The sequence below is a fragment of the Mytilus californianus genome, unplaced genomic scaffold, assembly GCF_021869535.1.
Source record: "Mytilus californianus isolate M0D057914Y unplaced genomic scaffold, xbMytCali1.0.p SCAF_4, whole genome shotgun sequence".
Taxonomy (NCBI): domain Eukaryota; kingdom Metazoa; phylum Mollusca; class Bivalvia; order Mytilida; family Mytilidae; genus Mytilus; species Mytilus californianus.
Window position 1 is genome coordinate 104,584,396 of NW_026262690.1, and position 144,179 is coordinate 104,728,574.

The 144,179-nt window shown below is 34.2% G+C and overlaps 2 protein-coding genes and 1 long non-coding RNA gene across 4 annotated transcripts; 1 reads left to right on the forward strand and 2 right to left on the reverse strand.

The window, feature by feature from the left end:
* Nucleotides 1-3,449: 3,449 nt before the first annotated feature.
* On the forward strand, nt 3,450-5,444 carry LOC127738971 (uncharacterized). Its single transcript, XR_008000229.1, has 3 exons — nt 3,450-3,589; nt 4,885-4,993; nt 5,376-5,444. It is a non-coding gene; the product is annotated as an uncharacterized LOC127738971 (long non-coding RNA).
* Nucleotides 5,445-22,471: 17,027 nt separating this feature from the next.
* On the reverse strand, nt 22,472-64,131 carry LOC127738964 (arf-GAP domain and FG repeat-containing protein 1-like). The gene is made up of 8 exons (XM_052250463.1): nt 63,961-64,131; nt 58,340-58,433; nt 56,563-56,820; nt 38,863-39,085; nt 38,204-38,314; nt 36,563-36,949; nt 29,096-29,757; nt 22,472-28,724 (listed from the first exon to the last, which is right to left on the reverse strand). Exons 1-8 carry the CDS (start codon nt 64,122-64,124, stop codon nt 28,668-28,670), a joined length of 1,956 nt encoding a protein of 651 aa, XP_052106423.1. The 5' UTR covers nt 64,125-64,131; the 3' UTR covers nt 22,472-28,667.
* A 15,813-nt stretch (nt 64,132-79,944) lies between these two features.
* Nucleotides 79,945-91,087, reverse strand: LOC127738972 (uncharacterized oxidoreductase SH0585-like). 2 transcript variants are annotated; one of them, XR_008000230.1, is made up of 8 exons: nt 90,953-91,087; nt 86,028-86,107; nt 85,261-85,350; nt 84,467-84,571; nt 83,798-83,912; nt 82,983-83,161; nt 81,552-82,245; nt 79,945-80,062 (listed from the first exon to the last, which is right to left on the reverse strand). XR_008000230.1 is itself a non-coding variant. In XM_052250472.1 (7 exons), the coding sequence occupies exons 1-7, from the start codon at nt 90,969-90,971 to the stop codon at nt 82,063-82,065; spliced, it is 771 nt and encodes a 256-aa protein (XP_052106432.1). In that variant the 5' UTR covers nt 90,972-91,087; the 3' UTR covers nt 81,023-82,062. The 2 variants fall into 2 exon arrangements, 1 of the variants encoding a protein (XP_052106432.1); XM_052250472.1 differs by lacking the exon at nt 79,945-80,062 and having other exon boundaries at nt 81,023-82,245.
* Nucleotides 91,088-144,179: the final 53,092 nt, after the last annotated feature.

The window sequence follows — 144,179 nt, forward strand, 5'->3', positions numbered from 1 at the left end:
AATTATATGAATCGTGAAAAACATAATATGATATTTTTTGCGATCAGAGAGCGTAGCGCTACGCCCCCTGGAATTAACCACGGCTGCTTTTCTATCAATCCGTAAAATATGGTTATACAATGTATTAATATCAGTATTATGATATTCTAAATAAAATGATATATATTTTATATTTTGCTCTGACACAATTTATTATGGAAAATAATGTTACACCGTAACAGGGAGTTTTTTTTCTAGAATGAGAGCGTAGATGACCCGAGTTTACTCATTTTCCCCTTGGTGTGTTTCTTGTATCTCTTGTAACTGGTTGAATCACCTTCCTAGTAATAAGAAAATATTTTTACCGATATCTGAAAATTAAATGTACACATTTTCAAAAATTGACCCGATTATGTAACATTTAAACAAAAAACTATCCGTGAAGACGACAATTTAAACGAGAAAAAAGATCTTACCATTGATTTGATTTTCAGATTCCGTGGTCTCCATTTCTCGTATACTCTTCAGTTCTATGCCAGTAATTGTTGTGTGACCGTGTCTTTTTAGTCATTATTTAAGTCATGCGATTAAAAAAAGTTCCAGTTCTCAGAATAAGCATGATATGTTGATGTAAAGTTAATCAAAAGAATCAATGATACGTGATATATACGAAAAGAAATAGGTGTACTCGTGACAGGCTTAAATGCAGATGGTTATATCATGTTATAATATTACCAAAAGGTATATATATATATATATATATATACTCGACGCTGAGGTTGATAAATTATACTTTTTAAAAATGTGGGTATTGTGTCAACACATTTGATTATCGTAACTGTTTAAATACTTTATATAGTAGACAATTTGCAAATTTTTCTCGGTAAAGGTATGGGATAACTGAATCGTTGTCGTTCTTTAATTTCGTATTTGATTTGGCCTTCAAACTGTTTTGATTATAACGCCACTGATTATGTAGATGAAATGCCCTTCTAAGCCTGGTACCTTTGGTGAGTTTTTCACCTCAAAATTGACTATCCTGTACCATTTATTACCTTTTGTTTGCATGAAACGTCCGAACACATCAGGTTGGAAAAATCAATGTAAGATAACAAAAATTGTTCAAAGTCAGATTGCCTTCCCTCTTACTATGGGTTTAAGTTATTTTTTTTTAAATCCTAAATCGATCTTTTGATGTTGTCCCTTATACGATAGATACACGTTCTATTTTTGTCTCGCCTGCGACGAAATTCGCAGTATGCGAGACATAGGTATTACTATACGGCGGCGGCGTAAACTATTTGTTTAAAGCTTTATATTTTAGAAGGTAAAAGACCTGGCTGCTTCATATCTTGTATGCAGATACCTTATGTTACGAAGTTTCCGTCTGTCATATGTCCAATGTCCTTGACCTCATTTTCATGGTCCAGCGACTGCTTGAATAAAACATTTGAGTTTTTTTGTCATCTGAATTTCTCACTTTTTATTATATGGGTTCCTTGCAACGTCTACATGTCCGTCAGACAGGGTTCACCTGACCTTGACCTCATTTCATGTATCAGTGATCAAGGTTAAAGTTACGTGATAAGGTCCGTTTCTCAAATACTATATGCAGTAGGTCAACAATATGTGGTGTATGGAATGATCACATGTAATGGGTACATGTCAGTCTGGCAGGTTTCATCTGACCTTGACCACATTTTCATGGTTCATTGGTCAATGTTAAGTTTTTTGTGTTTTGGTCTGTTTTTCTAGTACTTTAAGCAATAGGTCAACTATATTTGGTGTATGGAATGGTTTTAAGGTGTATATGTCTGTCTGGCAGGTATCATCTGACCTTGACCCCATTTTCATGGTTCATTGGTCAATGTGAAGTTTTTTTGTTTTGGTCGGTTTTCAATTATCATAAGCAATAGGTTAATTATATTTTGTGTATAAAAAAATTGTAAGGTGTATATGTCTGTCTGACAGCATTTATCTGACCTGAGTTTCTGTGATGTGTTTAGTTAAACCTTTATCTTTAAGACTTTCAACATAAAATCAATGGTCAGTAAAGCAGGCGAGACATTTCAGCGTGTGCACTCTTGTTAATGTATTTTTCAGGTTTTTTTTAAAAACTTATTTCAACTTGAAAATTCTGCATGAAAATAAATAAACAGTCCAACAGTTTACATGCAAAAAAAACCCAAAAGAAAATTATGTTTTAAATATGAATTTTGAAGAAAAGCAACATTTTTCACCACTATCAAAATGTGTATACCTTTTCGACGAAATAGCACTAGAGTATTTGTATAAAGACGAAGGGATGGGTTCAGTTCTTTGTAGCTCCTTTGCTTAAAATTCTTCCAGAGATTTTGTAACATTACACTTTTAAAACTTACTATTTGCACTGATGGCTTGGAATAAGCACTATAAGGTCAAACGTGAAATTTGCAGTCCAATCTCCTTATTATTATATTCAAATTCGACTTGGACTAAGAACTGTTTCTTTTTACAAAAATAGCTATGTTAGTGTGACCTGTACATAGATTGAATTTGACGTTAGTAGCTTTACGTGTTTCATGATACAGTCATGCTCTTTCATCGTCTGTCGACCATACCATACAATGATAGAAAATGTATTCCTACTCAGTCTACTCATTATTAAAGTCACATGAAACTTCAAACTTAAAAAAAAAAGTTGAATATGTTTTATATACTAGTACTTGAATGGCTAAGTTTTACTAAAAAACAAGTGTACGTGAACTTTCTTGTAAAAGAAAATGAAAGAATGCCGTAAACAAACGTGCACTGGAAGGTAAATAGTAATAACTGATTCTTAAAGAACTAGATAAATACACCAAATCATTTAACAACTGTTAAGAAAAAGGATAATTAACATATGGGAACGCATGTAAAATATTGATTTAAAATAAAATATCATGGCTCTATCAATTCACTTATTTTTCACATGTCCCACGTATTCTGTGTTGATTGGATATCAATGACCATCAATGTCACAATCCATAATACTTCGGCAACAAACTCAAAATTTAATTAGCTTGCGATCAACAATCACTGAATGATATATTATTTTTCGATACGTCACTGAATGTAAAAAAAAACGTGCATATATTCATTTTTGCTGTGCATGTACTGATTTTGTGTCATGGATGGATACCCAATATCATTTGTATTTTAGACATTAATAGAGCTGTGTCGCATTAGCATTCCCCGCCTTTTACGTGTTATCAGAAACTATTTGGCAATGTTTAACTGATGATATCCCGTAAATAAATTAGTTACACCCAATACATATATATTCTATATTCAGATGGAGTTCAACAAGATTTCATAAAAATACCATTTACCGCCGAATTACGTATTCTTCACCTTTTAAATAGGTCCTTGGTCCCTTTTCAGTTCGCTCTACTGTCTTGTTCATGATGTAAACACTAGTTCCCTAGTTACACTTAGTAACGTCAATGATGTCGACGCGCAAGAAGAAACTGTATGCTGCTCTCTTCATTTTGTTAGTTTTAAGTCTCATAGCCTTTCGTGCATCAAGTACTTTGCCTGTTGATGTCTGTAACGTCGAAGCTGGTCCAGTAGTTAAATGGTTAATGAGTAGGTCAGTATAATTTATACATATATCTTCTTACGCGTTGAATCTCTTAGTCGATACCAGAACTCATGTGTTGATTTGTTATAATGCATATATATTCTGAATTCAAATAATATACAATTACTTGCTTATAACAGTGTTTATATTGGTACAGTAGTTATGCCTAATATAATCTCTCTTTCGAAGTGTTTAAATTTAGAGAACATAATTATTATTTATAGAATTGCTACTCTTTAAAGTTGATTATTGGAAACCATGTGGCACATTTGGAGCATATGCGTTGACATTCCCATTTGTCATGTGCATGCTAAAGGACACGTGCAATAACTTTTCGAATTTTCATAGATGTCCTGCTTCGTGTTGACAATTTCTTTTCACTACCTTATATTCTTGAACAAAAAATGCTTTATTATATCATACACTCACCGACCAATTATTAGAACACTGATTAATACAACGAAGTATCTTTTTACTTTTTAGTTTTGGACCTTTTCGGTGATACCAGCTCTTCAAAATTTCTTTTACTTGTAGGATTTGAAATATTTTAGCCTCGATCATCGCTGAAGAGACATTAATTCTCGAAATCGGCATCTGGTTATGTAGTATTGGTACCGTTTTCTGCGTTAAAACCGCTGCTTGTGGACTGTCAGTCCCCCTTTTATGTCGGTTAAAAGCTCAATAGAGCTTGTGTTTTGTACTTGTTTATCTACTATACCGACTCTAAATAAAGCTTATTTATTTATTGTATTATTACTCTGGTATCACCAAACCAGTATCTAGTTCTTCGGTACCGGCCAATACATACGGATTTCAGTTTATTAAAATTTGATGTAAAACTTAGAAATCATTTGAAATTAAGCAGCTATGTATCTCTCTCGTACAAAGCTCTTATACAATGTCCAGGTTTGGCAATATTGTGTGTCCTTTTTTTTTTAATTTTACCAGTTTTTGGTTTTGGTTATCAAATACTTTGGCCTCGAGCATCACTGAGGAGACTTTGATTGTCTAAATGCGCATTTGGTGCGGTAAAATGAGTACCGTTTAATGTGATTACCGATATTCTATCAAAATGTAAGTAGTAAACTATGGCAAATGCCAAGCAAAGACTTTTAGATTAATCAGAGGATTAACAGTTACCAGAAATTGTATCGAAGCAGTGTCGGGTATATTAAATTGCTCCAGTTGCCTCCATCAGGGATGCTAAGGGTTAAATGTTTGGGAAACCAAAAATGCAAGTTTGCAAATTTTATGTGCAGCAATGTAATCAATCGTTATTTCAGCTACACATTTGTATATTTTAGTGAATTCGTCGAAAGTTTTTGTCATCTCTAGTGAACAGAAGAGTTATAATATTTTCTTACAACCTGTCCCCAGTACAAATCCATCGATCTGTTGACAGAATTGGAAAATGTAAGAATTGCATATTCTTTTTATTGTATTATTTTTTTTGTATGGTTTGTTTACTTTCTTATTTACCTTTTCTTAGTTTGTTATCCGCTTATTCTTTTTAAATTTGCTCTGAGACTATACTTAACCACTCTTTTCTATGTTATATTCTCAGATCTGATTTGTGTCTTTTTTATTTGTGCCCATCATGTTTTTGGTAAACCTTTTGTATTATAGACCACTATAAGACTTAGAACTCTATCTTTTTCATCCTTTCTTCTGCATTCATACAAACGAATACTAGTACTTGAGGTACATTCAATCATGTTCTTAAAAATATTATCATTAGTCTTTTTTTTGCGTTTGTTTGTGTTTCATTAAATAAAAAAATCTTTATTTTTTCAAGTTTTCAGGGTTGCCAATGAAAAGTGAGAGCTGTGGTAATGTCTTTTAGGAGATATACACCATTTGTCACATACTTCCTTTGTTTTGTTCTAATTTAAATAAAGAATACTTTGTTTAATATTCTGTTAGTTTATTACTTCTAATTGCCTCTCTATCAACATCACAGCTACTATAATAAAAAAAGAAACAACGTAGGTAGTGCAAGGAATAATTTTTGATTTTTTACATTTTTTAAACACTTAAGTGTCTACTTCAGTCGATTCAATTAGTTTATGTAAAAGATTTGAACTGATTTGGTCATTAAAGGCGCTCAAATTAAAGCTTAAGTATGAAAAATCTATCAAATATGCCATAAAACGTCACTTTTCAGATGGTTTTTGTCTAAAATGTAAGTGGCCGCATTTGTGTTTAGTCTCAACCTTTATATATGTTATGTATTATCATCAAATACAACATATATTTAAATATTAAGACAGAAACACAAATGCGGCCACTTCCGTTTTAGACAAAAACTGTCTTAAAATTAGCACAAATGATAAAATTGTGAAGATTTCAGCAATTTTGCATGAATTTATGATGCTAGTACCTGATGCATGTGCATTGTATTGTCAAAAATAGGCCATATTTATGAAACAAAAGTATTCTACTTTCCAATAAATAGCTAAAAGTTTACATTTCAACAACTTTATAAAATGCTATATTTTGGGGCCTAACAGGGGTGTTACCGGGCCTACTCCTTTGATCACGACTGAATTGTATGTTGAAATATCAAGGTTTTGCTGCAGGTATCACATAAACTTAAAATGATCAATGGTCCATGAACATGAGTTCAATGTCAGACGGATTTGTACACCTTACAATAACTCAATTAATCAAATATATTTGACCTTTTGCTTAGAATGTCCGAGAATCTATTGCTTCTATCCACACCTTTTGGTCTCTGGTGGATAGGCAATCATGTCACATCTCCTTATCGTTGATCAACGATCCATGAAAATGAGGTCAAGGTCAGAAGAACCGTTGCCGTCTCAGAGAGTCACGTTCTAAAAATCATTGCATATATCAAATACAGTTAACTAATTGCTTAGGGTATCTGAGAAACTGTCGTTGGTCATTGTAACTTTGAAATCAGGAACAACAATGTTAGTGCACTTCCTTTGCTTTAGATGTTTTCATGTACGTATGGTGATTTTGTGTCTCGAATTGATACACCATATCCTTTCTTTTCCATTATGTACACATTACAATCATTCCATACCCCAAATACAGTGGACCTATTTCTTACAGTTAAACGGATCTAATCGTGAAAACTGAACTTTACCGATGAACCATGAAATGAGGTCACGGTCAGGCGAACCCCGTCTGATGGACATGTATACATGACAATGATTTGTATAGTTAGACCAGAGACATATGTATATATGTCTCTGGTTAGACTATACAAATCCTTGATTTTATCAGGAACATATATATTGATATATAGATATACTGTTCCCAGATTTTATATACCAGATAAAATTAAAAGTAATCTCATGATATATCCATTGGTTATTAATGATAGAAACTAATGATGTTTAACAACATAATTTGTAATAATAGAATAGGTAAATACACAATGTTTCAATAGTCAAAAGAAACATATGAAAACATCTAATAAGACTATTGAGATCAAAAGTTGTGTAATAAGATTTTTAAGAGTAAGGCAAGGAAGTGACAGTACTTTTTTCAAGGTATTTTTAAGACTGACAATTTCTGTCATGTTTATATGGATTGAGGAAATTGTATATTTTTTTTAAAATGGTCCATGAAATGCGTATAGGATTATGTTCGATGAAGGCCCAATTTGGCCCCGAATATGAAGTCAACTGTTTCAACTAAAAATAAAGTACTCCGCTGGGCGCAGCTTGATACGACCGCAGAGGTCGAACCCTGAACAGTTGGGGCAAGTATGGACACAACATTTAAGCTTAAAACAGCTCTGAATTTGGATTGTGATTGAATATTTGACACAGCATAGGTTTGTGACACAAAATGAATGTGGTCAAAGAACTGAAAAAATTGAAATTGGATATTTACCTATTATGGTCCAATATTCAAAATGTAAGTACATGGTTAGAATCAGCATATCAAAGAACCCCAAGAAATTTTTGATGAAATCAAACAAAAGTTTAATTTAGGACCTTTTGGACCTCAATGTGGACCAATTTGATAACGAAGCCCAAAATCCAAAATCTAAATATATGGTTAGATTCAGCATTTCAAAGAACCCAATAAATTCAATTTTTGTTGAAATCAAACAAAGTTTAATTTTGGACCCTGATTTGGACCAACTTGAAAACTGAGCCCAAAATAAAAAATCTAAATATATGTTTATTAAAAGACAATATAAGCTTAGTTTTTAAAGGAGTTCCCTTCATCAAAAAAAAATAAATGGGGAACATGTCCATGGGACACAGATGATGCCCACGCTTGCATATAACGTTATAAAGGGACATAACTCAAAAATGGTAAAAGTGACACTACCCAAATTTGAACTTGATCTGAGTTTTGTGATAATTAGCATTGTGTATAAGTTTTATAACATTTGGTTGAGGCAAACTAAAGAAAGAGAACTGAAACGAAATTCAGCAATTTTTCAATTTGTAAAGGGGCATAACTTTAGAATGACAAAAATGACGCCACCAAAATTCAAAGTTGATCTTTGTTTTGTGGTAATAAGCATTGTGCATAAGTTTCATAACATTTGGTTGAAGCAAACTTAAGTTAGAGAATGGAAACAAAAAAATCAGCAATTTTTCCAATTGCAAAGGGGCATAACTCTAGAACAGTAAAAGTGACGACACCAAAATTCAAAGTTGATCGGTGTATTGTGGTAATAAGCATTGTTTATAAGATTCATAACATTTGGTTGAGGGAAACTAAAGTTAGAGAACAGAAACCAATTTTGGGACATACAGACGGACGAACAGACAAACATACAGACTAGGGTAAAACTTAATGCGCCCTCCGCTAAGGAGGGGGCATAAAAATATATATAGCATTCAGAAAATTACTTTATACAGAATAAAAAACAAACCTACCACAAAATTCTTCAAACAATTTACCAAAGAAAAGAAAAAAATAAATTTCAAAATATCATGTATCATTAATACAATGTCTTTAAAAAATCTTTAAACTTATCTGTAATTATCTAATGATGAACAGTAAATTTCAAACTATCTCTATACATAATTTCTTCTCTTAAATTAGATATGATGCTGTATCTATTTTTAACTATGACTCAACTTAAAATTTTGATTAATTGTGCAATACATCTCTGAATTTAGATTTTGATTAATGATTTGATATAACATAGTTTTTGACACAGAATGAATGTGGTCTAAGTACTTAAATTATTTAAAATTGGACCATTACCAACATGACCAATTATGGTCCCATATCCAAATTCTAAATATATGGTCGGAATCAGCATATCAAAGAAACCCAAGAATTCAATTTTTGAAGAAATACAACAAAGTTTAATTTTGGACCCTTTAGACGTAAATGTGAACCAATTTGATAACAGGACCAAAAATCCAAAATCTAAATACACACTTAAATTCAGCATATCAAAGAATCCTATATATTCTATTTTTATTGAAATCAAACAAAGTTTGATTTTGGACCCCAATTTCAACCAACTTGAAAACTGCAAAAAATTTAATTATTCGCTTAGATTCAGCATATCACAGAATTCCCAAAACTAGTTTTTGTTAAAATCATACTAAGTTTAATTTTAGACCTTAATGTGGACCAGTTTGAAAAACGGGCGAAAAATCAAAAATTTAAAACACTGTTAGATTGCACATTAAAGAACACCAATAATTAAATTTTTGATGAAATCAAATAAAGTTTAATTTTGGACCCCAATTTGGACCAACTTTAAAAACCAAGCCCAAAATCAAATAAAATGCTCCGCAGGGCGCAGCTTGATACGACCGCAGAGTTCGAACCCTGAACAGTTGGGGCAAGTATGGACACAACATTCAAGCTTGATACAGCTCTGAATTTGGATTGTGATTAAATATTTGACACAGCATAGGTTTCTGACACAGAATGAATGTGGTCTAAGAACTCAAAAATTTTAAATTGGACATTCACCTATTATGGTCCAATATCCAAATCTAAATACATGGTTAGATTCAGCATATCAAAGAACCCCAAGAATTCATTTTTTTATGAAATCAAACAAAGTTTCATTTTAGACCCTTTTGACCTCAATGTGGACAAAGTTGATAACGGGGCCCAAAAATCAAAAATCTAAATACATGGTTAGATTCAGCATATCAAAGAACCCCATATATTCAATTTTTGTTGAAATCAAACAAAGTTTAATTTTGGACCCCGATTTGGACCAACTTGAAAACTGGGCCCATAATCAAAAATCTAAATACATGTTTAGATTCAGCATATCAAAGAACCCTAAAAATTCAATTTTTGTTAAAATCAAACTAAGTTTAATTTTGGACCCTTTGGACCTTAATGTAGACCAATTTGAAAACGGAACCAAAAATTAAGCATCTAAATACACGGTTAGATTCGACATATCAAAGAACACCAATAATTAAATTTTTGATGAAATCAAATAAAGTTTAATTTTGGACCCCAATTTGGACCAACTTTAAAAACCAAGCCCAAAATCAAATAAAATGCTCCGCAGGGCGCAGCTTGATACGACCGCAGAGTTCGAACCCTGAACAGTTGGGGCAAGTATGGACACAACATTCAAGCTTGATACAGCTCTGAATTTGGATTGTGATTAAATATTTGACACAGCATAGGTTTCTCACACACAATGAATGTGGTCTAAGAACTCAAAAATTTTAAATTGGACATTCACCTATTATGGTCCAATATCCAAATCTAAATACATGGTTAGATTCAGCATATCAAAGAACCCCAAGAATTCATTTTTTTATGAAATCAAACAAAGTTTCATTTTAGACCCTTTTGACCTCAATGTGGACAAAGTTGATAACGGGGCCCAAAAATCAAAAATCTAAATACATGGTTAGATTCAGCATATCAAAGAACCCCATATATTCAATTTTTGTTGAAATCAAACAAAGTTTAATTTTGGACCCCGATTTGGACCAACTTGAAAACTGGGCCCATAATCAAAAATCTAAATACATGTTTAGATTCAGCATATCAAAGAACCCTAAAAATTCAATTTTTGTTAAAATCAAACTAAGTTTAATTTTGGACCCTTTGGACCTTAATGTAGACCAATTTGAAAACGGAACCAAAAATTAAGCATCTAAATACACGGTTAGATTCGACATATCAAAGAACCCCAATAATTCAATTTTTGATGAAATCAAACAAAGTTAAATTTTGGACCCTTTGGACCTCAATGTGGACCAATTTAAAAACGGGGCCCAAAATCCAAAAACTTAATACACGGTTAGATTCAGCATATTAAAGAACCCCAAGAATTCAAGAATAAAACCCCATTGAAATTGATCAAGAAATAAGCAATTTATACGAAGTATCTTCTTTTGCACAATATAGTGCAATTGAATATTTCTTGCTATTGCGCAATACTGTACAATTGACAATTTCTTGCTATTGCGCAATATTGTGCTATTGGATATTTCTTGCTATTGCGCAATACTGTACAATTGAAGATTTCTTGCTATTGCGCAATACTGTGCAATTGAAGATTTCTTGCTATTGTGCAATACTGTGCAATTGAAAATTTCTTGCTATTGCACAATACTTATTATATAATAATTTACACATCCTGTTTGGTGTGTATCTCCTACCATATCATTATTATTTGCTTTTAAATATAAATCAGAAATAACCAACTTAATGGAAAATTTTAAAAGAAAAAAAAAGGAAAAAAAGAAAAAAAAAGAAAAAAGAAAAAAAAAAAAACCCTAATTTTTTGAACCCCCTTATGATTCATCACCCCCAAACTCAATCCCAGCCTTCCCTTTGTGGTATGGTACCTTGCAGTACAATTTCAGAGAGATCCATACACTAGTACTTGAACACAAGTTATTGTCTGGAAACTAGAAAAATGTGTTTTCTGGCCCCTTTCTGGCCCCCAATTCCTAAACGTTTACGGCAATTACCCCCAAACTCAATTCCAGCTTTTCCTTTGTGATATGGAACCTTGTAGTACAATTTCAGAAATATCCAAACACTTACACACAAGTTATTGTCATGAAACTAGAAAAATGCTTGTTTTTTGCCCCTTTTTTGGCCCCTAATTCCTATAATTTTGAGGCAATTACCCCCAAAATCAATTACAGCCTTCCCTTTGTGATATGGAACCTTGTGGTACAATGTCAGAGAGATCCATACACTTACACACAAGTTATTGTCTGGAAATTACAAAAATGCTTATTTTTGGCCCCTTTTTGGCCCCTAATTCCTTAACTGTTGGTACCATTACCCCCAAAATCAATCCCAACTTTCCTTTTGTGGTATTGAACCTTATGGTAAAATTTCATGGAGATCCATTCACTTAAACTAAAGTTAGAGTGCGAAAACCAATGTGTCTTCGGACGACGCAGGACGACGACGACAAATACGACGACGATGCCAAAGTCATACCAATATACGACCAAAAATTTTTTAATTTTTGCGGTCGTATAAAAAATTAAAACATGTTGGATTGGGTATGTCAAAGAACCCCAACCATTCATTTTTCTTTAAATCAAACAAAGTTTAATTTTGGACCCTTTGGACCTTAATATGGACCAATTTGAAAACAGGCCCCAAAATTAAAAATCTAAATACATGATTAGATTTAGCATAATAAAGATCACCAATAATTCAATTTTTGAAGAAATCAAAAAAGTTTAATTTTGGACCCTTTGAACCTCAATATGGATCATTTCAAAAACAGACCCAAAATCCAAATAATAAATAGCCAATTAGATTCAGCATATTAAAGAACCCCAAGAGTTCAAGACTTTGAATTAAACCCCATTGAAATTGCTTAAGAAATGAGCAATTCATACAAAGTATTACAAAAGAATTATTTTTGGCCCCTTTAAACTAAACTGTTACGGTCATAACCCCTAATATCAATCCTAATTTCTATATTATGGTATATTCTATATATTAACACCCTGTGGTACAATTAAATAGCAATAAATAGACTTCTACTCAAGTTATTGTCCAGAAAATCCTAGTTATTTTCCCCTTTTCGGCCCCTAACTATTAAACGGTTTAGACCATGACCCCAACTTTCCTTTTGAAGTATGGAACCTTGGTGTAAAATTTCATAAAGATCCTTACTCTTATACACAAATTATTGTCCTGAAAAATGAAAAATGCTTGCTTTTGCCCCCTGTTTGGCCTTAATTACTAAACAGCTACAACAATAACCCCCAAAATAAATCCCAACCTTCCTATTGTGGTATGGAACCTAGTGCTTAAATTTAATCAAAATCTATACTCTTGCACACCAATTATTGTGCTGAAACATGAAAAATGCTTGTTTTTGGCCCCTGATTACTAAACAGCTACGACAATAACCCCAAAAATAAATCCCAATCTTCCTATTGTGGTATGGAACCTTGTGCTAAAATTTAATAGAGATCCATACACTTATACTCAAGTTATTGTCTGTGAACCTGACAAAAAATTGTTTTTGTAAGACCCTTTGTGGCCCCTAATTCCTAAACAGCTATGCCAATAACCCCCAAAATTAATCCCAACCTTCCTATTGTGGTGTGGAATCTTGTGCCAAAATTTTGACCAGAGGAATATCTATTATACTCAAGTTATTATCTTAAAACCAGACAAATAATTGTTTTTGGCCCCTTTCTGGTCCCTAATCACAAAACAGCTAAGACAATAACCCCAAAATCTATCCCAACCCTTCTATTGTGGTATGGAACCTTGTGCTAAAATTTCTTACACATCCATACACTTATACTAAAGTTATTGTCTGCAAATCAATTTATTTTCCATGAACCAGTAAAACTGACCTTTTTAGGCCCCTAATTACAAAACCGCTAGGACAATAGCCTCCAATAAATTGCTTCGCTGAGCGCAGTTGTATACGACCGCAGATGTCCAACCCTGAAAAGTTGGGGCCAAAATGGACACAATATTCATGCTTGATACAGGTCTGAATTTGGATTGTAATTAAATTTTTGACACATAAAAGGTTTCTGACACAGAATAACTGTAGTCAAAGAACTTCAAATTGGTTATATGATTTGAATTTATATTAAATTTTTCGCTTTTGTGCAATACACTATGCAAATTGACTCCCCCCCCCCCCCCCCCCCCAAAAAAAAAAAAAAAATTTTACCCCGTTTTTTTGCGTTTGTGCAATACACTATGCTGTTGAATATTAACCCCCCAAAAAAAATATTTGAAGAAATTTTCTTTTAATTTCTGAAATCTGAAATGAGAAAAATTGTCCCCCTCCAATTTTTTTCACCTCCCCCTTTCCCTTATTCCAAAAAATAATTCTTTCCCTCAAGTTATGGTCAGTATCTCAGACAATCATCATTTCTTAATACATAATTTACAAACAGTGTAAGGGAGGTAATCAAACATTGTTATTTAAATTGATTTGGATTTTGATTTGGATTACCTCCCTTACACTGCTTTTAAATTGTCTCAATTGTCCTTGAACCAGAAAAACCCTTGTTTTCCCCCTTTTTTTGCCCCTAATTCCTAAATGGTTTGAGCCATAACCCCCAAAGTCAATCCTAACCATCCCTTTGTAGGATGGAAACTTGTGGTATAATTTCAGAGAGATGCATACACTTTAACACAAGTTATTGTCTGGAAACTACAATAAAATGCTCCGCTGGGCGCAGCTTGATACGACCGCAGAGGTCGAACACTGAACAGTTAGGGCAAGTATGGACACAAAATTCAAGCTTAATAAAGCACTGAATTTAGATTGTGATTAAATATTTGACACAGCATAGGTTTCTGACACAGAATGAATGTGATCTAAGAACTTAAAATTTTTTAATTTACCTATTCAAACCATATCATTATTATTTGCTTTTATATATAAATCAGAAATAACCAATTTAAAATGGAAAATTTTAAAGAAAAATAAAATGCTTCGCTGGGCGCAGCTTGATACGACCGCAGAGGTCGAACCCTGAACAGTTGGGGCAAGTATGGACACAACATTCAAGCTTGATACAGCTCTGAATTTGGATTGTGATTAAATATTTGACACAGCATAGGTTTCTGACACAGAAAGAATGTGGTCTAAGAACTTCAATTTTTTTAATTTACCTATTATGGTCCAATGTCCAAAATCAAAATACATGGTTAGATTCAGCATATCAAAGAACCCCATATATTCAATTTTTGTTGAAATCAAACAAAGTTTAATTTTGGACCCCAACTTGGACAAACTTGAAAACTGGTCCCATAATCAAAAATCTAAACACATGTTTAGATTCAGCATATCAAAGTACCCAAAGAATTCAATTTTTGTTAAAATCAAACTAAGTTTAATTTTGGACCCTTTGGACCTTAATGTAGACCAATTTAAAAAACGGGACCCAAAAATTAAAAATCTAAAAACACGGTTAGATTTGGCATATTAAAGAACCCCAATAATTCAATTTTTGATGAAATCAAACAAAGTTTAATTTTGGACCCTTTTGACCTCAATATGAACCAATTTGATAGGGGGCCCACAAATAAAAAATCTAAATACATGGTAAGATTCAGCATATCAAAGAACCCCATATATTCAATTTTTGTTGAAATCTAACAAAGTTTAATATTGGACCCCAATTTGGACCAACTTGAAAACTGGGCCAAAAACTAAAATCTAAGTACATGTTTAGATTCAGCATATCAAAGAACCCCATATATTCAATTTTTGTTGAAATCAAACAAAGTTTAATTTTGGACCCCAACTTGGACAAACTTGAAAACTGGGCCCATAATCAAAAATCTAAACACATGTTTAGATTCGACATATCAAAGAACCCCAAAAATTCAATTTTTTTTAAAATCAAACTAAGTTTAATTTTGGACCCTTTTGACCTCAATATGAACCAATTAGATAACGGGGTCCACAAATAGAAAATCTAAATACATGGTTAGATTCAGCATATCAAAGAACCCCATATATTCAATTTTTGTTGAAATCAAACAAAGTTTAATTTTGGACCCCAATTTGGACCAACTTGAAAACTGGGCCAGAAATCAAAAATCTAAATACATGTTTAGATTCAGCATATCAAAGAACCCCATATATTCAATTTTTGTTAAAATCAAACAAAGTTTAATTTTGGACCCTTTGGACCTTAATGTAGACCAATTTGAAAACTGGACCCGAAATTAAAAATCTAAATACACGGTTAGATTTGGCATAACAAATAAATAAATGTGGTCAAAGATTTTACAAATCTAATGCGCCATACTGGTCTTCCTTTATAAATATGCATTTCTTTAAACATAATTTAAAAGCAGTGTAAGGGAAGTAACCAAAACGTTGTATTTGGATTACCTCCCTTACACTGTTTTAAATTATCTAAATTGTTCATTAACCATTACTTTATACATTATTTAAAAGCAGTGTAAGGGAGATAATTTCAATGATGTATTTGATTTATCTCCCTTACACTGCTTTAAATTATGTTTTGTACTAAAGTATTTGTCCATTAATGAGGACAACCTTGTTTTTCTCCCTTTTTTGCCCCTAATTCCTAAACGGTTTGAGCAATAACCCCCCAAAGCAAATCCTAACCATCCCTTTGTGGTATGGAAACTTGTAGTATAATTTCAGAGAGATCCATACACCGTTCCACAGTTATTGTCTGGAAACTAGAAAATGCTTATTTTTGGCCCCTTTTTGGCCCCTAATTCCTTAACTGTTGGTACCATAACCCCCAAAATCAATCCCCACCTTCCTTTTGTGGTATTGAACCTTATGGTAAAATTTCATAGAGATCCATTCACTTAAACTAAAGTTAGAGTGCGAAAACTAATGCGTCTTCGGACGACGACGCCGGACGACGACGACGACGACGCCAACGTCATACCAATATACGACCACAAAAAATTTTTTGCGGTCGTATAAAAAGGGAAAAAAAATCCCCCCTCAAATTTTTTGAACCCCCTTATGATTCATCACCCCCAAACTCAATCCCAGCCTTCCCTTTGTGGTATGGTACCTTGCAGTACAATTTCAGAGAGATCCGTACACTTGAACACAAGTTATTGTCTGGAAACTTGAAATATGCTTGTTTTTTGGCCCCAAATTCCTAAACGTTTAGGGCAATTACCCCCAAACTCAAACCCAGCTTTTCCTTTGTGATATGGAACCCTGTAGTACAATTTCATAAAGATCCATACACTTACACACAAGTTATTGTCCTGAAACTAGAAAAATGCTTGTTTTTTTGCCCCTAATTCCTCAAATTTTGAGGCAATTACCCCGAAAATCAATCCCAGTTTTCCTTTTGTGGTATGGTACCTTGCAGTACAATTTCAGAGAGATCCGTACACTTGAACACAAGTTATTGTCTGGAAACTTGAAAAATGCTTGTTTTTTGGCCCCTTATTCCTAAACGTTTAGGGCAATTACCCCCAAATTCCTAAACGTTTAGGGCAATTACCCCCAAACTCAAACCGAGCTTTCCCTTTGTGATATGGAACCTTGTAGTACAATTTCATAAAGATCCATACACTTACACACAAGTTATTGTCCTGAAACTAGAAAAATGCTGGTTTTTTTTCCCCTTTTTGGCCCCTAAATCCTAAAATTTTGAGGCAATTGCCCCCAAAATCAATCCCAGTCTTCCCTTTGTGGTATGGTACCTTGCAGTACAATTTCAGAGAGATAAAATTGAGAATGGAAATGGGGAATGTGTCAAAAAGACAACAACCCGACCATAGAACAGACAACAGCAGAAGGTCACCAACAGGTCTTCAATGCAGCGAGAAATTCCCGCACCCGGAGGCGTCCTTCAGCTGGCCCCTAAACAAATATATATACTAGTTCAGTGATAATGAACGCCATACTAAACTCCAAATTGTACACAAGAAACTAAAATTAAAAATAATACAAGACTGACAAAGGCTAGAGGCTCCTGACTTGGGACAGGCGCAAAAATGCGGTGGGGTTAAACATGTTTATGAGATCTCAACCCTCCCCCTATACCTCTAGCCAATGTAGAAAAGTAAACGCATAACAACACGCACATTAAAATTCAGTTCAAGAGAATTCCGAGTCTGATGTCAGAAGATGTAACCAAAGAAAATAAACAAAATGACAATAATACATAAATAACAACAGACTACTAGCAGTTAACTGACATGCCAGCTCCAGACTTCAATTAAACTGATTGAAAGATTATGTCTTCATCATATGAATATCAGGCACAATCCTTCCCGTTAGGGGTTTAGTATCATACCATCATAACATATATGAGAAGAACATAACCCGTGTCATGCCAACAACTGGTTTTTAAATAAATGTGTTTAGTGCCGATGCAAAGACCCTATAAGTGAATCAATATTAACGCCAAAATATGCAATCTTTAATGACCTGACAACAGTATCGTAACTATATCCCTTCTTAATAAGTCTATTTAAAGGTTTTGTTAGCTTCAGAGGTGAATACTGACATTTTTGTGCTTTATAAAGAATATTTCCATAAAAAATTGGATGTGAAATACCTGAACGTATAAGAAGTCTGCATGTTGAGCTATATTTACGAATGATGTCCTTATACCGATGATAAAATTTAGTATATGTTTTGACTAGTTTGTGATATCGAAAACCCTGGTGTAATAATTTTTCAGTAATACATAAATTTCTCTCGTTAAAATCTAAAACATTGTTACATACACGAGCGAATCGTACAAGTTGAGATATATAAACACCGTAAGATGGTGACAAGGGAACGTCACCATCTAAAAATGGATAATTAACGATAGGAAAAGAAAAATCATCTCTTTTATCATATATTTTAGTATTAAGCTTTCTGTTAATGATATAGATATCAAGATCGAGGAAAGGGCAGTGGTCATTGTTAGTATTAGCTTTATTTAAAGTAAGTTCAACAGGATAAATTTCTTTAGTATACATACTGAAGTCGTCATTATTGAGAGCCAAAATATCATCCAAATATCTAAAAGTATTATTAAATTTGTGTATCAGATGTTGTTTCGATCGGTCTTTGCTGATTTTTGTCATAAATTGTAACTCATAGCAATACAAAAAAAGGTCCGCAATAAGTGGTGCACAGTTAGTCCCCATTGGAATTCCGATAACCTGACGATATACGGAATCTCCAAAGCGAACAAAAATGTTATCTAGTAAAAATTCAAGGGCATATATAGTATCAAAGCATGTCCAATTGACATAGTTTTTTTGTTTATTGCTACTAAAAAATGACCTAAAAGAGTTTGAACATATATATTCACATTCTGACTTTTTAAATGCCCATTTAATTAGGTGTGTGAATTTTTTCTTAATGAGAATGTGAGGCAATGTGGTATATAGGGTAGAAAAATCAAAACTTTGAACAGATTCAAAATCACCAATATATGCATGCAATTTATCAAGTACTTCCAACGAGTTCTTGACACTCCAAAAGTAATTAATTCCACTATTTTCGAAGGCCTTATTTGAACAATTTATTATCAGGTTTTTGATTGTACCAAGTGTACTGGTAAGAAGTATAGACACTTTAGTAGTGGAACAATGGCTTGAAGACGAAATGAATCTATATTTGTAAGGTGTTTTGTGTAGCTTCGGAAGCCAATACATAGTTGGAACTTTCATTGTATTTGGTTCTGCTTGTAAAGCGGTAACTAAAAGTTTATGTTTGTTACAGATGTCGTTTTCTGAAAATGGAGTCAGTTGGAATGTTGGTGAATTGGTGATTTCTTTTTTCAGAACCTCAATGTAAAATTTACGTCATACAATAATAATATTATTAGCAGCTTTATCGGCCGGGACAAAAACAAATTCCTTGGCTAGTTCTTTTAGTTTATGTTTGATACGAGAAATAGGTTTATTGTGGTTATTGTTAAGAGTAAAATGTTCTTTAAAATGTTGAATACGTATATCAACTATGTTCATTACTGATTTAAAAAAAGAGTCCAAAGATTTTTTGTCAGCTTTTTCCCGTTTTATCCATTTCAAACAGTAAGTATGGAGTGAGTCGTGGATGATATTACGACACTCATTCCAATTAATAATTGACGGGGGACGATATTTAGGTCCTTTACTGAGGAATGATTTTAACTCTCGGTCTTGAACGATGTTAAGATCTCCTGTTATAACATGGGAAATGGGTCCATAAATGTATTCGGAATTACTGCAATTACATGAAGTAGGTGTATTTTCACTGATATAAACATCTTTATACAATTGGCTATAATTAAACACAAATTTCCGGGTAGATTTCTTGTAAATATAACAAATAAGAGGGGGCTCAGTATTGTCAAAATATCCCGGAACTTGTTCTTTAACAGAATGGTCGTTAAAAATACCGGCAATATTTACAAAATCAAAACCTTTATTGACATACTTTATTTTAATAAACTATTTTTTATGATCTTCAGGGCGATCAATTTTGGGAAACAGTTTAGAATAACAATATGCCATTATAATTTGAACGATTTCATACTTAGGACTGCTATATGAAATTGTGTTGCAATCCTCTAAAATTTTATTTAACTTATTAACCGGTAATGAACAGAGCTTTGTTAACAGATAATGTCTGCCGTTGTTTTTTGAAATAGAAATTAGATCCGAAATATTGGTATGATTGGTCCGAAATTTTCTTTGATTGCGATTTTTTCTACGACCATGAGAACGGTTTTTACGAACAGTTTTAGAAACTATATCCAAAATGTTAACAGAATCGGTTCTTGATATATTACCAATTCCCATGATATTATAATTAAGACCGAGAGGGTAGACTGTCTGTAATTTTTTAATCCAATTTAATTCAATTATTTTCCGCGATCGTACAAACTTTGAATGAGATTCACCAAGCTGCTTATTTACTACTTCTAAAGGTTGAACTGCTAAATATTTAATAGGATGATTGTGCTTCTTAATGTGTTGATAAATGATACTTTTGAATTTATTGGGTCTTTTAAAACGATACAGATGTTCTTGAGTGCGTTTAGATAAATATCGTCCAGTTTCACCTACGTACTGAATACCGCATCCCGGTTTGTTTCATGTGAGTAAATAAATTATACTGTTTGTTTTTCAAGTTATATCAGTTTCAAAATTTAAAGAAAATGTGCGACCATTAAACGTGGACCTTACCGTATTGTTGGTGGAAAGACGTGGACATGTAAGTCATTTTTTGGCATGACACTTATCGATAGAAGGGTAACCACGATTTTTATTGTTAAAAATGTTAGCGATGGTAGTATTTTTAGATAATCGATTTTGAAGATTGAGACGTGTAGATACCCTTTGAACGAGTTTAGTATTTAATATTTTTCCATTTCTAAGCTTCATATTTGTTTTTTGTTTGTGAATTATATTAGAAAGGAGCAAAGACTGGCGTCCAGAATATGAACCAGCATACAATGAATTAAATTATGTAAAAATGATAAATCTGTTCGACTAAAGATGTCAAACGCTATCCGTATTAATTACCCGAAAAAGAAAGGGTATATCAGGGTAGCGACTGACGTCTGACTAAATAGTAGAATGGGGCTGAATATTGAAATACTACTTTTTGATAAATATTCCTAAAGTAATGAACTAGAGCAGTTCTCGCTCGGACACACACTCCATAATCTAGTATATTATAAGAGCATAAACCTGAAGCACGGGGAGGCACTCCATACACTTGAACACAAGTTATTGTCTGGAAACTAGAAAAATGCTTATTTTTGGCCCCTTATTCCTAAACGTTTTGGGCAATAACTCCCAAATTCAATTCCAGCTTTCCCTTTGTGATTTGGAACCTTATAGTACAATTTCAGAAAGATCCATACACTTACACACAAGTTATTGTCATGAAACTAGAAAAATGCTTGTTTTTTGCCCCTTTTTTGGCCCCTAATTCCTAAAATTTGGAGGCAATTACTCCCAAAATCAATCTAAGCATTCCCTTTGAGATATGGAACCTTGTGGTACAATGTCACAGAGATCCATACACTAACTCACAAGTTATGTCTGGAAGTTACAAAAATGCTTATTTCTGGCCCCTTTTTTGCCCCTAATTCCTTAACTGTTGGTAGCATAACCCCCAAAATCAATCCCAACTTTCTTTTTGTGGTATTGAACCTTATGGTAAAATTTCATTGAGATCCATACACTTAAACTAAAGTTAGAGTGCGAAAACCAATGTGTCTTCGGACGAAGACGACGCCACCAACGTCATACCAATATACGACCGCAAAATTTTTTTGCGGTCGTATAAAAATGCTTATTTGGGCCCCTTTTTTGACCCCTAATTCCTAAGCAGTTGGGACCATAACCCCCAAAATCAATCCCAACCTTCCTTTAGTGGTTATAAACCTTGTGTTAAAATTTTATTGATTTTTATTTACTTATACTTAAGTTATTATCTGGAAACCATCTGTCTTCGGACGACGCTGACGACGACAACGTGATACCAATATACGTCCAAAAAAATTTTAATTTTTGCAGTCGTATAAAAACAATCCCTACCATCCTTTAGTGGTATGGAACCTTGTGCTAAAATTTCATAGAGATCCATGAACTTATACTCAAGTTATTGTCTGCGAACCAAAATGTCTTCAGACGCAGACAACACCATAACATAATATGAACTTTAAGAGCATCACTAAAGACATTCAAGCAATCATAAGGAGATCAGGAATTTCATTAAATTTCTTCAGGAGTTTTCTCATGTACAACTTCCCAGTGGGCTTGCAAGAACGTTGTGGAGGGTAAAATATTTTGGACCTTTAGTCAGATTGCATGTCATCACTTTGCAGTTTTCAGATGTTACCTTTTCGGTTTTTTTTTAGGGGGAGGCAGGAGGAATAAGTCATCAAGCATTAATAATAAATAAAGACAGACCAGGCCATTGCTGTATACAACAAGTTTGGGGAAGGGGGTATTTTTGGCATAATGAACAAGGATTCCATATAATGTGGTAAAATTTATGTAATATTGATCACATAATATTTATAGTGTTCTTTTGATCACGGAATATATACATATCAATAGCTACAAGCAATGTACATAAATTTATGTACAAATAAAAAAATGAAATTAACAATGTGAAAATATGAAATAAACATTCATAGCACATAAATATAAACTGTAAATAATTTTATATTGATGAGAAAAGTCAGCACATTCACCTTATTAAAATATTTCTGTCATTCATATTCACAGTGCAAACATTCATTAAAACTTCAGTCCTTTTACTTGATTATTCACCCATTTATTTATTAATATGTCAAATCGCAGATTTTTATACTTATCACAATTTTTTCAATCTTGGATTTTCGGCTTAGTGAAAAACTGATATGTTTCATTTTGAAACAAAAAAGATTTGGAAACAAGTTCATTAAGACATTTTTTTTTCATTATCTACACACAAAATGTATAGAAATCAATTACACCAAAAAATTTACCATGCGTTATTTTTTGGCAAACAAACTCTTTCTTTATGCTACAACATTTTTCTTAGTTCAACAACCATTTAAACCTTCAACTAGAATCATTTTGTACATTTAAAAGGAAGACATTTGGTCATTTAATGACCCAAAGCAAAAACAATTTACAAATCTTCAATGCCTCTCTTTAAGGGTGTGGACTTTTCAAAGTGACTTGTAATGCACTTTATTCAAGTCTTCATTGATTTCTTTCCATTATCCTGATAACAGTTATATGTGGCATGAATAACAGCATCTATATATAATACAAAATGAATATGGTTTAAAATTGAACTTTATATAGCTAATATCCATTTCATAATTTAAGTTCTTGTATTTATAATGGTTTTTTTTTTAACAATTCTTATGTACAAGATGTGAACTTGAACCAAACAGACATATGATAACCATTTTGAACATGATGAAAGTTAGTGAAAGTCAGTACTTTATGATTGAAATGAAACCTCAAGTGTGAAACTCTTTTGAGAGTATTGCCTGCTGATAATGAAACAAACTTCTCCCCCGAGTCAAAGTCAAGGTAACAATGCAAAATTCTTTAACCATTATATATGATCTCACATGACATTAACACAGTTAAAGCCCCTGAAGAATGTTGACTTAAGATAAGGGACATAACTTATTCTAGTTCCGTTTCACATAAAAGCTTTAAAAAGTAATGATGAACTAGCTATTTTAAACGCATTACTGATATAAAGAGTTAGCTCCCCTGCCCTCTGTCTAACTTCTCACATGTTTTTTTCTTTAATTCATTGATTTTTCTAGAGTATTTATTAAAGTCTTATGTTGAGGTATTTTTCAATCTTACCAGCTCCCATTTAAAGCAAATGAAATTAGAAAAGAAATGTACACAAGAAAGTTTCAGTTAAGGAACACCACATGGATGAAAAAGTATTCAGTCTCTATGGGCGATATAGAGGAAAGTTTTCTGACAAATTTGTAAACAAACAAATTCATTCCTTTGGAATTTTTTTTCAAATTTTACAAATTATAACTATTCACAGCAAAAATAACAACAACAATCTACAAATAAATAAACAAATAACAAACTGTAAAATTCAAACAGCATCATTAAAACATATCACCATTAAACATGGCATTCACAACATACCAGTACTAGCTAGCTAATATTACTAACAAAATTTGAGTTTTATCTCCAAGATGACTATGACCTTCACATTTTTATCTTTTTGGGGTGTATTTATAAAGAAAAATGTCAATCCAGCAATTATTATAAAGAAATTTACACTTTCTTCATACATCAGATTGTTTACTTTCAGTAATTCTAGAAATAGTGGGAAAAAACTGGTTTCGCCTGTGGGCATAAAGATAAAGCATAAATTTAGCAACAGGTCATATGACTAAAATAAAAATTTAAATTTTGTCATTAAATTCTTGTTTAGAAATTCCAATAGGGAACAAATCTAACATTATTGTAGTAATGAAACTATTTCTTAGAGACGTTTCTTAAACATCTTAATGATTGTGAACGTGACATGTCTACCATGTAGTTGAGAAGGTTAATAAAGATACTAAAGAAGACTAGTGGCAAAAACGTCTTAAAAATTGTTTAACTACTACAATAATGTTGTCATTAATATATCAGCAAAAAAAAAATCCTTCTACAGAAGCCAAATTGAAAGTCTTACATAACAATTTCTCAAAGTACCTACTCATTTATCATATTTCCAACAAAAATTTGGTAAATTGTTTTTGCAATTCTATCAATCAATCGTCAGAATTTCTTTTTACAAAAAATTGTGGGTAAAGACTACTTTTCAGTTCACTGTAGTTATGAGATCGACGGCATCCAAATTTTCATGAGAGATCTTACCGATTTGTTATCTTGAAAAGCTAAAGTCACATCATTTCCAAAGTTTTTTTTTTATCTCCGACAAATTTACACTGGGCTCACAAAATCTAAATCTAATAGTATCCCTTGCCAAATAAGGAATTTCCAAATTGCTATGGGAAATGGAAGACTTGACTTATACTTAAATAAACAGGGTCAATAAATTAGCAAAAGTTGACTAACAAAATCGTACTGTTTTGTAATCACAATGTTTAAATTATTATGCTTTAAGTTTTCCTTTTTTTCATTTTCAACATGGTTTCATGTACTGTAAATTCAGAAATCATTGTGTGGTTTTTAGTGAATTAGTATCCCAATAATAAGAACTTGCATCCTGATATCTGGTTCATATAACTATATGCAGATTTTCCAGAAATCACAATAATTAATCTCACATTTCAGTCCATTCTTCAAAATTCACAATAATAATAAATGCACGCAATAATTTCTGAATTTACAGTAAATTTATTATTTTTGAAGTAATAACTTATAATATTCTTTTTTCCTACATGTATAAAAACCATTAATATAATGTCTGATTTTCTTCTACTTCTAATGATGATGATGTGAAAGATGATAAACACATAGAAACCTATTTTTAAAAAAACTCTTTCTCACGAACTACTACCACAATTCTTCCACTAGCACAAATATTCACATACTTTTCAATCTGATTAAAAAACAGATCCTGTGTCCAAGCTTTTCTTACAAGGATATGACTACACTCCATTTCATGCTTTTTGTTCTGGTTTTATTACTTTCGTCCAAGAAATTTCTGCCTTAAAACTTTTGAAGGTATGTATCACTCCTACAAAACCAGAGGATTCTGAAAGGTCTTTAAAACAGAAAGTAGAATGGAGCGTTTTCAGATCCTTGTTAGCAAAGATTGGACACAGGATCTGTAGTTTAATTAGATTACATACTTATATACTTATATATACTTTATGGAAAGTGTTTCTACCCTACAGTCTTAGACTACAATTGAACTTTCAATAGAATAACCTTTATTTGTTTTACCAAGTTTTCTTTTGCCTAGTAATAAGCTCCAACAGATATTTCCAACTTTTAGTATGAATACTATATTGTTTAAGTAATTTCTCCAAAAAGCTATTCTTGATTGACAACTCATTTTTAGGGTTCCAAGTTGAACTGCAATTTTCAATTAAATCACACCTATCATTCAGCCCCTTGGCATTCATGTAAAAACAGCCTTTCACACATTAGACAACAACTCATATCATCTCACAACCATTTCTATCAACCCTCATGTCATATTCAATACATTTATAATCATATTACTCTAGATTCATTTATTTTCGTTGATTGAGGAAAAATTGTATTTTAGCGTATACTAGCATTGGATTTCATAGCTTTGGCAAAGTCTGCATACAAGCCTATAGAAAATTAATAAGTAGTTGGAACATTTGAATTTGTGATTCACCTATAACCACATAATCCACAAAAACTGTTATCCAACAAATACAAATGAATCCACAATTTACCATACATTTCAAGTACATATAAAATTCCAATATGACAAAATCTTTCATTTTCACAACTAATCTGAATATCTTGTTACATATGTTATTTCTTGGTACATGTATTATGTAAGACAATGGTTATCAATGAAACTGTACAACATCAGAGTTCTCAATATTTTTTTGCCTGGTAGTCCTTGAAGAAAATTTAATGGTCCTCACTGATTTTTTTTTAACTTCTATTGCAAAAGACCAAATTTGTGTTCGAACTTTTCAATTTTTGTTTCTGTCATAATCTTCAGACCACCTCTTTTTGAGCACTCTGCAATCTAACAACCAATCAGTTAGTGCATTTAATTTTTTTTCCAGACAATTTTGAAAAGAGACAACAAACCTATCTCCAATGCAAAGTAGTATTAACAAACTCGAGTCTTGATAAACCTCAGTCTGATTAAAACCAGCTCCCACTATCCACTTGCAGTTGTAACACAAGTGGATAGTGGGGATGGTTTTAATCAGACTGGATAAACCTAATAAAATGTTTTATTTTAATCTTGCTTTTACAGTTGTGAACTTTTAAATTATTGTACTTCTTTCAACATCTTTTGAGAAGAACATGCCATTTTTTTCCTTCTTCTCCTCTCCACCCACCCCCAAAAAAACACAATTTCTCTTCTGCTCATGGAATAAACATTTATACAGACAAAAGCTCTTATCAATACAGTGCTTCCTGCAATAACTTGACCCTATTCTAAGATTGTCCTTGTCATAGTTTTTGGTAAAGATTAAGAAGAACTTGTGGAATGTTTTTTGTCTTCTATAAACAAACAAACAAAAAAGAACAAACGAAATACAAGAACACAAAACAGCATGCATTTAAAAAGCACACATTTAAATTGTTTTCACTTGGTAAATAACAATTATTTCTGCATCATATAACTTGAATTTTATTAAGAGCTTTATAAGTATTAGACCAATAATGTTCAAGTGAAAAGGATCGAGTCAAGTGATCTTGTTTTCGATTTAAATAAGGTTGTACTGATCCATTTTTATTTCAACACCTTTTTTTTTAAAAAGGCTCTTGGTAAAATACAGTTGATCACTTGAAAAAAATCAGTTAATATATGTATAGTTCTGGTTGTAACCTGATTAAATTGGGTATTCCATTCTACTCAACAACAGCAACAAGACTCATAAAAGGCCATTGATTACATGAGTTGACCAATAGAGCGCTGAGTACATTAGTTGACCAATAGCGCTCTGAATACATTAGTTGACCAAAAGAGTGCTGATTACATGAGTTGACAAAGCCAATAAATCTGTTTCAAGTAGAATGCTATCAATAGGTTTCGATTAGCCCAATTTGAGCAAGAGTTACATCCCTTTTGATGCCATGTTGGAGGTCTAAGTACACAAATTCAATCATAAATCAGCCAAATTCAACTTGTTATACTTTATATTAACGGCTAGACTTTAGAAAAAGTTGTTCTGTGCACAATCAAAAATTATTTCATCCTTTCTTGATTCATCACTACGATCTAGTAAGGATCTTTTATCAGACTTGTTAGCACTCTACGTTTCAATTTGATCTGTCAAATTGTAAAATCAATGATTAACCTTTCCAAAATGGCGGCCAAGGGAAATAACTTAAACTTAAATTACGTCATATCTAAACCTATCAATTACTGACTAAAATGAAATATATATATTCATAAGTTACCCTACATATTAAAACTATATATTATGAAGCTTATGAAGGATAGACAAGATCTTTATAAATATGATGCTAATGTATGAAAATATTTGTCTTTGTTCGTTTAATAGAATTAAAGCTGTCACTAACTTTAAGACCAATTCATTGACGCAACATTCATGAGTATAAAAATAATGTGAAAATGTATCAAACTTAGATCATCACTTATATGAATACATGAACCAAGTAAGAAAATTGCGAAAAAGAATTGCCATGAAGTCGGCCACACAGTGCCACACGAATATATTTCTGTTTACAGAGAAAAATCTAATGCCTTATATCATATTTTTTTTCTCCATACTCGTTTAGAAATAATAAAACATATACATGGATTATGTAAGGCAATCATGAATTTTACCTTCCCTTATTTTTTTGTACTTTTTAACTGACTAGAGTTACACTTGATGATATTTGAATCTCGTCTGTTGTAAATAATACAAACAAAATTTTGTTTAGCTGTCTGCTAACATTGTGCTTGACACACCATGTTGTTTCAAAACATGTTTTCCTACGTCATCAAACATGAAATTCTTCGTGTCCAGTGCTGATTACCTAAAATGTATAGATCTATCCATCACCATCATAAGAAAGGATTGGTTGAATTTGTTTTTGGTGCTATTGGCTGTGTGGCAGCAGACTGGAAAAGAAATATATATATATATATATACAGCTGTAAGTAAATAAATCAAAGCCAAACATTTGGCAATATAACATCACAATTTTCAGAATTACATTTTTACTCTTTGAGTAATATTTTGATACAAAAAGGTAAAGAACAGATATTGATAATTCTTAAATTTGATGAGGTATGATTGCCAACTACCCACCAAAGACCAAAGTCTCTGGTTATCAGCAACTATTTCTTGACAAATTAAATCCTTTGTTTTAACTTGCATGTTTCTGTCAGTTTTATGGCATCAATATTAAATCTGGGCACTAATAAAAATATCTCAAAGCTCATGAAAGGAATTTTTATTTTTATCTACATACAAAAGAATTTTAACCTACCATGAATGGATTAGCACTAGGAGCAGGCTGACCCCAACCTGGTGGAAATCCACCAGGCTGTGCAGCTGGGAATCCTTGTTGTTGTCCAAATCCACCAGGATTTCCTCCCATTTTATTTGACTGTGCTGAAGGTGTTGTCATTGTATTTCCATAGTTTGCAGGCACTGGCTGTCCCCCAAATCCTGCAGCACTTGAAAACCCTCCATTTTGCATTTGAAACTGTCCAAAACCTGGCTGTTGTTGACCCCCTCCCCACCCAGCTTGTTGTCCTCCAAAACCTGCAGCAGGTTGACCTTGCTGTCCAAAACCAGCAGGTTGTCCCCCAAAACCTGCAGAACTTGCAGGTGTTTGGTTAAATCCCCCAGCAGCCGGTTGACCATGTTGTCCAAAACCTGCTGCTTGCTGTCCAAAACCTGCAGGTTGCTGTCCAAATCCTGCAGCTGAACTGGCAGGCTGCCCAAACCCTGAGGGCTGTCCAAATGCTGGCTGATGAGTAGGTTGTCCAAATCCAGTTGGCTGTTGTTGCCCAAACCCTTGCATTTGATTAGATACTGGTGTTTGCCCAAAACCTCCTGGTTGCCCACTTCCAAATGGATTACTAACACCAGCTCCACCTTGTGACACACTAGATACACTACCTCCAAAAGGATTTGGTGTTCCACCTATAGAAGAAATAAATTGATTTATTTTTGATAATTCACTTCAGGCTGTAACTTCAAATTCATTCAAAATGCATTCTCTTACAGTTTAAGTTCACTGAACCTGTAACTGGACCATCTAGAGTCAAATAATGTTATATTACTCTCAATTTTTGTAAAACAGGATGTACATGTATATTTTAAACATTTATCACTGTTTTACTAACCTTTTTCTGTTACTTACCCAGGTAACAATCTTCTATATTCTTAAAATTAATATAATTTATGTAAACAAGAAGTAAATGAAATATATTATAATACATTAAAATCTATTGCTGAAGTCTGGGATAATTAATATATTTACCACGAGGTTCTGAACCTTAAATCAAACTGATCCTCAGGTCATTAAAATGGTTCTATCATGCCTCTTTAAACAAGGATAAACCAAATCAAATTCAATAACTAGAGACATTTATTGAACTTCTTTTCTACATTAAAATACCTCTTCTAAGGGTATGATTGTACTTAGATTCAACCTATTGAAGAAATCAAATGATCTGCTAAAATCCTGTTCTCCCAAAATATTTTCAAACTGCACTAAAATAATACCTGTCATATGTATTATACATTTCATAATTAAAACAATTCAGATGGTACCAGGGTAGAAAATATAGCACTATGATACCATGATCAGTGTCACCAAACTTACCATGATGCTATCATAAAATCCTGGGGCAGAACACTGAGATTATCTTATGATAAATTAGATAATAAGAAACATTAAAAAATTGAAGAAACTTCAGTGAGCAAGCTCACATATGCCAAGCCCCCCCCCCCCCCCCCCCATATATATTGACATGATGGCATAGTTTTTTCCACATTGGATTGTCAGAAATGAAGAAACTTCAGTGAGCAAGCTCACATATGCCAAGCCCCCCCATATATATTGACCTGATGGCATAGTTTTTTCGACATTGGATTGTCAGAAAAAGCCAAATCCACCTGAGATTTATATTGAATATGAATTGTAAATCTTACAACCTTATATCCCATCACCTTTGAATAAATATGTTAAATATATATAATAATATATTCTGAAAATTCTAAAACATTAAAGTTTTGTAAGTTTAAAATAAAATAAATCAAAGTCATGATGAAAACAGATATGTATGAACTATTTTTTATTCTATGAGCAAAAAAATAAAGTTTATACTTATATACAAAATCAATAAATCCTTCGTGGTCTCTTGCTGGCCTCTAGTGTGAGAGGTCGTGGGTTCTATCCTTAACTGATTCAAACCAAAGACTTGCACATTCCTATTTGCTGCTTCTCCGCTAAGCACTAGGCATTTCAGAGTACGAGCAAAGAGCTAATTAGCAATAATAACAAGTATGAGACAGGAAGTGTAAAATCTCTTCCTGGGGACTGTTACCTAGTGATCTAGCACATTAAAAATCCAACTCAACATGTCCGTCTTGTACAAATCAGGATTTATAGTCATATCACACCAACATGTTCTGGTCTTGAATATGCATTTAACTCCTCATTGGTTGTTAAACAGCCATCCATCATCATATATACAGATTCTATTTTTAACTTGATTAGTAAAATCACATTAAATGATTAGTAGAAATCACATTTTTTTGTAAATCACTTGCAAATAAAAACAAAACATGCCTTTTTCATTCAAACATGAAGCAATCATTGCATTTGATTTCAATTAGTAAGCATTACTCAAGCTTCAATGTTAACAAAATTTAAGAGAAGCAAAATTGCATAACATAGATGCAGAATAATTTGTTGATGACTATTCCATCCTTCTTTAACATTTCTTTTTTTTTCTTTTGTACAACTTTTTTAAAGGGAGGAAAAAGGGGGAGGGTTGAATTTTTTTTTTCAACTTTGTAACGTTTTGGCCTGTTGTATGTATGTTTTGATCTGAGCAACACTGATGAGTCTATGTTAACAAAAAATATCAATCTGGCATATTAGCCTTGATGACTTTAGACTTGTTGTTTTGAGCATTTTAAGCCAAAGTTTTAATTATTCAATTTTAATAAAAAAAACTTAAAATATTTAAATATGATTACTCAATTATGTACAAAATATTGAATGAAATTAGTGGCCACTCTCCTTTAACTAAACATGTGAATTCAACTGGTCTAAAATTAAAAAAAAAAAAGTTTTTTTTAGATGCATTTTAATGTAAAAACCATTCGACTTTAACAGTTCCTAATAGATCCTTCAGAGAAAACTTGAAATCACATGTCTATCATTTAGTTAAAGTAAATGCAACATTTTTCATTATATTTTTGACCCTACAATATTTTTTATGGAAAATTCTACATTTACCATGTGCAAGTTTTACAAAGACATTCTCTTAAATTTATCTTAAAAAAAGACTATTTAGTTTGTAATAAAAATGCATTGTGGAATAAATGAAATTCAAGTACCAAATTAAAACATAAAACTCCTAGAGGGCAAATGCTATACATTTTTGTACTAGCGTTCCAGCTATCTTTGAATTTTATGAATATTATGAAAGAAAAATTCTCTAAAATGGACATTCATCACAATTTATATTTTAACTACTCAGTACTGATCCTTACTCAGTGGGTCGATCTTTGTTTCCAAAGAGTGATGGATACTAACTCACATTTGAAGTATTAACTTTCTTTCTCTAAAATAGTCTCTGTTACTACTGTAAATTCAGAAATTTTTGTGTACATTATATAAATAACACATAGCTGAGAGGGTGATAGAGCAGACTGTTACCAAGAGAAAACAGTGTCAGCGAAGCCAAGGTTGACAATGTCTTTTCGAGGGGTAACAATCTGCTCTATCACCCTCTCAGATATGTGTTATTTAATTTATCATACTGAATGTTCTGTTATTACTGTCTATTCAATTTCAAATTCAAAGTAATAAATTATGACGTCTTGTACATAACAACCATCCCTATATTTAATAAAGCGCACACTTGATCAAGCGTCTCTGTGAAGGGTAATAGAGTATTTACCATAGGATAGAGTAAGTTGTCTCCCTCGTATTAACCAATCAAAATCTGGCATTTTGACATGAAGTATGATAATTATTTTTGTGCTTGTTGAACAATGGACATGAATGCAACATCACAATAAATATCTGAATTTACAGTATTTGAATATTTTATACAACCATCCACATATTTCTCATCAATATCATCAAACTATAACTATCGCATAATATAATACATGTAATAAAATAACAGGCCCTGAACTGAAAACTAAAAGAATTAAAAAAAAAATATGCAAAATGCCTAAATTTATCATGAAGACTCATACCATTCTGACTATGAAACAAATCATGTAGAAACCTTTCTTTTCATGGTTTAACTGAACTTCGATGACTAAATTTCAATGAAATAATTTTTATTCCTTTTCATGGAAATTAAAAGCACAATTTATAGATCTATCTTAATCCTACATGTAATAAACAACACAAGGCAGGTTCAGCTAAAAATTACCATTGCCTGATTTGTGGTAAATTTTTGGTAAAGTTGAACACTGGTGATTTTGGATGACTCCCTCTGTAATGTATCTTCTATTTTAAATAAATAATAAATAAAAAATAAAAGGGTCTTAAATCTTGCAACCAACCATTATTACTCGGTTTCAAAGTTTATAACTCAACAGTAGCAAGGTGATTTATAACTGAATTGCCTTGTGTTTTACTGAAAGATTTTTTTTTCTTAAATATTTAAAATTCCAAATTTCAAATAAAATAAAATGCTTCGCTGGGCGCAGCTTGATACGACCGCAGAGGTCGAACCCTGAACAGTTGGGGCAAGTATGGACACAACATTCAAGCTTGATACAGCTCTGAATTTGGATTGTGATTAAGTATTTGACACAGCATAGGTTTCTGACACAGAAAGAATGTGGTCTAAGAACTTCAATTTTTTTAATTTACCTATTATGGTCCAATGTCCAAAATCAAAATACATGGTTAGATTCAGCATATCAAAGAACCCCATATATTCAATTTTTGTTGAAATCAAACAAAGTTTAATTTTGGACCCCAACTTGGACAAACTTGAAAACTGGTCCCATAATCAAAAATCTAAACACATGTTTAGATTCAGCATATCAAAGTACCCGAAGAATTCAATTTTTGTTAAAATCAAACTAAGTTTAATTTTGGACCCTTTGGACCTTAATGTAGACCAATTTAAAAAACAGGACCCAAAATTAAAAATCTAAATACACGGTTAGATTTGGCATATCAAAGAACCCCAATAATTCAATTTTTGATAAAATCAAACAAAGTTTAATTTTTGACCCTTTTGACCTCAATATGAACCAATTTGATAGAGGGCCCACAAATAAAAAATCTAAATACATGGTAATATTCAGCATATCAAAGAACCCCATATATTCAATTTTTGTTGAAATCAAACAAAGTTTAATTTTGGACCCCAATTTGGACCAACTTGAAAACTGGGCCAAAAATCTAAAATCTAAATACATGTTTAGATTCAGCATATCAAAGAACCCCATATATTCAATTTTTGTTGAAATCAAACAAAGTTTAATTTTGGACCCCAACTTGGACCAACTTGAAAACTGGGCCCATAATCAAAAATGTAAACACATGTTTAGATTCAGCATATCAAAGAACCCCAAGAATTCAATTTTTGTTAAAATCAAACTAAGTTTAATTTTGGACCCTTTGGACCTTAATGTAGACCAATTTAAAAAACGGGACCCAAAATTAAAAATCTAAATACACGGTTAGATTCGGCATATCAAAGAACCCCAATAATTCAATTTTTGATGAAATCAAACAAAGTTAAATTTTGGACCCTTTGGACCTCAATGTGGACCAATTTAAAAACGGGGCCCAAAATCCAAAAACTTAATACACGGTTAGATTCAGCATATTAAAGAACCCCAAGAATTCAAGAATAAAACCCCATTGAAATTGATCAAGAAATAAGCAATTTATACGAAGTATCTTCTTTTGCACAATACTGTGCAATTGAATATTTCTTGCTATTGCGCAATACTGTACAATTGACAATTTCTTGCTATTGCGCAATATTGTGCTATTGGATATTTCTTGCTATTGCGCAATACTGTGCAATTGAAGATTTCTTGCTATTGCGCAATACTGTGCAATTGAAGATTTCTTGCTATTGTGCAATACTGTGCAATTGAAAATTTCTTGCTATTGCACAATACTTATTATATAATAATTTACACATCCTGTTTGGTGTGTATCTCCTACCATATCATTATTATTTGCTTTTAAATATAAATCAGATATAACCAACTTAAAATGGAAAATTTTAAAAGAAAAAAAAAAGGAAAAAAAGAAAAAAAAAAAAAAAAAAAATCCCCCCCCAAATTTTTTGAACCCCCTTATGATTCATCATCCCCAAACTCAATCCCAGCCTTCCCTTTGTGGTATGGTACCTTGCAGTACAATTTCAGAGAGATCCATACACTTGAACACAAGTTATTGTCTGGAAACTAGATAAAATGCTTATTTTTGGCCCCTTTTTGGCCCCCAATTCCTAAACGTTTCGGGCAATTACCCCCAAACTCAATTCCAGCTTTCCCTTTGTGATATGGAACCTTGTAGTACAATTTCAGAAATATCCAAACACTTACACACAAGTTATTGTCATGAAACTAGAAAAATGCTTGTTTTTTGCCCCTTTTTTGGCCCCTAATTCCTAAAATTTTGAGGCAATTACCCCCAAAATCAATTACAGCCTTCCCTTTGTGATATGGAACCTTGTGGTACAATGTCAGAGAGATCCATACACTTACACACAAGTTATTGTCTGAAAGTTACAAAAATGCTTATTTTTGGCCCCTTTTTGGCCCCTAATTCCTTAACTGTTGGTACCATAACCCCCAAAATCAATCCCAACTTTCCTTTCATGGTATTGAACCTTATGGTGAAATTTCATGGAGATCCATTCACTTAAACTAAAGTTAGAGTGCGAAAACCAATGTGTCTTCGGACGACGCCGGACGACGACGACGACGACGCCAACGTCATACCAATATACGACCAAAAAATTTTTAATTTTTGCGGTCGTATAAAAAATGCTTCCTTCATGATAAATCTTATTTTACAGGCTGTATAACAAGGCTATGCAAAATTCATTCATGCACCAAAATGAATGTTTACTGTACCATAGTCAGTGAAAAACGGATTGCCTGGTTTTCCTACAGGTACATGATGGGCAAAAAACTGTCCTAACAAAATATATCATATAAATACAATAATATTTCCGTAATGACAAACATTTTTTGGACATATAAATATTAATTATTTTTTGTATTTATCCTGGTGATACAATGTAAATGATTCATCATAACTAATTTATTATATTATCATTATTTTATCATTGGGATAGTTGCAATTGGTCAACAAAATAAAATGGGAGAACAATCCTGTAGCATTTGTAAGAATCATGAAAACATTCTAATATTTTGTGAATTATAACAAACTTTGATATTTATAATCTCCCTTATTTAGACTTTTCCAAAAGTATAAAAAAAAAAGAAAAACAAAGAAAACCCTTAAAACTACCCACCAATTCTACAAAATTTGATGATAATCTAAAATCAGTATTAAAGGCCAAAAGTTAGCTTAAGTTGTCTTATTTCACCCCTATTCATTTTTAGTTGTGTATATCAAATATTCAGGCTAAGATAAAATATTCACTACTTCATTAGTAAAAGCACAAAGTTATTGATGTTATCCCCTTCCAATAGCATGTGAATCTTTTAAATGCATATACTAATAATCTATCTCTTAATTTTCTTTTACCTGTGCCAGGAAAAGCATTTGTTGAACTAGAAGTATTAGTCGGTGACATCCAATCAACTCCTTGATTAGTAGATGATGCGGTACTAGTACTGTTCCAGCCACCTCCCTGACCACTACTACTGCTATTCCAATTAAGACTACCACCCCCAGCAGAAGTATTAGCTCCACCTCCTCCCCAATTAATTTCTGCACTTGATCCTCCTGCCCAGTTCACATTTGAACTAACCGGTGGAGGTGCCGACGACAATGGAGAAGAACTAAACAGATCTGTTAAAGCCGAGTATTTATCACCACCAGAGGGTACTGGAATGGATATAGCTTGAGCCGTTGATCCATTTGTCAGAGGTGCTGACCCTGAGGGAGTATTACCCATTGGTACTAAAGGATCTGCAAAAGATTAAAGCATGCTATAATAATGATGAATTCTACCACTATGTGCCATAATTCTCATTATTAAAAGAGAAGGACAAAAGTAAATATGGCACACAAACAAACATCACAATCATTTTCAGCCTAAGTTATCATAAAACTTAACACAATTTCAATATAAGTAACTTTTTGAATATTTCCAGAGTGGCAGCAATTTATAGACAAACATAAATGCATGCTATATTAACTATTAAAATTCTATTTATAACAGCCATTTTGTAATTAATATTATAATTAAATTGGTTGCAAATGAAATGCTGTGATCTCCCAGTCAAATGAAAATGGATAATTTTATGTGAAAGAATTGCTTTAATTTCACCCATCTGACATTATACAATAGATGTTGTCAAAATGTTTTCAATGACATTGCATTCAAACTAACTTCAAACAAAGCGAGAATGTCTAGATATATAATACTGTGGATTCATTATTATTCGTTGGATACCAATTTTCCTGGATTTCGTGGATTCAGGTGAACCACGAATTCCAATGTACAATGAATTACAAATTTTCTATAAGAATGTATGTAGACTTTGGCAAAACCACGAAATCAAATATCCACGAAAATTTATACCCACAAAAATAAATGATTCCACAGTAGTTCCCTGCATTTACTAATTTAATTTTATTTAACCTTAAAGCTTATTAAGCTTGCTAAATCAGAGGGATGTGGTACTCTTAGATCAGTACTTGGTGTCTTTTGTCTTAAATAATATTTGTTGTTTTTTGTGTATTGTGCCAATCAGATAAGCTGAATTTTACAGTTTTTTTTATGTTGTGTTGTTACAACACTGTCCCAGGTAAAGGGAAGGGTTGAGCACTCAAAAACTTCTTTAATCCCTGCCAAATTCTCTAGTATTGTCTCAAATATGTAGCCATTCAGTGGTTGTAATTTGGTTGCTGCATCTCATATTTGATTTTGTTTATTGTTTTGTCCTTAATCAGGCCATTGATTTTCTGATTTGAAGAGTTTCACATTTCCCCTGGTGGGGCCTTTTATAGCTGACTATATGGAATGGGTTTTGCTCGTTGTTTAAAGCGTATAGTATCCTAAAGTTACATCCACATTACTTGGACTCTGATTGGCAACCATACCCCTCCTCTAATTTTTATACAATGAGAGCTTTAAATGGCTGGCATGGGGGTTTGAGAGGCACTTTTTTTAAAACCTAAACCATCCTCAATGAAAAAAATGTCTAAGATCTGACTTACTGCTAGGAGGAGCCTGGAAACCTGGGAATGAAGATTGTACTGGTGGCTGTGCTGGTGTAGGCTGTGCTCCAAACTGATTAAAACTAGCAAAGTCAGCAAATCCACCTGCAACTTTAAATTGAGAAATTTATTAAACTTATTTTGATTAAAAGACTATTAAATGATGTCACTACAAATAGATGTTAAATTAATGGTACACAAAAAAATCTTTTTTAATTGGTCCAAACATCTGTATTTAAATGTGGTAATCCTTTGCCAATCACAAATTGCAACTTTTCTCAAGACAGCTTTGGAGATGTAATTATACAGTACCAGGTACTTTAGATGCCAAATTTAAGTTTAATAAATCATGTACGGTAATTGTCAAATCAACATTTAGAGATAAGTGGTTTTCAGACATAAATCATTGATTCTGCTGTCACAGATTATGTTTCATTTAATAAATAGTAATAGATTAAATAAAATATCATGTACATATATTACCACTAGACATTTCTGATCTGCTTTGAGTGTACTTAATCAAAACTAAGGAAATATAAAAGTTAGAATTTTAAATTTCCATACAACTCCTTCATCACATAGACCATGAATTTTACACATAACATTTAATCAATGAAAACCAACAAATTGCATTTATTTAAATCAAGTACTGCACTAACCATGATCTCCTGCCCCTGAAGGCTGTGATGGAGTTGAAGATGAAGAACCAAATGGATCTCCCCCTAAATCTCCTAATAAATCCATTGTAGCTGACCCTGAAGACTGTGAGGACTGACTTTGTTGTCCTGGGGACTGGAATGAAGCGTCTTTTGTTGGCTGTTGACCTAGAGTTATCTGCCCTGGTACTGATGCAGCCTGACTCTTTAATGTTATTTTCGGTGACTGAAAGAGAAACCAGTTATTTATAAGATGAAAAAGATGGCCAAATAACAGAAATGAAAAAATGTTTTATGAAGCAATGTGCCAGATCTGATTTTAGAATATTAAGGGTTTACTTTTAACATATACAAATTTATTTTTAAATTTCTATCTGAAATTCGCTGCATTTATAAATAACAATAGTGATAATACCTGATAGCAGTTTTGGTTGTCAGTAATAACTCTTGAAGGATCTCAAATGTATTGTTTTATCAGAATTTTGTAACAACAATTGTTCCTTTACAAGATTTCACAGCATTTTTCTTTAATACTGAGTGGGTCTATTTTTCTATTCCTGTTGCAACTGTAATAGTGATGGTTGTGCCTTAGTGTTGTCAACTATAATTCATAAACTTAAAATTTTATTCAATTTCTGTTAAAAAAGTTTTCATGACGTCTAAAAGATTTTATTGGGGGGTTACAAATCATCATTTTTCATAACATCAGAAGCAACAATAAAGAGTGTTGACAAAAAGCATTAACCTCTTTAAAAACAATCACAAATGTGTCATTCATCCTCATGAGAATATTATTTTGTGATCATTGGCTGAATGGCTTCAATTGTTTAAAACATTTGTACTGACAGAAAAAAAATGAAGTCCATTAACTAATGGCAATAAAGGCATTGGCCCTATGAGCTAGGGTAGTCAAAATAATAGAAAAGCAAATGTTAAAGGAAAACAATAAATGATAACATTATTCACCCATAAATTTAAGTGGTTACATAGTAACCATCAGAAATGAACAATACACTTAAATTGACCATGTATATGCACACAACAAAGTAACAAAAACTAAGACTGAGAAGTAAGGAAGTACTTACAAAGGAAATACAACACTATCACTCAGGAAACATAACATCAAGTGGTCAAAATAATCCAATTATAAAAGAATGTTACAGGATAGTACTACCATCTAACACCTAGTATCTTAATCTCCCATTATCAACTGACAATTAGATTTAGGTGACCTGTATTGATTATACCAATTATGTACTGGTATGTACAAGTATGCTCACCACAGTACAATATGTACATGGTACATGTATCTATATTTTTCACTAGACTTGATTTGAAGGGAAATCGAGGGCAACCCATGAGTTGAAGAGGGCCAATTAGCCATTCCTGATTATATCAGTTTGTTAATCCCCCCCCCCCTGGGAACTCCTTGAAAAGGCTTAACAGAATTTAGCCAGACTTGCACAGGTTTGTCTACAGGACTGTGGACATGAATGTGCGCATCTGGTGTTGAAATTTTAGACAAATTTCTGCTTCTATCATTTGGAGAGACTCTACCATTTTTTAACCAACTAAAGATATATAAACAAATATGACTTTAATTGATACCAATAAAATAACATTGTTGGGATGCTGTCTCATTGATATTTACCCAATATGTCTTCTAGATGATCTTTAGATATTTTTATCTATTGTATGTTGAACATATAACAAATAAAGACATCAAAATATCAGCACATCATCCACAATGACAAGACTTTCCTAAATCATTGGTATAAATAAGTTGTACACATTTTCAAAACTGACTTCCAAAGATCTACCACTAACACCAAAATTGGCTTCCAAAGATCTACCACTAACACCAAAACTGACTTCCAAAGATCTACCACTAACACCAAAACTGACTTCCAAATCCACTAACACTAAAACTGACTTCCAAAGATCTACCACTAACACCAAAACTGAGATCTACCACTAACACTAAAACTGACATCCAAAGATCTACCACTAACACCAAAACTGACTTCCAAAGATCTACCACTAACACCAAAACTGACTTCCAAAGATCTACCACTAACACCAAAACTGACTTCTAAAGATCTACCACTAACACTAAAACTGACTTCCAAAGATCTACCACTAACCACTGGCAGACCTATTTGGAAAATCACCGCGATTTTTGTAAAAACTCCGGTGTTTTTTGGCTAATCTCCGCGAAACGGATAAAAATTAGAGGTTCATCGTAAATTTGCTGTATTACAGGATATTTTGCATGTTATCCGGAGATTTTCCGTGTCGGCGGGAATTAGCCGTTTGTCCGATAAAACTGGTGTGTATTGAGTCATTGATAGAATCACTGATGCGTGAGCGACGGTTATTAATAGGTCGTTGTATAATCCGTTATGCGTGAGCGACGGTTATTAATAGATCATTGTAGTGTGGTACAAATTATGATATATAGATGTTTACAGAATTAAAAACAAAGTAACTATAATCATTTGAGATATAAGGAATTTTCAAAAATATATCATATAATGTTTCTGTAAATTTAGAGAGAAACAGATTATATATATCTGGGGATTAGATGGTTACTTTTTTTAATTATTTGTCAGAGGCCGCAGATCATTTAATTGCTTCTAGAACCGTTTATTGAAACAAAAATTAAATGAACGGCCAGGGGAAAGTCTTTAGTAACCTTAGTTGGTATCAGGGGTCAACTGGGTTGAGTTCAATATCGTAGCAGCTACGTAGCGGCTATGTAGTTGCTATCAATATCTATGTAGCAGCTTATCTATAGCTACACGTTCAATAGTAAAAATCTACATAGCACTACGTAGCCGCTACGATATTGAACGCAACCCTGGTAATACATTGAGTCAGACCGTCGTTGCATAATATGTATATGTATTTACACACAATGCAGTGCATTCAAACTCGATTTCGCAAACTCGTGGGTTGTCTTTTTAGACAAAAAAGTTCAATTTAAAAGATATGAAAGTTACGTACATGTATACAAGCATAGATATAATAGCCATTATATATATGATACAAGGAATTGTATATTTAACGTCAATGCCTGTCTTGTAAACTAATCTGTTACACTTTGAAATGTAAATAAGTTCTTTTTAAAAGATTGGACGGTTATTTCACATGAATAAAAGTTCTTCTGATCATTTTTGTTTTACAATGATTTTTGAAAGTGCGATCTTAAAACTAAGTTTGTCCGGACTTGCATGGAATATTTGCCACTGGAAGTTAAGCAACCAACAATCAATCATCTTAAAATAAAATAAATATGCCTGAGCGATAATATTCTTAAATTTTTTAATGTGAAACACAGTTTCTTCATTTATTAGAAATCACTTTCAGGTCTAATGGTAAAGTGAATATACATTCCGGGATGAGATTAATTTACTATAATTGCCAAAGAAAAAGAAATGATATTACGTTTCTTTTAATTAAATTTTAGACTGCAACAAATGTAGATCGAACATTTTTAATAATGAAATAATGCACGTCAAAAATTTCGCTCACAATAGAGATGTTAAAAATAGATTTTATCAATTGTGTCACTGCACGAGATCTTCCAACGGCGGGAAACATCATGTAGCTATAAACACAGGTGATGTTACTGACCGATTGTGGAATGTCAATTTAGGGTTAAATTTGATGTGTAATGATTGACATTATTGTGCGCGTTAGGTTGAGGCTCTAGAAGGTTCATTTCAATTGATAACCAAAATTATAAAATCAAGTTTTTTTTTCAAATCAACGTTTAAGTGTAAAATTTTATGGGAGGGAAACTTTATTTTGTTTGTTTTTTAGGGGCACAGGGAGTTACCATAAAAATCTATAGGAACATTGAATAAAACAATTTCGAAGGTCACAACTTGTAAACTAATGAAAACAATGATAAACACTGCTGACAAGCGTAAACAGTTGTACATTACTTAGAAAATAGAGAGAGTGAAAAAAAAGGACGTTGATGATGGTTACTGTTCATGTTAATTTTGAAAGATCGTGGTAACTGATTTCTCGGATGGTGGTACTTGCCAAAAGGTTGTATAAAAGGACAAACTAAGTACAATTTTAGCCGTGATATATGGGGGCCCCTCACGCTTGAATTAATTTACGTTACGTATTTCGTCCTTTATTATGACCTACAGTTGATCATAGTTGAGTACTACGTATCGGTCAGGGGCGGATCCAGACACTGTGAAAAAAGGAAGGGTGTGCTAGCCAGGGTTTCTCAGAAAAAAGGGGGTACTAGTACAGTTGGCCTAATGTACTAGTATTTGAAGGCCAGGATTGGAAGATTATCAGACATTCTGTGGCTCAATTTTAATTTTATTTTCTAACTGTGAAGTGCTACCTAAGCCGTGGCCTGGAGAACCATACCCAATTTTTTAAAAGGGTGTTCCAAAGGCATATTAAAATACTTCCAGCATTATACAGGTCCTGAGGTACAATTTCTTGGGGAGGAGATTTCAATTGCTGTTATGTGGGTTAATTTTTTGTTACTAGGAATTTTCGTTTTTTTTTTCATCAGATTTGCCCAATTGTCTATTCTGTTAAGGTTTCACAAAAGTCAAAATATATAACACTTCATAAACATCTGAACTTTGCCTGTATTTTTCAACCTATAATGAATAAAGTCCTAAACTATATGCAAATATCTTCATTTAAACATACTTAAACATATGCACACCGTGTAAATTGTAAATAAAATTGAAATTGTTATGTTGTGGCCAACCCGGTTCTTGGGGTGAACACCAAATTTTCCAAAAGAAATCTGGAGGCCTATTCTGATCATATTCTGATCCCCAATTTGATGAGAGAAAAAAATATTGTGGTCTGGCAGTTGACAAAAAAAATCGGAATTCCAGAATTCCCCATACCGTTTATTTCAAGAAAAAAATGTTTGGTGCATGGCAGTGGGGAATAACGTTGTGTTCCGAATTATTTCCGACTCAGAACAAACCCCTAACCCTTTGAATTTAAATGTTGCTCCTATATACCTTACTATCGTGAATTTTCAATGTTTCATGTATATTTCAGGTCAGATCCCAGGGCATACTATGTGTTCAAAATTATAAAAACGTAGAAAATTCATGATTCATGTACGTGTAATATGTCTCAAGAAAATGGATTGAAGGCATATTAATTATCAAATTATTTATTTGTACAAAAAAACACATAGGCAATGAAAACCGTGTGTGCGCCAAGAAAGGTCAATACGTATGACTCAACTCGGAGGCTGATTTAGGGACAGGCTGTCCAGATCCCTCCTTATGGAACTACATATGGTTAATTTTGACTTTTATTTACTTGTTTCACTTACCCGAATAATTCAGTCGTTATATTCCGCTGATCTACGATTATTTCATTAACAAGTATATAGAAGAGATCGATTACGGAGAGAGACTGAATTTTTCGGGGTTAGTTCCACTCCGACCTTTTTTTAGTTTATACAATAAAGCAAGTCTATTTAATCCATTTCTCCGCTGTTTTCGTTATATATAGCACTTTCGTCATACTAAGGTTAGGTTTCAAAGAGTGGATCATTAATATGAACATGTCGGGTTCTTTTAGAGCTGACAATGCGGTATGGGCTTTGCTCATTGTTGAAGGCCGTACGGCGACCTATAGTTGTTAATTTCTGTGTCATTTTTGGTCTCTTGTGGAGAGTTGTCTCATTGTCAATCATACCACATCTTCTTTTTTTATATATAATAACAATATCATAATTACAAATACTAATTCTCCTTACGTCATCCGAGAATACACGTGTCTTTTCTTTAGGCTAAAGCGCGAGTAGATGGTCAGATATATATATGGAATTTTGAAAGGACCTTGACTGGCTACACAGCCCTTGCACGATCTGATCGATGGTCAGAAAGATGACCGTCAAGTTCTAAGTGCACACAAATGGTCACATGTCATGAATATCCATGAACGTACAACGAACTAAATTTTATATATACGAATCCTTGCTGTACCACAGGTGTCCTTGTGTAATGAAATTTTAGGGTATTGGTGCATAGTCAAGTGATTAGATAAACTTGGATAATCAATGAGAGAGAATGAATGACCATTTTAAGTTAATCCAGGGACTTTCTATTGATTGTTGTTTGCTTTACGCTGCATTAGCACAAAAATGCTATATCGCGGCGAGAGCTTATTCCAATATTTTTACAATTTAAGGTATATTTTTAAAATCAGACAATAAGGTCCTTCAATAAACTAAAAATCTAGACTAAAGGGACTTTCTATACTTACGGGATAAGATAAGATAAAACTTTTTTTTATTAAATAATGAAAGCTTTTTCAGATAAAGGGAGTGTCGGACATAGTTTTAACTCTAAATGAAACTGTTCTTTAATTCATAAATAATAAAACATAAAATTAAAGGCATTTTAGACCCTTCCTACAAACGGAAAAGATGAGCATGAAAAATAAGTGAAAGGGGGGTGGGCATAAGTGACTGGTTACGAATTAATTTTAATAGTAGTTCACCGTGCAAGAAGTTTTAAAGTACTAATGGAATAGTGTGACAGAAGCGGATTTAGAGGGGGCCAGGTACCCCTTTTCTTGAAAAAAAATGTGGTTGATTATACATGTATTGGGAATTACTGAAGCATGACTGAAGCGACCCCCTCTTAGGCAGTCAGTGCATATGAAAATTTCTGGATCCGCCACTGGTGTGCTAGCTTATAAATGATATATTTTTTACTTCCTTTATTTTTTTTAATCCTTACTCCGTCTTTGTAAAATAATCGAGACTTCATCAGGTATACACGCGGAGAAATAAAATATTGAAGTGATTTGAGTACCGATATATGAAATGTCTCCTTGGTAGCTGGTATCCCTTGTGGGATTAATAAATTGAACTCATGTGTGCCGGAATAGGTAATTAATATATTTAATTTTTATTATTTGTCAACTTATGGTACGGTAATAACTTTTATTTTTTTATTTTCCTTTTGTTTCAATTTCAATTTGCCCTACGTTCTGTGAACAAAATAACACGGCTACATATTTTAAGACAAAACACACTAATAGTTCGACTAACACGTTGACTTATTGTACTCACTTAGTATCAGATAAACGAGATGCATACTCCTTAAAATCATTTCAGATATTCAATGGAATTTTTAATTCACCAGAAAATCAGAAATATCCATCTTAAACATTTCTTTTTTCATTGGATGTTATATCATTTTAAATATCTAACAAGGCACATAAAAAATTCTAGTTTTTTTGCGATGTCCAATATTACGTGCGATGATGCGTAGCTGCATGGAAGTTACTACATGAATTACATCATTTTGATTATCTTTGAAATCACTCACACGTGGCGGTGTACACATTACACTCAATATACGACTTAAAATACCTGGGGCAATTTATACTTCCGTTTATTGTCCCTTTACTAGCCAGTGTACCTGGTTATAGATGTAATTTTACATCTATGGTAAGATGTATCTCTGACTCCAAAACAGTCGAGTGCGAATCCCGGATTTTGACAAAGAATGTTGGAGGACGAAAAGACAACATTCGAAATGAGATTTATGTATAAAGTTTATATTATGCATATATACCATTGAAGCAGCCTCTGATAAATTGTCATCTAAGACGGTATAAATTAAAATTCTGTTGACATGGCACGAAGAGGAGTTGAGAAATATGCGACACATTTTATTCAATGTCCTCACAAAGGTAGTTTATTTTACATGTTCTCGGACATTAAATATATTTCTTGTGTGACAGTTTGCTGACTGTTAACACCATGTTCAATTTATCTTAATTGACAAACATTTTGATAAGGTTCCATCATTTGAAAATAAGTAATTAAAATCTCAGTAGGTTCAAAACTACTAAATTTTATCACACAGAATGCAACAAATAAAGGTTACAGAAATGGGCTCTATCACTTCACACTTTGGCAATTGAAAATAAAATCTAATCAGTCAAATTCTCAGTATCACAACTTCATTTAACTGCAGTAGATATTGTCTTTCAAGATAACTGAATAAAATAAATATTCTTTAAAACAAGAGTGTAGGGAGTCTATTTCCTACCGACTCGCATGAACAATTTTCATTTTTTTTATATACTGCCTGAATGACATGACTCGAGAAATATTTGTCACTGGACATCAATTTAAAAATTAAAAAGAAAACAAAGAACTCGAAATTAAGGATCTGTATGACACCGTACGGCCCTTCTCAGACAGTGAGCAAAACTCATACCATATAGAATTTATAAAATGCCCCGACATGACATAATTTGGAAAAATTAAAAAGACAACACCTTTAAAAATTACAAGCTCCTGACTTGCCAGGACAGTCATAGAATGAGGAGGGTTTAAACCTATTTGAGATAGCTCAACCCTCATGCGGTCACCAATCCTGGAATGTAAGACTGAGAAAATCCATATCCTTTGCTTTATAGGATAGGACTGGGCCTCTCCCAACCAGGACAGTGAGGTAATAACATGCACAAATTGTGAAAATTAAAGTTAAAATCAATAAGAATCATTGGATCTAGTGTAACGCAGTTATAAACAGTCAGAGAAAAATCATGAACTTGTGTGATACCAAAATATACGTACATAAAATCGAGAGAAAAAGGCACGACCATAAGTATGCATTAAAGCAATCTATGTATGTAGCAGGGAATTTATGTTTTTTTTTGTTCACATCTCATCCTTTTTTTTCCATTCATTTCCAATGTTTGTCGACTTGATATATAGCCTGGTTAAGGATGTACTTATGTGATGTTTATGAATTTGTGTATAGCTTGTTATGTTTCTTTACAAAAGCTTCTCCGACTTATAGTATCTATCTATCTATACTACTTAAACGAGAAGACCTCATTTTGTTAGTCGCTTCTCTTCCTTTCATAATAAATTAATCATCATGACTCTGTGTTCTATAGGTTCCATGCATAGTTGCATTTGTCATCTATTCTTATGATTCTACTGTTTGGGTTATATTAGGAGAAATCAATTTAGCAGTGATCGCCGTGTAGAAGAAACTTGGAATTGATAGTTTATATCAAATATACTTTATTGATAATAAATGTATGTTCATAGTATACAGAAACGCCAAAACAATGGTATTTAACAGAAAACAAAAAAAATAATGCACTTTGGAGAAAAGGGAGAGGGCTTGAAAAAAATTGTCCCGTCTCCAGGAGTCCCTATGAATTTTGATACCTTTTCTGAAATTATCCAGATTTATAAAAAGAGATGGACCATTTTGTACATATACCAAGGGGAAACTTCGTGCAAAGCATTATTATTTATAGTTTAATTGAATTTAGTAGAAAAAGAAAATTTGGTGAAAATAAAACCAAGATTTTTTTAGAAAATCCACAGATTTTAAGACCGAGATTTTTATACGATTCCAATTTTTTTTTGGGGGGGGGGGGGGGATCGTATAATGGTATGATGTGGTTGTTGTCGTCTACGTCGTCCGAAGACACATTTGTAGTTTCTGGACTATAACTTGTGTGTAAGTGTATGGATCTCTCTGACATTGTACCACAAAGTTCCATATCACAAAAGGAAGGCTGGGATTGAGTTTGGGGGTAATTGCCCCATTCATGAAGGAATTCGGGGCCATAAAAGGGCCAAAAAACATTTTTTTAGTTATTCTAGTTTTTCAGACAATAACTTGTGTTTAAGTCACTGTATGGATCTTTCTGAAATTGTACTACAAGTTTCCATACTACAAAGGAAAACTGGGATCAAGTGTTGAGTTTATTGCTCTAAAGGGCGGGGGGAGGGGGGGGTGGTTGTGAGTTCAAAAAGTTTGCAGGTTTCCAAATTTTTAAAAGGGGTTTAATTTTTTTTTCAAAATTTTTCAAATTTTAAAATATTTCAAAAGTTTCAAGAAGAAATCTTTAATTGCACAGTATTGCCCAATAGATTTGAAAGACCTTTACACATGTTTTGTGTCAGAAACCTATATTATGTCAAAAATTTGATCACAATCAGGGGTTAAAAAATCCACTAGCGCGACGCCCGGGACTAGACTTTTACACTTCGGGCAATTAAAACTTGTAACCGAATATGCCCGACGGACTAGTAACAAACAATTCTTGGCATTTCCAAAATAGTAAGTGGAAAATCCCCTCATCGCTATTCTATCTTAGCCAATCAGATTCAATTACGTACGTCATCCGGGATTCCAAGAATTTGAACCGATTTTGTACATGTTTTAAAAATAGAACAACTAACTCTGGGTGGACCGGTATCATGTATTGATCGCAATTCACGTACTTTCAATATCAATTTCTCAGTACAGGGGGTATTGTACATTGCTTATGCCGAGATTTTCAATTAATGGTACTTGGGTGTATGATGTAATGATCGATATTGACCTGTCTTGTCGGACAGCTGTTAATTTGAGCTTGAAACCATGCACAAATTATTTCTAAACATTTTAGTACGGCCACCACAGGAACTTTGTCAGTTTTAAAACGAAAAACGGTAGATGAAGGGGGTAATGAGGCTGAAAATTTATCCCAAAAAATGCCAAATACGACCAGGAAAAGCGGAAAAAAACATTTATAGTGTCATTGACAGAAAGATTCCCCATGGGCAAGGTCGACTGTTACTGATGATAAACAAGAGATGATGTTTTGTGAATATTGCCGTTATTTTCCCGATCTCGCTGATAAAAAGTCTGCTGTGTATGTGGGAACAACAAATATACGAATTGAACCACTGGTTTAACATGACAATATCAATGAACATGTTTTCTGTGCCCGAAAATATTTAACAACCCATAGTACAAGGGATATCCAAAAAGATGTCTAGAGATCCCTGTTATAATTAATAAAACAAAAATTCATTTGATATATTTAATCAAATACCGTGTATAATGCCGGATTCAAAACAAGGGACATCCACTGTAAATTTGAAAGGTATACTCGGGCTAGCAGGTCAGTTTTGATGGGCTAGCAGCTCTTTCAACAGGGCTAGTAAAATCCTGCTACCAATAAGTCCTGGGCTAGTGAGCTGTAACACATTTTTTTAACCCCTGACAATCCTAATTCAGACAGTAATAAGCTTGAATATTGTGTCAAAATTTGCCCCAACTGTTCATGGTTCAACTTCTGCGGTCATATCAGGCTGCGCTCAGCGCCGAAGCATTTTATTTTTGTTATAATATTTTAAACATATATAACTCAATTAAAAAATCATTGCTAGCACTGAATGCAATAATCCTTCATCAATAAAGCATCGAATCGCCAAATATGACAGTACAAGGGAAAAGCTGTGGATTTTCTAAAAAAAAATCCATATGTTTAGCATTTAATCAACACAAGGGTACATAATCCTTAAAAGCCTTTGAGAACGTAACTTTATAGCAAGGAACTATAACGTATGCAGATTTTCTTTGAACACATACGAAGGTCTTGAACATAGGGGGGGGGGGGGGGGGGGGGGAGGTCTTTCAATCCTAATTGTCTTTTAATTTGTTAGTCATCTGTTTTTCTCTATTCTTCATATTTTTTTCTCATTATTCTATATTCTTTATTTTCTTGGCAGCTATTTTTTTTTACTTTTCTGGTCCTATGTTGTGCACTTTTTGTCCATTTGTGTTCTCTATTCTTCTATAAATCCTATCCAGACCCTCACAAACATACATAATCAATAAGTTCCGCTCCTATTACCTAACCCCACTTGACATGGATATAGATAATTGTCATCCATGGGGTTTTCTCATCCGTTTTGAATATAACATTGCTATTAAAACGGGTACGTTATAAAAAAAGAAGACGTGGTATGATTGCCAATAAGACAACTCTCCACAAGAGAAATGACACAGAAATTCACAACTATAGGTCACTGTACAGCCTTCAACAATGAGCACAGCCAATATTGTATAGCCAACTTTAAAAGGACAACATACTAGGAGTCCATTACATCAGATATAACATATAGAGATGTATAAATACGCAGTCACGTATACGTCCGATACTAAATTGTTGACTTTGTTGGAAGGCAAAATGATTAGCCCTATACTGACTGGAACTAGTATATATATAACTGAAACTAGATGAAAATCAAGGAATCTACACATGCTGTAATAGCAAATCTGAACGGAACCAAAACGCATGTTTGTAAAAAAATAAATAATATACAACTTACATTTCAGCAACTGTTATATTAGTAATTATTAATGATGTAGTTCGTGAATAAATTGTCCTACACAGTGGAACAAATGGACAGTCTAAGTACGTTAATGTCTGGATTAATATTTCTGCAAAGACGTTGTCATTTTATTGTTTCCATTAACCGACTTAAATAAAAATCAAATTATAACTTTGTAATTATTATAAATGTTTACCTTTTGAAATAAATTTTGGTTTATTGAATATATTTACGGGAAAAACGAACTCAAATGTTTTATTTCCATGTATTTTATGACATATTAAAAAACATCTTTGTGTAAAAGAAAAATCGAATCACATCAAATTTTGATCGGCCGTAAAATAAACTTCACATCACTTTATTTATATCACAAATCAATTTACAAAAACTTCTCAACGATGTCATAATACAAAGCACGAGTGATCTATCTGGCGGACCAACTTGTGGCTAATGATTGACAGGTATGATTAGATCTTGAGGCTCCTATGGGGAACGTGGTGTCGAAAGGAAAATAGAAGATTATTCAATTATAATTTTTAGGACTCGTACGAAATGTGATCTGATATGGAAAATTTTGAGTTCTTTTAATAGCACAAAGAAATAAGACGTTAGAAGGGTTACAAATGTGTAACTATAAACCAATGACTCGTATGTAATTTACGGGAAAGATTTTATCAAAAGTTTGTTGAAAACTTTCAATTTCAAACCTTCTTGGTTGGAATGAATATGTTCGATTTATATGCAAATAGGTCTTTATTATATAATATATTTAAATTATCTTCATTAATTACAATACAATATATAACATGTATCTATGATATCCTCCGTAACGACTAAATATATGTACAGGTAAAATTAAATTCTGATCAATCGGGTACAGATTGATTTACGACCTTCCACTGGTATTGCACAAGCAATATCACAGCAGGTGTTAAATACACTAGGACAAGTGTCAGATCAGTTTGACATCCTGCCCGATTACGGTATCTTCCGGAGACTCTATAAGTACAAGGACTGATTTTTTTTTCGAAACATGACAATTGTGAAGAATTTTTTAAAGTGAGAACAAAGTTTCTGACCCAAACTATCGATTCACATTATGAATCTATCATGAATAGTAGATTAGTTTACGTTTTTTAACGTAAATACGATTTCCATTCATATATTAAAAAAATTGTAGTTGTCTTTTGCAAAGATAACACATGTATTCATCTTGTTCATTGGTCACATTAAAATAGATTTTTCTTTAATGAACAATGACAACATTTGATATTTATATCGTAAGTAACTTTATTATCAAAAACACCGTTTTATATCGACCGAAAAGGGAAATAAGATAGTTTTTTTAATCTGACTGTAAACATTGTATATATCACAACGATCTATTAATAACCGTCGCTCACGCATAACGGATTCTATAATCATCTATGTACAACGATCTATTAATAACCGTCGCTCACGCATCACTGGTTCTATCACTGACTCAATACACACCCGTTTTATCGGACAAACGGCTAATTCCCGCCGACACGGAAAATCTCCGGATAACATGCATAATATTCTGTAATACAGCAAATTTACGATGAACCTCTAATTATTATCCGTTTCGCGGAGATTAGCCAAAAATCGCGGGCATTTTCCAAATAGGTCTACCAGTGAACACTAAAACTGACTTCCAAAGATCTACCACTAACACCAAAACTGACTTCCAAAGATCTACCACTAACACCAAAATTTGTTTGATTGGTTTCTAAAATTAAATCTATACAAGTGGTATTTCAAATATTGGACTAAACAATGGGACTGTGGTTAGTAGAGCAGAAATGTACAATTGGCCTCCCTGTTGATTATCTGAAGCTCACTCAGAAATTAATCATTTTCTCTTTAGTGTATTAAAAAACAAATGTTTCACCTCCTAATTTTTGTCATAAGGAAACAATTGCAAGTGAATTTACATTATATTTGGACTCTGGGAGAATGGTGAGGCTTTGAGGAATGCTGTTTGGGAAGAGATAAATCATAAAAGGAAGTGCATTTGAATTGATCTGATGCTGTAAGCATGCTGTTCAGTGTAGTATGTCAATAATTTCATTCATAAACATTCACTTATCAAGGAAGTTATGATTTTATCAATGAAGTTTTATTTACACTTTGTACAAAAAAGATAACATAATGTTGACAATCCTTTGAATATTCAAAAGGATAAACACACATAGGATAGTAGCAATTGACATCTTTACATGAATCATTATCAATGACAAATATACTTTTTTATTAAACTCAATTTCATTTTTTATTGAAATCTTTACAGTATAAACCACATGTGTGTTAACCAATATTTCTAGCAATAGGTCAGTTCATTTCTGTTATTGCCGAAATAAAACTGTCTAATGACTTATATCTATACAACGATGTATCTTTACCCGACTTCTATCTCAGCATTTTAGGCATTCAACACCTGAATTTTTTATGAAATTAAAATTGAACAAACCGTAACCACCTGCAAGAAATTAGTTGACATACCTGTGTGACATAAGGTTATATATACATTGTAATTATAAAGGACTTATGATGCAGATTTTCTACCACTAAAGTGTGTACAGACTTTCTTGAAACAGGTCAAATCTGTTTGTAGCTAATTTATTAATTCATCTTAAACAACTTTTTTTGTAACAGATATCATTTTTGCATCTGTTTTTAAATACCTTTGCACATGTTTACTAAAAAACAGAATTGACCAGTCAAAAAATATATGTACATGTACGCATAGAAATGGATGGATTGCAATAACATAAATGTAAGACTCAAAAATATGTCTCAGTGTCTGTTATAACACACACACACATGTGTATGCTTCCACAATTATGCCTGATCCATTGTACATATGTAATGTACAAACAGATGGTCCACTAGCCCACTAAGACATTCAGTAATGTCAGAAAGTCAATTGACATTGCAATTGAAGTCTTACAAAATAAATCAGTTTCATCTCTCATAATAGACATCAAACCAATCCTTCCTTGTCCAATATAATAAAATGTAATATTAAACAACAAATATTTATTGATATGTAAATCATAAAAGATATGTGACAAAATAAACAAAATACACAATAAACATAGAAAAACCGAACTCAAGACAACAATGGAAACATTTCCCTAAAAAGTATCAAGTAACAGTCACTAAACTCATTTAGTCTCTAGTTTTTATAGATCCTTTATACCATTACATGTACATGTATGACATTTTTTAGTTAAACCTATCATGACAGTCTGGTGCACAAAAACCACTTCTCTAGATCTAATATAAAGCCCCTCTCACAATTAAAGGGCAGTTTTAACTAAACAAAGGAGTAGGCCCAGTAAGACCCCTTTTTGGCCCCAAAATATAGCAGTTTTACAAAATTGTTAAAATGTAAATTTTTAGCTATTTATTGGAAAGAAGAATACTTCTGTTACATAAATATGGGCTGTTTTTGACAATACAATGCACATGTAACGGGTACTAGCATCATTTAGTCATACTAAATTACTGAAATCTTCGAAATTTTAGCATTTTGGTTAATTTTTAGACGGTTTCCGTCTGAAATGGAAGTGGCCGCATTTGTGTTCATTCTTAATATTTAAATGTAAGTTGTATTTGATGATAATACATAACATATATAAAGGTTGAGAATGAACACGGATGCGGCCACTTTCATTTTTGACAAAAACTATCTGAAAAGTGACATATTATGGCATATTTGATAGATTTTTCATATTTAAGCTTGAATTTGAGCGCCTTTAATGACTAAATCAGTTCAAATCTTTCACATAAACTGATTGAATCGACTGAAGTAGACACTTAAGTGTTTAAAAAGTGTCCAAAATCTTTCATCAGATGAACTTGAATTTTGAGGCCGAAATCGGCCCTTACTGAACCTACTCCTTTAAAAGATTGATAATTTCTTTAAAAATTAATAAACTTTCTCAGTTTCTGCAGAAGTCATTACTTATTAATAGATTAATTTATATATATATTTCCTCTACTTTCTGGATGTCTGATTTTCCAACATTGATACAAATATACATGTATATGAACTTTTCGTAGCAAATAAGAAAAAAAACATGTTCGTATTAGATCTCCCAAAAATCACAATTTACAGTAGACCCAAGGAGATTCACTAAAAATCCCTTTTTGCAGTTTTCATTGATTCACCCTGATGATCCCTGTCATATAATGTCAAAGGTCAAATCTGTCTGGTAGTAAATCAGTGTTTTCATCTGCGGTAACCAACAATCACTTTGTTTCACAGTAAATCACTATTCACCAACAGAATGGTTTGTACCTGAATGTTTGTAAGTTTTTAGTTTTTAACAGAAAACAAAAACTTCCCATTGATAACATTTTAATAGTACCAATTTATCCAATTTTTTTTTACAACTTCCGCAAATCAAACCTACCAGAAATGTAATAAGTCAGAGACCATGACGAGGTAACCAAATCATGACGAGGTAACCAAATCATGACATGTACATGTACTCTCTTTGGGATAGAATTTTAACTGTGTCCTAATCAGTGTTCCTGCACTTAGGGACGACAAATAATACACATTTCTGCGAATTGGATGTAAAAAAATCAAAATTGGAATTAACTGATGTACTTGGATGCTGCAGGCAATGTGAAAAGATACATATAACATGTTCTTGAGTCTTACATTAATGTACACATGACTTACTGATTCACTACTTTCTCCTTGGAAAATATCTTTCTGCATAGATAAGACACAAAAAAATGACACATATTTTGTTTTACAAAGACTGCACAATGTTCTTGTCACAATTTCATTTACAATGAAAGTCTTACTTGTATTGCTATACTAGTAAATTTTGAATTCAAATTTAAGCCAGGATTACAAATCTGACCTAAAAACCATAAAATTATAGTCTGCGGCATGCTATGTAAATTCAAGCACTGATTCTGTGTTCTTGAGCCTCTTAAAAATAAACATGGGTATTTTTTTTTATGGGAAAGAGAACAGTATTGTTGGATTTTCCAATATCTGAATGATCCAATTGTCATTCAAAGATTTAATAAATTAGAATATCAATGATTCAACCCAGCATTTCATATTGCCCAGTATTCCCAAAATGCCTGGCAGTTAATCATAAAACCTTGGATTTTGCCAACCCTGTCAAATATATGGCAGGGTCATAAATCAAGAGGGTTAGTTCACCATAAATCACCAACAACCACCCTGTTTCACAGTGAATTGCTCAACACCAGCTTTAGTGATTTTGCACTGTATATATATTCTGCTTTCTTTTATACAGAATGTTTGATTTCATAAAGAAATGAGACTTTTTATAATTAGCCCATGGCCCATCCCAATCTTTATGATAATTTTTTTGTTAAACAGTAAAATATGGATTAAAAGCTTCCTTTTAATAGCCTTATGGAGGAATAACACCCCCCCCCCCCCCCCCCCCAAAAAAAAGTATATCTCAACTGTAAACTGAAACTGAATGCGATTTTATAGAGGGTACTGCCCTTACCTGATCATTTTGATGAACTATAAGACTGGGACCTTTTTCTCCTAATAATGCTCTCAATGGTTTAGTTGTTGTCTGTTTATTCATGGAAGCCTCATTAACCTGTTTTGCTTCTGTTTTCATTGCATCTGTAGGTGCAACATAATATCGTTTTCTCTCATATTTATGTATCATGAAATCTTTTACTTTTTGTTCATCTCTTGAGTCTGGTTCTGCTCCTGATCTGTTGTCATAAAGTCCTAAATATACTTTTCTACAAAACTGCAAAAAAATATTTTTTTCTTCAATTCAGTACAAATTTATGAGCTGGAGTAAATCTGCACATGGCCTCCACAATGGCTAAAAGTAGAGGATATCTTGAAAAATGTAAATATTTTAATTGGGTTAATCTGTGTCTGTAGTTGCTATCCTTTCATTTATTAACTTAAATGTTGTGAAGTTTGACAAAACTGAAAACTTGACAATGTAAAACTAATTCTTATTGATTCATTTCTGAGAGAGACATCAATTTCATTATTTCTACAGACTGTTTTTTTTCTTCTACTTTTTTTATGTCTGTACTTTGAGCAGGATTTGGTCACGATTTGTAATGGAGTGTGCATTGTTTTTGTTATTTTGATGATCTTTGATCATTATAGTTTCTGTTTAATTTATTCACTTTTTCTACTCAAGGCTATTTGAAATTTGATGTATTGCATACACCTGTCAGTTTTTGAAGACTTTCCATGTATGTTGACCTTTAAAAGTCTTTTGGTTATTTGTGTCGTTGGTTTGCTGTCTTATTGACATATACCCAAACATTCCTGTTATCTATATGGTCTATTTCACAAGCCTTATATTCATTATTGTACAACATGTACATGGACAAGATCTAGAATTACATGACTTCTGTAACACATCTGAATTTTATTATTAGTGGGAAAAGCTTCTAAATGACTGAACAATTAGTTACATCTTGATTTTTGTGTCAAGAATATGAAACTTGACATATATGAAGAAGAATTGAAAACAGATTTGGATTCTTGGGTATCTATTATGATCTAATTATGAACTTAGCATAAAGATTCTTATTTTACCTCAATTTGGGTCCTCACAAATGTGTTTTGAGATTTTCAAAATTATTGCGATTTGCTTTTTTTGTTTTTTTCGTTTTAAGCACAAAATACTGTGTAATTAGAAAATATTGGGGAGAGCATTGAGGAACAGTTAAGTGTTACACCTTAAAATTAACTATATAACACCAACTCGATAAGAACATACAAAAAATAATTCAAGTTTTTGAAATTTCAAAGAGAGCTAACTTCTGGTCCCAACATACTGTGCACTCATAAATATTCTAGGGGTACCAGATTTCGTGGACTTCCTTGATATTTGTGAACCAGGAATTTAAATATTTAAAGGAATAGAAATTTTCTTTAGGCTTGTACATGTATGCAGATTTTGTCAAACCAGGAATTCAAATATCCAAAAATTGGAACAAGAATCCACAGTACATCCTCAAATACACCTTATCGCTATTAATCCGCCATTACTGGACATCACAAAGGTTCCGGTAAAATTTTGACGTTACAAAAAAAAATATCTGATGCCACAATGGAAAAGTGATTGTTGTATGACGTCAAAAGTTCAAGAGGTGCAGATTCTTGGGTCAAGCAGCCCAGATTTCCAAATAGCGATAAGGTCTATGCATGTAGACCCATTTTATATTTATTCATAATGAAAGTCAAAACTAACACCAAGTCACAAAATGAATGGACCTGTCCAATAAATGAATACAAACCTCATTTCCATGACATATTAAAAAATCCATTTCATCTGGTGTAAAACTGGCCATTGATATGGATTTAACTCTGTGTGGAGGATTTAAACCTCTCCTGAAAATATAAATGAAGGACACTGTATTAAGGAGTAATACCACCATTGTTTTTCCCCTATTGGTCTTTGTTAAATTGTCACTTTTCAAAAATTTGTGCAGAATTTATCTTTGTTTCAAATAAAGAAATACTTGGTATGAGTAAAGTTTTATCCTGCCTAGTTATACAGACAAAATTTCACACAACATTTCATTGCATATAAGAAAATAACCATCACTGGAAGTTAACCAATCAAATTTCACCCCTTTTTTCCTGTTTACATGCTTTAGTAACCATGTAACCTCAAGTTTCCAAAATATTTAACAGAAACAATGAAAAAAAGAATGGTGCTTTGAAACGCCCAAGATATATGTTTATGACTCAGAAATTTTTTACTGCAATGAAAAGTATGATTAATTTCATACAACTGTCAAATTCAAGGGAATATTTTTTTTCAAACTCTTTTCGTTTGAAACCGGATGTGATGTACAATGATTTGGTGGTATAAAGAAGACTTTTTTGTTGAATAAACTGAATGATATTTTTTTCATTTGTAATGCTGCTTATTTCAAGCATTTCTGTCAAGTTTTGTCATAATCAGTTCAATAGTTTGAGAGAAATCTAGTACATGTATAATATAAGACGACAGATATTGTAGAAACATGTCCCGCCCGATTTATAAAAGCGATTTGAGCAAAATTTCTCCGAAAAAGCCAAATCATGATAGAATATAGTGTGGACCAATATTATATGATCAAATATTCATCTCATCTGCCTACAAACAGTGGAATATGATACAAAAGACTACTCTAAGAAAAATACCACTAATGGACCTCTTTGTCTTTATTATTAGGTCCCTTCTGATCCACTTATAACGCTCATTTCCTCAAAATTTCAACTTTTAAGGCCAATAAATCAAAATTTTAGGGTAAAAATCACACATTTTTGCAAGAAATGTGATAATAAATGAGTAATTGAAGTGTTCAAGCTGAATGAACTATCCATATAAAAGTTTACTGACTCTATGGAGGTTTCAATAAGTCCTTGCTTAAAACTTAAGTTTACGCCACGTTCCAGAGAGTAACATAAAATGCTTCCCTTTTAATGAATAATTTGTTGTCACGGCATCAAAAATAATTTCATTTACTTATATTGATATAACTGAATATTTCTGAAAGTGTTAATTAGGAAAAGACTGGAATATGGTTATTAATTGTGATAAAACTAAATAATTTTAAGACAGCACTACAGTCTGATGTCACAACAGGGAGCAGGTTAATAATTAAATTATGTAAATAAAAGCACATGGTAAATACTTTATATATGAGACCATATGGGAGGAGCTAATCATTCAATCATCTGTTGATACCAAGTGTCCAGCTGCTAATCTCTGACCACAAGAAAAATAATGTGGTCTTATCTTACATGTCCAGAGCTCCAGATAAGAATTTACTAATTTGGTTTTTACTCCTCATTTTTTATGTAATTGAGTGAAATAGTTTTTTCTTTTGCATCATCAGTTCAAGTTCACCCTCAGGCAAAGATTGAATTGGGTTTTTCACTCCAATATTCCTGAATGTATTGGGGTTTTTTCATCATGGTTTTAAAATTGAGACATTTACTCTGTTTGGGTAAAATTGATTCATTGTCATGTGTATATGATGCATCAATATTATAGTTCTGTGAATGTGTTAAAACAATTTAACATCCATTCATGGACAGTTTTATTTTTACCCAATTTAGTGACATAAACCAAAATATTGTCCATGTAAGCAGCAAAACAGTTACTATAAATATATGATCATGATGATGGATGGTTATTTAATGTCCAGTGTTATTGCACACAGAGTTATTGCTTTCTCCACAAGTGAATTAATAATATGGGTGACATTTCTCTTTTCCTCAGAATATGTGTCAGTTTTGAGATAGTTTAATAAACTAAGTCTTTGGCACAAGAGGTGCTTTTTCTACCTCTTCTATTCCATGTTATAAAAAGAAAATTTTATGAACTGGTGCCAATAGTTTATCGGGATACAAATTTTATCAAGGAACAAACGATTTAAAGATTCCGACAAGGACCCAGTTCTGCCATTTGTATTTTCTCAACCCTTATCGCTTCACTTACATTTACGTTAATGTAAGTGAGCGAGAATGCCCGAGTAGTTACGATTGCTTTTTGATTGGTGCTCTATTTTAAGAACGAAAGTAGAATTCTTTAAATTACAAAAATAGATTTATAAATGACGCAAAAATAATTCATTATTTAGGGTAAATAACACACTTGACAGCGACTAATAGCATTGGGAATGCATAGTTTTAAAAATAATTGGGTTCTCCTTTGAATGAATTGGGTTTTAAACGCTGAGAAGGACAATTGAATTGGATTTTCTATTGTTTTAATTGCGTATTGACGCAAATACGCAGCTTATCTGGAGCTCCGCATGTCTTATTATATTGCAATCAAACTTAATTTATATAATGATGGAAGTAAACAAAGAAAATTCAAAAGAGAAAAAAATGTAGAGGGAATATTAAAAATCTAAATTAAAGACATATAATGTGTAAGAGTAGCTTAAACAAAATTTTGAAAGCCTCTAACAAATGTTCTTACTAGGGCAAAATAATTTGTATCTGAATCTGACACCAGCAACAATCCTTATACACCTGGAGTATTGTAACTTGTACTATAAGAAGTAGCTGTTCTATTTTGTAGAGAACAGTAGGTAGGTCAAAAAATGTATGAAAATATCTTTTATTGCATCTATATATAGTTTTAAGTTTCTAGTTAATTTCACAGTACCATATATTTCTTTTTTTAAATATGAATAATAATTATTTCATAGTGAGAATTATGTTAAATATTGATTATATGCAACTGATCACTCTTCATATTCTCTTATCTTACATGTATATACTGTCTGGACAGGAGAGGAGCCTTGACCATATTTAATTACTACATTACAGATGTTGGTCAAATCTATGATGGCAAACTCCCGCCAAATGCTAAATTAGTGTTGTTAAGGGATGGACAGTGCACCAATCATGCAAAATACACAGCTTAAGTGTACAAAAGTCACAAACAGTGTGATTCTATTGATGAAATAATGGTGTCAGAACACTCCTGGGGTGTTCCCAGATGATTGTTTATATTTATGTTGCATTTATAGGGGTTCAAATTTTACAGGGAGATATTCAGTTTTGAGTTGATTTTTCAAACAATTTTTCATGGGAATTGTCATCAAAAAATTACAATAGAATCTTTATGGGTACCTCCTTTGGTTTGGCTTTGCTACATGTGATTAAAGGGAGTATTTACTACAAAACTGTGTCCCAGTTTTTGAATAATTTGTTTCTAAATGAATTTACAGGTCTCCAAAGATGAAAGGTGGTTTGTCACCCAGCAGTTAAATCAATATATATCTTCTAATTGGAGGCATATATCAAAAATCTGAGACACTGTATTGTAGCTTGTGCATGGTCACTTATAGGGATGAAAACAGATTTTTATTATTATCATGTGACCTGAATGTGCTAGTTTCAACCAAGTTGGGAGAGCACTTTTATATCCATAGATTAAGAAAGAGTAATATTTCAGCTTTAAAATGAGTTAAAGATTTTAAAAATCCATTGACTCTGCATTGAGTAGTTTTGGAGATATTAATCTTTAAAGACTGATGGTTGGAATCAGAAAAGTCAGACTGTAGTGCTACCTACTGTAACAATGCAGGTAGATTAAACAAATATATAAATTACCTCTTGTAACAGCCTTATAGAATGTGCTCAAAATTACACATATTTAAGGGTAACATTTAGTGCATCAGGTACAAATGTACATTTTCATATGCCAAAGAGGATTAAAGTAAAAAGGGCATGGCAGCATTATCTACATGTAAGCTGAAGACAGTGCTTAAAGAAAAACCAAATATAACTACCATTTTACCATTTATTTAATCACACAATGAGGCCAATATATATATGGACCAGAAATTTGGGGGTACACGTCCTCCAAAAAAATTTAAACTGACCCTGAAAACTTTATTTTAAAAGAAATTGACACCATCTCAGTTGAAAATGTACATTCAAAATTCTGTGTATTTGCACTTGGTGTTAAAAATAAATCATCCAACTTGGCCAGTAGAGGTGAACTACATGAACTAGGAAGTTATCCAATCATAATGTTTGTTTTTCTTAACATGGTTAAATATTGGTGTTATCTAAAAAATATTTCAGATAAATATTATCAAATTAGAAAAAATATTTATGTTGTGGTAATGAAAATGAAAGAAGGTTGTTAACTAAATTTAGAGTAAGCTCACATAACCTAAACATTAAGAAGGAAAGATATTGTAACTTGGTTATTAGTAAAAGAAAATGTAACTTATAAAATGTAAAAATTCTGTTGAACATGAAATCCATTTTTTAATTCAATGCCCATGCTTAATAACAGTACTCAAACCATATTTTGATCATTTAAAAAATAATAAGAAGAATTTTAGTAAACTTTCTGATGTAAACAAATTAATCTGGCTTTTAAGCAATGAAGTCCTTCAAGATACATACATCATTTATATAATTCATAAACTTTTAAAACAACTGTCCAAAGAAAGAGATGCACTAATGAATAATTGACTTAAGAGCTGACCCCCTTCATTATTATTATATGAATTTTTTTGTGTTCCAAGTGGAATCCATATTGCTGGGTTTTATTCACCAGTTATGTATCTTTTATGCAGTTCTTTTCTTTAATAAATGTACAAAATTTATATATGTTCAATGTTTTAATCTACTCAATCTGACATTCAAATCATGTTAAGTATTGTGCTTTGTCTTGTAGTTCTTATTACACTGTAATTATTCTGCCCTAATGTTGGCACTGTGGTTAGTGAATAAAATTATTTGTATTTGTATTGTAAACTAAATGTATGCAAAACATTCAGTGTCAATAGACCATGACTGAGGGAACAGGGCCAAATTATCTCCATGGAAATGAGCTGTGCCAATGCTTATCCTTTTATTAATTCATCTTAAGCTGGATATAAACAAGATTGTTAATTGACATACCCTTATCTTGATACGAGAAAAGCTTCAATAGCAAGGGAATGTTCACTTATTCCAAAATTTGCATATATAATATGTATATAACTGGACGATATAAAAAATATTCCACACCCTCAAAGACTTTGTAACACAAAGTTCTGATTGAGGAATTCCATTTGTATATATTTTGTAAAATAAATTACGGTTAAAGACATGTCTTTTAATTCAAAAAATCTAATACAAAGTCAAAGATTTTTCTGACAACAAAATGAAATGTATTCTAAATCCAATTACTAGCGAGCAAGTGGAACTAAGGACAAGGGGCATGCTTAAAAAAGAACTATATTTGTGGTGTTTCATTGAATTTTGTGTATCAAAACCGGGTCATGTAAGCTTTTCTATTAATATCATAATATATACGAATGGGCTATTTGTCTTTGTTTATGTATATATATATATAAAGTCGAAGATAAATATTTTGTATATGCTGCTGTCAGACTCTGTAACTTACAAGATGCCACTGCACGACGTGCAGACAAATGCACCCGTCGTCATGTTGACATAGGTTGGACCTCTTTGATGGCAGTCGAAGCACTGTTTGTTCGGAGGTAGCGCTGCCATTTCTCGTAACATTTTGAGGTGTTTCTCATCTTGCTTTCTTTTGCTTGACGCCATTTTGAAGTATGACAATTTTTTAACCGGAAGTTACTTCCGAACCAAATTACCCAAGGAGCGATAACTCCCACGTTTTTTTATTTTTTTTGCGGTTTTGCGGTTATTTTCTGGAACGCATTTTTTTTTACTTGTAAAATAGAGAGAAAATATCTCTTACTATATATGTAATCCTCTTAACATTACATAATTGTAATGAGTATCATGGAATCGTGTTACAGTGGTTCTGACACTACTTTGAGACTACTATAACACAGGAGTCAGGACTACTAATAACGTTATCAGGCTATAGTAGTCACAGAGTGGTGGAATGATCAATTTGTTTCAAAGTATTTTAGTAGTCAAAACTGGGACTATTGTACTAGTAATAATAGTCCATGTCAAAGAAAATAAAACAGTTCTTAATAATCTATCGCCGATGACTGGGAAAAATGTTTATTTAAATCGCCTAAATGTATTAAATGAGTGCATGGAATATGTAAATCTGAATACGCTTTTGGGTAATTATTTTACAAAACTGTATATATAACCCTCCTATGTATCACATGTGTTAATTAGTAGTCTCAGATTGAATGTGACAGTCATCAGTTGCATATATATTTGCTACTGATTGAATCTTTCATTGAATCTGGTAGATTTTTTAGCCATGATAAGATAAGATAAGAAAAAATTATTTTGATTCGGCATAAGTTAAATACACAACACAAGCTCTAAGCAGTTTTTGAATATAAAAACATATACATAACATAAAACAGTCTAAGATATAAAACGACCTGTAATACAAAGTTGAATCTCACACACATAGCATGCAATAAAAATTAAGCAACAGATTTAGAATGAAGTAAAACATTGTTTACCTATATAAAAGTTTAAAATTTAGAATAAAAATATGGTAACTATTTAAATAAATAGATTACTTTTATAAAAATCAAATAAAAAAGTTTAATAGAACTATAATTTATGATATATGCTTTGAGATCTAGAAATTTCAAAGAACAGAATATTTTCAACATGAATTGATCACCCAATTTCTGGAAATATGTGTCAGAAATTAAAATTTAAATATATAAAAATTCGTGAAAAAATACATCAATACTAGTCATGCCAAAGCAACAAAAAGCAACATAAATAATAAACAGCTCAAGAGTTATCTACAAGCAGAACATCGACATTCCAAACAGTTCCAGGACTGAACAAGACTTTTAAAATGTGAAAAACTATTTTCAGTCCTGAAATGGTTTGGAAGGCTGTTCCATAAAGTTGCGGCAGCAAATTTGAAAGATTTTTTACCGTAACGGGTTGACTTTACCTGTGGAACATCCAGAATATTTACATACCTGAAAGAATACTTAGATTTTTTGACACTAAACAAATTTTGTAAGCACACAGGAGCTATAGTGTTCATAATCTTGAAAATTTCTTGAGCCATTGTTCTTATCCGTCTGATCTGCAAGGAGGGCACCTTAGCTTTATGTAAGAGGTCCTCCTCGTAGGAGCTGCTAAAATCCTCGTATACAAAACGGAGTGCTCTTTCCTGCACCTTTTCTAGTTTTTTGGAATTTCTCTCAATGCAAAAATGCAATGCCAAAGGGCAAAAATTAAGATTACTAAGAATAAAAGTATGAAAAATAGTAAGTTTAATAAGTCTATCCAAAACAGCCCAAACGTTTTAAAACATTTAGTTGCTGTGAGGCTCTCCTGCAGATTGAGCTGATATGAACATCAAAATTTAACTGATAGTCAATTTCAATGCCTAATAATTTTACTGTTTTTTCACATGTAAGGTTCGAATTTTGAATATGTATAGATGGGTTTTTTTTCAAAGGTCTTTTTGCCAACAGCCAAAACTTGAAACTTGTCGGGATTTGCTTGCATTTTATTCACCCGGATATTTGTGACTCAGATTCCAAAGTTGAAATTAATAAATCAAAATCTAGAGTACAGAAAGACATAGTATTGTCATCTGCATAGTTATATAAACTACCAATTTTAACAACAACAAAAAATCATTTATAAATACGTTAAACAACAATGGCCCTAGTATAGAACCCTGTGGTACACCTTTATGGATGTCAGCCCAACCACTCAGAACATTGTTGACTTTTATTTATTGTTTACGATTAGATAAATAGGACTTTAAAAGAGCAACTGAATGGGGGGATACACCATATGCTGATAATTTATCTAGCAAGATATTGTGCGGTAGGCAGTCAAAAGCCTTAGAAAGATCCATTAATACCACTGCAATGTACTGGTTTTTATCAAGAGCTTCACGCCAATCTTCTAACACTCTGAGAAGTGTGGTCTGACATCCATGTCCACGTCTAAATGCACACAAAAAGGATTCAATATTTTATCAAAGTATTCAATTAGTTGAATTTCATATATTTTTTCAAAGATTTTAGAAAATATGGGTAAGATACTAACTGGTCTATAGTTTGTTTTTGATAATGGGCCACTCTTTTTATGAAGGGGGGTCACTTGGGCTTCTTTTAGTTTATCAGGGAAACATTTATTTTCAATTGACAAATTTGCAAGAGTTGTCAGCTGTGGTGCAATATAAGATTTACAATTTTTTTACTATTTTTGCTGGAATACCATCAGCTCCTGTAGCCTTCTTGATGTTTATTTTATTCAAGATTCTATCGACATTTTCGTTAGATACTTTCTTAAATTCAAAATCAGCAACATGCTCTCTATTACTTAAAATTTCTTTTATACTTGGATGGTTTGAGGGGTCATATACCACATCTGCTCCAATTTTGACTGCTAGTGTGGAGAAAAAATTATTAAAAACATTGAAAAAATGTATTGGAACGATATGAAAAAAATAGCGATTTAGAAATAAAGAAGAATTCGTTGATGAATTTCGTATACCTTTCAACGATAAAAAGCGAAGATGTCTGCCTGAAACTTTATTTCATTTGAAGCAGAAACGTATATAATAAAAGAAATTTCGGCAAATCCATTTAATGACCATATAATCTATTCAAATAGCTACGGCTCTCATTATTTTTTACACTACTCTTGACGTAACGTACAGACACGTCAGAGGTGTATCTAGGGGAATGTTTTTGGAGCTTTATATATGGTTTACATAAATTTGGGGCGATTTAGAAGACATATTGGGTAAAAACATGTCTATTGTTGAAAGCTGTTTTTGCACTCTAGATGTCCTTATGTTGTTTTTGTCGTTTGATTGCTGTCTTGTTTACGTATAACCCTCATCTCCCTTATTTCATACAGTTTTAATTCCGTTTGATTTACTTTTAAATCGGTTTATGACAAATAATAACTTAAAGGGTTATTGAGTATAGATTAATTGCTTTTCTATCCCTTAAGAATATCCTCAGAGGAAGATAAATCGAAGAGATATGTGCCTAAATCTATAGTGCAAGGTAAACAGAAAAAAGTTTCACTCTTCAATATTTAACTCCTTTCTCCACCATTTTTAAACTGTATTCGGCAATTTATATTTAAGACATGTTGCATCCAAACAAGGCCAGATTGATCTGCAACTTATATTTTTTTTCCTTTTTTGGCACATACTTAAATATGAAGCTCATTAAATTCGATCTCAAAATAGTTACTAAAAAGGAATGCATATTTAAAAAGTCGTAATAAATTCCATTGAGCACAAAACTAATTGAAATCAGATTTCAGTTATTTGGATATTCTGAAATATATTTATTTTTTGGAAGAAATTGTAAAAAAAACTTGAAAATAATTATCTAGCTTGACTTTGAAACACTGATTTAAGATTTATATTGTACTCTCATTTTATCGTGAAATGTTCCTATAGTTTAAGGAATGAGGAACTTTTATTATTTCATTTGAACAAACGAAGTCAGTCAAAGTTGTTGATTGATAAACGGTGTCGTCATTGCAAGATCAGTGGCGGATTAAAAAAAGGGGGGGTGTATTTGGCGTACCTCTTTGATGGGGATCGTCAAATCGCTGCACTCGGCGGTATTTCTTCACTCTAATGGAATTTTAGTAAACCAGCGGGTTTATATGTTTATGGTTCTATCTCAACAACATTAACAAGTTTATTATGTTTGTAACACGTGAAAGGCATTTAATGTCCCAAACATAAATACATGTAGGACCTCTTTTATTTAAATTCCTATCACCCTATGTTATCCTAGATATTAAAGAACACGATGTCAGAAGTCAACCCTAAAAACTTAATTCAAAAGTCAATTCGTATCATATTAAAATACTGGTTGCAGAAAAGACCAGATGCATCATACCAGACTGAGATTGAAGTGCAGCGGTAAATGCTCGGTCTTTTTTCAAAAAAGATATTAATATCCATTCCTAGTTGCAACAATCGAATATGCTGTAAAGATGAGAACTGCAAGTACTTCATGTTAGAGTGCTAACTGAAAAAAAAATATTGTGCTCAACCATTGACAAACTGCACTGATTTTTTTCTCACCATGGTCATGTTCAGTTATTTTTTCAATCTTAAATGAAATCAGTCACTATCATTGTGTACTTCGAGGTTCAATGAATATTATGCCTCGCTTATACACTGACGGCACAATTATAAACCCCTGAATATAACTCAAAACCGAAATCTTGGCAAACATTTAGTATTTCTCCAAAAGATTTCTAATGACATTCTTTTCCATATATCATTTTATTCATTTGAATAGAAATTAAGTCATTTTGGTTTAAGAAGTTCTCCGATGCAACATTTTTAAAAAGATATAAAATTTACGATTTTGTATTAAAATGGACACATCGGTAACAAGAACCACTGAATAACATTCGAATCTATAAAAAATATGCAAAATAGTTGAAAAATGATATAAGTACGTATATATGATATAGGACATATAGACACTTTAATATTCGAATTCCAGTAAGATATTTTTACCCAGTGAGTGAAACAATTGCCGGGAAAATTAAGTGGAAAAATATATTCTAAGAGTACAACATTCAAATACTGAACTTTGGATTATGATTTTGCTTATTCATGTTCGTTAACGTTCATATTTGGTTATCTAATTGAATTGACGTTTATCAAGAAACTGAAATTATGATTTCAATACAACCACGATCTTGTTAAGGGAGACAGATTTATATGCGTTTTTTGCATATACATGTCTATGTTTTAATTGTATATTTGTCACTTAATCGCTCTAAAAATTAAAATATTTCAACGAAAACGACAGATATTGCTTTTTTATTCTTTAAAAAATTCTTTATATTTTAACAGTTTTATTTTCTAAACTATTGTGCATGACTATATCCTACAATACACAGTTTATGTTAACTGTGAAATAATCCCCGATTTTTTATTTCTTTTTTAGTTTGCTCTTTAACTTACCCAGTTTAACAGTCTTAAAGGGGTATTAGCTACGAGATATAAATAAAATCAAAATATGTTGATTTTTTTCAATCATTATGAAAGTGATATAGTGAAATAATAAGTCCCTTTTAGCAGCCAATTTGGTTCAATTTTGTCAAGATTAGCTAAGAAACATCTCTGATGAATTATTCACTTGCAAGTGAATAATTCGACCTCATTGAATCCGTATTCATGTGACCTTCAATTCAACCACTTAGCTGGAGATTGGTTACGCATGTATTCAGCTATTAAAAGGAAAAAGAATGTCAACATTGAAAGTGAAACAAGGATGAACCATTTGGTTGACTAATTCGATCCACAAAAAAATCATTCTTACACAGGTAAAAACGATGATAAACATACTTTTTAACCTTCAATATGAAATCAAAAAAGATCTAGAAAAATCCAATTGCACGTGGTCGCTATCTGTTTATATTTACATTTATGTTTATATCGTTAGCAGTCTTCGTATGTCATCTCGATCTTAGATGACGTCTAGACAAAAATACACACGAAATGTTGATACATATTTTTGGGTCCATGCATTGTAAATTGTTTATTTTAGACTTTTTTTTAATTAGGATACACGTTTTAGTATGTTACAAATCAAATATGAGAATTTGAGCCAAATCGGTGAACATGAATTTGACAGCTAATGCCCCTTTAAAGAAACATTTTTGACTGAATACTTGTTGAAGTTAAAAAAAAAAGTGATTGATGATAATTAACAATTCAATCACATGACATGAATTTTTATAAGATATGCTGATTACCCCAAGCCGACATTAAGAGTTCAGTATGCCATCTTCGATAACTTAAAGTCGTTTCTGTATGCCAGTACGACCTGACATATGAAAACTCAAAATGTCAAAACTACAGGTGACTTTTGTATATAAATTCCACGAAGTTTTAGAAATTTCAAAATATTCAATTTCGACAATCGAACACACACGTTTTTATATCAAGATGGCTTTATTTACGAGTACTCCCAAGTCTAAGCTAGGAGAAAAGGTTTTGTTGCTGAATCTGGACGACAGCGATGACGATGTTTCATCTGGCTACGATTCTCCTGTATATGTCTCCGATGAAAATCAAGACGATAAGAAAATAGTTCCAGCTAAAATGGTTGACGCTGATTCATCAGACGATTCAGATTTCTCATCCGATGAAGCAGATGATGATTCCTCAGACGACGACAGAGACGATTTAGATGATATAGATGACATACAGTCTACCGATGATTCGATGAAAGTCACAAAGATACAGGCTGTGGTTGATAATATTCGCTATATTCTGTCCATGCCGGACTTATGTGACGTCATGTTTCTTGTTGGACCACAGAGAATTCCAGTGTATGGATTAAAGTCGATACTTGGAATAAGAAGCCAAGCTTTCTGTGACATGTTTGTAAAGCAGTCGCGGGAACACATGAATACCAAGAAAAGGTTGAAGAAATCCAAAGATGAGAAGAAAACCGGAGGTAGCACCAAGACCACAATAATAATTGATAGTTACGACATCGAAGTGTTCCGTTCATTTTTATTGTTTTTGCACTGTGGATCCGTTACCATGGATGCTTCGACTGTTGTTGGACTTCTTTGTTGTGCTGTTGAATTTGACATTGCTGATTTGAAGAGGGCATGCTGGGAATTCGTAGATACATGTTTGTCATCTGTTAGTACCGGCATCGTTATAAAAGAAACATTCCGTTATGATGATCATATAGCTGCACAGAAACTCCGCAATACAGTTCTTGGTCAACAGAAAAACACAAAACTCCAAGACAAACAAAATTCTCAACTCCGTCAGTCTCCTATTGGAAAAGAAACCGAAGTTTAGAAGAATTTGTTTAGAAACTATGTAGTGCTATGCTTTGAAAACATATACATACATTTTAAAATAATATAAAACAAACAGTTTTGAATATCTATTGGTATTCACAAAGTGCAATTGTCATGTTTATTTTATAGTGCTTTATTAAACAATATAAAAAACAGATTTTCTTCATTGTTTTTAGATAAGCTGTTAATGTAGTTTTGGCTTGTAAATTTTTTTTTATAGAATTTCGTATATACTTTACCAAAATGTAGTCTACTGTGTATACATTTTTCATACCCAATAAGATCAAGTTTATTGTCATGTAAATCAACGGATATGATTTGCGACAACACGAAGTAAAAACAAAACATACTGCAGCATATAAAAACCAAGAAAAACTGAGCTTATAGTTTTTGCTCCTTAACACTGTATAGGAAAGAACTTATCAGATTGCCGACTTGCTCTTGATGGATCTTTCGTAAGTGATGCTTCATTCAATAAGAACCTGTGTGTTTACTTTGACAAGACATTAAGCATGAAAAAACAAGCTAGTGAAGAATCTTGTAAGCCATGTAAATGAACACTCAATTGGAACAAAAATTTCTTGTACTTTTATAAAGATGCTGTAAAATTTGATTTCTGGGAACACAGGATTCATCTTCAATCAGTTTATTGGTTACTTCCTGGCTGTAGTCATTAAAGGACAAAGAAATAAAGAAAGTAGGAAAAAAAGTCACTGATAAAAACATCAGAGATTTTTCTTACTTTTAAAACCTTTCTTCAAAAAATCAGTTTTCTTTTCCGGATCATCATTAAAAACGTAAATCTATGCTTAAAACAGGTGCGCCGCTTAAACGATCGTGAAGTACACACTTCAAAACAAGTATTTCTATCAAAATTGTTAAAACAAGCCTTTAGGTGACATGTGACGCCATTCTCCTACACATGTTCATTAAACAATACAATCAACACCTTTATTAATTAGTCCATTGTTGTCCATTGCTATCAAATGCAATCAGTTGATTATTGATTTTCTGTTAAAATCGATCCCAGCTATTGTCTAATCTGGGGAAAAGTCCGAGAAACCTGAAACAAAATTAACAAGACGGACGAATTCGAACCGATATATACTTCTTTCGCCAAATTCTTTCGCTAATCATGATTTTTAATCGCCACCATTATTATTTTTTTGCCAGCGGAAACCCTGGCTATCTAGTTTTAAAAATGTGTCCGATGACTCCGCCTACCAACCAAGATGGCCGAAATGGCTAAAAATAGAACATAGGGGTAAGATGTAAGTTTTGTCTATTATTTTAAAAACCGCTATAAATAGAGAAAATCTGACGGAGGCAAACATGTTCAGAATGTTGAGCTCTATCTATTGTCTATCTACATCAAAACTGTCAGACGACTTCTTACACGAGTTATTGAAAAAAAAAGAAAATTGGGATATGATTTAGCACATACGGATGTAACGAGCTTATTATGTTTTATGGCCCGACCTCAGACAGTCTGAAGGTAATTACAGAACAAAGAGGGTAATTTAGACCCTCGTCTAGCAGGCGGTCGTATTGAAACTGTGTTGGGAAAGGGAATATATTTTGCAACAGACGCATCATTCCTACCCCTTTGCATGTTTCTCTGTAAAGTTTTGGCGGGAAAACCATGCCATGGAAAATCTGGCTACACGAGGCCACCACAGCAATTTTCAGGAGGTCCTTTATTTGAATGTTGTGTAGACAATGAGAAGAACACACGGATATACCACGCCAGTACTATCCTGAATATCTTATTGAGTATATTTAAGTTGTTGTACAAAAAGATCAGAAATCGTTCTAAGCACAAGTAAAGCGCTATTCGGATCTGTCAGACACCTACTTCCTGTTTCCGATACACTGGATTACGAGCGGGGTATCATCGGATTATGGACTTATTGTTGTATTAACAAACAAAGATCTGTGAAACTTTGTCTGCGTAATGTTTTGATAAGAAATAATCCTCAACTGCTGCAGATATATATATAAAGTTAAAATTAGTTCATCTTCCGAAAAAGAAAAAAAAAATAGAAAAAAATAGATAGATATAAGAAGATGTGATATGAGTGCCAATGAGACAACTCTCCATCCAAGTCACAATTTGTAAAAGTAAACTAAAAACAAAACTTGTTCTTAAGAATCATTATCAGTACATTATCGTATACATAATACATAAGAACAATAAATTATTTTCACAAAAAGAGTTTCCAAATTCCATCCTGCAAAACACAGTACAGTTCTTTTTCCCGAGAAAAATAAACGACTGGAACAAACTACCCGATAACATCATGAATTGTACATCAGTTGACTCTTTCAAATTTTCAATCTCAAAATAACAATATTAAACTCAGTTATTACATCAAACTAATTGTACATTTGTAGTTTTCATTTTTTCCACTATTTTTGATTTGTATAATATTAATCAAAGTCTTGTTGTGAGTTATCCTCCTGTGACATAATCTTCAATGTGTTGAAGGCGGTCACGTGCATTATTTGGTAGAAGAAGAAGTAGAAGTTTTTAGTGCTCCGTATCAATCAGTTGACTTAAGCCATTTCCAACTGATTTTATAATTTGTTCTTATATTGTGCTGTAAAACCAGTCCCATGTTAGGGGAGAATAAAGTGTTCACAAACATGTTTAATCCTCAATCAGTCAAATTTAAATAGCATTTTGCTGGAGGTTACGGAACCAAATTTGTTGTGAAAATTTAGAAGAAAAGGACATTTTCACCTTTGAAGATTTTCATTAAAATTATCACATTTAGAATTACTGAAAGCATCAATAAAATATCGAATTTATTTTGAAGTCATTCAAGTCAACATTAATTTACATATGTGGAACATTACAGGGGAAGATGCATAATGGCCCTGCAATTTCAAGTACCAGTAACTAATCCCATTGTTTACACTTTTAAAGAAATACTTTTAAATTTTTTTACACATAAGTCAAACATCGCTGACACATTAGACTACCAAATGGGATATTTTTGTACATGGTCATGCTCTTTTGTTGTTTTGTTAGGTTTTTATTTTTGTATTTCGTGCCAATCAGGCAAGTGATGCCTTTTTCAACTGCATTTTGCAATGTTTCTTATGTTGTGCATTTACACAATTATTCAAGATTATTAGGGTTGAGCAGTACTTGTAATCATATTTCCCCCTCCCCCACCCCACAAATTCTTTAAGTGCCTGTCCAAGGTCGGGAGGCTGTGATTCTGTAGAAGTCGTTGGTTGCTGTCATGATTATTTTTTAGTTTATGGTTTTAGCCTAAATCATACATATGTTTTCTTATTTTATTTGTTTTAAACATTTGTTCATGCGATTGCTGTTCATAGTAAGCGGTTTGCTCATTGTTGAAGATTGTATGATGACCTATAGTAACTTACATCTACGTCATTTGGTCGTTGGTGTATGTATAGTTGTCTCAATGGCAATTTACCACAACTCCTTATTTTAGCTCACCTGACCCAAAGCAAGACAAGAATTACACTTGAGACGACAAGGCCGAAATCGTTAGTCGACTCCTTAAAGGAGTTATTGCTCCTAATTGATGATTTTTGGGTTCACACATCTATGTTGGTTGTTTTTGTAGTCTTTCGGAATACCGCAAATGCTCACTGTCTTTTTCGGAATCCATCTGTTCTTTTCTATGGCTGCTTGCGTAAAAGGTAATTAATTGATACATTTATGTACGTTTCGGCAATAAAGTTTATCGACAGAGTATAGGTATTCCTATGGGCACAAATTGTGCCCCTTTAATAGCAGACTTGTTCCTGTACTGTTATGAATCACAGTTTATGGCCAAACTCAGTAAAGACCCGTCTAAATTCCATTTAATTGATAAATTCAACAACACTTACCGTTATCTTGATGATATTTTTTCGTTGAATAATCAAGAATTCTCTAAATATACTGCCGAAATTTACCCACAGCAACTTACCTTAAATAAATCAAATATTAACAGCAATAAGTGTTCTTTCCTAGATTTACATATTTCAGTTTTACACCAGAAACTCTATACAAAAATTTATGACAAAAAGGGTGATTTTTCTTTCCCTAATGATAATTTTCCTTTTTTGGACGGTGATGTTCTTCTGGCACCATCTTACGGTGTTTTTATATCCCAACTCGTTCGTTATGCCCGTGCCTGTAGTGACGTTTTGGCTTTCAATGACCGTAATCTATGTATAACTGGTAAATTGTTAAGTCAGGGATTTCGTTACCTTAAATTACTTAAAACCTTTACTAAATTCTTCCATAGATACAAAGATTTGTTTTGTAAGTTTGGCTGTATCTGTAAAAACTTATTTCAGACGGAACAGCACATCCTAAATTTTACGGTTATGTTGTTTACCGAGCTCGGAAATTTACATACGATCCGGGTAAACGTATCAATCCTCTGAATAAACTTATTCTAAAAGGTTACCAATTCAACACTGTAATTACATCTTTGAATATTGTTTTTATTGGTATAAATATTGATTTTGTTATCAGTAAATTAAAATTTTACTAAATAGTTTTGTTATTCACATATGTAATCTAACGGTACTACAATCTGTCGATACCTTTATTTTGGCATTGCACACGGTCGCGTTTTTCTCTCTGACCGTTAATGACGTCTTTAGACTAGATCAATTGGATGTTGGATGTGAACTAACTGATTGATATTTTAGTCTTAGATACATGATTTCTTTTATCAGTTGTTATTGGCTTTGAACTAGCTGTCAGTAACTGCGAGTACTCTCCGATCTGTACTTAGTGTCCCTTTTGTTGTTAGGGATGAGGGATGTATAGATACCCTGCCACGTCCGGTCTGTGCTTATGTTTGAGGTTTTTCTGCTTTGTATCGATCTGATGAGTTAAGCCTTTTTCAACTGATTTTTATAGTTTGTTCTTATGTTGTGTTGTTACACCACTGTCCCAGGTTACGGGGAGGGTTGAGCGCTCACAAACATGTTTAACCCCGCCTCCTCCTTTATGTGCCCTTCCCAAGTCAGGAGCCTGTAGTTCAGTGGTTGTCGTTGGTTCATGTCTGTAATATTTGTTTTTCGTTAATTGTTTTGTTATAAATTAGGCCGTTAGTTTTCTCTATTGAATTGTTACATATTTTTCATGTCGGGGTCTTTTATAGTCGACTTTACGGTATGGGTTTTTCTCATTGTCGAAGGCCGGACGGTTGTCTATAATTGCTTACATCCACTTCATTTGAACTTGGGTGGATAGTTGTCTCATTGGCAATCATACCTCATCTCCTTGTATATGTAAGAGAATGATAATCATTTCTTCATGACTAAGTACGAGCGTTAGCGAGTACTTATCATGAAGTAAGGGATTATCATTCTCTTACAACCTTAGAATATTGTAAAGAGCTCAAGGCTCAAATGATCTCTTAATTGGTTGTATATGTTGTGTACAAGACGCAAGTTTGTACAAATTATGATTTGCACAGGGTTTTTGTACAAGTTATACGTTTTTTGACACATACCTTTTTGCACCAGGTGATAAAAGTTTATCTTCTAAAATTTATCAGCATAATGTCTTAATAAAGGGGCACTAGCTACGAGATATATAAAAAATCTAATATATGATTTTTTTTTGTTCAATCATTAATGAAAGTGAAATAGTGAAATAATTATTCGCTTTTAGCTGCCAGTATGGTTCAATTTTGTCAAAATAAGTTAAGAAACATTGATGATGAATTATTCACTTGCAAGTGAATAATTCGACCTCATTGGATCCGTATTCATGTGAACTTCAATTTAACCCCTTAGCTAGAGATGGATAACACGTGAATTGTATGTGTAAAGTTATTTAAAGGAAAAGAATGTCAACATTGAAAGTGAAACAAAGGTAAATCATTTGATTGAATGATCCGATCCACAAAAATCATTCTTATACAGGTAAAAACGATGATAAACATATATTCTTAATCTATAATATACAGACCTAGAAAAATCCAATAGCACGAGTTCGCTTAATCTATTTATATCTTTATTTATGTTTACATCGCTTATATGGTCATCGGATGACTTTGGAGGTCAACTATCGCGATAGTTAATTAGATGGCGTCTAGACTACTGAAATACACACGAAACGAAGCTATGTGTTATCATGCCCAGGTCCTGTTAACTGTTTATTTTAGACTTTTAATAGTTTGGATAAATGTTTTACATTGTTATAAATCAAATATGAGAATTTGAGTCAAATCGGTGAACATGAATTTGACAGCTAGTGCCCCTTTAATTATGATATCTATCTTGATTTTTTAATTCTACCCTAGTACTATCCTGAATGATATTTCACAAATAATGAAAACCTCTTTTTCACCCGTAGTGATAAAAGGGTTGCGTTTTGTTTTCTTTGTCATATTTATTGACCAATTTATTATTTTGTATACTATATCATGTTGCTCTTGTTGCACACAATGTGTGCCCGAGTGTATTAATAAACACAAACACGATATTAATGAGTAATCGAACAAACCATTAAATAAAAAATAGTATATGTTAATGATAATATTTTATACCAATAAAATCAGAAGTAGGTTGCCGCTATTCAGAGTTGGTTCGTTACAACTTAAAAGTTGAAACATGTCAATATGCTAGACCACCAGAACATCTCGTTTGAATATTTTTTGGGATAGTGGCCAAATTGGACATGAAAAGCACTTTCTTTTTAATTGTTGTTTTTACTCTGATATCAGACATGAAATCTATGCCAAAGTCCGTCTTTTAAATGTTGATTTTGATTATCTATGTGATATTGAAATACTCAATTATCTTATGTGTAATGAGAATATGGTACCTCTTTTAGCTAGCTCCCTTTATCCTACGTTTTACCGTAGAAAACATGTTGTAATCTAGACGTTTATATATATAATTATAATTTTTTACAAGTAAAATTGTTGCCTTTGAGATTATGTATTAGATGTCTATTTTAATGATAGTGTCTCATAAGTTGTCTTCGGCTTGCATCCGTTTACGTAATGTTAGGTTCTTATGGCTTTGTGTATATATATAGATATTGTAATGGATGGTGACACTTTAGTTTATTTACAAAGAATAGAATCAGTGACCATTATTTACTTATAGAAAAGGGCAGATATCTGAATATACCCCGAAACCAAAGAATATGTCTAACTTGTAAAACCACAGAAGATGAAAACCACTTTCTCCTCTACTGTCAAAATAATTAAAGATTACGTATTTAACTTTTTAATGACATCCTAATAGATAATCCTATATTTCCAAATCTGTCGAATATTGAAAAACTAGAAAGCATGCTGAATCCTTCAAATATATTGTATTTATATATATATATATATATGTATTCAGATCAGTTTATTTTATTTTTTGTAGTTATTCTTTGTATTTGTCACAAATATCATGTTTTACTTATATGGCAATAAAGAATTATTTAATAAAATAAATTATCTTTCAAAACAATTAAGGTTGACTGTAGAAATAAATCCCCGATTTCTTATCCTTATGTTTTTTTTTAGTTGACTCTACCATTGAAAGTATTATATATATTCCATTTTACTTCCATGCTCTACCTCATCAACTTACAGTGCTAAATAAACCTTTCACTAATTACTCGTTAAACAAAACAAGTTTTTAAAGCTGATTAATCATAATTAACAATCTAATCACATGGCATGAATGTAATTTGACATGTTGATTACCCCAAGCCGACATTAAGAGTTCAGTATGCCATCTTCGACACCTTAAGTTTGTCTCTGTATGCCACTACAACCTGGCATATCAAAATTCAAAATGTCAAAAGTACAGATGACTTTTGTATATAAATTCCACAAAGTTTTAGATATTTCAAAGATATTTGATTTCGATAGTCGAAAACACACGTTTAAATACCAAGATGGCTTTATTTACTAGTACTCCTAAATCTAAGCTTGGAGAAAAGGTTTTGTTGCTGAATCTGGACAAGAGCGACGACGAGGGTTCATCTGGCTACGATTCTCCTGTATATGTCTCCGATGAAAACAAAGACAAGAAAACAGCTCAAATGGTTGCCGCTGATTCATCGGACGATTCAGATTTCTCATCTAATGAAGCAGATGATGATTCCTCAGACGACGATTTAGACGATTTAGAGGATATAGATGACATACAGTCAACCAATGATTCGATGAAGGTTATAAAGATACAGGCTGTGGTTGATAATATTCGCTATATTCTGTCCATGCCGGACTTGTGTGACGTCATGTTTCTTGTTGGACAACAGAGAATTCCAGTGTATGGATTAAAGTCGATACTTGGAATAAGGAGTCAAGCTTTCTTAGACATGTTTGTAAAGCAGTCGCGGGAAGACATGAATACCAAAAAAAGGTCGAAGAAATCCAAAGATGAGAAGAAAATCGGAAGTAGCACCAAGACTACAATAATAATTGATAGTTACGACATCGAAGTGTTCCGTTCATTTTTATTGTTTTTGCACTGTGGATCAGTCACCATGGATGCTTCGACTGTTGTTGGACTTCTTTGTAGTGCTGTTGAATTTGACATTGTTGATTTGAAGAGGGCATGCTGGGAATTTGTAGATACATGTTTGTCATCTGTTAGTACCGAAATCGTTATAAAAGAAACATTTCGTTATGATGACCATAGTGCTGCACAGAAACTCCGACATATTGTCCTGGGTCAAAAGAATAAGACAAAACTCCAAGACAGACGTTCTAAGCTACGCCAGTCTCCAATTGGAAAAGAATCTGAAGTTTAGAAGATTTTTTGTTAAAACTGTCTAGTGCTATAGATATACACACATTTTGAACTGATATAAAACAAACGTTGTAGTTTGATACTAGTATTATTCACAAACTGCAGATAACATATTATATTAATTTTATTTAATAGTGCTTTATTAAACAATATAGAAAAACTAGTTGGTCTTTAATTGTTTTCGTTACAATCGTTTTAGTTACAATGATTAAGGCAGGGTAGGTCGTTGTTTAAATTCTATCAATTGATGCTTAACGTACATCAACCAATATCTTACATGCATATTTAGGACGATTTGAAGTTAAGGTAGTCTTGGCGTTAATACTTTGCCAAAATGTAGTTTACTGTGCTATTTTCAAAGGTGTATATATATATTTTGATACCAAATAGTATCAACATTTTATTGTAATATATATCAACTGATATGATTTGTGACCAAAACAAAACAAAACCCAAAACATTCTAGCATTTACATATACCAAGAAAAAATCATGTATAATTAAGCAAACATAAACGTATAATTCTATAGTTTTTACATTCAATTACGAGTATTATAGTATAGGTCACAGAGTTTTCAAGCCACAGGTTGTGCAAAAGAGAGGCGAAAGATACCAGAGGGACATTCACACTCATAAGTCGAAAATAAACTGACAACGCCATGGCTAAAAAAAGAAAAAGACCAACAGACAAACAATAGTAAACAAAACACAACATAGAAAACTAAAGACTGAGCAACACGAACCCCATCAAAAACTGGGGGTGATCTCAGGTGCTCCGGAAGGGTAAGCAGATCCTGCTCCACATGTGGCAACCGTCGTGTCATGTTAGTACAAACCCGGTAATAAGATCTAATAAGTTTAATTCGGTAGGTCACATTTGTGCAAAATTCTCATCTTTTGTAAGGAGAATATACATATGGAAAAGAAATACTTAGAAAGACATTAAATGTATAAAAGAATATGAAAAGATTGCTTTTATTGAATGCTTTCTCCAAATTAAAACCAGGAGTGCTAGTATTGCCGTGCAAAGCATACCCTACTCGTAATTTAAAGAATCAAGAAACGAAAGTATAGGTGTCTGACTGATCCAAAAAACTCTCACACGTTACAACTCAACATTGTCAAGCTCCAGACCAAATTTGAAGTCATTCTGTTCAGTAGTTTTCGACGAAAGTGTGACGAAAATGTTGATTGAAGAACGGATGGACTTGGTGGTTGCAATATACCACCATCATTTAGAATGGGAATATAAAATGGGATCACCATTTTCGTTTTCTTGCTGCATAGGAATATAGATAAATTTACATTATTCTCTTTTATGAAACGACATAATCTCAACTTATAAATCAAGACTAAAGTTTTCTATTAATAAAATAGTATTCTGTAGTTGTCAAAGGTTATTACCATAAGATAAACATTATTCAAATGAAAAGTCGTGTAATTAAAACTTGTCATTTTTTTTGAAGCGGGATCAATATACCTGTATTTAAACACCAGACCGTACAGCACTGGTTACCGGAATTTTGGATAAACCAAACCATGCAGGTACTTCATATCTTAGAAACAGGCTATCTATGCCCTCAATTTTAAAATTCATTCATACATTTTTGTATTATTCAAAATTATCAGTAAATTGTGTGTTCTACAAGGATCACCAGTCCTTCACCTTTCATCATGTACTACTTTCTTCTGTTACCAGAATAATTGTCCAATGAAATATCATAATACTTGCGTCTCACTAGAAACCAAAACAACTAAGGATAAGAAAGAAAGTATCGGATTGTCCCAGTCCTTATCAATCTGAAATACTAATATTCGTTAAAATAAAATTGAGATGGTATATCTCCTACTCTTATAAGTATTTTTGTGCATCCTTTTTCTTTCGTTCCATTCACTGCACTCTTGGAAAACAAGTCCCAACAAACACTCTAATTGAATAGATAATATTTGAATGTCTTTCAGTTCAACATTTATTTGAAAACCCTTCACATCTACTTCTGGAAATCCTTCCTATATGTTTCCATATCTTTTACGGAGGTTACACGGATTAGGCCTCTTTTACCAACTCTGGTGAAATCAGCAAAAAAATCTCCCATGACGTCATTACCGACTGTATCAATCTTCATTCCATTCACGACTGTAATTCTGTCGTCCTTGGTTAAGTCCTTATCAAGCTGAAAAAAAAAATAAACATTATATTCAAGAGGTTAATTTTCGGGGTGTTTAAAATTCTCGATTTCTAGAACTAAATCTTTTTTTCTTTTCCCTGATTCCGATCTTCCTTTCAAACCAAATTTACGCGTAGGGGTATTTCGCAATTGTATGGTAATTACGAAATTAGCGAAAATAACTCATTCGCGAAAATTATTGCATGATAAGAAGAAGTTGCCCTAGCTATTTTAGATCCATTTTTGTTTTACTTTAAAACCTGATTACTAAAATAAACTGAACTCAGATTTATTTTTTTCCAGTATAAATGCATTTGATTGTAGAATATAAGGCTTTAATTCAATTTTTGGCTTCTTTGTATGTTTTCTTGTCCATAGGCGGCAAAACGGGATGTGGTTTGGGGTGGTTAGCGTGTTGAGGCAGTTGTGCCAATTGCCCATTTCTTCAAAAGTAGGTGCAATATATTTTGCCATCAGTCGATAACTGTTCAAATTTTTTTAAAAGGCCAGTCAGCTTCAGCTACATCATATTGACCTTCAAAATCTCATAATGTCGTATAGTTGAAGAACTTCAAAATTGTTCTAATTTATTTGCTTATCAAAACATTTTTGATAAATGACCAACAAAATAGTTTCATCTGGCGCTCATTTTTGCCCCTGCCATCTTAAACTGTGGTCTTATGTTCCTATGCATAGCATAGCATTTTTCTCTCTAACTGAAATACTATGCCACAATTATTTACCTTAGGTTTAATAAATATTGCAATTCGAAGTTCATTTACTGCTACGTTCGAATCTTTATATTGCGCCTGTGCACAATTTGATATTCCCATTAGTGCACATGCACCGACAGCAAGCAGGGAGATGTTCGGCGAGAACACGCTCTCACATGACAGTCCGTTTACAAATGTATACGTCGTATCTGAAAAGGAAAAACATATTTCTATATTTTGATAAATAAGAATACAGAATGTATAGGGTATATTAAAAAGTTCGTAAAGGGTTCCGCGGAATCTTCTGTCTCGCCCCTGATTGCTGATGTCATAGTGCAAATTTTGTGCCATTTCTAACTGATGTCGGTGTAAAAGTGTAAACAGTATCTATCATATAGGCATATTTACTTCTAGAATCTAAGTCCATTCAAATGCATGAAAATTAATAAAAAAATTAAAAGCGTTTAAATTGGTTATGATGAAGCTTCAGTCCAAATTTCGATAAGGTTTGACAGATAATTAAGTTTTAAAATCTTTGACTATAAATGTTAAAAAAAAAACGACGTCAGATATTCAGAATCATGGTAGTAATATATACTGTCTGATACCATATTTTGTATGAAGTTAATCAAACGGTAATATCGATGCTATATACGTTTGTATGTGACCCCCTTTAGGATTTATTTTCACAGTCACTATAAGTTAGACCACCATAATTACTGTAACAGAAAAATTACCGTTATCATTTTTTTACATTAGAATTGCATTAAAAAATTGCACTAGCTCAACCTCCGGATACGACCTTATAATAATACAAAGATAATAGAACATTAAAAACATTCTACCTTTTTCTTTTGCCAGGACGGGTAGAAATGTCTTGCAACAAATGAAATGGGATTTAGCTCTCATGTTCATCTGGTTATCGAATTCTTCCACACTCTGTTCTGTCAATGGACCTTCCTGGAAATTTCATGAAAAAATAATGATATTTTATACACACTGCTGCTACATCAAACACAAACTTCAAACCAGGCGGTATGTATAATTTGTCCTTTCTGTCGGTATTAAAATTGTGGGTATATAAATATTTTTTTTAGGAGTATATTTTCTATTGATAATTTACTTTTATAATTATAACGTTCAAAATCTGAAGCAGGTTTAAATCTAGGGTAAGGGACATAACTCTAAAAAAAATCACTGGTACGTTTATATCAAACGATTTTCACAAAGTACACTCTAAGTAACATATATTATTTTATTTCGGTTTCTTTTAAGTGCTTTAAAAACATTCATGTAACTGCCTGTACAAAACGATTTACTGATATAACCCTCAATTCAGGTCAACCTTTAATAATAATATAAAAAAAAAGAAAAAAAAAGAAAAAAAATTAGGTCATTTATTGAGACGGTTGGAAAACTAAGGGGACATATGGTAAAATAAAATTATCTTGGTAGCTTATTTGTGATAGAATACAACAGTTTGAAATCTGTTTTAAGCTTAATGAATTGTTTACCTCCCACCAGGCACCAAAGGCTGACAACACGTGATGAACGCCGCCATGTTGATCCTGTAAAATTTTAAGAATTTTCTTTGCGCCAGCTTCAGTTGCAACGTCTTCCTGTAGAGAGAAGATTTTAAAAAGTAACAAATATTCAAAAACATCGTCATGTTTCAAAAGCGATATATTTCATAAGGCCTATATCATGTATAAGTCAAAATAACTGGAATGAGGTCATAGTATTCTATAGTATAATACAGATTTTTAAAATCATATGGGTAGAAATTGCCTACTTTGTATTTTTTTTTACATAGAGTAGATTTGTCTTTTATAAAATTAAAACAAATGCGAGAGTCCGACTGGCCAATATACATTCAATTCATTTCCATTTCATAAACTACAATGTACTGTTAAAACTCCATCAGACAAAGTTAATCTTTGACAGTTTTGGTCACTGATTTTTATGATCACAAAACTTTTTCTCTTCCGGTCATGAAACTTTACTCAGTAATTGGAGTACAAAATTTGTGCTCGAACACCAAATCCATTAATTTGATTGGTTGATATTTGAGTCTGAGTACGATAGTCGTAGTCGAAATTGTTTCAATGATGACCGTGATGATAAACACTTGTCGTGAGCACAGAAATCCGTACTAGTAGTTTCCTCCTAGATTCATTTATCATTTATACCTGATCAAACTTATTATATTTAGCAAATAATTCAAGATGATTTTATTCTTCACTCCAATTCCGTTTGTTGGTTTGTTATACAGCACACACACATAACAGAGCTAGCATACAAAACTCACCGCAATAAGTATCAGATTTTTCTGTAAGTCTTCACTGAAACTCTTCTTCAGATCATCTAAGCGCTGTTGAGACCTTGAACTAACAGCTACCTAAAGATCAAAATTAATATGTTTTATATATAAGTCAGTCACTGAAGTCTCCGTGTGGATCCTGAATCGTTTACCTGGTGCGTATCTTGACTAACCTGGTTGAGCGCTCCTATGCAGGCTACCTTGACTCAATAAGAAAAAAAATATTCATTTATTTTGAACAACTCCATTCAATAGTTGATTTTAAACATAGATTGCACTAAAAAAAGTATTATGTTGACAAAACAAAAGTGCGGAATCTTCTAGAAGTGTTCTTACTTTAGACAATGACCCAATTATTATTCTGTGCTATTGCATTATTGTAGATTATATATGAATTACTAGTGGAAAATATTATCAGTGGATATCTGACGGGTGGACTTTTTTATTTACTATAACTGTTGGATTTACCAAACTATAAACTTTTGAGTTACCGTTATTCATTGGACACACTTGGATTACCAACTTTGAAAATACTTTGGGAAATTATTCAATTGGAATCAGTGAAGCATCCAGGAGAACTAATTTTGAACTCGTTGAACATATATGTCTGGAACTGTTTTATTTTTTTGTAAACCTGTAATTACGAACAAAGAACAAAAATGGATGCTTTTCGGGTATGGGTACAAATTTGAGTCATGGGACAAACTGGCAATTTCGAATTAATAAAAAACAAAGTTGATAAAGTTATGACATACCTTTGCTCCTTCTTTCAGTAAAGACCTAGCGCATCCCGATCCGACAATACCTGTACCACCAGCAATGAATGCAACTCTGCCTAAACATAGAAAGACTGAGTTAAAGTGGCAATTACATGTATATAGGATTAATGTATTGAATGAACATGCCAACTTTATAAGTGCTACTAAACTGACTGAATACAAATTTTGTAGTTACTACTACTTATTAGACAATAAAAAAATGATAAATCCTTAATAAAACTCGTGGCTTCATTATAGGGGAGTTTGTTGTTGTGTTTGAATTAAAATAAAATGGTTTCAAAATTGTTATTATTCTCCGAAAGATATTTGTCAGTAAAAAATGCATGATCGTGATGGTGTTTTTGAAACATATTAACATTTTTTGGCGGGAAAAAGAAGTTCTCTTGATTTTTCATATATTCATTATGAAAATGTTTTTCCTGTCAAAATCTTTAAAAAATATCAAGGATATAGATGAAAAGGTATTAAAAGAAATTATAAAAGTGGGGTTAATGGACCAAATTGTCAAAATTGCCACAGAAGCTAAAATAAAGGAAAGTAAACATGATTGCCAACATGACCGATGAATATAGTGTAGACAGTGTTCGTGTGAAGGAGGGGCACTCAAAGTCCCTCTTTTCTCATCTATACTGAAGCCTTTTATCAACCCCTTCTCCCAGTTTTATATTGTCTTCCATTTTCTCCTTCCAATTTTCTTTCTTTTTACTTAAAAAAAATTAAGCAAATGAAAAAAGTGAACAAAATTCAGTCTTGCTTATTCATAAATTATATTTTATTTTCAATTTCGTTCTTAATGATAAACTTTTTGAACATATTCAATGTTTTGTGAAAGATATATTAAGAGATTACAAATGTATTGTTTCAAATAAGGGTTTAGAAATAGATCACCCCCACACAAAAACACATTACAAACTGTCTATACTATTTATTGACAAAGTGCAAAATTGTGGAAATTTGAAATTGCATTCTTAAGCCTGATCTGTAGACATTGTGGTTAATATTTATCTGCTGAAATATGAAGCTAAAGATGTACAGCCATAAGAATTACCACAAAAAGATGGAAAGGATTCAATCCCTGAAAGTCCCGAACTTGCAAAATTATCCGTTTTTCTGCTGAAAGTGCGTTACCTTATTTTTAACATGTCTGTTGTCGCTTAACAGTCAGAATAAGCCCTTAATTGTCCCCACAATTTGATAATCATTAAAAATCCGTATTTTTTTTTACTATTAATTGCATTATTTTTTTTATCTATTAATATTTCTTTACCTAAACATGTAAAATTTTCATTTAGATAATTATTAAATAAGTGTTATTTTTAGTAATATATACATTATGATGCCAATATTTAATGTAGTAGAAGTTAAAAAAAAAAAAAAAAAATGCTTTATAAGTCAAAAATAAAACATTACAAAATTCGAAAAAATATATTGAAAATGAATATGTCATGTATGTAGAGCATTTCTATATGTATATATTTTTTTCAATCACGCCTGAGATAACTGACACAGAGTTTTAGTAATCCCCGATCACGAAAAGATATATTCAGACATCAACCCATTTCGTCAACTCTCAATGATGTAAACAGCATGCTTTAAAGGATAGGCCAATATTTAAAATAGTTTAACTTAGATTTGTTATTTCAAAACTCTCTAATTCTGTATGCATTTGTGACCAGTCAGATAAATTTTGATAAACCCAGTTGATAAAATTTGTCTCGTATAATTTCCCGCCATATCCAGTCAGAACATTTCCATAAAGTTATTAGAGAAAAATTCGATAGTTTTATTTTCCAATTTTAAATGCTCTGCAAAAATAGCATTTATAAGTTTTAAAATTGATCTATATCTCGAGTTGATAAATATCGTAATCAGTTGAGTTGTTTGGTAGAATCTAATGTATTATAAAGTATATAGTTTCACTAGTTAAACATCCAATATTGTCCTTGCTGATTTGTTAGAACATGCAGACAAATCAATCGTTTCAATAATTGTCAAAGACAATATAGTTCGATCAAAAAATCATATTTCATATAAACGGGATACCAGATCAGAATTATATACCAGTTTTAAACAAACAGTACAGTTTGTTGACTTATCAAGTACCTAGTGGCAGATCCAGGATAGAGCGTAGAGGGCGTACAAATCGACAAAAAATATAAAAAAATCTCATGTTTCTCACAATTCATATGATTTTTTAGCATGTTCGCTGTTATCTATTAACTTTTCTTTCTATATTAAGCCTAGTTTTCGAAAATCCTGTCCCGACTCGTCCGCTCCTGAGCAGCCCCCGAAAAAATCAAATGAAATAAAGTATAAACAAGAGAATGACTTGATATAACTGTATTAGACTCATTTCTATTATCTTGAAATTCCCACAATATATGTCATTTTTTTCTACTAGTTTTTTTATTTTAAGTATTCATTAACTAATTACAAAGTATATAATTAGTTTGATGTCACGATAGTTCAATATATACAAGTATGTGTTTAAGTTCAAAATAGAATATAGATGATTGTCAGTGCATTGGGAAAATTTCATTCGAGGTCAACATTTTTGTTGGGAAAATTACAAAGGACAAAGAAGGGGGTATAAGAGGCAATTGCTAAGCCATCCCTTCATTACCAATTACGGTGATAAATGAATAGGACAATATAGTTTGGCCATCTAGTATACAGAAATGACCACTGTAGTGTCACAAACACAAAAAATTACAAATTTGACCATAAATGTATATTTAACTAGACCGTTTGGTAAAATAAAGTATACGTACCAGCCTAACCGAAATGATAATTTATTTAACATTAAAAAATTTCCGACTTCTTTAAACTGAGTTTTACTGTGCGTATTGCTGTGTGTTTGTTTATTCTACATTGGCTAGAGGATAAGGGGAGGGTTGAGATCTCACAAAACATGTTTAACCCCGCCGCATTTTTGCGCCTGTCCCAAGTCAGGAGCCTCTGGCCTTTGTTAGTCTTGTATGTTTTTTAATTTTAGTTCATTTATATGTTTTGGAGTTTAGTGTGACGTCCATTTCCATTGAACTAGTACACATTTTTGTTTAGGGGGCAGCTGAAGCCCGCCTCCGGGTGCGGGATTTTCTCGCTGTGTTGAGGACCCATGGGTGGCCTTAGGCTGTTTTCTGCTCTTTGGTTGGGTTGTTGTCTCTTTGACACATTCCCCATTTCCATTCTCAATTTTATTTGAATTAGACTATACTTGTAGCAATACATCTCTCTGGGTAATGCTGTTAAATAAATATGACAGAATTTCCCCTAGCAATGACCTTAATACATGATTTTTTTTTATTACTAGTATTTTTTATTGGCTTTGAACTAATGTAGCTGTCAGTAACTTCAAGTGCTCTCAGATCTGTACTTTGTGTCTTTTTTTGTTGTTGTGAGTGATTTATAAATTCCCTGCAACCTCCGGTCTTTATTTTTGTTACATTTGTTTTTGCTTTGAATCGATCTGATGAGTTAAACTCTTTTCAACTGATTTTTATAGTTTGTTCTTATGTTGTGCTGTTACAACACTGTCCCAGGTTACGGGAGGGTAGAGCGCTCACAAACATGTATTTACATTGTGTCATAGATCAAATTTATTCGTTCAGTGTATGTTCACTTGTTTTTGTTAATATGTCTTTTGATTGAGTTAAGCCATTTCGATTGATATTTTATAGTATGTCTTTCTATGTTGTGATGTTACAATATTGTTTTAGGTAGGGTGAAGGTTGGCGCCTATTAAAACGTTTAAACCCGCTGCATTTGTTTGCACCAGTCCTAAAGTCAGGAACCTGATGTTCAGTGGTTGTCGTTTGTTGATGTGGTTCATAAGTATTTCTCGTTTCTCGTTTTTCATATAGATTAGACCGTTGGTTTTCTTGTTTGAATGGTTTTACACTAGTCATTTTGGGGCCCTTTATAGCTTGGTGTTCGGTGTGAGCCAAGGCTCCGTGTTGAAGGCCGTACTTTGACTTATAATGGTTTACTTTTACCGATTGTGACTTAGATGGAGAGTTGTCTCATTGGCACTCACACCACATCTTCTTATATCTATTAACCCCACTGTCCCATGTTAAGTTTTCTCAATTTAATTGTTTCATATTTTTCATGTCGGGGCCTTTTATAGCAGACTATACGGCATGGGTTTTTCTCAATGTTGAAGGCCGTAAGTACGGTTGCCTATAATTGCTTACATTTGAGATTTGGTGAATAGTTGTCTCATTGGCAATCTATTTTTATATACAGTATATTGTTTCACTTGTTAAATGTTCAATATTGTTCTTACTTATTTTTGAGAACATGCAGGCAAATCAACCGTTTAATAATTTTAATAATGGTCAAGGATATTATAGTTTAACCAAAAATTCATATTTCAAATACACGGGATACCAGATAAAATTGAAAATGGAAATGGGGAATGTGTCAAAGAGACAACAACCCGACCATAGAGCAGACAACATTTATATAACTGTTTTATGCAAACAGTACAGCTTTTTTACATATCAATCACCCTGTTAGGCTATTGATCTTAAATAAATATTACCGAATTTCATCCTAGCATTCACCTTAAGGTAACATTTTATAAATCAATTAATAAAACTGCTCAAATATAATTGCTGACAAGAACTATTTTTAACATGTTATGCATGATGTATCATATAAGCGTACTATATATAACGAAAATAGGATTTCGATACGGTATTTTTCATTTTAACCTCAGTATTTAACACTAGTATATTTATAGAAAATGCAATAGCAGTGCTCCTGTACTCAAGCGCCTGAAAGGTAAATTGTTTTGGAAGCTGTTAACAAAACGACTTGACACTGTAGCCGATAAAGATTAAATACACATGCATGCTTTACTTACATAAACAAATTATAGATAATAAGTAACTCACCCGAATATTTCATTATCATACAGTTTTTTTTTATCACCGTTTTACAGAAATATTAACACAGGTAGGTATTTTTGTAAAGGGCTAAATGTTAACCCGGTCAATAATTAGAATAACATACCTACGCCGCGGTTGTAGTGAAACGGTTATGTGACTCATTCTAAAAGCAAACACTCCAGAATTGAAATTGTAAAAATACTTTTCCCCTCTAATTTGAAGTATCTCGGTCATTCTGACTGAGATTCTCCTTAACCAGACTCGTAGACAGAGTGTCTCTGAGGGGGTTATTTTGGATCACGAAGCTCTGAGTGACTTCAATCTGCATCTCGATTTTAAAATAGTCTTTTATATAAAATAAGGATCGAGATGTGGTACATTGAATTGACAACGAGGCAAATGATTTTTACACTACAACATTTTTATATTCAGGAATTGTTCGTATCATTGTTTTCACATTAATATGCCTGTACAAAACATTAATGTCAAATTGCAAAAACGTTGGAGAACCATCTTATTTTGCATCGAACTCTTGCTTAATTAATACTATATCCTACAGTCTTATTTTGTTTGATTATCACAATTTATGTCCTTTAAATCAAGATCAATCATTTCGTCATTATTCTTGTCATTTGGATTCTTTAATTAGAAATAAGAAGATTTGGTATGAGTGCCAATGAGACAACTCTCCATCCAAGTCACAATGTGTAAAAAGTAAAAAAATATAGGTCAAAGTAACACAGATATAAATATTCGAAGCATCAATGAAAAATACAATTGCTATTTTTCATTTGCCTTCAATTTTTTTGTGTTTAATTGAGTGTTCCTGATGAATGTAAATTCAGAAAAGCGCTTAAGGGACTTATCATTTTTTATCTGGGAGGGGGGGGGGGGGGGGGGCTGGTCAAAATGCAGGGGGGATCAAGTTTTTTTCTGTGTGTGGAAAAGGGGGGTTCAAATTTTTTTATAAATTCAAAGTGGGGGGATCAATATTTTTAGCACATGGAAATGAGTAGTTTGCATACTTCAAAATATACAAAATGTGAAGAAGAACCGATGATTACAACAGTCAAATGGAAATATATTTTTACCACCATTCATATCATGACAAGTAAGTAAGACATCACATGACTTAAGTGATGTAGGGAGCTGCCATTTTTGTGTCATTTTGTCCCATATAAAATGCATTGGTGCTTCATAACCCGAATAATCCAGTCGTTATACCGTATATCGTGTTTTTTTCGCTAGTGTTTAATTTTCGATTGTTCGCGGCAGCTTAAGAAACGCGAAAATTTGACCCCTCACTGCATATTCCCAGATTTATTGTTTTTTGAAAGTTTCATACATTAAACTGTTGATTATCGAGTCTTTTGTGTTGTATGGTAGATCATAAGAAAGTGTATACTTAATTAAGGTATCTGTTTATATAATAATTAAAATTACTAAAAATACATGGCACACCTTTTGATCAACACAGCAATCAGTGACAGGTTAACAAATGTTAATTAGAGACGATCTATTAATTGGTGTCATAACCCGAAATATTTTGCAGATCTTTGCATCTATGTAAAATTAAAATAAAAATAAATCACATATATACACGGATATTTGTATTTTTAACAATACGATACAGTTATATTTTCACGTGTATTTTCCCACTCAGCAAAAATTATACACAGTGAAAATTTAACCTGCCCATTTTGTCATCATATCGCGAAAAAAATCCGACGCGAAAAAACCCGATATACGGTATTTCACTCACATTTTGTTATAATCAGCTTAATAGTTTGGGAAAAATTAAGTATAAATTAAAAATTAAAATCAAGCCGCATCATGAAAGAAAATAGTGTAGAGCAATAAATTCTCCAATAAATGATCAAATATTCATCTAATCTGCATACAAACAGTTGAATTTTGATACAAAAGTCTAAACTGATGATTCTGAGATGACGAACACCACAAATGTGCCTTTTTGTTTTCATTAAAAGATCCATTTGGGTCCATCATTTTAGACCTCTCATTCCCTCAAAATTTGTACTGTTTAGGCTAATAAAACAAAATTTTGGGGTTACTATGATGATATATCACACATTTATGAATGAAATGTAACAATAAATGAGTAATTGAATTGTTCAAGCTAAATGCATGAACTATTCCATATAAAAGTTTACCGACTAAATGGAGGTTTTTATAAGGCCTAACGTAAAACTTACGTTTACGCAAAAGAGGAACATATACTAGTATACTTTTTACAGAGTTACTTAGGAACAAGTTTTCTTTAATAGTCCAATATAGGAAATTAGAAAAGACTATTTCATGTTTGCAATATTTCCGTGAAATAACTCGGTAAGTGTTTTGCATGTTAAATTTTTGGCATGTTAATGTTTAATAGAGGGGGGGGATCACATTTTGAAATGTTTTTACAGGGGGGATCAAATAAAAATGGTGAAATATTATGGGGGGATCAAGAAAATTTTATATGTTTGATTTCAAAATGACCAGCCCCCCCTCTCAGGTAAAAAATGATAAGTCCCTAAGATGTACCAAATTTCTAAAGTGTTACTTCCATTTTCTAGCACTGGTGTAGATTGCTGGGCGCATAACATTTGCCCGCATTTGAGGATTAAATGTTTTTACGCTTGCGCACAGCTTTTGATTACATTTGCGCGCATTCATTTTATAGGTAAAAGAGGTAAAAAAAAATATCAAATCATTCCATGCTCACTACAATTAGCAATATTATTCAGCACACCCATGTATTTTTTGTATTTCTTGACACCATAAATGGAAAACTTCATAAAAAACTGTTAAATAAATAAATAAATAAGTATATTAATCTACCTGTTTTTACCCGAGTTTACCTGTAAAATGAATGCGCGCAATTGTACTCGACAGCTGCGCGCAAACGTAGTGATTTTTACGCGCAAATGTAATGGTAATGCTCGCAAATGTATTACGTTGAGACTGCTAGTCCCCAATGGTATTATCAGCTCAGTGGTAAGTACTTCGGCAACACACCTTTCTTAAATTCTCCGTGGATAAATTTAGAAATAATTAGGAAACGGAGGTCCCAACTACCTCAGGCAAAGTTGACCTTATATGAATTTGCTATTCTAGTTGTTTTCCATTCGTTTGAACTTTTGATTTTGCCATTTGATAAGGGACTTTCCGTTATGAATTTTCCTTGGAGTTCGGTACATTTGTTATTTTACTTAAATTAGGTCCCTTTTAGTTGTATAGCTCCTCACATATTTAAGTATCTATATACTTTATCTAACTATTTGGGTTTCAGCGTTCCCGGTGAAGGTAAATTCAGAAAAGAACTTCAAACACAACAAATACATAAAGTGTTACTTTTATTTTAAATAAATCGAACTAGTTGAAAGACAATTTTAAAAAGATGTTGCTGTTTTTTTCAACAATTATTGGAATAGGTCGTCTGTATATTTTCACGTGATTTGTGGTCTTTTCAGTGTATACGCTTTGAATATTGCCTAGTGACTTTAATCAGTATTTATCGTTATCTATGCTGCATATCAATCGATTTTGTTGACGTTTTCCCACGAACTTCTCTTGTTTAGCTCCATACATATAAGAAAAATTGGTGTGTTCCTGTGACGCACACATTCATTGGAAATGGAAATAGGTAGATACAATGGAGTAGACGTATTTGCAAGTTATGCCACAATGCTATAGATGATGAATTACACTTCCTTTTGAAATGTCCATCTTATGATGGGAAGCGTTACCATTATTTAAATAAAATTAAATTCAAATATGAAAATTTCAATACTTTGAATGATGAAAAAAAAAATCATCTGATTAATGATGATTGAGAATAGGTATGTCATTGAGATCCTTCAGCAGCTGCTTACATAACTATTTAAAAAAAAAACTGATAGATAATATTTAAGAATAATACTAGTAATAATAACACATGGTTTCAGGCCCGATTTGGTTTAAGTTGCAGTGAGTCCCTTACAAAATTTTGTCAATTTTATCATTACATTATTTTATTTTATCTACATTCAATTTGTATTAAACCTTAATTTCTAACAATCATACTAATCATCAATAACCAATTATTCTGTTATTTTATTTAGTTCCAAATATTGTATTGTATTTTGTTTTATATAAACGATTATTTGATTCTGCTCAGTAATGGGCGCCGTGGTTGGCACTATATAAATAACACATAGCTGAGAGGGTGATAGAGCAGATTGTTACTCCGAGAAAACATTGTCAACTGAGGCGAAGCCAAGGTTGACAATGTCTTTTCGAGGGGTAACACTCTGTTCTATCACCCTCTCAGATATGTGTTAATTAATTTATAATACTGAATGTTCTGTTATTACTGTCTATTAAATTTCAAATTCAAAGTAATAAATTATGTCGTCTCGTACATAACAATCATCCGTATTTAATAAAGCGCACATTTGAGCAAGCGTCTTCGTGAAGGGTAAGAGAGTATTTGCCATGGGATAGAGTAAATTGTCGCCCTCGTATTAACCAATCAAAATCTGGCATTTTGACATGAAGTATAATAAAATAAAATATCTCGTATCTTGTAGTTGTAGTTGTATGCAGTCTATAAAAAAATACATTGAGGTTGAAACGCGAGGAATTCTTTCGCATAGTAACATTTTAAACCAAATATACACAACACACCACCAAAAGCCTGCTGTTTTCATCGTTTGCTACATTATACTCCAAGTCAGGCGCCTGTAATTCAGTGGTTGTCGTTTGTTGCTGTCTATCATATTTGTTTTGTTCATAAATCTGGCCGTTAGTTGTCTCGTTTGAATTGTTTTACATTTGTTATTTCGGGGCCTTTTATAGCTGACTATGCGGTATGGGTTTTGCTCATTGTTGAAGGCCGTACGGTGACCTAAAAACCGACGTAATGCATTGGTTGTATAAGAATAAAACAAAAGGTTTATGTATGTTTATCAATAATTACTTACCTGATTTTTATACCGAAGACCTAAAACATAGATTAAAAATTATTTCAAGAATTACTTTCTCGCTGTAATAGGACAAGATTGTAATTTTCTGATAACTCACCATTCAAACACCGAGCCTTTTTCTGGTCTTTGTCGGCTAGTTTGTCCTAAACTCCTCCTTTTTGTGACCATAATAATCTAACAATTTATAGTAAACAAATGTTATTTCTAGTATATAAATGTAAGTCTAACACAAACAAACTTGAAATTAAAAGAAAAAAAAATACAGGATTTAAAAAAAGAGGGAGGGCCGTGAAAAGTAATTGTCCTGGCCCCAAGTACCAGTGAGTATTGTATGTAAAAAACGATAATGGTGATGCAATCATATAGCTTCCAATCTTGTTTAAAAAGAAACATATTTTGTATGAAGAAAAAAAAGTCAAACTAATTATAACCATTTAGATTCGGCTGAACTTGTGACGGCGAATTGAGCAACATAGACTGAGTTGTATAAACCATCATTGGTTAAGAGTATGTGAGTAAGTTTTAGCAAATCAAAAAAATCCCCGTTGGGCAACACAGATAATAAGTAATGCATATGTCACAGCTCTTAAATATCAATTTCATCAAACAGTTTCATGAAATTCTTGCAAGAACTCCATTAAGATTGTTTTTTTCTTCAAAGGATATACATACGTTGATGTGAACATCCTTTTATCAATTATCTACAGCAAATATCATTTTTCATATTTCATTCTTATGAAGATTAATGAAACTATCAAATCATTTTTTTTTTATCTTATTAAGGCCGCATTTTATCCAATATGGAGTAGGATTCCAGTTGACGGGATACCAGTCCAGTACCCACGAATGAAGTCCTTTAATAAATCTACCATGTTTTAAATGGGATATTGTAACAAGATGAAAATTATGCTAAGGTATTTAAATTTATAGTTTATTCAAAGAGTATTCATCAAACTTTCAAAAACTCTGAATTTATGTGTGATTATGAAATGTATACGGCGGATGATTGTCTGAGTAAATTGTCTAATTTTTACCAGGAAATGAATACGCCATTTCACTATATAAGGCTTGAATTTCAGTATTTGGTACCTTTAATACATTACATCCACGCCAGTTTAAAATGGAATTTTTAATGAACAGTGGACTCTTAAATGTTGTAGCTCTTACTGAAGAAGTTTTCTCTGCCTCTAGCGAAGTATTCGGTAAAGTTGCAATTAAAAAAGTCCTCAAAACCTCTACTGAGTTTGAAGCCTTTCTCAGCCTCAAACACGAAAACATTGTCGAAGCCATTGAAATCATCGAAGCCGAAGAATTTGCCTTCGTTTTGATGGAATTCGCTGAATTCGGAGATGTTTTTGAATACATAATGAAAAACGGTCTCATGTCCGTTGAAGCCACCCTCTCTCTCTTCTCTCAGATTGTCAAAGCAGTCGAATACTGCCACTCAATTGGAATCGCCCACAATGACATTAAATTAGAAAACGTCTTGTTGTCTAATGGATGTGTCAAATTGGCCGACTTTGGATTTGCCAAATCATCCGTTATTGTTGCCGAATCTGAAGAATTTTGTGGAACCCTCCCATACGCTGCCCCAGAAGTTATTATGGGAATGGAACACAACACCATGAAAGCCGATATGTGGAGTATGGGAGTTATGCTCTACGTCATGCTCTTCGGAGCTTTCCCATTCTCCGATAGTGACACAACCTCTATGGTCCAAGCTCAAATTTCCAACACCCTCTCTTTCCCAGAAAACACTAACGAAATGTTAAAATCCCTCGTCTCCTCTATGCTTGAACCATCTGTTGAAAAACGTGCTAATGCAAGCTCAGTCCGCCTTGCCTTGAGTCAGTTTTAAACACATAAACATCCTTGAAATCACAATAGTCTCCTTAACACAGGAGCCTGTTGTGATTTCAAGGTTTTTTTGTCTATGCTGTTGTTACGGTAAACCATGTGGACCTTCTTTTAATGCAATTTCATCCGATACGATATGCGAGTACGGTAAACAAAAGTACCTTTATTCTAGTTTATATTCCGTTGATCTTCCTATCGTTTTACTTGTTTTATTTATGAGACTTATTGCTGTGATTAAACTTAGCTTCTTACGATAATCTAGTTTACCGTATCCCCAAAACAATCCTTTAACATTTAAGTTTCCCGTGTCTTTGTATTGAAGGTTTGAGAAACAAGTAAAATATTAGCCACGAGCCACATGTGAACCTTTTTGGCGAGTGAGCGCAGCGAACGAACGAAAAAGCTTCACATTGTTTCGAGCGGGTGATATTTTACAATATCTAGGCGTGGTGATTTGATATCTCTACCCCTGCAATGTATAAGGCATGGAAATTTTGAGTAGTGCTAAGAAAATGGACACCTTTTGATGGACACAGATATTTTTAAGGTTAACCGATTGTATGAGGGTACTGTAAACAAAGATGCAATAACAAAATTAAAGGCCTTAGTTGTATACTTTATTGTCAGTCCAGTTGACCGTATCTCCATACAGTTTTATCTTCTTTGGATGTTGTAATCCTTGCATACGAAGAAACGGTAAACTGCATGGTATACGGACTGGTTGAGCTACGGTAAACCTTTAATGGACAGTTTATGATTACGGTAAACATCACAGTCAAAAGCAATGGAAAGTTTATGGTTACGGTAAACATCAGAGTCAAAAAAGGAATACGGTAAACATATAAGATAAATGCATTAGATATGTTAACCGTTTGCAAGAGTTGTTACCATTAATGAAAAGGGGAGCTATTTACAAAAATGTACTATTTTATTATACAAGAAAGCATTTATTTAGACTTAACTCCCCTTGAACATTAAGAATTGGAAGAGACCGTATCAGCCATTTCACTATATAAGGCTTGAATTTCAGTATTTGGTACCTTTAATACATTACATCCACGCCAGTTTAAAATGGAATTTTTAATGAACAGTGGACTCTTAAATGTTGTAGCTCTTACTGAAGAAGTTTTCTCTGCCTCTAGCGAAGTATTCGGTAAAGTTGCAATTAAAAAAGTCCTCAAAACCTCTACTGAGTTTGAAGCCTTTCTCAGCCTCAAACACGAAAACATTGTCGAAGCCATTGAAATCATCGAAGCCGAAGAATTTGCCTTCGTTTTGATGGAATTCGCTGAATTCGGAGATGTTTTTGAATACATAATGAAAAACGGTCTCATGTCCGTTGAAGCCACCCTCTCTCTCTTCTCTCAGATTGTCAAAGCAGTCGAATACTGCCACTCAATTGGAATCGCCCACAATGACATTAAATTAGAAAACGTCTTGTTGTCTAATGGATGTGTCAAATTGGCCGACTTTGGATTTGCCAAATCATCCGTTATTGTTGCCGAATCTGAAGAATTTTGTGGAACCCTCCCATACGCTGCCCCAGAAGTTATTATGGGAATGGAACACAACACCATGAAAGCCGATATGTGGAGTATGGGAGTTATGCTCTACGTCATGCTCTTCGGAGCTTTCCCATTCTCCGATAGTGACACAACCTCTATGGTCCAAGCTCAAATTTCCAACACCCTCTCTTTCCCAGAAAACACTAACGAAATGTTAAAATCCCTCGTCTCCTCTATGCTTGAACCATCTGTTGAAAAACGTGCTAATGCAAGCTCAGTCCGCCTTGCCTTGAGTCAGTTTTAAACACATAAACATCCTTGAAATCACAATAGTCTCCTTAACACAGGAGCCTGTTGTGATTTCAAGGTTTTTTTTGTCTATGCTGTTGTTACGGTAAACCATGTGGACCTTCTTTTAATGCAATTTCATCCGATACGATATGCGAGTACGGTAAACAAAAGTACCTTTATTCTAGTTTATATTCCGTTGATCTTCCTATCGTTTTACTTCTTGTTTTATTTATGAGACTTATTGCTGTGATTAAACTTAGCTTCTTACGATAATCTAGTTTACCGTATCCCCAAAACAATCCTTTAACATTTAAGTTTCCCGTGTCTTTGTATTGAAGGTTTGAGAAACAAGTAAAATATTAGCCACGAGCCACATGTGAACCTTTTTGGCGAGTGAGCGCAGCGAACGAACGAAAAAGCTTCACATTGTTTCGAGCGGGTGATATTTTACAATATCTAGGCGTGGTGATTTGATATCTCTACCCCTGCAATGTATAAGGCATGGAAATTTTGAGTAGTGCTAAGAAAATGGACACCTTTTGATGGACACAGATATTTTTAAGGTTAACCGATTGTATGAGGGTACTGTAAACAAAGATGCAATAACAAAATTAAAGGCCTTAGTTGTATACTTTATTGTCAGTCCAGTTGACCGTATCTCCATACAGTTTTATCTTCTTTGGATGTTGTAATCCTTGCATACGAAGAAACGGTAAACTGTATGGTATACGGACTGGTTGAGCTACGGTAAACCTTTAATGGACAGTTTATGGTTACGGTAAACATCACAGTCAAAATCAATGGAAAGTTTATGGTTACGGTAAACATCAGAGTCAAAAAAGGAATACGGTAAACATATAAGATAAATGCATTAGATATGTTAACCGTTTGCGAGAGTTGTTACCATTAATGAAAAGGGGAGCTATTTACAAAAATGTACTATTTTATTATACAAGAAAGCATTTATTTAGACTTAACTCCCCTTGAACATTAAGAATTGGAAGAGACCGTATCAGCCATTTCACTATATAAGGCTTGAATTTCAGTATTTGGTACCTTTAATACATTACATCCACGCCAGTTTAAAATGGAATTTTTAATGAACAGTGGACTCTTAAATGTTGTAGCTCTTACTGAAGAAGTTTTCTCTGCCTCTAGCGAAGTATTCGGTAAAGTTGCAATTAAAAAAGTCCTCAAAACCTCTACTGAGTTTGAAGCCTTTCTCAGCCTCAAACACGAAAACATTGTCGAAGCCATTGAAATCATCGAAGCCGAAGAATTTGCCTTCGTTTTGATGGAATTCGCTGAATTCGGAGATGTTTTTGAATACATAATGAAAAACGGTCTCATGTCCGTTGAAGCCACCCTCTCTCTCTTCTCTCAGATTGTCAAAGCAGTCGAATACTGCCACTCAATTGGAATCGCCCACAATGACATTAAATTAGAAAACGTCTTGTTGTCTAATGGATGTGTCAAATTGGCCGACTTTGGATTTGCCAAATCATCCGTTATTGTTGCCGAATCTGAAGAATTTTGTGGAACCCTCCCATACGCTGCCCCAGAAGTTATTATGGGAATGGAACACAACACCATGAAAGCCGATATGTGGAGTATGGGAGTTATGCTCTACGTCATGCTCTTCGGAGCTTTCCCATTCTCCGATAGTGACACAACCTCTATGGTCCAAGCTCAAATTTCCAACACCCTCTCTTTCCCAGAAAACACTAACGAAATGTTAAAATCCCTCGTCTCCTCTATGCTTGAACCATCTGTTGAAAAACGTGCTAATGCAAGCTCAGTCCGCCTTGCCTTGAGTCAGTTTTAAACACATAAACATCCTTGAAATCACAATAGTCTCCTTAACACAGGAGCCTGTTGTGATTTCAAGGTTTTTTTTGTCTATGCTGTTGTTACGGTAAACCATGTGGACCTTCTTTTAATGCAATTTCATCCGATACGATATGCGAGTACGGTAAACAAAAGTACCTTTATTCTAGTTTATATTCCGTTGATCTTCCTATCGTTTTACTTCTTGTTTTATTTATGAGACTTATTGCTGTGATTAAACTTAGCTTCTTACGATAATCTAGTTTACCGTATCCCCAAAACAATCCTTTAACATTTAAGTTTCCCGTGTCTTTGTATTGAAGGTTTGAGAAACAAGTAAAATATTAGCCACGAGCCACATGTGAACCTTTTTGGCGAGTGAGCGCAGCGAACGAACGAAAAAGCTTCACATTGTTTCGAGCGGGTGATATTTTACAATATCTAGGCGTGGTGATTTGATATCTCTACCCCTGCAATGTATAAGGCATGGAAATTTTGAGTAGTGCTAAGAAAATGGACACCTTTTGATGGACACAGATATTTTTAAGGTTAACCGATTGTATGAGGGTACTGTAAACAAAGATGCAATAACAAAATTAAAGGCCTTAGTTGTATACTTTATTGTCAGTCCAGTTGACCGTATCTCCATACAGTTTTATCTTCTTTGGATGTTGTAATCCTTGCATACGAAGAAACGGTAAACTGTATGGTATACGGACTGGTTGAGCTACGGTAAACCTTTAATGGACAGTTTATGGTTACGGTAAACATCACAGTCAAAATCAATGGAAAGTTTATGGTTACGGTAAACATCAGAGTCAAAAAAGGAATACGGTAAACATATAAGATAAATGCATTAGATATGTTAACCGTTTGCGAGAGTTGTTACCATTAATGAAAAGGGGAGCTATTTACAAAAATGTACTATTTTATTATACAAGAAAGCATTTATTTAGACTTAACTCCCCTTGAACATTAAGAATTGGAAGAGACCGTATCAGCCATTTCACTATATAAGGCTTGAATTTCAGTATTTGGTACCTTTAATACATTACATCCACGCCAGTTTAAAATGGAATTTTTAATGAACAGTGGACTCTTAAATGTTGTAGCTCTTACTGAAGAAGTTTTCTCTGCCTCTAGCGAAGTATTCGGTAAAGTTGCAATTAAAAAAGTCCTCAAAACCTCTACTGAGTTTGAAGCCTTTCTCAGCCTCAAACACGAAAACATTGTCGAAGCCATTGAAATCATCGAAGCCGAAGAATTTGCCTTCGTTTTGATGGAATTCGCTGAATTCGGAGATGTTTTTGAATACATAATGAAAAACGGTCTCATGTCCGTTGAAGCCACCCTCTCTCTCTTCTCTCAGATTGTCAAAGCAGTCGAATACTGCCACTCAATTGGAATCGCCCACAATGACATTAAATTAGAAAACGTCTTGTTGTCTAATGGATGTGTCAAATTGGCCGACTTTGGATTTGCCAAATCATCCGTTATTGTTGCCGAATCTGAAGAATTTTGTGGAACCCTCCCATACGCTGCCCCAGAAGTTATTATGGGAATGGAACACAACACCATGAAAGCCGATATGTGGAGTATGGGAGTTATGCTCTACGTCATGCTCTTCGGAGCTTTCCCATTCTCCGATAGTGACACAACCTCTATGGTCCAAGCTCAAATTTCCAACACCCTCTCTTTCCCAGAAAACACTAACGAAATGTTAAAATCCCTCGTCTCCTCTATGCTTGAACCATCTGTTGAAAAACGTGCTAATGCAAGCTCAGTCCGCCTTGCCTTGAGTCAGTTTTAAACACATAAACATCCTTGAAATCACAATAGTCTCCTTAACACAGGAGCCTGTTGTGATTTCAAGGTTTTTTTTGTCTATGCTGTTGTTACGGTAAACCATGTGGACCTTCTTTTAATGCAATTTCATCCGATACGATATGCGAGTACGGTAAACAAAAGTACCTTTATTCTAGTTTATATTCCGTTGATCTTCCTATCGTTTTACTTCTTGTTTTATTTATGAGACTTATTGCTGTGATTAAACTTAGCTTCTTACGATAATCTAGTTTACCGTATCCCCAAAACAATCCTTTAACATTTAAGTTTCCCGTGTCTTTGTATTGAAGGTTTGAGAAACAAGTAAAATATTAGCCACGAGCCACATGTGAACCTTTTTGGCGAGTGAGCGCAGCGAACGAACGAAAAAGCTTCACATTGTTTCGAGCGGGTGATATTTTACAATATCTAGGCGTGGTGATTTGATATCTCTACCCCTGCAATGTATAAGGCATGGAAATTTTGAGTAGTGCTAAGAAAATGGACACCTTTTGATGGACACAGATATTTTTAAGGTTAACCGATTGTATGAGGGTACTGTAAACAAAGATGCAATAACAAAATTAAAGGCCTTAGTTGTATACTTTATTGTCAGTCCAGTTGACCGTATCTCCATACAGTTTTATCTTCTTTGGATGTTGTAATCCTTGCATACGAAGAAACGGTAAACTGTATGGTATACGGACTGGTTGAGCTACGGTAAACCTTTAATGGACAGTTTATGGTTACGGTAAACATCACAGTCAAAATCAATGGAAAGTTTATGGTTACGGTAAACATCAGAGTCAAAAAAGGAATACGGTAAACATATAAGATAAATGCATTAGATATGTTAACCGTTTGCAAGAGTTGTTACCATTAATGAAAAGGGGAGCTATTTACAAAAATGTACTATTTTATTATACAAGAAAGCATTTATTTAGACTTAACTCCCCTTGAACATTAAGAATTGGAAGAGACCGTATCAGCCATTTCACTATATAAGGCTTGAATTTCAGTATTTGGTACCTTTAATACATTACATCCACGCCAGTTTAAAATGGAATTTTTAATGAACAGTGGACTCTTAAATGTTGTAGCTCTTACTGAAGAAGTTTTCTCTGCCTCTAGCGAAGTAGTCGGTAAAGTTGCAATTAAAAAAGTCCTCAAAACCTCTACTGAGTTTGAAGCCTTTCTCAGCCTCAAACACGAAAACATTGTCGAAGCCATTGAAATCATCGAAGCCGAAGAATTTGCCTTCGTTTTGATGGAATTCGCTGAATTCGGAGATGTTTTTGAATACATAATGAAAAACGGTCTCATGTCCGTTGAAGCCACCCTCTCTCTCTTCTCTCAGATTGTCAAAGCAGTCGAATACTGCCACTCAATTGGAATCGCCCACAATGACATTAAATTAGAAAACGTCTTGTTGTCTAATGGATGTGTCAAATTGGCCGACTTTGGATTTGCCAAATCATCCGTTATTGTTGCCGAATCTGAAGAATTTTGTGGAACCCTCCCATACGCTGCCCCAGAAGTTATTATGGGAATGGAACACAACACCATGAAAGCCGATATGTGGAGTATGGGAGTTATGCTCTACGTCATGCTCTTCGGAGCTTTCCCATTCTCCGATAGTGACACAACCTCTATGGTCCAAGCTCAAATTTCCAACACCCTCTCTTTCCCAGAAAACACTAACGAAATGTTAAAATCCCTCGTCTCCTCTATGCTTGAACCATCTGTTGAAAAACGTGCTAATGCAAGCTCAGTCCGCCTTGCCTTGAGTCAGTTTTAAACACATAAACATCCTTGAAATCACAATAGTCTCCTTAACACAGGAGCCTGTTGTGATTTCAAGGTTTTTTTTGTCTATGCTGTTGTTACGGTAAACCATGTGGACCTTCTTTTAATGCAATTTCATCCGATACGATATGCGAGTACGGTAAACAAAAGTACCTTTATTCTAGTTTATATTTCGTTGATCTTCCTATCGTTTTACTTCTTGTTTTATTTATGAGACTTATTGCTGTGATTAAACTTAGCTTCTTACGATAATCTAGTTTACCGTATCCCCAAAACAATCCTTTAACATTTAAGTTTCCCGTGTCTTTGTATTGAAGGTTTGAGAAACAAGTAAAATATTAGCCACGAGCCACATGTGAACCTTTTTGGCGAGTGAGCGCAGCGAACGAACGAAAAAGCTTCACATTGTTTCGAGCGGGTGATATTTTACAATATCTAGGCGTGGTGATTTGATATCTCTACCCCTGCAATGTATAAGGCATGGAAATTTTGAGTAGTGCTAAGAAAATGGACACCTTTTGATGGACACAGATATTTTTAAGGTTAACCGATTGTATGAGGGTACTGTAAACAAAGATGCAATAACAAAATTAAAGGCCTTAGTTGTATACTTTATTGTCAGTCCAGTTGACCGTATCTCCATAAAGTTTTATCTTCTTTGGATGTTGTAATCCTTGCATACGAAGAAACGGTAAACTGTATGGTATACGGACTGGTTGAGCTACGGTAAACCTTTAATGGACAGTTTATGGTTACGGTAAACATCACAGTCAAAATCAATGGAAAGTTTATGGTTACGGTAAACATCAGAGTCAAAAAAGGAATACGGTAAACATATAAGATAAATGCATTAGATATGTTAACCGTTTGCAAGAGTTGTTACCATTAATGAAAAGGGGAGCTATTTACAAAAATGTACTATTTTATTATACAAGAAAGCATTTATTTAGACTTAACTCCCCTTGAACATTAAGAATTGGAAGAGACCGTATCAGCCATTTCACTATATAAGGCTTGAATTTCAGTATTTGGTACCTTTAATACATTACATCCACGCCAGTTTAAAATGGAATTTTTAATGAACAGTGGACTCTTAAATGTTGTAGCTCTTACTGAAGAAGTTTTCTCTGCCTCTAGCGAAGTATTCGGTAAAGTTGCAATTAAAAAAGTCCTCAAAACCTCTACTGAGTTTGAAGCCTTTCTCAGCCTCAAACACGAAAACATTGTCGAAGCCATTGAAATCATCGAAGCCGAAGAATTTGCCTTCGTTTTGATGGAATTCGCTGAATTCGGAGATGTTTTTGAATACATAATGAAAAACGGTCTCATGTCCGTTGAAGCCACCCTCTCTCTCTTCTCTCAGATTGTCAAAGCAGTCGAATACTGCCACTCAATTGGAATCGCCCACAATGACATTAAATTAGAAAACGTCTTGTTGTCTAATGGATGTGTCAAATTGGCCGACTTTGGATTTGCCAAATCATCCGTTATTGTTGCCGAATCTGAAGAATTTTGTGGAACCCTCCCATACGCTGCCCCAGAAGTTATTATGGGAATGGAACACAACACCATGAAAGCCGATATGTGGAGTATGGGAGTTATGCTCTACGTCATGCTCTTCGGAGCTTTCCCATTCTCCGATAGTGACACAACCTCTATGGTCCAAGCTCAAATTTCCAACACCCTCTCTTTCCCAGAAAACACTAACGAAATGTTAAAATCCCTCGTCTCCTCTATGCTTGAACCATCTGTTGAAAAACGTGCTAATGCAAGCTCAGTCCGCCTTGCCTTGAGTCAGTTTTAAACACATAAACATCCTTGAAATCACAATAGTCTCCTTAACACAGGAGCCTGTTGTGATTTCAAGGTTTTTTTTGTCTATGCTGTTGTTACGGTAAACCATGTGGACCTTCTTTTAATGCAATTTCATCCGATACGATATGCGAGTACGGTAAACAAAAGTACCTTTATTCTAGTTTATATTCCGTTGATCTTCCTATCGTTTTACTTCTTGTTTTATTTATGAGACTTATTGCTGTGATTAAACTTAGCTTCTTGCGATAATCTAGTTTACCGTATCCCCAAAACAATCCTTTAACATTTAAGTTTCCCGTGTCTTTGTATTGAAGGTTTGAGAAACAAGTAAAATATTAGCCACGAGCCACATGTGAACCTTTTTGGCGAGTGAGCGCAGCGAACGAACGAAAAAGCTTCACATTGTTTCGAGCGGGTGATATTTTACAATATCTAGGCGTGGTGATTTGATATCTCTACCCCTGCAATGTATAAGGAATGGAAATTTTGAGTAGTGCTAAGAAAATGGACACCTTTTGATGGACACAGATATTTTTAAGGTTAACCGATTGTATGAGGGTACTGTAAACAAAGATGCAATAACAAAATTAAAGGCCTTAGTTGTATACTTTATTGTCAGTCCAGTTGACCGTATCTCCATACAGTTTTATCTTCTTTGGATGTTGTAATCCTTGCATACGAAGAAACGGTAAACTGTATGGTATACGGACTGGTTGAGCTACGGTAAACCTTTAATGGACAGTTTATGGTTACGGTAAACATCACAGTCAAAATCAATGGAAAGTTTATGGTTACGGTAAACATCAGAGTCAAAAAAGGAATACGGTAAACATATAAGATAAATGCATTAGATATGTTAACCGTTTGCAAGAGTTGTTACCATTAATGAAAAGGGGAGCTATTTACAAAAATGTACTATTTTATTATACAAGAAAGCATTTATTTAGACTTAACTCCCCTTGAACATTAAGAATTGGAAGAGACCGTATCAGCCATTTCACTATATAAGGCTTGAATTTCAGTATTTGGTACCTTTAATACATTACATCCACGCCAGTTTAAAATGGAATTTTTAATGAACAGTGGACTCTTAAATGTTGTAGCTCTTACTGAAGAAGTTTTCTCTGCCTCTAGCGAAGTATTCGGTAAAGTTGCAATTAAAAAAGTCCTCAAAACCTCTACTGAGTTTGAAGCCTTTCTCAGCCTCAAACACGAAAACATTGTCGAAGCCATTGAAATCATCGAAGCCGAAGAATTTGCCTTCGTTTTGATGGAATTCGCTGAATTCGGAGATGTTTTTGAATACATAATGAAAAACGGTCTCATGTCCGTTGAAGCCACCCTCTCTCTCTTCTCTCAGATTGTCAAAGCAGTCGAATACTGCCACTCAATTGGAATCGCCCACAATGACATTAAATTAGAAAACGTCTTGTTGTCTAATGGATGTGTCAAATTGGCCGACTTTGGATTTGCCAAATCATCCGTTATTGTTGCCGAATCTGAAGAATTTTGTGGAACCCTCCCATACGCTGCCCCAGAAGTTATTATGGGAATGGAACACAACACCATGAAAGCCGATATGTGGAGTATGGGAGTTATGCTCTACGTCATGCTCTTCGGAGCTTTCCCATTCTCCGATAGTGACACAACCTCTATGGTCCAAGCTCAAATTTCCAACACCCTCTCTTTCCCAGAAAACACTAACGAAATGTTAAAATCCCTCGTCTCCTCTATGCTTGAACCATCTGTTGAAAAACGTGCTAATGCAAGCTCAGTCCGCCTTGCCTTGAGTCAGTTTTAAACACATAAACATCCTTGAAATCACAATAGTCTCCTTAACACAGGAGCCTGTTGTGATTTCAAGGTTTTTTTTGTCTATGCTGTTGTTACGGTAAACCATGTGGACCTTCTTTTAATGCAATTTCATCCGATACGATATGCGAGTACGGTAAACAAAAGTACCTTTATTCTAGTTTATATTCCGTTGATCTTCCTATCGTTTTACTTCTTGTTTTATTTATGAGACTTATTGCTGTGATTAAACTTAGCTTCTTGCGATAATCTAGTTTACCGTATCCCCAAAACAATCCTTTAACATTTAAGTTTCCCGTGTCTTTGTATTGAAGGTTTGAGAAACAAGTAAAATATTAGCCACGAGCCACATGTGAACCTTTTTGGCGAGTGAGCGCAGCGAACGAACGAAAAAGCTTCACATTGTTTCGAGCGGGTGATATTTTACAATATCTAGGCGTGGTGATTTGATATCTCTACCCCTGCAATGTATAAGGCATGGAAATTTTGAGTAGTGCTAAGAAAATGGACACCTTTTGATGGACACAGATATTTTTAAGGTTAACCGATTGTATGAGGGTACTGTAAACAAAGATGCAATAACAAAATTAAAGGCCTTAGTTGTATACTTTATTGTCAGTCCAGTTGACCGTATCTCCATACAGTTTTATCTTCTTTGGATGTTGTAATCCTTGCATACGAAGAAACGGTAAACTGTATGGTATACGGACTGGTTGAGCTACGGTAAACCTTTAATGGACAGTTTATGGTTACGGTAAACATCACAGTCAAAATCAATGGAAAGTTTATGGTTACGGTAAACATCAGAGTCAAAAAAGGAATACGGTAAACATATAAGATAAATGCATTAGATATGTTAACCGTTTGCAAGAGTTGTTACCATTAATGAAAAGGGGAGCTATTTACAAAAATGTACTATTTTATTATACAAGAAAGCATTTATTTAGACTTAACTCCCCTTGAACATTAAGAATTGGAAGAGACCGTATCAGCCATTTCACTATATAAGGCTTGAATTTCAGTATTTGGTACCTTTAATACATTACATCCACGCCAGTTTAAAATGGAATTTTTAATGAACAGTGGACTCTTAAATGTTGTAGCTCTTACTGAAGAAGTTTTCTCTGCCTCTAGCGAAGTATTCGGTAAAGTTGCAATTAAAAAAGTCCTCAAAACCTCTACTGAGTTTGAAGCCTTTCTCAGCCTCAAACACGAAAACATTGTCGAAGCCATTGAAATCATCGAAGCCGAAGAATTTGCCTTCGTTTTGATGGAATTCGCTGAATTCGGAGATGTTTTTGAATACATAATGAAAAACGGTCTCATGTCCGTTGAAGCCACCCTCTCTCTCTTCTCTCAGATTGTCAAAGCAGTCGAATACTGCCACTCAATTGGAATCGCCCACAATGACATTAAATTAGAAAACGTCTTGTTGTCTAATGGATGTGTCAAATTGGCCGACTTTGGATTTGCCAAATCATCCGTTATTGTTGCCGAATCTGAAGAATTTTGTGGAACCCTCCCATACGCTGCCCCAGAAGTTATTATGGGAATGGAACACAACACCATGAAAGCCAATATGTGGAGTATGGGAGTTATGCTCTACGTCATGCTCTTCGGAGCTTTCCCATTCTCCGATAGTGACACAACCTCTATGGTCCAAGCTCAAATTTCCAACACCCTCTCTTTCCCAGAAAACACTAACGAAATGTTAAAATCCCTCGTCTCCTCTATGCTTGAACCATCTGTTGAAAAACGTGCTAATGCAAGCTCAGTCCGCCTTGCCTTGAGTCAGTTTTAAACACATAAACATCCTTGAAATCACAATAGTCTCCTTAACACAGGAGCCTGTTGTGATTTCAAGGTTTTTTTTGTCTATGCTGTTGTTACGGTAAACCATGTGGACCTTCTTTTAATGCAATTTCATCCGATACGATATGCGAGTACGGTAAACAAAAGTACCTTTATTCTAGTTTATATTCCGTTGATCTTCCTATCGTTTTACTTCTTGTTTTATTTATGAGACTTATTGCTGTGATTAAACTTAGCTTCTTACGATAATCTAGTTTACCGTATCCCCAAAACAATCCTTTAACATTTAAGTTTCCCGTGTCTTTGTATTGAAGGTTTGAGAAACAAGTAAAATATTAGCCACGAGCCACATGTGAACCTTTTTGGCGAGTGAGCGCAGCGAACGAACGAAAAAGCTTCACATTGTTTCGAGCGGGTGATATTTTACAATATCTAGGCGTGGTGATTTGATATCTCTACCCCTGCAATGTATAAGGCATGGAAATTTTGAGTAGTGCTAAGAAAATGGACACCTTTTGATGGACACAGATATTTTTAAGGTTAACCGATTGTATGAGGTAACTGTAAACAAAGATGCAATAACAAAATTAAAGGCCTTAGTTGTATACTTTATTGTCAGTCCAGTTGACCGTATCTCCATACAGTTTTATCTTCTTTGGATGTTGTAATCCTTGCATACGAAGAAACGGTAAACTGTATGGTATACGGACTGGTTGAGCTACGGTAAACCTTTAATGGACAGTTTATGGTTACGGTAAACATCACAGTCAAAATCAATGGAAAGTTTATGGTTACGGTAAACATCAGAGTCAAAAAAGGAATATGGTAAACATATAAGATAAATGCATTAGATATGTTAACCGTTTGCAAGAGTTGTTACCATTAATGAAAAGGGGAGCTATTTACAAAAATGTACTATTTTATTATACAAGAAAGCATTTATTTAGACTTAACTCCCCTTGAACATTAAGAATTGGAAGAGACCGTATCAGCCATTTCACTATATAAGGCTTGAATTTCAGTATTTGGTACCTTTAATACATTACATCCACGCCAGTTTAAAATGGAATTTTTAATGAACAGTGGACTCTTAAATGTTGTAGCTCTTACTGAAGAAGTTTTCTCTGCCTCTAGCGAAGTATTCGGTAAAGTTGCAATTAAAAAAGTCCTCAAAACCTCTACTGAGTTTGAAGCCTTTCTCAGCCTCAAACACGAAAACATTGTCGAAGCCATTGAAATCATCGAAGCCGAAGAATTTGCCTTCGTTTTGATGGAATTCGCTGAATTTGGAGATGTTTTTGAATACATAATGAAAAACGGTCTCATGTCCGTTGAAGCCACCCTCTCTCTCTTCTCTCAGATTGTCAAAGCAGTCGAATACTGCCACTCAATTGGAATCGCCCACAATGACATTAAATTAGAAAACGTCTTGTTGTCTAATGGATGTGTCAAATTGGCCGACTTTGGATTTGCCAAATCATCCGTTATTGTTGCCGAATCTGAAGAATTTTGTGGAACCCTCCCATACGCTGCCCCAGAAGTTATTATGGGAATGGAACACAACACCATGAAAGCCGATATGTGGAGTATGGGAGTTATGCTCTACGTCATGCTCTTCGGAGCTTTCCCATTCTCCGATAGTGACACAACCTCTATGGTCCAAGCTCAAATTTCCAACACCCTCTCTTTCCCAGAAAACACTAACGAAATGTTAAAATCCCTCGTCTCCTCTATGCTTGAACCATCTGTTGAAAAACGTGCTAATGCAAGCTCAGTCCGCCTTGCCTTGAGTCAGTTTTAAACACATAAACATCCTTGAAATCACAATAGTCTCCTTAACACAGGAGCCTGTTGTGATTTCAAGGTTTTTTTTGTCTATGCTGTTGTTACGGTAAACCATGTGGACCTTCTTTTAATGCAATTTCATCCGATACGATATGCGAGTACGGTAAACAAAAGTACCTTTATTCTAGTTTATATTCCGTTGATCTTCCTATCGTTTTACTTCTTGTTTTATTTATGAGACTTATTGCTGTGATTAAACTTAGCTTCTTACGATAATCTAGTTTACCGTATCCCCAAAACAATCCTTTAACATTTAAGTTTCCCGTGTCTTTGTATTGAAGGTTTGAGAAACAAGTAAAATATTAGCCACGAGCCACATGTGAACCTTTTTGGCGAGTGAGCGCAGCGAACGAACGAAAAAGCTTCACATTGTTTCGAGCGGGTGATATTTTACAATATCTAGGCGTGGTGATTTGATATCTCTACCCCTGCAATGTATAAGGCATGGAAATTTTGAGTAGTGCTAAGAAAATGGACACCTTTTGATGGACACAGATATTTTTAAGGTTAACCGATTGTATGAGGGTACTGTAAACAAAGATGCAATAACAAAATTAAAGGCCTTAGTTGTATACTTTATTGTCAGTCCAGTTGACCGTATCTCCATACAGTTTTATCTTCTTTGGATGTTGTAATCCTTGCATACGAAGAAACGGTAAACTGTATGGTATACGGACTGGTTGAGCTACGGTAAACCTTTAATGGACAGTTTATGGTTACGGTAAACATCACAGTCAAAATCAATGGAAAGTTTATGGTTACGGTAAACATCAGAGTCAAAAAAGGAATACGGTAAACATATAAGATAAATGCATTAGATATGTTAACCGTTTGCAAGAGTTGTTACCATTAATGAAAAGGGGAGCTTTTACAAAAATGTACTATTTTATTATACAAGAAAGCATTTATTTAGACTTAACTCCCCTTGAACATTAAGAATTGGAAGAGACCGTATCAGCCATTTCACTATATAAGGCTTGAATTTCAGTATTTGGTACCTTTAATACATTACATCCACGCCAGTTTAAAATGGAATTTTTAATGAACAGTGGACTCTTAAATGTTGTAGCTCTTACTGAAGAAGTTTTCTCTGCCTCTAGCGAAGTATTCGGTAAAGTTGCAATTAAAAAAGTCCTCAAAACCTCTACTGAGTTTGAAGCCTTTCTCAGCCTCAAACACGAAAACATTGTCGAAGCCATTGAAATCATCGAAGCCGAAGAATTTGCCTTCGTTTTGATGGAATTCGCTGAATTCGGAGATGTTTTTGAATACATAATGAAAAACGGTCTCATGTCCGTTGAAGCCACCCTCTCTCTCTTCTCTCAGATTGTCAAAGCAGTCGAATACTGCCACTCAATTGGAATCGCCCACAATGACATTAAATTAGAAAACGTCTTGTTGTCTAATGGATGTGTCAAATTGGCCGACTTTGGATTTGCCAAATCATCCGTTATTGTTGCCGAATCTGAAGAATTTTGTGGAACCCTCCCATACGCTGCCCCAGAAGTTATTATGGGAATGGAACACAACACCATGAAAGCCGATATGTGGAGTATGGGAGTTATGCTCTACGTCATGCTCTTCGGAGCTTTCCCATTCTCCGATAGTGACACAACCTCTATGGTCCAAGCTCAAATTTCCAACACCCTCTCTTTCCCAGAAAACACTAACGAAATGTTAAAATCCCTCGTCTCCTCTATGCTTGAACCATCTGTTGAAAAACGTGCTAATGCAAGCTCAGTCCGCCTTGCCTTGAGTCAGTTTTAAACACATAAACATCCTTGAAATCACAATAGTCTCCTTAACACAGGAGCCTGTTGTGATTTCAAGGTTTTTTTTGTCTATGCTGTTGTTACGGTAAACCATGTGGACCTTCTTTTAATGCAATTTCATCCGATACGATATGCGAGTACGGTAAACAAAAGTACCTTTATTCTAGTTTATATTCCGTTGATCTTCCTATCGTTTTACTTCTTGTTTTATTTATGAGACTTATTGCTGTGATTAAACTTAGCTTCTTACGATAATCTAGTTTACCGTATCCCCAAAACAATCCTTTAACATTTAAGTTTCCCGTGTCTTTGTATTGAAGGTTTGAGAAACAAGTAAAATATTAGCCACGAGCCACATGTGAACCTTTTTGGCGAGTGAGCGCAGCGAACGAACGAAAAAGCTTCACATTGTTTCGAGCGGGTGATATTTTACAATATCTAGGCGTGGTGATTTGATATCTCTACCCCTGCAATGTATAAGGCATGGAAATTTTGAGTAGTGCTAAGAAAATGGACACCTTTTGATGGACACAGATATTTTTAAGGTTAACCGATTGTATGAGGGTACTGTAAACAAAGATGCAATAACAAAATTAAAGGCCTTAGTTGTATACTTTATTGTCAGTCCAGTTGACCGAATCTCCATACAGTTTTATCTTCTTTGGATGTTGTAATCCTTGCATACGAAGAAACGGTAAACTGTATGGTATACGGACTGGTTGAGCTACGGTAAACCTTTAATGGACAGTTTATGGTTACGGTAAACATCACAGTCAAAATCAATGGAAAGTTTATGGTTACGGTAAACATCAGAGTCAAAAAAGGAATACGGTAAACATATAAGATAAATGCATTAGATATGTTAACCGTTTGCAAGAGTTGTTACCATTAATGAAAAGGGGAGCTATTTACAAAAATGTACTATTTTATTATACAAGAAAGCATTTATTTAGACTTAACTCCCCTTGAACATTAAGAATTGGAAGAGACCGTATCAGCCATTTCACTATATAAGGCTTGAATTTCAGTATTTGGTACCTTTAATACATTACATCCACGCCAGTTTAAAATGGAATTTTTAATGAACAGTGGACTCTTAAATGTTGTAGCTCTTACTGAAGAAGTTTTCTCTGCCTCTAGCGAAGTATTCGGTAAAGTTGCAATTAAAAAAGTCCTCAAAACCTCTACTGAGTTTGAAGCCTTTCTCAGCCTCAAACACGAAAACATTGTCGAAGCCATTGAAATCATCGAAGCCGAAGAATTTGCCTTCGTTTTGATGGAATTCGCTGAATTCGGAGATGTTTTTGAATACATAATGAAAAACGGTCTCATGTCCGTTGAAGCCACCCTCTCTCTCTTCTCTCAGATTGTCAAAGCAGTCGAATACTGCCACTCAATTGGAATCGCCCACAATGACATTAAATTAGAAAACGTCTTGTTGTCTAATGGATGTGTCAAATTGGCCGACTTTGGATTTGCCAAATCATCCGTTATTGTTGCCGAATCTGAAGAATTTTGTGGAACCCTCCCATACGCTGCCCCAGAAGTTATTATGGGAATGGAACACAACACCATGAAAGCCGATATGTGGAGTATGGGAGTTATGCTCTACGTCATGCTCTTCGGAGCTTTCCCATTCTCCGATAGTGACACAACCTCTATGGTCCAAGCTCAAATTTCCAACACCCTCTCTTTCCCAGAAAACACTAACGAAATGTTAAAATCCCTCGTCTCCTCTATGCTTGAACCATCTGTTGAAAAACGTGCTAATGCAAGCTCAGTCCGCCTTGCCTTGAGTCAGTTTTAAACACATAAACATCCTTGAAATCACAATAGTCTCCTTAACACAGGAGCCTGTTGTGATTTCAAGGTTTTTTTTGTCTATGCTGTTGTTACGGTAAACCATGTGGACCTTCTTTTAATGCAATTTCATCCGATACGATATGCGAGTACGGTAAACAAAAGTACCTTTATTCTAGTTTATATTCCGTTGATCTTCCTATCGTTTTACTTCTTGTTTTATTTATGAGACTTATTGCTGTGATTAAACTTAGCTTCTTACGATAATCTAGTTTACCGTATCCCCAAAACAATCCTTTAACATTTAAGTTTCCCGTGTCTTTGTATTGAAGGTTTGAGAAACAAGTAAAATATTAGCCACGAGCCACATGTGAACCTTTTTGGCGAGTGAGCGCAGCGAACGAACGAAAAAGCTTCACATTGTTTCGAGCGGGTGATATTTTACAATATCTAGGCGTGGTGATTTGATATCTCTACCCCTGCAATGTATAAGGCATGGAAATTTTGAGTAGTGCTAAGAAAATGGACACCTTTTGATGGACACAGATATTTTAAAGGTTAACCGATTGTATGAGGGTACTGTAAACAAAGATGCAATAACAAAATTAAAGGCCTTAGTTGTATACTTTATTGTCAGTCCAGTTGACCGTATCTCCATACAGTTTTATCTTCTTTGGATGTTGTAATCCTTGCATACGAAGAAACGGTAAACTGTATGGTATACGGACTGGTTGAGCTACGGTAAACCTTTAATGGACAGTTTATGGTTACGGTAAACATCACAGTCAAAATCAATGGAAAGTTTATGGTTACGGTAAACATCAGAGTCAAAAAAGGAATACGGTAAACATATAAGATAAATGCATTAGATATGTTAACCGTTTGCAAGAGTTGTTACCATTAATGAAAAGGGGAGCTATTTACAAAAATGTACTATTTTATTATACAAGAAAGCATTTATTTAGACTTAACTCCCCTTGAACATTAAGAATTGGAAGAGACCGTATCAGCCATTTCACTATATAAGGCTTGAATTTCAGTATTTGGTACCTTTAATACATTACATCCACGCCAGTTTAAAATGGAATTTTTAATGAACAGTGGACTCTTAAATGTTGTAGCTCTTACTGAAGAAGTTTTCTCTGCCTCTAGCGAAGTATTCGGTAAAGTTGCAATTAAAAAAGTCCTCAAAACCTCTACTGAGTTTGAAGCCTTTCTCAGCCTCAAACACGAAAACATTGTCGAAGCCATTGAAATCATCGAAGCCGAAGAATTTGCCTTCGTTTTGATGGAATTCGCTGAATTCGGAGATGTTTTTGAATACATAATGAAAAACGGTCTCATGTCCGTTGAAGCCACCCTCTCTCTCTTCTCTCAGATTGTCAAAGCAGTCGAATACTGCCACTCAATTGGAATCGCCCACAATGACATTAAATTAGAAAACGTCTTGTTGTCTAATGGATGTGTCAAATTGGCCGACTTTGGATTTGCCAAATCATCCGTTATTGTTGCCGAATCTGAAGAATTTTGTGGAACCCTCCCATACGCTGCCCCAGAAGTTATTATGGGAATGGAACACAACACCATGAAAGCCGATATGTGGAGTATGGGAGTTATGCTCTACGTCATGCTCTTCGGAGCTTTCCCATTCTCCGATAGTGACACAACCTCTATGGTCCAAGCTCAAATTTCCAACACCCTCTCTTTCCCAGAAAACACTAACGAAATGTTAAAATCCCTCGTCTCCTCTATGCTTGAACCATCTGTTGAAAAACGTGCTAATGCAAGCTCAGTCCGCCTTGCCTTGAGTCAGTTTTAAACACATAAACATCCTTGAAATCACAATAGTCTCCTTAACACAGGAGCCTGTTGTGATTTCAAGGTTTTTTTTGTCTATGCTGTTGTTACGGTAAACCATGTGGACCTTCTTTTAATGCAATTTCATCCGATACGATATGCGAGTACGGTAAACAAAAGTACCTTTATTCTAGTTTATATTCCGTTGATCTTCCTATCGTTTTACTTCTTGTTTTATTTATGAGACTTATTGCTGTGATTAAACTTAGCTTCTTACGATAATCTAGTTTACCGTATCCCCAAAACAATCCTTTAACATTTAAGTTTCCCGTGTCTTTGTATTGAAGGTTTGAGAAACAAGTAAAATATTAGCCACGAGCCACATGTGAACCTTTTTGGCGAGTGAGCGCAGCGAACGAACGAAAAAGCTTCACATTGTTTCGAGCGGGTGATATTTTACAATATCTAGGCGTGGTGATTTGATATCTCTACCCCTGCAATGTATAAGGCATGGAAATTTTGAGTAGTGCTAAGAAAATGGACACCTTTTGATGGACACAGATATTTTTAAGGTTAACCGATTGTATGAGGGTACTGTAAACAAAGATGCAATAACAAAATTAAAGGCCTTAGTTGTATACTTTATTGTCAGTCCAGTTGACCGTATCTCCATACAGTTTTATCTTCTTTGGATGTTGTAATCCTTGCATACGAAGAAACGGTAAACTGTATGGTATACGGACTGGTTGAGCTACGGTAAACCTTTAATGGACAGTTTATGGTTACGGTAAACATCACAGTCAAAATCAATGGAAAGTTTATGGTTACGGTAAACATCAGAGTCAAAAAAGGAATACGGTAAACATATAAGATAAATGCATTAGATATGTTAACCGTTTGCAAGAGTTGTTACCATTAATGAAAAGGGGAGCTATTTACAAAAATGTACTATTTTATTATACAAGAAAGCATTTATTTAGACTTAACTCCCCTTGAACATTAAGAATTGGAAGAGACCGTATCAGCCATTTCACTATATAAGGCTTGAATTTCAGTATTTGGTACCTTTAATACATTACATCCACGCCAGTTTAAAATGGAATTTTTAATGAACAGTGGACTCTTAAATGTTGTAGCTCTTACTGAAGAAGTTTTCTCTGCCTCTAGCGAAGTATTCGGTAAAGTTGCAATTAAAAAAGTCCTCAAAACCTCTACTGAGTTTGAAGCCTTTCTCAGCCTCAAACACGAAAACATTGTCGAAGCCATTGAAATCATCGAAGCCGAAGAATTTGCCTTCGTTTTGATGGAATTCGCTGAATTCGGAGATGTTTTTGAATACATAATGAAAAACGGTCTCATGTCCGTTGAAGCCACCCTCTCTCTCTTCTCTCAGATTGTCAAAGCAGTCGAATACTGCCACTCAATTGGAATCGCCCACAATGACATTAAATTAGAAAACGTCTTGTTGTCTAATGGATGTGTCAAATTGGCCGACTTTGGATTTGCCAAATCATCCGTTATTGTTGCCGAATCTGAAGAATTTTGTGGAACCCTCCCATACGCTGCCCCAGAAGTTATTATGGGAATGGAACACAACACCATGAAAGCCGATATGTGGAGTATGGGAGTTATGCTCTACGTCATGCTCTTCGGAGCTTTCCCATTCTCCGATAGTGACACAACCTCTATGGTCCAAGCTCAAATTTCCAACACCCTCTCTTTCCCAGAAAACACTAACGAAATGTTAAAATCCCTCGTCTCCTCTATGCTTGAACCATCTGTTGAAAAACGTGCTAATGCAAGCTCAGTCCGCCTTGCCTTGAGTCAGTTTTAAACACATAAACATCCTTGAAATCACAATAGTCTCCTTAACACAGGAGCCTGTTGTGATTTCAAGGTTTTTTTTGTCTATGCTGTTGTTACGGTAAACCATGTGGACCTTCTTTTAATGCAATTTCATCCGATACGATATGCGAGTACGGTAAACAAAAGTACCTTTATTCTAGTTTATATTCCGTTGATCTTCCTATCGTTTTACTTCTTGTTTTATTTATGAGACTTATTGCTGTGATTAAACTTAGCTTCTTACGATAATCTAGTTTACCGTATCCCCAAAACAATCCTTTAACATTTAAGTTTCCCGTGTCTTTGTATTGAAGGTTTGAGAAACAAGTAAAATATTAGCCACGAGCCACATGTGAACCTTTTTGGCGAGTGAGCGCAGCGAACGAACGAAAAAGCTTCACATTGTTTCGAGCGGGTGATATTTTACAATATCTAGGCGTGGTGATTTGATATCTCTACCCCTGCAATGTATAAGGCATGGAAATTTTGAGTAGTGCTAAGAAAATGGACACCTTTTGATGGACACAGATATTTTTAAGGTTAACCGATTGTATGAGGGTACTGTAAACAAAGATGCAATAACAAAATTAAAGGCCTTAGTTGAATACTTTATTGTCAGTCCAGTTGACCGTATCTCCATACAGTTTTATCTTCTTTGGATGTTGTAATCCTTGCATACGAAGAAACGGTAAACTGTATGGTATACGGACTGGTTGAGCTACGGTAAACCTTTAATGGACAGTTTATGGTTACGGTAAACATCACAGTCAAAATCAATGGAAAGTTTATGGTTACGGTAAACATCAGAGTCAAAAAAGGAATACGGTAAACATATAAGATAAATGCATTAGATATGTTAACCGTTTGCAAGAGTTGTTACCATTAATGAAAAGGGGAGCTATTTACAAAAATGTACTATTTTATTATACAAGAAAGCATTTATTTAGACTTAACTCCCCTTGAACATTAAGAATTGGAAGAGACCGTATCAGCCATTTCACTATATAAGGCTTGAATTTCAGTATTTGGTACCTTTAATACATTACATCCACGCCAGTTTAAAATGGAATTTTTAATGAACAGTGGACTCTTAAATGTTGTAGCTCTTACTGAAGAAGTTTTCTCTGCCTCTAGCGAAGTATTCGGTAAAGTTACAATTAAAAAAGTCCTCAAAACCTCTACTGAGTTTGAAGCCTTTCTCAGCCTCAAACACGAAAACATTGTCGAAGCCATTGAAATCATCGAAGCCGAAGAATTTGCCTTCGTTTTGATGGAATTCGCTGAATTCGGAGATGTTTTTGAATACATAATGAAAAACGGTCTCATGTCCGTTGAAGCCACCCTCTCTCTCTTCTCTCAGATTGTCAAAGCAGTCGAATACTGCCACTCAATTGGAATCGCCCACAATGACATTAAATTAGAAAACGTCTTGTTGTCTAATGGATGTGTCAAATTGGCCGACTTTGGATTTGCCAAATCATCCGTTATTGTTGCCGAATCTGAAGAATTTTGTGGAACCCTCCCATACGCTGCCCCAGGAGTTATTATGGGAATGGAACACAACACCATGAAAGCCGATATGTGGAGTATGGGAGTTATGCTCTACGTCATGCTCTTCGGAGCTTTCCCATTCTCCGATAGTGACACAACCTCTATGGTCCAAGCTCAAATTTCCAACACCCTCTCTTTCCCAGAAAACACTAACGAAATGTTAAAATCCCTCGTCTCCTCTATGCTTGAACCATCTGTTGAAAAACGTGCTAATGCAAGCTCAGTCCGCCTTGCCTTGAGTCAGTTTTAAACACATAAACATCCTTGAAATCACAATAGTCTCCTTAACACAGGAGCCTGTTGTGATTTCAAGGTTTTTTTTGTCTATGCTGTTGTTACGGTAAACCATGTGGACCTTCTTTTAATGCAATTTCATCCGATACGATATGCGAGTACGGTAAACAAAAGTACCTTTATTCTAGTTTATATTCCGTTGATCTTCCTATCGTTTTACTTCTTGTTTTATTTATGAGACTTATTGCTGTGATTAAACTTAGCTTCTTACGATAATCTAGTTTACCGTATCCCCAAAACAATCCTTTAACATTTAAGTTTCCCGTGTCTTTGTATTGAAGGTTTGAGAAACAAGTAAAATATTAGCCACGAGCCACATGTGAACCTTTTTGGCGAGTGAGCGCAGCGAACGAACGAAAAAGCTTCACATTGTTTCGAGCGGGTGATATTTTACAATATCTAGGCGTGGTGATTTGATATCTCTACCCCTGCAATGTATAAGGCATGGAAATTTTGAGTAGTGCTAAGAAAATGGACACCTTTTGATGGACACAGATATTTTTAAGGTTAACCGATTGTATGAGGGTACTGTAAACAAAGATGCAATAACAAAATTAAAGGCCTTAGTTGTATACTTTATTGTCAGTCCAGTTGACCGTATCTCCATACAGTTTTATCTTCTTTGGATGTTGTAATCCTTGCATACGAAGAAACGGTAAACTGTATGGTATACGGACTGGTTGAGCTACGGTAAACCTTTAATGGACAGTTTATGGTTACGGTAAACATCACAGTCAAAATCAATGGAAAGTTTATGGTTACGGTAAACATCAGAGTCAAAAAAGGAATACGGTAAACATATAAGATAAATGCATTAGATATGTTAACCGTTTGCAAGAGTTGTTACCATTAATGAAAAGGGGAGCTATTTACAAAAATGTACTATTTTATTATACAAGAAAGCATTTATTTAGACTTAACTCCCCTTGAACATTAAGAATTGGAAGAGACCGTATCAGCCATTTCACTATATAAGGCTTGAATTTCAGTATTTGGTACCTTTAATACATTACATCCACGCCAGTTTAAAATGGAATTTTTAATGAACAGTGGACTCTTAAATGTTGTAGCTCTTACTGAAGAAGTTTTCTCTGCCTCTAGCGAAGTATTCGGTAAAGTTGCAATTAAAAAAGTCCTCAAAACCTCTACTGAGTTTGAAGCCTTTCTCAGCCTCAAACACGAAAACATTGTCGAAGCCATTGAAATCATCGAAGCCGAAGAATTTGCCTTCGTTTTGATGGAATTCGCTGAATTCGGAGATGTTTTTGAATACATAATGAAAAACGGTCTCATGTCCGTTGAAGCCATCCTCTCTCTCTTCTCTCAGATTGTCAAAGCAGTCGAATACTGCCACTCAATTGGAATCGCCCACAATGACATTAAATTAGAAAACGTCTTGTTGTCTAATGGATGTGTCAAATTGGCCGACTTTGGATTTGCCAAATCATCCGTTATTGTTGCCGAATCTGAAGAATTTTGTGGAACCCTCCCATACGCTGCCCCAGAAGTTATTATGGGAATGGAACACAACACCATGAAAGCCGATATGTGGAGTATGGGAGTTATGCTCTACGTCATGCTCTTCGGAGCTTTCCCATTCTCCGATAGTGACACAACCTCTATGGTCCAAGCTCAAATTTCCAACACCCTCTCTTTCCCAGAAAACACTAACGAAATGTTAAAATCCCTCGTCTCCTCTATGCTTGAACCATCTGTTGAAAAACGTGCTAATGCAAGCTCAGTCCGCCTTGCCTTGAGTCAGTTTTAAACACATAAACATCCTTGAAATCACAATAGTCTCCTTAACACAGGAGCCTGTTGTGATTTCAAGGTTTTTTTTGTCTATGCTGTTGTTACGGTAAACCATGTGGACCTTCTTTTAATGCAATTTCATCCGATACGATATGCGAGTACGGTAAACAAAAGTACCTTTATTCTAGTTTATATTCCGTTGATCTTCCTATCGTTTTACTTCTTGTTTTATTTATGAGACTTATTGCTGTGATTAAACTTAGCTTCTTACGATAATCTAGTTTACCGTATCCCCAAAACAATCCTTTAACATTTAAGTTTCCCGTGTCTTTGTATTGAAGGTTTGAGAAACAAGTAAAATATTAGCCACGAGCCACATGTGAACCTTTTTGGCGAGTGAGCGCAGCGAACGAACGAAAAAGCTTCACATTGTTTCGAGCGGGTGATATTTTACAATATCTAGGCGTGGTGATTTGATATCTCTACCCCTGCAATGTATAAGGCATGGAAATTTTGAGTAGTGCTAAGAAAATGGACACCTTTTGATGGACACAGATATTTTTAAGGTTAACCGATTGTATGAGGGTACTGTAAACAAAGATGCAATAACAAAATTAAAGGCCTTAGTTGTATACTTTATTGTCAGTCCAGTTGACCGTATCTCCATACAGTTTTATCTTCTTTGGATGTTGTAATCCTTGCATACGAAGAAACGGTAAACTGTATGGTATACGGACTGGTTGAGCTACGGTAAACCTTTAATGGACAGTTTATGGTTACGGTAAACATCACAGTCAAAATCAATGGAAAGTTTATGGTTACGGTAAACATCAGAGTCATAAAAGGAATACGGTAAACATATAAGATAAATGCATTAGATATGTTAACCGTTTGCAAGAGTTGTTACCATTAATGAAAAGGGGAGCTATTTACAAAAATGTACTATTTTATTATACAAGAAAGCATTTATTTAGACTTAACTCCCCTTGAACATTAAGAATTGGAAGAGACCGTATCAGCCATTTCACTATATAAGGCTTGAATTTCAGTATTTGGTACCTTTAATACATTACATCCACGCCAGTTTAAAATGGAATTTTTAATGAACAGTGGACTCTTAAATGTTGTAGCTCTTACTGAAGAAGTTTTCTCTGCCTCTAGCGAAGTATTCGGTAAAGTTGCAATTAAAAAAGTCCTCAAAACCTCTACTGAGTTTGAAGCCTTTCTCAGCCTCAAACACGAAAACATTGTCGAAGCCATTGAAATCATCGAAGCCGAAGAATTTGCCTTCGTTTTGATGGAATTCGCTGAATTCGGAGATGTTTTTGAATACATAATGAAAAACGGTCTCATGTCCGTTGAAGCCACCCTCTCTCTCTTCTCTCAGATTGTCAAAGCAGTCGAATACTGCCACTCAATTGGAATCGCCCACAATGACATTAAATTAGAAAACGTCTTGTTGTCTAATGGATGTGTCAAATTGGCCGACTTTGGATTTGCCAAATCATCCGTTATTGTTGCCGAATCTGAAGAATTTTGTGGAACCCTCCCATACGCTGCCCCAGAAGTTATTATGGGAATGGAACACAACACCATGAAAGCCGATATGTGGAGTATGGGAGTTATGCTCTACGTCATGCTCTTCGGAGCTTTCCCATTCTCCGATAGTGACACAACCTCTATGGTCCAAGCTCAAATTTCCAACACCCTCTCTTTCCCAGAAAACACTAACGAAATGTTAAAATCCCTCGTCTCCTCTATGCTTGAACCATCTGTTGAAAAACGTGCTAATGCAAGCTCAGTCCGCCTTGCCTTGAGTCAGTTTTAAACACATAAACATCCTTGAAATCACAATAGTCTCCTTAACACAGGAGCCTGTTGTGATTTCAAGGTTTTTTTTGTCTATGCTGTTGTTACGGTAAACCATGTGGACCTTCTTTTAATGCAATTTCATCCGATACGATATGCGAGTACGGTAAACAAAAGTACCTTTATTCTAGTTTATATTCCGTTGATCTTCCTATCGTTTTACTTCTTGTTTTATTTATGAGACTTATTGCTGTGATTAAACTTAGCTTCTTACGATAATCTAGTTTACCGTATCCCCAAAACAATCCTTTAACATTTAAGTTTCCCGTGTCTTTGTATTGAAGGTTTGAGAAACAAGTAAAATATTAGCCACGAGCCACATGTGAACCTTTTTGGCGAGTGAGCGCAGCGAACGAACGAAAAAGCTTCACATTGTTTCGAGCGGGTGATATTTTACAATATCTAGGCGTGGTGATTTGATATCTCTACCCCTGCAATGTATAAGGCATGGAAATTTTGAGTAGTGCTAAGAAAATGGACACCTTTTGATGGACACAGATATTTTTAAGGTTAACCGATTGTATGAGGGTACTGTAAACAAAGATGCAATAACAAAATTAAAGGCCTTAGTTGTATACTTTATTGTCAGTCCAGTTGACCGTATCTCCATACAGTTTTATCTTCTTTGGATGTTGTAATCCTTGCATACGAAGAAACGGTAAACTGTATGGTATACGGACTGGTTGAGCTACGGTAAACCTTTAATGGACAGTTTATGGTTACGGTAAACATCACAGTCAAAATCAATGGAAAGTTTATGGTTACGGTAAACATCAGAGTCAAAAAAGGAATACGGTAAACATATAAGATAAATGCATTAGATATGTTAACCGTTTGCAAGAGTTGTTACCATTAATGAAAAGGGGAGCTATTTACAAAAATGTACTATTTTATTATACAAGAAAGCATTTATTTAGACTTAACTCCCCTTGAACATTAAGAATTGGAAGAGACCGTATCAGCCATTTCACTATATAAGGCTTGAATTTCAGTATTTGGTACCTTTAATACATTACATCCACGCCAGTTTAAAATGGAATTTTTAATGAACAGTGGACTCTTAAATGTTGTAGCTCTTACTGAAGAAGTTTTCTCTGCCTCTAGCGAAGTATTCGGTAAAGTTGCAATTAAAAAAGTCCTCAAAACCTCTACTGAGTTTGAAGCCTTTCTCAGCCTCAAACACGAAAACATTGTCGAAGCCATTGAAATCATCGAAGCCGAAGAATTTGCCTTCGTTTTGATGGAATTCGCTGAATTCGGAGATGTTTTTGAATACATAATGAAAAACGGTCTCATGTCCGTTGAAGCCACCCTCTCTCTCTTCTCTCAGATTGTCAAAGCAGTCGAATACTGCCACTCAATTGGAATCGCCCACAATGACATTAAATTAGAAAACGTCTTGTTGTCTAATGGATGTGTCAAATTGGCCGACTTTGGATTTGCCAAATCATCCGTTATTGTTGCCGAATCTGAAGAATTTTGTGGAACCCTCCCATACGCTGCCCCAGAAGTTATTATGGGAATGGAACACAACACCATGAAAGCCGATATGTGGAGTATGGGAGTTATGCTCTACGTCATGCTCTTCGGAGCTTTCCCATTCTCCGATAGTGACACAACCTCTATGGTCCAAGCTCAAATTTCCAACACCCTCTCTTTCCCAGAAAACACTAACGAAATGTTAAAATCCCTCGTCTCCTCTATGCTTGAACCATCTGTTGAAAAACGTGCTAATGCAAGCTCAGTCCGCCTTGCCTTGAGTCAGTTTTAAACACATAAACATCCTTGAAATCACAATAGTCTCCTTAACACAGGAGCCTGTTGTGATTTCAAGGTTTTTTTTGTCTATGCTGTTGTTACGGTAAACCATGTGGACCTTCTTTTAATGCAATTTCATCCGATACGATATGCGAGTACGGTAAACAAAAGTACCTTTATTCTAGTTTATATTCCGTTGATCTTCCTATCGTTTTACTTCTTGTTTTATTTATGAGACTTATTGCTGTGATTAAACTTAGCTTCTTACGATAATCTAGTTTACCGTATCCCCAAAACAATCCTTTAACATTTAAGTTTCCCGTGTCTTTGTATTGAAGGTTTGAGAAACAAGTAAAATATTAGCCACGAGCCACATGTGAACCTTTTTGGCGAGTGAGCGCAGCGAACGAACGAAAAAGCTTCACATTGTTTCGAGCGGGTGATATTTTACAATATCTAGGCGTGGTGATTTGATATCTCTACCCCTGCAATGTATAAGGCATGGAAATTTTGAGTAGTGCTAAGAAAATGGACACCTTTTGATGGACACAGATATTTTTAAGGTTAACCGATTGTATGAGGGTACTGTAAACAAAGATGCAATAACAAAATTAAAGGCCTTAGTTGTATACTTTATTGTCAGTCCAGTTGACCGTATCTCCATACAGTTTTATCTTCTTTGGATGTTGTAATCCTTGCATACGAAGAAACGGTAAACTGTATGGTATACGGACTGGTTGAGCTACGGTAAACCTTTAATGGACAGTTTATGGTTACGGTAAACATCACAGTCAAAATCAATGGAAAGTTTATGGTTACGGTAAACATCAGAGTCAAAAAAGGAATACGGTAAACATATAAGATAAATGCATTAGATATGTTAACCGTTTGCAAGAGTTGTTACCATTAATGAAAAGGGGAGCTATTTACAAAAATGTACTATTTTATTATACAAGAAAGCATTTATTTAGACTTAACTCCCCTTGAACATTAAGAATTGGAAGAGACCGTATCAGCCATTTCACTATATAAGGCTTGAATTTCAGTATTTGGTACCTTTAATACATTACATCCACGCCAGTTTAAAATGGAATTTTTAATGAACAGTGGACTCTTAAATGTTGTAGCTCTTACTGAAGAAGTTTTCTCTGCCTCTAGCGAAGTATTCGGTAAAGTTGCAATTAAAAAAGTCCTCAAAACCTCTACTGAGTTTGAAGCCTTTCTCAGCCTCAAACACGAAAACATTGTCGAAGCCATTGAAATCATCGAAGCCGAAGAATTTGCCTTCGTTTTGATGGAATTCGCTGAATTCGGAGATGTTTTTGAATACATAATGAAAAACGGTCTCATGTCCGTTGAAGCCACCCTCTCTCTCTTCTCTCAGATTGTCAAAGCAGTCGAATACTGCCACTCAATTGGAATCGCCCACAATGACATTAAATTAGAAAACGTCTTGTTGTCTAATGGATGTGTCAAATTGGCCGACTTTGGATTTGCCAAATCATCCGTTATTGTTGCCGAATCTGAAGAATTTTGTGGAACCCTCCCATACGCTGCCCCAGAAGTTATTATGGGAATGGAACACAACACCATGAAAGCCGATATGTGGAGTATGGGAGTTATGCTCTACGTCATGCTCTTCGGAGCTTTCCCATTCTCCGATAGTGACACAACCTCTATGGTCCAAGCTCAAATTTCCAACACCCTCTCTTTCCCAGAAAACACTAACGAAATGTTAAAATCCCTCGTCTCCTCTATGCTTGAACCATCTGTTGAAAAACGTGCTAATGCAAGCTCAGTCCGCCTTGCCTTGAGTCAGTTTTAAACACATAAACATCCTTGAAATCACAATAGTCTCCTTAACACAGGAGCCTGTTGTGATTTCAAGGTTTTTTTTGTCTATGCTGTTGTTACGGTAAACCATGTGGACCTTCTTTTAATGCAATTTCATCCGATACGATATGCGAGTACGGTAAACAAAAGTACCTTTATTCTAGTTTATATTCCGTTGATCTTCCTATCGTTTTACTTCTTGTTTTATTTATGAGACTTATTGCTGTGATTAAACTTAGCTTCTTACGATAATCTAGTTTACCGTATCCCCAAAACAATCCTTTAACATTTAAGTTTCCCGTGTCTTTGTATTGAAGGTTTGAGAAACAAGTAAAATATTAGCCACGAGCCACATGTGAACCTTTTTGGCGAGTGAGCGCAGCGAACGAACGAAAAAGCTTCACATTGTTTCGAGCGGGTGATATTTTACAATATCTAGGCGTGGTGATTTGATATCTCTACCCCTGCAATGTATAAGGCATGGAAATTTTGAGTAGTGCTAAGAAAATGGACACCTTTTGATGGACACAGATATTTTTAAGGTTAACCGATTGTATGAGGGTACTGTAAACAAAGATGCAATAACAAAATTAAAGGCCTTAGTTGTATACTTTATTGTCAGTCCAGTTGACCGTATCTCCATACAGTTTTATCTTCTTTGGATGTTGTAATCCTTGCATACGAAGAAACGGTAAACTGTATGGTATACGGACTGGTTGAGCTACGGTAAACCTTTAATGGACAGTTTATGGTTACGGTAAACATCACAGTCAAAATCAATGGAAAGTTTATGGTTACGGTAAACATCAGAGTCAAAAAAGGAATACGGTAAACATATAAGATAAATGCATTAGATATGTTAACCGTTTGCAAGAGTTGTTACCATTAATGAAAAGGGGAGCTATTTACAAAAATGTACTATTTTATTATACAAGAAAGCATTTATTTAGACTTAACTCCCCTTGAACATTAAGAATTGGAAGAGACCGTATCAGCCATTTCACTATATAAGGCTTGAATTTCAGTATTTGGTACCTTTAATACATTACATCCACGCCAGTTTAAAATGGAATTTTTAATGAACAGTGGACTCTTAAATGTTGTAGCTCTTACTGAAGAAGTTTTCTCTGCCTCTAGCGAAGTATTCGGTAAAGTTGCAATTAAAAAAGTCCTCAAAACCTCTACTGAGTTTGAAGCCTTTCTCAGCCTCAAACACGAAAACATTGTCGAAGCCATTGAAATCATCGAAGCCGAAGAATTTGCCTTCGTTTTGATGGAATTCGCTGAATTCGGAGATGTTTTTGAATACATAATGAAAAACGGTCTCATGTCCGTTGAAGCCACCCTCTCTCTCTTCTCTCAGATTGTCAAAGCAGTCGAATACTGCCACTCAATTGGAATCGCCCACAATGACATTAAATTAGAAAACGTCTTGTTGTCTAATGGATGTGTCAAATTGGCCGACTTTGGATTTGCCAAATCATCCGTTATTGTTGCCGAATCTGAAGAATTTTGTGGAACCCTCCCATACGCTGCCCCAGAAGTTATTATGGGAATGGAACACAACACCATGAAAGCCGATATGTGGAGTATGGGAGTTATGCTCTACGTCATGCTCTTCGGAGCTTTCCCATTCTCCGATAGTGACACAACCTCTATGGTCCAAGCTCAAATTTCCAACACCCTCTCTTTCCCAGAAAACACTAACGAAATGTTAAAATCCCTCGTCTCCTCTATGCTTGAACCATCTGTTGAAAAACGTGCTAATGCAAGCTCAGTCCGCCTTGCCTTGAGTCAGTTTTAAACACATAAACATCCTTGAAATCACAATAGTCTCCTTAACACAGGAGCCTGTTGTGATTTCAAGGTTTTTTTTTGTCTATGCTGTTGTTACGGTAAACCATGTGGACCTTCTTTTAATGCAATTTCATCCGATACGATATGCGAGTACGGTAAACAAAAGTACCTTTATTCTAGTTTATATTCCGTTGATCTTCCTATCGTTTTACTTCTTGTTTTATTTATGAGACTTATTGCTGTGATTAAACTTAGCTTCTTACGATAATCTAGTTTACCGTATCCCCAAAACAATCCTTTAACATTTAAGTTTCCCGTGTCTTTGTATTGAAGGTTTGAGAAACAAGTAAAATATTAGCCACGAGCCACATGTGAACCTTTTTGGCGAGTGAGCGCAGCGAACGAACGAAAAAGCTTCACATTGTTTCGAGCGGGTGATATTTTACAATATCTAGGCGTGGTGATTTGATATCTCTACCCCTGCAATGTATAAGGCATGGAAATTTTGAGTAGTGCTAAGAAAATGGACACCTTTTGATGGACACAGATATTTTTAAGGTTAACCGATTGTATGAGGGTACTGTAAACAAAGATGCAATAACAAAATTAAAGGCCTTAGTTGTATACTTTATTGTCAGTCCAGTTGACCGTATCTCCATACAGTTTTATCTTCTTTGGATGTTGTAATCCTTGCATACGAAGAAACGGTAAACTGTATGGTATACGGACTGGTTGAGCTACGGTAAACCTTTAATGGACAGTTTATGGTTACGGTAAACATCACAGTCAAAATCAATGGAAAGTTTATGGTTACGGTAAACATCAGAGTCAAAAAAGGAATACGGTAAACATATAAGATAAATGCATTAGATATGTTAACCGTTTGCAAGAGTTGTTACCATTAATGAAAAGGGGAGCTATTTACAAAAATGTACTATTTTATTATACAAGAAAGCATTTATTTAGACTTAACTCCCCTTGAACATTAAGAATTGGAAGAGACCGTATCAGCCATTTCACTATATAAGGCTTGAATTTCAGTATTTGGTACCTTTAATACATTACATCCACGCCAGTTTAAAATGGAATTTTTAATGAACAGTGGACTCTTAAATGTTGTAGCTCTTACTGAAGAAGTTTTCTCTGCCTCTAGCGAAGTATTCGGTAAAGTTGCAATTAAAAAAGTCCTCAAAACCTCTACTGAGTTTGAAGCCTTTCTCAGCCTCAAACACGAAAACATTGTCGAAGCCATTGAAATCATCGAAGCCAAAGAATTTGCCTTCGTTTTGATGGAATTCGCTGAATTCGGAGATGTTTTTGAATACATAATGAAAAACGGTCTCATGTCCGTTGAAGCCACCCTCTCTCTCTTCTCTCAGATTGTCAAAGCAGTCGAATACTGCCACTCAATTGGAATCGCCCACAATGACATTAAATTAGAAAACGTCTTGTTGTCTAATGGATGTGTCAAATTGGCCGACTTTGGATTTGCCAAATCATCCGTTATTGTTGCCGAATCTGAAGAATTTTGTGGAACCCTCCCATACGCTGCCCCAGAAGTTATTATGGGAATGGAACACAACACCATGAAAGCCGATATGTGGAGTATGGGAGTTATGCTCTACGTCATGCTCTTCGGAGCTTTCCCATTCTCCGATAGTGACACAACCTCTATGGTCCAAGCTCAAATTTCCAACACCCTCTCTTTCCCAGAAAACACTAACGAAATGTTAAAATCCCTCGTCTCCTCTATGCTTGAACCATCTGTTGAAAAACGTGCTAATGCAAGCTCAGTCCGCCTTGCCTTGAGTCAGTTTTAAACACATAAACATCCTTGAAATCACAATAGTCTCCTTAACACAGGAGCCTGTTGTGATTTCAAGGTTTTTTTTGTCTATGCTGTTGTTACGGTAAACCATGTGGACCTTCTTTTAATGCAATTTCATCCGATACGATATGCGAGTACGGTAAACAAAAGTACCTTTATTCTAGTTTATATTCCGTTGATCTTCCTATCGTTTTACTTCTTGTTTTATTTATGAGACTTATTGCTGTGATTAAACTTAGCTTCTTACGATAATCTAGTTTACCGTATCCCCAAAACAATCCTTTAACATTTAAGTTTCCCGTGTCTTTGTATTGAAGGTTTGAGAAACAAGTAAAATATTAGCCACGAGCCACATGTGAACCTTTTTGGCGAGTGAGCGCAGCGAACGAACGAAAAAGCTTCACATTGTTTCGAGCGGGTGATATTTTACAATATCTAGGCGTGGTGATTTGATATCTCTACCCCTGCAATGTATAAGGCATGGAAATTTTGAGTAGTGCTAAGAAAATGGACACCTTTTGATGGACACAGATATTTTTAAGGTTAACCGATTGTATGAGGGTACTGTAAACAAAGATGCAATAACAAAATTAAAGGCCTTAGTTGTATACTTTATTGTCAGTCCAGTTGACCGTATCTCCATACAGTTTTATCTTCTTTGGATGTTGTAATCCTTGCATACGAAGAAACGGTAAACTGTATGGTATACGGACTGGTTGAGCTACGGTAAACCTTTAATGGACAGTTTATGGTTACGGTAAACATCACAGTCAAAATCAATGGAAAGTTTATGGTTACGGTAAACATCAGAGTCAAAAAAGGAATACGGTAAACATATAAGATAAATGCATTAGATATGTTAACCGTTTGCAAGAGTTGTTACCATTAATGAAAAGGGGAGCTATTTACAAAAATGTACTATTTTATTATACAAGAAAGCATTTATTTAGACTTAACTCCCCTTGAACATTAAGAATTGGAAGAGACCGTATCAGCCATTTCACTATATAAGGCTTGAATTTCAGTATTTGGTACCTTTAATACATTACATCCACGCCAGTTTAAAATGGAATTTTTAATGAACAGTGGACTCTTAAATGTTGTAGCTCTTACTGAAGAAGTTTTCTCTGCCTCTAGCGAAGTATTCGGTAAAGTTGCAATTAAAAAAGTCCTCAAAACCTCTACTGAGTTTGAAGCCTTTCTCAGCCTCAAACACGAAAACATTGTCGAAGCCATTGAAATCATCGAAGCCGAAGAATTTGCCTTCGTTTTGATGGAATTCGCTGAATTCGGAGATGTTTTTGAATACATAATGAAAAACGGTCTCATGTCCGTTGAAGCCACCCTCTCTCTCTTCTCTCAGATTGTCAAAGCAGTCGAATACTGCCACTCAATTGGAATCGCCCACAATGACATTAAATTAGAAAACGTCTTGTTGTCTAATGGATGTGTCAAATTGGCCGACTTTGGATTTGCCAAATCATCCGTTATTGTTGCCGAATCTGAAGAATTTTGTGGAACCCTCCCATACGCTGCCCCAGAAGTTATTATGGGAATGGAACACAACACCATGAAAGCCGATATGTGGAGTATGGGAGTTATGCTCTACGTCATGCTCTTCGGAGCTTTCCCATTCTCCGATAGTGACACAACCTCTATGGTCCAAGCTCAAATTTCCAACACCCTCTCTTTCCCAGAAAACACTAACGAAATGTTAAAATCCCTCGTCTCCTCTATGCTTGAACCATCTGTTGAAAAACGTGCTAATGCAAGCTCAGTCCGCCTTGCCTTGAGTCAGTTTTAAACACATAAACATCCTTGAAATCACAATAGTCTCCTTAACACAGGAGCCTGTTGTGATTTCAAGGTTTTTTTTTGTCTATGCTGTTGTTACGGTAAACCATGTGGACCTTCTTTTAATGCAATTTCATCCGATACGATATGCGAGTACGGTAAACAAAAGTACCTTTATTCTAGTTTAGGGTGCAATCAACAGTTTTTTTCTATGACGTCATATTTTAAGGGACCATGCCTAAGTGACCCTTAGTGGTGGAATGGTTAATAAAGATACTTGTATAAAACTAGATATTACTGGAATCAGAATTTTCTCTAGTTTATATTGAAATAAAAATATACTGTACTTTTAATATAGTAAAAAAGTTCTATCCAGAGAAAATGGGGAAAAAGTTGCCTAATCTGAACATAAAAAACCTGAAATCAGGTCATGTGCATACCCATGTAAACATGATACAGGCACATTTCCCATAATCAAAACTGTATGAAATTCATAGGTTTTTACCTGGCCTTTAATAAAAATCTTGTTTCAGGGTACGGTTTCCTGCTTCGAAAAGAGCTACAGTGGCTGCAAATAAGTTTTCAATTTTCACTGCCAAAAAAACAGGATGTTTACAGTGTTGTCTCCCCTCAAAACATGAATATTTAATCTAATTTTTAAAATCATTTTAATCATTCAACCTGTTTAATTTGAAAGCTAATTAACTAATTTTTACAATCGAATACAAAAAACATGATACTTTTTCACCAATTATATGAATAAAAAGGGATTTCCCTCCATGGTTATTTTTAGTCGGGGGAATAACCCCTAGTTTTTTATACGAAACTGTTTATAGCACCCTTAAGCAAAACTTTGTATGCGATATATAAAAAATTCTCTACTTTTCTGAATCTGTACATTATATCGATTAAAATGATGTCTTACTTTAAGGATTGCGACCATCGATAGTGAAACTACGGCTCATTTTTTATGTCGCATAGTATTGGCATATTGGCCAGTGGCAAATAGTTAAACTGGCATATTCCAAACATTTCCTGTATCACATTTTCATCAGTTATACAAAGAAAAAAAATCATAAAATTGGGTTTCTATTGAATAAATAGAATAAAAACTATGAAATAAACATAAATAAAGTTACTTTAAACAGATTTTGTCCCTAGTATTATATGAACTAAGGTGTAGCTGAGTTGAGAAAAATATTGAAATAGTGTATTTCTTAGGAACGGCACTTGTAGCTATTTGACTATAAAAAGTACCAAGTATATAATATAATGAATAAAAATGTATGTTACACTGATCAGTAGTAAAGGTCAAAGTAGAAAAAAACTAAACTTTTCATGTGCAACTTTTGGTTCCAAATATATGAGAGAATGAATAAAAATATTATGACGTCGCAAAAAGATGAAAAAACTTCAAAATTTGCACACAGTCTGGTTTTCTTATATCTGGTTGCTATGTACAAATCTGTAATATTTGCATTAAATATACCAAACTGATGCTTTTAAATTAATGTATGCATGCCATATGATATTTTTCAGAATTGTTTTACTCCATTCAGTAACACATTTCTATGCTAAAACCTCACTATATTATATGTTTGACCCTTTAAGGGTGCAATCAACAGTTTTTTTCTATGACGTCATATTTTAAGGGACCATGCCTAAGTGACCCTTAGTGGTGGAATGGTTAATAAAGATACTTGTATAAAACTAGATATTACTGGAATCAGAATTTTCTCTAGTTTATATTGAAATAAAAATATACTGTACTTTTAATATAGTAAAAAAGTTCTATCCAGAGAAAATGGGGAAAAAGTTGCCTAATCTGAACATAAAAAACCTGAAATCAGGTCATGTGCATACCCATGTAAACATGATACAGGCACATTTCCCATAATCAAAACTGTATGAAATTCATAGGTTTTTACCTGGCCTTTAATAAAAATCTTGTTTCAGGGTACGGTTTCCTGCTTCGAAAAGAGCTACAGTGGCTGCAAATAAGTTTTCAATTTTCACTGCCAAAAAAACAGGATGTTTACAGTGTTGTCTCCCCTCAAAACATGAATATTTAATCTAATTTTTAAAATCATTTTAATCATTCAACCTGTTTAATTTGAAAGCTAATTAACTAATTTTTACAATCGAATACAAAAAACATGATACTTTTTCACCAATTATATGAATAAAAAGGGATTTCCCTCCATGGTTATTTTTAGTCGGGGGAATAACCCCTAGTTTTTTATACGAAACTGTTTATAGCACCCTTATATTCCGTTGATCTTCCTATCGTTTTACTTCTTGTTTTATTTATGAGACTTATTGCTGTGATTAAACTTAGCTTCTTACGATAATCTAGTTTACCGTATCCCCAAAACAATCCTTTAACATTTAAGTTTCCCGTGTCTTTGTATTGAAGGTTTGAGAAACAAGTAAAATATTAGCCACGAGCCACATGTGAACCTTTTTGGCGAGTGAGCGCAGCGAACGAACGAAAAAGCTTCACATTGTTTCGAGCGGGTGATATTTTACAATATCTAGGCGTGGTGATTTGATATCTCTACCCCTGCAATGTATAAGGCATGGAAATTTTGAGTAGTGCTAAGAAAATGGACACCTTTTGATGGACACAGATATTTTTAAGGTTAACCGATTGTATGAGGGTACTGTAAACAAAGATGCAATAACAAAATTAAAGGCCTTAGTTGTATACTTTATTGTCAGTCCAGTTGACCGTATCTCCATACAGTTTTATCTTCTTTGGATGTTGTAATCCTTGCATACGAAGAAACGGTAAACTGTATGGTATACGGACTGGTTGAGCTACGGTAAACCTTTAATGGACAGTTTATGGTTACGGTAAACATCACAGTCAAAATCAATGGAAAGTTTATGGTTACGGTAAACATCAGAGTCAAAAAAGGAATACGGTAAACATATAAGATAAATGCATTAGATATGTTAACCGTTTGCAAGAGTTGTTACCATTAATGAAAAGGGGAGCTATTTACAAAAATGTACTATTTTATTATACAAGAAAGCATTTATTTAGACTTAACTCCCCTTGAACATTAAGAATTGGAAGAGACCGTATCAGCCATTTCACTATATAAGGCTTGAATTTCAGTATTTGGTACCTTTAATACATTACATCCACGCCAGTTTAAAATGGAATTTTTAATGAACAGTGGACTCTTAAATGTTGTAGCTCTTACTGAAGAAGTTTTCTCTGCCTCTAGCGAAGTATTCGGTAAAGTTGCAATTAAAAAAGTCCTCAAAACCTCTACTGAGTTTGAAGCCTTTCTCAGCCTCAAACACGAAAACATTGTCGAAGCCATTGAAATCATCGAAGCCGAAGAATTTGCCTTCGTTTTGATGGAATTCGCTGAATTCGGAGATGTTTTTGAATACATAATGAAAAACGGTCTCATGTCCGTTGAAGCCACCCTCTCTCTCTTCTCTCAGATTGTCAAAGCAGTCGAATACTGCCACTCAATTGGAATCGCCCACAATGACATTAAATTAGAAAACGTCTTGTTGTCTAATGGATGTGTCAAATTGGCCGACTTTGGATTTGCCAAATCATCCGTTATTGTTGCCGAATCTGAAGAATTTTGTGGAACCCTCCCATACGCTGCCCCAGAAGTTATTATGGGAATGGAACACAACACCATGAAAGCCGATATGTGGAGTATGGGAGTTATGCTCTACGTCATGCTCTTCGGAGCTTTCCCATTCTCCGATAGTGACACAACCTCTATGGTCCAAGCTCAAATTTCCAACACCCTCTCTTTCCCAGAAAACACTAACGAAATGTTAAAATCCCTCGTCTCCTCTATGCTTGAACCATCTGTTGAAAAACGTGCTAATGCAAGCTCAGTCCGCCTTGCCTTGAGTCAGTTTTAAACACATAAACATCCTTGAAATCACAATAGTCTCCTTAACACAGGAGCCTGTTGTGATTTCAAGGTTTTTTTTGTCTATGCTGTTGTTACGGTAAACCATGTGGACCTTCTTTTAATGCAATTTCATCCGATACGATATGCGAGTACGGTAAACAAAAGTACCTTTATTCTAGTTTATATTCCGTTGATCTTCCTATCGTTTTACTTCTTGTTTTATTTATGAGACTTATTGCTGTGATTAAACTTAGCTTCTTACGATAATCTAGTTTACCGTATCCCCAAAACAATCCTTTAACATTTAAGTTTCCCGTGTCTTTGTATTGAAGGTTTGAGAAACAAGTAAAATATTAGCCACGAGCCACATGTGAACCTTTTTGGCGAGTGAGCGCAGTGAACGAACGAAAAAGCTTCACATTGTTTCGAGCGGGTGATATTTTACAATATCTAGGCGTGGTGATTTGATATCTCTACCCCTGCAATGTATAAGGCATGGAAATTTTGAGTAGTGCTAAGAAAATGGACACCTTTTGATGGACACAGATATTTTTAAGGTTAACCGATTGTATGAGGGTACTGTAAACAAAGATGCAATAACAAAATTAAAGGCCTTAGTTGTATACTTTATTGTCAGTCCAGTTGACCGTATCTCCATACAGTTTTATCTTCTTTGGATGTTGTAATCCTTGCATACGAAGAAACGGTAAACTGTATGGTATACGGACTGGTTGAGCTACGGTAAACCTTTAATGGACAGTTTATGGTTACGGTAAACATCACAGTCAAAATCAATGGAAAGTTTATGGTTACGGTAAACATCAGAGTCAAAAAAGGAATACGGTAAACATATAAGATAAATGCATTAGATATGTTAACCGTTTGCAAGAGTTGTTACCATTAATGAAAAGGGGAGCTATTTACAAAAATGTACTATTTTATTATACAAGAAAGCATTTATTTAGACTTAACTCCCCTTGAACATTAAGAATTGGAAGAAACCGTATCAGCCATTTCACTATATAAGGCTTGAATTTCAGTATTTGGTACCTTTAATACATTACATCCACGCCAGTTTAAAATGGAATTTTTAATGAACAGTGGACTCTTAAATGTTGTAGCTCTTACTGAAGAAGTTTTCTCTGCCTCTAGCGAAGTATTCGGTAAAGTTGCAATTAAAAAAGTCCTCAAAACCTCTACTGAGTTTGAAGCCTTTCTCAGCCTCAAACACGAAAACATTGTCGAAGCCATTGAAATCATCGAAGCCGAAGAATTTGCCTTCGTTTTGATGGAATTCGCTGAATTCGGAGATGTTTTTGAATACATAATGAAAAACGGTCTCATGTCCGTTGAAGCCACCCTCTCTCTCTTCTCTCAGATTGTCAAAGCAGTCGAATACTGCCACTCAATTGGAATCGCCCACAATGACATTAAATTAGAAAACGTCTTGTTGTCTAATGGATGTGTCAAATTGGCCGACTTTGGATTTGCCAAATCATCCGTTATTGTTGCCGAATCTGAAGAATTTTGTGGAACCCTCCCATACGCTGCCCCAGAAGTTATTATGGGAATGGAACACAACACCATGAAAGCCGATATGTGGAGTATGGGAGTTATGCTCTACGTCATGCTCTTCGGAGCTTTCCCATTCTCCGATAGTGACACAACCTCTATGGTCCAAGCTCAAATTTCCAACACCCTCTCTTTCCCAGAAAACACTAACGAAATGTTAAAATCCCTCGTCTCCTCTATGCTTGAACCATCTGTTGAAAAACGTGCTAATGCAAGCTCAGTCCGCCTTGCCTTGAGTCAGTTTTAAACACATAAACATCCTTGAAATCACAATAGTCTCCTTAACACAGGAGCCTGTTGTGATTTCAAGGTTTTTTTTGTCTATGCTGTTGTTACGGTAAACCATGTGGACCTTCTTTTAATGCAATTTCATCCGATACGATATGCGAGTACGGTAAACAAAAGTACCTTTATTCTAGTTTATATTCCGTTGATCTTCCTATCGTTTTACTTCTTGTTTTATTTATGAGACTTATTGCTGTGATTAAACTTAGCTTCTTACGATAATCTAGTTTACCGTATCCCCAAAACAATCCTTTAACATTTAAGTTTCCCGTGTCTTTGTATTGAAGGTTTGAGAAACAAGTAAAATATTAGCCACGAGCCACATGTGAACCTTTTTGGCGAGTGAGCGCAGCGAACGAACGAAAAAGCTTCACATTGTTTCGAGCGGGTGATATTTTACAATATCTAGGCGTGGTGATTTGATATCTCTACCCCTGCAATGTATAAGGCATGGAAATTTTGAGTAGTGCTAAGAAAATGGACACCTTTTGATGGACACAGATATTTTTAAGGTTAACCGATTGTATGAGGGTACTGTAAACAAAGATGCAATAACAAAATTAAAGGCCTTAGTTGTATACTTTATTGTCAGTCCAGTTGACCGTATCTCCATACAGTTTTATCTTCTTTGGATGTTGTAATCCTTGCATACGAAGAAACGGTAAACTGTATGGTATACGGACTGGTTGAGCTACGGTAAACCTTTAATGGACAGTTTATGGTTACGGTAAACATCACAGTCAAAATCAATGGAAAGTTTATGGTTACGGTAAACATCAGAGTCAAAAAAGGAATACGGTAAACATATAAGATAAATGCATTAGATATGTTAACCGTTTGCAAGAGTTGTTACCATTAATGAAAAGGGGAGCTATTTACAAAAATGTACTATTTTATTATACAAGAAAGCATTTATTTAGACTTAACTCCCCTTGAACATTAAGAATTGGAAGAAACCGTATCAGCCATTTCACTATATAAGGCTTGAATTTCAGTATTTGGTACCTTTAATACATTACATCCACGCCAGTTTAAAATGGAATTTTTAATGAACAGTGGACTCTTAAATGTTGTAGCTCTTACTGAAGAAGTTTTCTCTGCCTCTAGCGAAGTATTCGGTAAAGTTGCAATTAAAAAAGTCCTCAAAACCTCTACTGAGTTTGAAGCCTTTCTCAGCCTCAAACACGAAAACATTGTCGAAGCCATTGAAATCATCGAAGCCGAAGAATTTGCCTTCGTTTTGATGGAATTCGCTGAATTCGGAGATGTTTTTGAATACATAATGAAAAACGGTCTCATGTCCGTTGAAGCCACCCTCTCTCTCTTCTCTCAGATTGTCAAAGCAGTCGAATACTGCCACTCAATTGGAATCGCCCACAATGACATTAAATTAGAAAACGTCTTGTTGTCTAATGGATGTGTCAAATTGGCCGACTTTGGATTTGCCAAATCATCCGTTATTGTTGCCGAATCTGAAGAATTTTGTGGAACCCTCCCATACGCTGCCCCAGAAGTTATTATGGGAATGGAACACAACACCATGAAAGCCGATATGTGGAGTATGGGAGTTATGCTCTACGTCATGCTCTTCGGAGCTTTCCCATTCTCCGATAGTGACACAACCTCTATGGTCCAAGCTCAAATTTCCAACACCCTCTCTTTCCCAGAAAACACTAACGAAATGTTAAAATCCCTCGTCTCCTCTATGCTTGAACCATCTGTTGAAAAACGTGCTAATGCAAGCTCAGTCCGCCTTGCCTTGAGTCAGTTTTAAACACATAAACATCCTTGAAATCACAATAGTCTCCTTAACACAGGAGCCTGTTGTGATTTCAAGGTTTTTTTTGTCTATGCTGTTGTTACGGTAAACCATGTGGACCTTCTTTTAATGCAATTTCATCCGATACGATATGCGAGTACGGTAAACAAAAGTACCTTTATTCTAGTTTATATTCCGTTGATCTTCCTATCGTTTTACTTCTTGTTTTATTTATGAGACTTATTGCTGTGATTAAACTTAGCTTCTTACGATAATCTAGTTTACCGTATCCCCAAAACAATCCTTTAACATTTAAGTTTCCCGTGTCTTTGTATTGAAGGTTTGAGAAACAAGTAAAATATTAGCCACGAGCCACATGTGAACCTTTTTGGCGAGTGAGCGCAGCGAACGAACGAAAAAGCTTCACATTGTTTCGAGCGGGTGATATTTTACAATATCTAGGCGTGGTGATTTGATATCTCTACCCCTGCAATGTATAAGGCATGGAAATTTTGAGTAGTGCTAAGAAAATGGACACCTTTTGATGGACACAGATATTTTTAAGGTTAACCGATTGTATGAGGGTACTGTAAACAAAGATGCAATAACAAAATTAAAGGCCTTAGTTGTATACTTTATTGTCAGTCCAGTTGACCGTATCTCCATACAGTTTTATCTTCTTTGGATGTTGTAATCCTTGCATACGAAGAAACGGTAAACTGTATGGTATACGGACTGGTTGAGCTACGGTAAACCTTTAATGGACAGTTTATGGTTACGGTAAACATCACAGTCAAAATCAATGGAAAGTTTATGGTTACGGTAAACATCAGAGTCAAAAAAGGAATACGGTAAACATATAAGATAAATGCATTAGATATGTTAACCGTTTGCAAGAGTTGTTACCATTAATGAAAAGGGGAGCTATTTACAAAAATGTACTATTTTATTATACAAGAAAGCATTTATTTAGACTTAACTCCCCTTGAACATTAAGAATTGGAAGAAACCGTATCAGCCATTTCACTATATAAGGCTTGAATTTCAGTATTTGGTACCTTTAATACATTACATCCACGCCAGTTTAAAATGGAATTTTTAATGAACAGTGGACTCTTAAATGTTGTAGCTCTTACTGAAGAAGTTTTCTCTGCCTCTAGCGAAGTATTCGGTAAAGTTGCAATTAAAAAAGTCCTCAAAACCTCTACTGAGTTTGAAGCCTTTCTCAGCCTCAAACACGAAAACATTGTCGAAGCCATTGAAATCATCGAAGCCGAAGAATTTGCCTTCGTTTTGATGGAATTCGCTGAATTCGGAGATGTTTTTGAATACATAATGAAAAACGATCTCATGTCCGTTGAAGCCACCCTCTCTCTCTTCTCTCAGATTGTCAAAGCAGTCGAATACTGCCACTCAATTGGAATCGCCCACAATGACATTAAATTAGAAAACGTCTTGTTGTCTAATGGATGTGTCAAATTGGCCGACTTTGGATTTGCCAAATCATCCGTTATTGTTGCCGAATCTGAAGAATTTTGTGGAACCCTCCCATACGCTGCCCCAGAAGTTATTATGGGAATGGAACACAACACCATGAAAGCCGATATGTGGAGTATGGGAGTTATGCTCTACGTCATGCTCTTCGGAGCTTTCCCATTCTCCGATAGTGACACAACCTCTATGGTCCAAGCTCAAATTTCCAACACCCTCTCTTTCCCAGAAAACACTAACGAAATGTTAAAATCCCTCGTCTCCTCTATGCTTGAACCATCTGTTGAAAAACGTGCTAATGCAAGCTCAGTCCGCCTTGCCTTGAGTCAGTTTTAAACACATAAACATCCTTGAAATCACAATAGTCTCCTTAACACAGGAGCCTGTTGTGATTTCAAGGTTTTTTTTGTCTATGCTGTTGTTACGGTAAACCATGTGGACCTTCTTTTAATGCAATTTCATCCGATACGATATGCGAGTACGGTAAACAAAAGTACCTTTATTCTAGTTTATATTCCGTTGATCTTCCTATCGTTTTACTTCTTGTTTTATTTATGAGACTTATTGCTGTGATTAAACTTAGCTTCTTACGATAATCTAGTTTACCGTATCCCCAAAACAATCCTTTAACATTTAAGTTTCCCGTGTCTTTGTATTGAAGGTTTGAGAAACAAGTAAAATATTAGCCACGAGCCACATGTGAACCTTTTTGGCGAGTGAGCGCAGCGAACGAACGAAAAAGCTTCACATTGTTTCGAGCGGGTGATATTTTACAATATCTAGGCGTGGTGATTTGATATCTCTACCCCTGCAATGTATAAGGCATGGAAATTTTGAGTAGTGCTAAGAAAATGGACACCTTTTGATGGACACAGATATTTTTAAGGTTAACCGATTGTATGAGGGTACTGTAAACAAAGATGCAATAACAAAATTAAAGGCCTTAGTTGTATACTTTATTGTCAGTCCAGTTGACCGTATCTCCATACAGTTTTATCTTCTTTGGATGTTGTAATCCTTGCATACGAAGAAACGGTAAACTGTATGGTATACGGACTGGTTGAGCTACGGTAAACCTTTAATGGACAGTTTATGGTTACGGTAAACATCACAGTCAAAATCAATGGAAAGTTTATGGTTACGGTAAACATCAGAGTCAAAAAAGGAATACGGTAAACA

What these genes read in the sequence shown, in the direction of transcription:
- LOC127738964 (XM_052250463.1), bottom strand. Translation starts at nt 64,124, where the DNA reads ATGGCGTCAAGCAAAAGAAAGCAAGATGAGAAACACCTCAAAATGTTA. An exon ending in TAATATGTCATGGAAATGAG is followed by an intron (nt 56,821 to 58,339) that starts GTTTGTATTCAT and finishes ATTTTTTTGCAG; the next exon opens with TTTTGTAGAAAAGTATATTT. An exon ending in AAATGCTTTTCCTGGCACAG is followed by an intron (nt 29,758 to 36,562) that starts GTAAAAGAAAAT and finishes TTTCTTCTATAG; the next exon opens with GTGGAACACCAAATCCTTTT.
- LOC127738972 (XM_052250472.1), bottom strand. An exon ending in AAAATCTGATACTTATTGCG is followed by an intron (nt 84,572 to 85,260) that starts GTGAGTTTTGTA and finishes TTCTCTCTACAG; the next exon opens with GAAGACGTTGCAACTGAAGC. An exon ending in CAATATTTATTAAACCTAAG is followed by an intron (nt 82,246 to 82,982) that starts GTAAATAATTGT and finishes TTTTTTTTTCAG; the next exon opens with CTTGATAAGGACTTAACCAA.